This window comes from Oncorhynchus keta, chromosome 29 (genome assembly GCF_023373465.1).
Source record: "Oncorhynchus keta strain PuntledgeMale-10-30-2019 chromosome 29, Oket_V2, whole genome shotgun sequence".
Lineage (NCBI taxonomy): Eukaryota > Metazoa > Chordata > Actinopteri > Salmoniformes > Salmonidae > Oncorhynchus > Oncorhynchus keta.
Window position 1 is genome coordinate 14,619,256 of NC_068449.1, and position 137,209 is coordinate 14,756,464.

The following is a 137,209-nucleotide window of genomic DNA, read 5'->3' on the forward strand; positions in this document are numbered from 1 at the left end:
CCATAACTATTCTCTCTCGGCATAACATGTAGGTCACTACACAACACCAGCAGTAATTCCCTTAACATAGAGATCAATAGTAATAGCGTATTTTTGTAGGCACTGTCTTTCGCAAACGCAGGAACGCCCACATGCAGGAACGCCCCGAATTACGTGCTGCAGTTGCACACTGTTGAAAACCACAAATGAAGAAGAACAAAAATGAACGCCCAACTTAAAAAAAATATATATATTTTTAATTTTAATTTTTATTAACAACAAATCAATACATAAAGCACATGAGGGAACACAAAAGCATACATAGATTACAAACAATGGACAATCGAGCTAGGGGGTACAATATCACATTACAATTACACAAGGACCTTAAGGGACATGCATATACTTACAATTCTAACAGTTTTTTTGTTAGTAGAGCATTTAACCGTCTTAAAATACAGTTCAATTTCTTTTTGTAGAATACGAAAATGTGGTTTTCTGTTTGTAAATTTACATTTGTGTATATGAAATTTGGCCAAAAGAATAATGAAATTAATTACATAAAAATGATTCCGCTTATTTCTATTGTATGTAAAGAATCCAAACAGTACATCTCTCCACAATAGTGTAAAATCTTCATAAATGTGTTCAATTATAAACCTACAAATGAACGCCCAACTTCCGCTCGACAGGTGAAGCCCGTGACGTCACCGACTCGGAAAGTGCGAGGAACTGCTTCATGAAAACAAAAAATAATTCGCCGTTTTGTTTAACTCTTAGAAACAATCTTGCGTAATATACGGCAACGATATGTGTGGTTTCGGTAAGTTAACTTTAAGTAGCGTATATTTTAGTGGTGGAAGCAACTTATTGTGTTAACTTTAGCGAGGCAACCATTATGTCTAGGTTGCACAGGTGTTCGTTTGCGTATTTCGAAAGTAAACCAATGATCCACCAATGATGCTTTTAACAGTAAATTAGCTAAACATTTGGTGAGGACTGGGAGTCCAATAAGGGACACTGTTGATTCAGTGTTTCAGATGCTTATATGGGGTTTGCCTGTACACTCGACTTTGAGTTGCATTGAATTTAATTCTACGTCAGGCAGAAATTAGCGTTTGAATCGGGAAAGTTTCCTCTCACCACCGCTACAAACAATAATTTTGAATAAAAGTACATTTTAACGTACTTTACCGGTTGGTCCTGTTGGCGGTAGGAATGTGAGACGATATCTCCACACGAGTGTAATTACATAAACTTTTCAAAGCGCCGGTAGTGAGTTCAGGTTTCACAACATAAAAATACACGCATGAAATAGCCGATTTACCGAGCTTGTGCACGTTTACATGGTTCTGCACATGCTTCATCTGAACGGCTCTACCATAGCTTTTAAAAGTTATAGAATTATACTTTCCTGTGGATATATTCTCAATTTCCTACCACCAAAATTACCAACCGCACGGTCCGGTAAAGTATGTTAAAATATACTTTTATTCAAAATTCTGGCTTGAAGAGGTCGTGAGAGTTAACTTCCCTGATTCATGCTAATTTCTGCCTGACTCGAATTCAATGCAATTCAATATTGGGTTTCCAGGTAAATCTGGGGTGTATTCATTAAGTCTTGCAACGGAAACAAGTGACAGTTTAAGAACCAAACGGAAGCAAACATGGCCATCAGAACGAAACAGGGAGACTACCTGAATTTGTGCAATAGAAACCAAAACCTTTTCAATTTGGAGTAGACAGTTGCAAAACGTTTACCAACGAAATCCGACTAATGACTAGTACCATCTTGTTTGATCATGTAGAGCCTATTAGAACCATCAGTCTATTGTTTGTATAAGTCAACATTCCACACCTTTAGTGTTATAAATGTTTCTACCAACTAATAGGCCAAAGTTGAGGCTTACTTACTTTTATATAGGTAAACAGAACTAGAATGAGATTAAACTGCCATTCTCTATGGTGATTCCTGTGCACTCGACTGTAATCTTATTTCCATTCAAGTAGTACACTGAAAAACAATTATCTTCAGTGCTTTTCAATGAGGACAATGTGGAATTGGAATTAGTTTAACTTTCTGAATCAATGGTATTGACCCCAACCCTGGTAGCCTACTTTACAACAATGACCACACAATGATGACCGTGTGCTGATCTGTCAGATAAGGAGAAGGGCCCGGGGCGTCTGATGAAGAAGGGGTTTACTCTGATCCTGGTGGGTCACATTAACTTCATTCTGGGAGCCATCATCCACGGCAGCATCCTGCGCCACATCTCTAAACCCAACGACCAGATCACCACCGAGTTCACCGCCGCCAACATCATCTCCGTCACCTCCGGACTGCTGGTCAGTCAGAGAATTATAGATAACGATAGTAACAATTAGTAATAACGTGATGTTATAGACAGAAACTGAAATGTTCTGTTTCCATTTTCAGAGCATTGCAACAGGAATCATTGCCATATTGGTGTCAAGAAATCTGTCAGTTTGGAAGCTGGTAAGACCATCAATAACAAGAAAATATAATTTGTAAGATATAATGAACACCATTAAGTCTGCAACTGTCACCTCTTCACCTCCTCTCATCAAAATGTTCCCCACCTCCTTGACTCCTCTTTCTCCATCGCTTTCTCTTTCTCCCTGTCCTTCTGTTCCCCAACTCCAGCACATAGGTCTTCTGATTAGTTCCTTCCTGAATGCCCTACTCTCTGCAGCCTGTGGCATTAGCCTCACCATTGCCAACGAGGGGAGGGGCCTCATGTTGGGCTGCAACTTCACTGACTTGCCAATCAACGCCCGCTCGCCAGTCAAAGCAGACTGCCCCTTTGACACCACACGGATTTATGTAAGTCTATCTCTCTCTCGCTCTGTCTCTATGCTCCTTTGACACCACAAAAAATATACATATGTATAAAGTCTCTCTCTCTCAATCTATATGGCTATTAGCCTCACTATTGTAAGTCGCTCTGGATAAGAGCGTCTGCTAAATGACTTAAATGTAATGTAAATGTATTGCCACACACACACACACACAGTGCCTTCGGAAAGTATTCAGACCCCTAGACCTTTTCCACATTTTGGTAGGTTACAGCCTTATTCTAAAATTAAGTAGTTTTTTTCCTCATCAATCTACACACAATACCCCATGACAGGGTTTTAGAAATTTGTGCTAATTAATAAAAAACTGAAATATCACATTTGCATAAGTATTCAGACCCTTCACTCAGTACTTTGTTGAAGAATCATTGGCAGTGATTACAGCCTTGAGTCTTCTTGGGTATGATGCTACAAGCTTGGCACACCTGTATTTGGGAAGTGTCTCCCATTCTTCTCTGCATATGCTCTCAAGCTCTGTCCGGTTGGATGTGTAGCTATTTTCAATTCTCTCCAGAGATGTTCGATAGGGTTCAAGTTCAGGCTCTGGCTGGGCCACTCAAGCACGTTCAGAGACTTGTCCCGAAGCCACTCCCGCGTTGTCTTGGCTGTGTGCTTAGGGGTCGTTGTTCTGTTGGGAGGTAAAACCTTCAACCCAGTGAGGTCCTGAGTGCTCTGGAGCAGGTTTTCATCAAGGATCTCTCTGTACTTTGTTCCGTTCACCTTTCCCTCGATCCTGACTAATCTCCCAGTACTTGCCGTTGAAAAACATATCCGCTGCATGATGCTGCCACCACCATGCTTCACCGTAGGGATGGTGACAGGTTTCCTCCAGACGTGACACTTTGCGTTCAGGCCAAAGAATTCAATCTTGGATTTGTCAGATCAGAGGATCTTGTTTCTCATAGTCTGAGAGTCTTCAGGTGCCTTTTGGTGAGCTCCAGTTAGGCTATCATGTGCCTTTTACTGAGGAGTGGCTTCTGTCTGGCCACTCTACCATAAAGGCCTGATTGGTGGAGTGCTGCAGAGTTTGTTGTCCTTCTGGAAGGTTCTCCCATCTCCACAGAGGAACTCTAGACCTCTGTCAGAGGGACCAATGCCCTTCACCCCTGATTGCTCAGTTTGGCCGGGCGTCCAGCTCTAGGAAGAGTCTTGGTGGTTCAAAACTTCTTCCAATTAAGAATGATGGAGGGCACTGTGTTCTTGGGGACCTTCAATGCTGAAAACATTTTTTGGTACCCTTCCCCAGATCTGTGCCTCGACACAATCCTGTCTGACCTCTATGGACAATTCCTTCAACCTTTTTGCTCTGACATGCACTGTCAACTGTGGGACCTTTTATATAGACACATTTGTGCCTTTCCAAATCATGTCCATCAATTGAATTTACCACAGATGGACTCCAATCAAGTTGTAGAAACATCTCAAGGATGATTGATGGAAACAGGATGCACCTAAGCTCAATTTCGAGTCTCATAGCAAAGGGTCTCAAATACTTATGTAAATAAGGTATTTTTGTAATTAATACATTTGCAAACATTTCTAAACCTGTTTTTGCTTTGTCATTATGGGGTAGTGTGTGTAGATTGATGAGGGGGGACAATTTAATCAATTTAAGAATAAGGCTGTCATGTAACAATGTGGAAAAAGTCAAGGGGTCTGAATACTTTCCAATGGCTGTGCGTGTATGTATATATCTCTTTCATTCTCTCCAGGACACTGCCCTGTCTCTGTGGTTCCCATGTGTACTTCTGGCTGGACTGGAAACAGGACTTTCTATCTGGTGCTTCGTAGTGGGACTGGTACTGAGGGGTCTAGGACCCTGCTCTCACACATACCTCAAAGAACAGGTAACACTCACTCACTCACTCACTCACTCACTCACTCACTCACTCACTCACTTACTTCTTTCTCCATCTCTCCTGTTTCTGTTCTCTGTGCCAGCTGGAGGAGGAGGCTCTAACTAATAGGGCAGATCCAGAGTACTCACTCCAGGTCCGGAGCCTGATTGGTCAACACTACGCATAGAGGACTGCCACAGACCGGGAGGTGAGGGTTCAGTCCACTGGAGCTTGATCCTTCCAACAGATTATAGCCCCTTCTCCTTTCCCATTGCTCTAGGCCAGGGATGTGCAACGACGGCAACTATTTGTAGGCCTGTGGATTAAATTAAATGTATTTATAAAGCCCTTCTTACATCAGCTGATATCTCAAAGTGCTGTACATAAACCCAGACTAAAACCCCAAACAGCAAGCAATGCAGGTGTAGAAGCACGGTGGCTAGGAAAAACTCCCTAATAAGGCCAGAACCTAGGAAGAAACCTAGAGAGGAACCAGGCTATGAGGGGTGGCCAGTCCTCTTCTGGCCATGCTGGGTGGAGATTATAACAGAACATGGCCAAGATGTTCAAAAGTTCATAGATGACCAGCACGGTCTAATAATAATCACAGTGGTTGTCGAGGTTGCAACTCAGGAGTAAATGTCAGTTGGCTTTTCATAGCCGATCTTTCAGAGAATCTATACCACTCCTGCTGTCTCTAGAGAGTTGAAAACAGCAGTCTGGGACAGGTAACATGTCCGGTGAACAGGTCAGGGTTCCATAGCTGCAGGCAGAACAGTTAAAACTGGAGCAGCAGCACGGCCAGGTGGACTGGGGACAGCAAGGAGTCATCATGCCAGGTAGTCCTGAGGCATGGTCCTATGGCTCGGGTCCTCCGAGAGAGAGTAAGAATTAGATGTCACACAGGACACCGGACAAAACAGGAGAAATACTCCAGATATAACAGACTGATCCTAGCCCCCCGAAAACATAAACTACTGCAGCATAAATACTGGAGGCTGAGACCGAATTGATCGGGAGACACTGTGGCCCCGTCCGACGATACCCCCAGACAGGGCCAACCAGGCAGGATATAACCCCACCCACTTTGCCAAAGCACAGCCCCCACACCACTAGAGGGATAGCTTCAACCACCAACTTACCATCCTGAGACAAGGCCGAGTATAGCCCACAAAGATCTCCGCCACGGCACAACCCAAGGGGGGGCACCAACCCAGACCGGAAGATCTTGTCAGTGACTCAGCCCCGATAATAGGGTTAGAGGCAGAGAATCCCAGTGGAGAGAGGGGAACCGGCCAGGCAGAGACAGCAAGGGTGGTTCGTTGCTCCAGTGCCTTTCCGTTCACCTTCACACTCCAGGGCCAGACTACACAATCATATGACCCACTGAAGAGATGAGTCTTCGGTAAATACTTAAAAGTTGAGACCGAGTCTGCGACTCTCACATGGGTCGGCAGACCATTCCATAAAAATTGAGCTCTATAGGAGAAAGCCCTGCCTCCAGCTGTTTGCTTAGAAATTCTAGGGACAGTTAAGAGGCAGGATTTGGCAGGACCAAATCGGAAAGATAGATAGGAGCAAGCTTTGTAGGTTAGCAGTCAAACCTTGAAATCAGCCTTTGCCTTAACAGGAAGCCAGTGTAGAGAGGCTAGCACTGGAGTAATATGATCCATTTTTTTGTTCTAGTCAAGATTCTAGCAGCAGTGTTTAGCACTAACTGAAGTTTTCGGTGCTTTATCCGGGTAGGCAGAAAGTAGAGCATTGCAGTAGACTAACCCAGAAGTGACGAAAGCATGGATTCACTTTTCTGCATTATTTTTGGACAGAAAGTTTCTGATTTTTGCAATGTTGCGAAGATGGAAAAAAGCTGTCCTTGAAACAGTCTTGATATGTTCGTCAAAAGAGAGATCAGGGTCCAGAGTAACGGCGAGGTCCTTCACCATTTAATTTGCGACGACTGTACAACCATCAAGATTAATTGTCAGATTCAACAGAAGATCTCTTTGTTTCTTGGGACCAAGAACAAGCATATCTGTTTTGTCCGAGTTTAAAAGTAGATCATTTTCAGCCTTCCTTATGTCTGAAACACAGGCTTCCAGCGAGGGCAATTTTGGGGCTTCACCATGTTTCATCGAAATGTACAGCTGTGTGTCATCCTCATAGCAATGAAAGTTAACATTATGTTTCCGAATGACATCACCAAGAGGTAAAAATATATAGTGAAAACAATCGTGGTCCTAAAACGGAACTTTGAGGAACACCGAAATTTACAGTTGATTTGTCAGAGGACAAACCATTCACAGAGACAAACGGATATCTTTCCGACAGATAAGATCTAAACCAGGCCAGAACTTGTCCGTGGAGACCAATTTGGGTTTCCAATCTCTCCAAAATAATGTGGTGATCGATAGTATCAAAAGCAGCACTAAGGTCTAGGAGCACAAGGACAGATGCAGAGCCTTGGTCTGACGCCATTAAAAGGTAATTTACCACCTTCACAAGTGCAGTCTCAGTGCTATGATGGGGTCTAAAACCAGATGGAAGCGGTTCGTATACATATTTTGTCTTCAGGAAGGCAGTGAGTTGCTGCGCAACCGCTTTTTCCCAAAAATTTGAGAGGAATGGGAGATTCAATACAGGCCGATAGTTTAAAAAAATATTTTCTGGGTCAAGGTTTGGCTTTTTCAAGAGAAAAAACTGCCACTTTTTTAGTGAGTTTGGTACACATCCGATAGATAGATAGAGACATGTATTATGTTCAACATAGGAGGGCCAAGCACAGGAAGCAGCTCTTTCAGTAGTTTAGTTGGAATAGGGTCCAGTATGCAGCTTGAAGTTTTAGAGGCCATGATTATTTTCATAATTGTGTCAAGAGATATAGTACTAAAACACTTGAGTGTCTCCCTTGATCCTAGGTCCTGGCAGAGTTGTGCAGACTCAGGACAACTGAGCTTTGAAGGAATACACAGATTTAAAGAGGAGTCCGTAATTTGCTTTCTAATGATCATGATCTGTTCCTCAAAGAAGTTAATGAATTTATCACAGCTGAAGTGAAAGCCATGCTCTCTTGGGGAATGCTGCTTTTTAGTTAGCTTTGCGACAGTATCAAAAACATTTAGGATTGTTCTTAATTGAGGAAAATAAGTTGGAAAATAAGGATGATCGAGCAGCAGTGAGGGCTCTTCGATAATGCACGGTACTGTCTTTCCAAGCTCGTCGGAAGACTTCCAGTTTGGTGTGGCGCCATTTCTGTTCCAATTTTCTGGAAGCTTTAGAGCTCTGGTATTTTCTGTATACCAGGGAGCTAGTTTCTTAGGACAAATGTTTTTGTTTTTAGGGGTGCGAATGCATCTAGGGTATGCGCAAGGTTAAATTGAGTTCCTCAGTTATGTGGTTTACTGATTTTTGTACTCTGACGTCCTTGGGTAGGTGGAGGGAGTCTGGAAGGACATCTAGCAATCTTTGGGTTGTCTGAGAATTGGATCAATCCCCCCAGGATAAAAATAATAGTATTATATACTAGGTGCAATTTAAAAATGTGGTTCTGCATCAGCAGTTATGTCAGTCACTGACAGTCACTCATTTAGCCCATGTCAGCTACAAAAATGTAATCTCGCCAGCTATCTAAACTTGTACTAATTGTGGTCAAATTAACGACCGGGGGGCCCTCATTGATTTTGTTTGTTACTCTCACTCAGATATCATATTTAAAACTGCAATAATTTCTGTATATCCAAAGGCCAAACGTGTACAATTTCAGGAAATTAGCTTCAAAACTTGTCAAGAGGGGGGTCGCTAAAATGTTTTGTTTGCAAGGTGGGGTGGCCCCTCAGTGAAATGTTGACTGCATGTGTGGGTATGGATGTGGGTACGCAGACTCACAAGCCACTGTGGCCCCTAATGATGAGTTCAGATTGTTGTGGCCCCCACACCCCATCAGTTACTCATCACTGCTCTAGGGGGCACCACGGTGCCTAATGGTGCTTGTTTTAGTGAACCTGCAAAACACAAGTACTTCATAGGTCTGTGTAATTACCATTTAATTTGAGGTTATTTCTGCATGGTAAACGGAAGTGCTACCGTTTTACATGTAATCTGCTTCCTTCAGATCTGCCACAACTAAAGATATGTTTCAACTGAGCTGAAGTAATATCTCTCCTCATGCTTTCTTGTCAACAGTGTTTGATGACGAAGGTGTGACTGAGCCTCTTCGTCTTCAGAGAACCTCCCTGGTGCCTTTACCTCCATTCATACCAAAGACTCTCCTCTCCCTCAACGTGATAGGCTAGCTAGACTGCTGGATGACATTGTCTCCGTGTCTGCCTCAGAATGTCTGTCCTCCCCTCGATCCGCCAACATTTCACAAATGCAAAATTACAAACGCCTGTAGTGTAGAGATTATTTATGGATCAATATCTTCGTTATAGTATTTTAAATAATTGCATTTAATCACATTTTGCATTTATCATGCTTCATGCTTTTTTCATTTTCTGCACATGTTATTTCCTCCTTTTAACAGCAACACACTGTTATATACCTCGTTAAATTTAACGACTAACTCTCAGCTAAGCCAAAGATGTTGTTTTATGACTACTCTTGTATTTAACTACCAATCTCAGCCAAAGATGTTTTATTGTCATGTGTGTTTTTGTAACCTGATTATGTCTACCTGCCTGATCTACCAGGCCTCGATGCACTCCATAGTGTTTACTACTCTGTTATTTCCTGGCTTGAATGTATACTGTGGGGATATGGGAATATAATGCCTGAGAGGGGCTCTGAGGGTTCATCTCAAATTCCTAGAAACAAATCTCCCACATTGCAGTTTTCTCCCAATTTTATTTCTCCTGCAGGTGCATATAGAAGAAGGGGAACAGGGAGAGCTGAACCACTTTAGTGTACTGAGACGCACACTGAAATTTTGACTGAAACCCAATGCAGCAGAGCAGCCCCTGGGGGCCGGGGTGCATGAGTGGTCAGGTAGACACCAGTATGTAGGTCATACAGGTGTAGCTGGGATGGGCTCACATTCCCCGACACCAGGCAGAAGTGATCAGTTTAGTGCTGAAACTGTTAATCTGGTGCTGGGTTAAATCAAGCGGGTCGTAATCTTTGCACACAACGCTAATCCCCCGATCTGAGGGGTGAATCAATATTGATATAAGGAGGTGACTGACCCTGTCCCAACCAAGGTTGTTTTTTATGCGTGGCCAGCTGAATGTTGTTCCTCCAGGGCTGCCATATGTTGTACTGTGGTACTACTACTTTAGTGGGTGTCCACTAGCTTCCATAGCCACAAAGTCATATTCCACAGTCACAAAGTTGTAATTTGCTACAAAAACAAGCTTTTTGGTTTTAATTTAAGGTTAGCAGTGTGGTTAAGTTCAGGGCTAAGGTTAGGTTTAAAATGGCATTTTAAGACTTTAATTGTAGAAATGGGTGGGGTGTATGCCTTTGTGGTAACTAGTGTCGACCACTTTGGAGGGATAAACTAGTGTAGGCTACTCATTAGAATGAGCTGGATTTCACTGAGTTTAAACCCTGGTGGTCACTGGAATGTGGTCCAATAACATTTTATGTGTAAATTTTTTATTCAGGAAGTCAGTTGAACTTCCTGAATTGATCCTGACCATGATCTCAATCTACATTTCATGCATGGTGTGTTTTGGTTGCCTGCAGTATGTTTTTTTACATGAAGTTGCATGTGTTTAGTTGATTTTATATTTAAGGACTGCACCGATCAATGTGTTCAACGTTTTTATATGGAATAATTTTCTTCAAATAAATGTTAACTCTTTGATTTATCATTACTATCCTCTGTGTTCTCATCACGTGACTGTTTACATCAGTGTTAAAGTGGGATGGGGACTTTCAAGTTTACTCAGTCGGCAACCATGAAGGAATGCACAGTGTGTATATATATAACTGGACACGGTGTGAATTATATTGGGATTTATCTGATATATCACACAAATCAATTGAATTGGTCGATGATAATGTTGCATACACTGGTGGTCTAGCTCAAAGCGCGCGTCCGGGGAACAGATTATTTCATGGATTTGCGTGTAGCAGCGAGAGAGAAGACCGAGAGAGCTAACGACGTGCTTGTGTATTGTCACTGGAAGAAACAGCGGCAAAGAGCAATGCAGATCGACGATTATTCCAATTGAAGGTGAAGATTTGCTTTGGTTTTTTTTGGAGGGCGGGGGGGCTTTGTTTTTTTGGTATTATGCACAAGACGTTCATTCGTAGACTTTGTTCTTGTTATAGCTTGCATATTTAGTCACTTTATCAGTTTGAGGTTGCGACACAAATTGCAATGTAACCATGTCACGTTTACGAGTTAGCTATCGTATACATTTGTACAATTACTAAAACAAGCCAATACATTATTTGTTTTCTTTGCTTCCTATAAAAAATGCAACGCGAATGGTAGCGTTAGAACAGAGACAAGTTCCTTCGCGAGCTGTAGTTCAGAGATTTCAGACATTCTAAAATGACATGAGGCTAGATAGAAAAACAATGTTACACTATTATTGCGTTGCATTTAGTTACTATTAACCGGCATAGCTACATTACTACACACTTACAGAGGTTGCTGTATCTCCTATACACCGTTTAAATGGCATTTCTTTCAGATACCGGCAGTGGCAGGGTAATCAACTCATGCGAAACATTGGGAGAATACGTTAGTTGGTCGGATTGCATGGGTGTACATTTAAATGAAAAGAGTGGAAATGCAAGACGATGCTGCATGATTTTCTCGGCATAATATATTGAATTGACTGGAAGGGCGTGTGCGCAGCTGTGTAGTAACAACGCCCAATAAGGTTGTCCTGCAAAAATGACTATAAATTGCTCTGCGTAGTAACCACTACATAGATACATACTGTATTGGACGACACACAACTATAGGCCTGTATACCTATAGGTCTATGACACCTATAGGACAGTATCATGTTGACAGTAGCCAATCCTGATAGAAATGCATTTTATAATATATCTGCTTGTATGTAAGTTTATGTTTACCAGTGAAGTTGAACTGACACCCAATTGTTTTCACCTTCATCAATTATCTGTCTGTTTGAGCATCAATACATAAAACAATAACAGTGACTGTAATAATAATGTAATAAAGACAATCTATGGGGCCTTGTGTAAATGAGGGGTGGGGTTGCTGTTTTTCAACTCCCAGTCTCTTGTCACTTATTTACAATTGTATAGGACTGTCTTGTCACTTGTCTAAACATTCTTTTGTATTTTAACTTGTAGGTCTTGCTTGACTTGTGCTACTGGGCCATTGGACGTTCTTTGTGATAAAACACTGAATGCTTTCAATAGGCAGTCTCTTCTTTCATTGGAGAGAGAAGACCATAGCTGTGCTGGGGGAAACGGTGGGAAATCTAGGCTGATGATCACAGCACTCCAGCGGGTACAGACCTAGACAGAGGAGGCTGACTGGGTGGATCCCGTAGCCAGACAGGGTGCACTCCTCTGGGGGATGGAAGCAGCAGGATTCCCCTGTGAGTGCCACAGATCTCCATGGTGTGATTGTGTAGAAGAAGAAGAATAGCCCTGCTGTTATCTCATCCCTCCTTTCCTCTCTTCATCCCTCTCTCCCCCTCCCCTGCTCATTGAGGATGAGAGTGAGGTGGGACTACACGTCACCTGCAATAGCAGACTCGCACAGAGAGAGGGTCATGCCTAGGTCACTCTTCCTCTTGCTTCTCTTCCTCTCATCCCTCTGCTCCACCTGTCTGTCTATCCATGCGGAGACAGCAGAGAGCCACAGTACGTTTACATGTGAGCCAGTAGGACTGCGGATGTGCCAGGACCTGCCTTACAACGCCACCTTCATGCCCAACCTCCTCAACCACTACGACCAGCAGACGGCCGCACTCGCCATGGAGGTACGGACTATAGCTGTGTCTGTATATATGGGCATTGCTGTTGCTCCAAAGGGATAATGGTTTATGAATAGAGACTGATATGAGGTTGTAATTGGAGCGTTTGGGCTGACATAGAATCCAACCGACTCAGGTTACTGGCTGTTCTGTCCTTCAGAATGAATGGGCAAGGATAGGTTTTTACAGTCAGTAGGCTTTAGCCTACTAGTAATTATTTCTCAGCAGATTTCAAGGCTGACATATTTTTCTGTAGTAGAGTTTTGGGTAAAACCTTGTAAAGGGGTAGAGTTAGGGGTAAAACCTTGTAAAGGGGTAGAGTTGGGGGTAAAACCTTGTAAAGGGGTAGAGTTAGGGGTAAAACCTTGTAAAGGGGTAGAGTTAGGGGTAAAACCTTGTAAAGGGGTAGAGTTAGGGGTAAAACCTTGTAAAGGGGTAGAGTTAGGGGTTAAACCTTGTAAAGGGGTAGAGTTAGGGGTAAAACCTTGTAAAGGGGTAGAGTTAGGGGTAAAACCTTGTAAACGGGTAGAGTTAGGGGTAAAACCTTGTAAACGGGTAGAGTTGGGGGTAAAACCTTGTAAAGGGGTAGAGTTGGGGGTAAAACCTTGTAAAAGGGTAGAGTTGGGGGTAAAACCTTGTAAAGGGGTAGAGTTAGGAGTAAAACCTTCTAAACGGGTAGAGTTAGGGGTAAAACCTTGTAAAGGGGTAGAGTTAGGGGTAAAACCTTGTAAAGGGGTAGAGTTAGAGGTAAAACCTTGTAAATACATGTCTTTCTCTGTCCGTATGCCTGTGGCTTGGAGGTGACGTGTCAGACAGTATTTTCTGATTGGATGATGAAAGGTCTGACTTGTGTGTGTCATCTGCATCTCCAGTTAAAGGCATTAATGACTATGATGGCATAATGTTATCTCCAACCTTTAAAAATGCCCTCATCTGTTTTGTTACCCATCACCTTACTACACATGTACACTCAGTGTATATAGCTTCCAAAAACCATGTAGCTGTACTTTCATCTTTTACCTCGCTTTCTCTCCTCTGTCTAAATCTAGTTGTAGCATGATGATGATGACATAACTTATGTTTTGCTGCAGTGGACCAGTTATGTAAATATATTATGAATGAAGTGTAAAAATCCAATCTGGCCCAGAAATTCCCAGCACAGCTGTTCCTCATTTTCAGATGATCTTGACCCCGTCTGAATCACCCGAAAACATCACATGGGGAAAACCAACCAGGTGGTGATTTATTTTCTGTGTTTTCAATCATTGAGCATTTTTTGTTGTTGTTGAATTGTATCAACATATATTAATGTTAAGATTTTAAACTAACGTCTGTTGTTGAACTTGATTTAATCCAGTAGAGAAGTTGCCTAACCTAAACCCTACCCTGCAGCCCCAGAAGGCAGCTTTACAAAATTGTTGCAACAAGAGGAGTTGCAATGTGCGAGTGTTCTAGTTGTCTCTCCCAGTCTCCCTGGCAGCATCAGTGGAGGGCTCTGGATGTGGGAACCCGCAGAGGAAATGTAATAATATCCCTCACGGGACACTGGCTATACCCGCTCTGATTCATAGTGTCTTTGTGTGTGCACGCGAACGCGGCTTACATCTGTCTCACCAGAACGCTGTGTAAACTCTGCCTTTAGTGAACCACATCCAATTACAGCAACAGAAAACATGTATCGAGTAGAGTTGTAGCCCTGACTGTTGAGCTGGAGCTGGGCCCTGGGTTTAATGCTGTATATTTGTCTGAGGCCTGTAGCCCTGATTGGTGGTGTAGCTGGGCCCTGGGTTTAATGCTGTATGTTTGTCTGAGGCCTGTAGCCCTGACTGTTGAGCTGTAGCTGGGCCCTGGGTTTAATGCTGTATGTTTGTCTGAGGCCTGTAGCCCTGACTGTTGAGCTGTAGCTGGGCCCTGGGTTTAATGCTGTACGTTTGTCTGAGGCCTGTAGCCCTGGTTGGTGGTGTAGCTGGGCCCTGGGTTTAATGCTGTATGTTTGTCTGAGGCCTGTAGCCCTGACTGTTGAGCTGTAGCTGGGCCCTGGGTTTAATGCTGTACGTTTGTCTGAGGCCTGTAGCCCTGACTGTTGAGCTGTAGCTGGGCCCTGGGTTTAATGCTGTACTTTGTCAGAGGCCTGTAGCCCTGGTTGGTGGTGTAGCTGGGCCCTGGGTTTAATGCTGAATGTTTGTCTGAGGCCTGTAGCCCTGGTTGGTGGTGTAGCTGGGCCCTGGGTTTAATGCTGTACGTTTGTTTGAGGCCTGTAGCCCTGACTGTTGAGCTGTAGCTGGGCCCTGGGTTTAATGCTGTACTTTGTCAGAGGCCTGTAGCCCTGGTTGGTGGTGTAGCTGGGCCCTGGGTTTAATGCTGTATGTTTGTCTGAGGCCTGTAGCCCTGGTTGGTGGTGTAGCTGGGCCCTGGGTTTAATGCTGTATGTTTGTCTGAGGCCTGTAGCCCTGGTTGGTGGTGTAGCTGGGCCCTGGGTTTAATGCTGTACGTTTGTTTGAGGCCTGTAGCCCTGACTGTTGAGCTGTAGCTGGGCCCTGGGTTTAATGCTGTACTTTGTCAGAGGCCTGTAGCCCTGGTTGGTGGTGTAGCTGGGCCCTGGGTTTAATGCTGTATGTTTGTCAGAGGCCTGTAGCCCTGACTGTTGAGCTGTAGTTGGGCCCTGGGTTTAATGCTGTATGTTTGTCTGAGGCCTGTAGCCCTGGTTGGTGGTGTAGCTGGGCCCTGGGTTTAATGCTGTATGTTTGTCTGAGGCCTGTAGCCCAGTTTGGTACTGTGCTGTGTATCCTGAGTGATTGACAGCAGGTCTATTGGTGCCAGATTACATTATTCACCATTGCTAACAAGCCACTAATCTGCCCCAACGCTCCACAATCGAGGGTTTGATTCTCAGCGTGGAACGATTCTCTCTCACCCGACACTGCAGTCAATTAAGCCTTCGAGGGAGAGAGAGGGGGAGAAAGGGATGTGGCGAGAGGGTTGAGATTAAAAGAGAGAGAAAGAGTGTGTGAACGGCCAAATGAGCTCTTGAGTCACAACAGAGCACCCAATGTTGCACCCACTAAGCAACCCCCCCAACACATACACCTGTATATAGCCTCGTTGTTGTTATTTTATTGTTATTCTTGCGCTAAGGGACAACTACATGAGAGAGAGAGAGAGAGAAAGTAAAGGAGGTTGGATAGAAGAGGGAGAGAGTATGTGGTGTGTCAATTTGATACTGGGAGGGTGAGGGAAAGTGGGTGAGTGGGAAAGAAAGAGAAAGTGTCTCAGACTGGAAGAGAGGGATAGTCAGGGTGTGTGGGAGGTCTGTCTCCGCCATGGTGGTTCTCTTCTCTGTCTGTCTCTCTCCCAGCATGGGTTCCTGGCAGCCCACATACTCTACTGCTCTAATCAATTACACTAAACCCTGGGAACACCACTTGACCACCGTGTCCTTAAAAAAACACACACACACACACACACTGCTACCCTGAATTGGGTGATTACTCCATTCAAAGTCTGTCAGAGAAATGAAGGGAAGTCTTTAGTAGTTAGTCTTAAAAGCCTTAATTATCTTGCCATTTCTATAGAGCTTAGTTAAAATACAGAGAAACGATCAGAACGTCAATGCATTTCCACACATAGCCTTCACCAGAGACATACAGTTGGCTGGGATAACACCAGTTACCCTACACCTCGGTGAGACAAATCAAACCCATTCATCAATCTATACTGTGTAGGCTAGTAGTTGCTATATCCTATATGGTGATGACATATCCTCAGTGGGATAGAGAGCCAAGTTCTGCTTGGTGCAGTAGAGAAGAGCAGAACAGTCCCGTGATGAAAAGCATACCTACAGTGCCTTCAGAAAGTATTCACACCCCTTGACCTTTTTCCACATTTTGTTAAATTGAGATTTTTTCTACATACAGTAGTAGCCCATAATGTGAAAGTGGAATTATGTTTTTCGACAGAAGCACAAACAGATATAATATTTGATTAAAACATAATCATTTCAAACCTTGCTTACATTTGGTATTCAAGCACATATACAGTGAATTTGAAAAGTATTCAGACCCCTTTACTTATATCACATTTTGGAACGTTACAGCCTTATTCTAAAATGGATTAAATATTTTAAAATGTCCTGAGCAATATATACAGAATACCCCATAGTGACAAAGCAAAAATAGTTAAAAAAAAAAATGTTTGCTAATGTATTACAAATAATGAACATTATTTTTGATGGTAGTCTACTTGTGGTAAATTAAATTGATTGGACATGATTGGATATATAAGGACCCACAGTTGACGGTGCACGTCAGAGCAAAGACCAAGCCACGAGGTCAAAGGAATTGTCCATAGAATTCCAAGATAGGATTGTGTTGAGGCACACATCTGGGGAAGGGTACTAAAAAAAATCTGCAACTAACTTTGAAGGTCCCCAAGAACACAGTGGCCCCATAATTCTTAAATGGAAGAAGTTTGGAACCACCAAGACTCTTCCGAGACCTGGCCGCCCGGCCAAACTGAGCAATCGGAGGAGAAGGGCCTTGATCTGGGAGGTGACCAAGAACCGAATAGTCACTCTGACAGAGCTCCAGAGTTCCTCTGTGGAGATGGGAGAACCTTCCAGAAGGACAACCGTCTTTGCAGTACTCCACCAATCAGGCCTTTATGGTAGAGTGGCCAGACAGAAGCCACTCCTCGGTAAAATGCACATGACAGTCCACTTGGAGTTTGCCTAAAGGCACCTAAAGGACTCTCAGACAATGAGATACAAGATTCTCTGGTATGATGAAACCAAGATTTAACTCTGGCCTGAATGCCAAGAGTCACATCTGTAGGAAACCTGGCACCATCCCTATGGTGAAGCATGGTGGTTGGAGTCTAGTAAGGATGGAGGGAAAGGTGAACGGAGCAAAGTACACAGAGATCCTTGATGAAAACCTGCTCCAGAGCGCTCAGGACATCAGACTGGGTCCGAAGGTTCACCTTCCAACAGGACAACGACCCTAAGCACACAGCCAAGACTAAACAGGAGTGGCTTTGGGACAAATCTCTCAATGTCCTTGAGTGGCCCAGCCAGACCCCGGACTTGAATCCAATCAAACATCTCTCAGGAGAAACCTGAAAATAGCTGTACAGCGACGCTCCCCATCCAACTTGACAGAGCTTGAGAAGATCTGCAGAGAAGAATGGGAGAAATTACCCAAATACAGGTGTGCCAAGCTTGTAGCTTCATACCCAAGAAGACTCGAGGCTGTAATCGCTGTCAAAGGTGCTTCAACAAAGTACTGAGTAATGGGTCTGAATACTTATGTAAATGCAGTGCGATTTTAGCATTGGGGCAAAACAATATAATGTGGGATGCATGCCAGCAAAGCCACTACACAACACCACACTAAACAATACATAAATTGCACTATACTGGTGACAAACGGTTCCCACACACTGTTAGGGCCTACATAGGGCTGTCCCAACAGCAGCAACACCTTACCACCGCTACACCTTGTCTGGCAGTGAAACAGTTCATTCAGCCTCATTTACTGCCTTTAAAAACAACATAGCTAATAAAAATAAAAACATAGGTGATACTGACACATTAGATATATATTTTTTTACATTGTTTGCAAACTGATATGTAACATGTATTAATGCCAAAATAACATGCAAAACAGCCGAGTCCCCCCAAAATATTTGTTATATACACACTACCTTTCAAAAGTTTGGGGTCACTTAGAAATGTCCTTGTTTTTGAAAGAAAAGCACGTTTTTTGTCCATTAAAATAACATTGATCAGAAGTACAGTGTAGACATTGTTAATGTTGTAAATAACTATTGTAGCTGATTTTTTTATGGAATATCTACAAAGGTGTACAGAGGCCCATTATCAGCAATCATCACTCCTGTGTTCCAATGGCATGTTGTGTTAGCGAAGTTTATAATTTTAAAAGGCTAATTAATCATTAGAAAACCCTTTTGCAATATGTTAGCACAGCTTAAAACTGTGGTGCTGATTAAAGAAGCAATAAAAGTGGCCTTCTTTAGACTAGTTGAGTATCTGGAGCATCAGAATTTGTGTATTTGTATTTGTTGCTACCAAAGCAAATTACTGTGCTGTTTGTAACTACCCTGGTAGGTTGATTGTCAACTTGATCCAGATTACAGGCACTGGTTACAGGACATAACAAGGATGCTTCGTACTGTTCGACACAGGAGCATGAGTACAGGACATAACAGGGCTGTACGGGACATAACAAGGCTGCTTCAGACTGTTCTACACAGGAGCACGAGTACAGGACATAACAAGGCTGCTTCAGACTGTTCTACACAAGAGCACGAGTACAGGACATAACAAGGCTCTACAGCACATAACAAGGCTGCTTCTGACTGTTCTACCACAGGAGCACGAGTACGGGACATAACAAGGATGCTTCGGACTATTCTAACACATGAGCACGAGAACAGGACATAACAAGGCTGCTTCAGACTGTTCTACCACAGGAGCACGAGTACAGGACATAACAAGGCTGTACGGGACATAACAAGGCTGCTTCTGACTGTTCTACCACAGGAGCACGAGTACAGGACATACAGGACATAACAAGGCTGCTTCAGACTGTTCTACCACAGGAGCACGAGTACTTGTTATGTGTAGAACAGTACGAAGCATCCTTGTTATGTCCTGTACTCGTGCTCCTGTGTAGAACAGTCAGAAGCAGCCTTGTTATGTCCTGTACTCGTGCTCCTGTGGTCGAACAGTACGAAGCATCCTTGTTATGTCCTGTACTCGTGCTCCTGTGGCAGAACAGTACGAAGCATCCTTGTTATGTCCTGTACTCGTGCTCCTGTGTAGAACAGTCTGAAGCAGCCTTGTTATGTCCTGTACTCGTGCTCCTGTGTAGAACAGTACGAAGCATCCTTGTTATGTCCTGTACTCGTGCTCCTGTGTAGAACAGTACGAAGCATCCTTGTTATGTCCTGTACTCGTGCTCCTGTGTAGAACAGTCAGAAGCAGCCTTGTTATGTCCTGTACTCGTGCTCCTGTGTAGAACAGTACGAAGCATCCTTGTTATGTCCTGTACTCGTGCTCCTGTGTAGAACAGTACGAAGCATCCTTGTTATGTCCTGTACTCGTGCTCCTGTGTAGAACAGTACGAAGCAGCCTTGTTATGTCCTGTACTCGTGCTCCTGTGTAGAACAGTTATGAATGACAGAGAGTGACACAGCTTTATGGGTGATGAAGAGAAATACAAGGATGTGGCTAATAGAGGAAGGATATTATGAATGACAGAGTGATATAGCTTTATGGGTGATGAAGAGAAATACAAGGATGTGGCTAATAGAGGAAGGATATTATGAATGACAGAGTGATACAGCTTTATGGGTGATGAAGAGAAATACAAGGATGTGGCTAATAGAGGAAGGATATTATGAATGACAGAGTGATACAGTTATTATGGGTGATGGAGAGAAATACAAGGATGTTATGCGATAAAGAGAGACAGAAGGGCGGTAAAGAATGGGGATGAAGAGGAATACAAGGATGTTATGCGATAAAGAGAGACAGAAGGGTGGTAATGAATGGGGGATGGAGAGAAATACAAGGATGTTATGCGATAAAAGAGAGACAGAAGGGCGGTAATGAATGGGGGATGGAGAGAAATGCGATAAAGAGAGACAGAAAGGATGTTATGCGATAAAGAGAGACAGAAGGGCGGTAATGAATGGGGGATGCGATAAAGAGAGACAGAAGGGCGGTAAGAATGGGGGATATACAAGGATGTTATGCGATAAAGAGAGACAGAAGGGCGGTAATGAATGGGGGATGGAGAGAAATACAAGGATGTTATGCGATAAAGAGAGACAGAAGGGCGGTAATGAATGGGGGATGGAGAGAAATACAAGGATGTTATGCGATAAAGAGAGACAGAAGGGCGGTAAAGAATGGGGGATGGAGAGAAATACAAGGATGTTATGCGATAAAGAGAGACAGAAGGGCGGTAAAGAATGGGGATGGAGAGAAATACAAGGATGTTATGCGATAAAGAGAGACAGAAGGGCGGTAAAGAATGGGGGATGGAGAGAAATATAAGGATGTTATGCGATAAATAGAGACAGAAGGGCGGTAAAGAATGGGGATGGAGAGAAATACAAGAATGTTATGCGATAAAGAGAGACAGAAGGGCGGTAAAGAATGGGGATGGAGAGAAATACAAGGATGTTTTGACAGAAGGGCGGTAATGAAAAGAGAGACAGAAGGGCGGTAATGAATGGGGGATGGAGAGAAATACAAGGATGTTATGCGATAAAGAGAGACAGAAGGGCGGTAATGAATGGGGGATGGAGAGAAATAAAAGGATGTTATGCGATAAAGAGAGACAGAAGGGCGGTAAAGAATGGGGATGGAGAGAAATACAAGAATGTTATGCGATAAAGAGAGACAGAAGGGCGGTAAAGAATGGGGGATGGAGAGAAATACAAGGATGTTTTGCGATAAAGAGAGACAGAAGGGCGGTAATGAATGGGGATGGAGAGAAATACAAGGATGTTATGCGATAAAGAGAGATAATGAAAGAGAGACAGAAGGGCGGTAATGAATGGGGATGGAGAGAAATAAAAGGATGTTATGCGATAAAGAGAGACAGAAGGGCGGTAATGAATGAGGGATGGAGAGAAATACAAGGATGTTATGCGATAAAGAGAGACAGAAGGGCGGTAATGAATGGGGGATGGAGAGAAATACAAGGATGTTATGACAGATAAAGAGAGACAGAAGGGCGGTAATGAATGGGGGATGGAGAGAAATACAAGGATGTTATGCGATAAAGAGAGACAGAAGGGCGGTAAAGAATGGGGGATGGAGAGAAATACAAGGATGTTATGCGATAAAGAGAGACAGAAGGGCGGTAATGAATGGGGATGGAGAGAAATATAAGGATGTTATGCGATAAAGAGAGACAGAAGGGCGGTAATGAATGGGGGATGGAGAGAAATACAAGGATGTTATGCGATAAAGAGAGACAGAAGGGCGGTGCGATAAAAGAGAGACAAAGAATGGGGGATGGAGAGAAATACAAGGATGTTATGCGATAAAGAGAGACAGAAGGGCGGTAAAGAATGGGGGATGGAGAGAAATACAAGGATGTTATGTGATAAAGAGAGACAGAAGGGCGGTAAAGAATGGGGGATGGAGAGAAATATAAGGATGTTATGCGATAAAGAGAGACAGAAGGGCGGTAAAGAATGGGGATGGAGAGAAATACAAGGATGTTATGCGATAAAGAGAGACAGAAGGGCGGTAAAGAATGGGGGATGGAGAGAAATACAAGGATGTTATGCGATAAAGAGAGACAGAAGGGCGGTAAAGAATGGGGGATGGAGAGAAATATAAGGATGTTATGCGATAAATAGAGACAGAAGGGCGGTAAAGAATGGGGGATGGAGAGAAATACAAGAATGTTATGCGATAAAGAGAGACAGAAGGGCGGTAATGAATGGGGGATGGAGAGAAATACAAGGATGTTATGCGATAAAGAGAGACAGAAGGGCGGTAATGAATGGGGATGGAGAGAAATACAAGGATGTTATGCGATAAAGAGAGACAGAAGGGCGGTAATGAATGGGGGATGGAGAGAAATACAAGGATGTTATGCGATAAAGAGAGACAGAAGGGCGGTAATGAATGGGGGATGGAGAGAAATACAAGGATGTTATGCGATAAAGAGAGACAGAAGGGCGGTAATGAATGGGGGATGGAGAGAAATACAAGGATGTTATGCGAAAAGAGAGACAGAAGGGCGGTAATGAATGGGGGATGGAGAGAAATACAAGGATGTTATGCGATAAAGAGAGACAGAAGGGCGGTAAAGAATGGGGATGGAGAGAAATACAAGGATGTTATGCGATAAAGAGAGACAGAAGGGCGGTAATGAATGGGGGATGAAGAGAAATACAAGGATGTTATGCGATAAAGAGAGACAGAAGGGCGGTAATGAATGGGGGATGGAGAGAAATACAAGGATGTTATGTGATAAAGAGAGACAGAAGGGCGGTAAAGAATGGGGGATGGAGAGAAATATAAGGATGTTATGCGATAAAGAGAGACAGAAGGGCGGTAATGAATGGGGGATGGAGAGAAATACAAGGATGTTATGCGATAAAGAGAGACAGAAGGGCGGTAAAGAATGGGGGATGGAGAGAAATACAAGGATGTTATGCGATAAAGAGAGACAGAAGGGCGGTAATGAATGGGGGATGGAGAGAAATACAAGGATGTTATGCGATAAAGAGAGACAGAAGGGCGGTAAAGAATGGGGGATGGAGAGAAATACAAGGATGTTATGCGATAAAGAGAGACAGAAGGGCGGTAATGAATGGGGGATGGAGAGAAATACAAGGATGTTATGCGATAAAGAGAGACAGAAGGGCGGTAAAGAATGGGGGATGGAGAGAAATACAAGGATGTTATGCGATAAAGAGAGACAGAAGGGATGTACAAATGAATGGGGGATGGAGAGAAATACAAGGATGTTATGCGATAAAGAGAGACAGAAGGGCGGTAATGAATGGGGGATGGAGAGAAATACAAGGATGTTATGCGATAAAGAGAGACAGAAGGGCGGTAATGAATGGGGGATGGAGAGAGGGCTGACGGTGTTGAATAGAGTAAGAGAAGAGATGAGTCAGCATTACTTTTAAAAGATGAACTGGTCTTAAGATGCTGTCCCTAAGTGCTCTGACCCCGGTGGCAACAAGAATAGACTACAAACACAGTTGAGCCAAAAGCAACACACTACAAAAACAAGGTGGTTTCTAATTATGCCAATGATTTTCTCCTTCCCTGATTGGCTTCACCTCTTCTTTGGTTTTACGGGCGTGTGTCAAATAAAATAAAATGGTATTTGTCAAATGTGCTGAATACAACAGGTTTAAACTTGAATGTGAAATGCTTACTTACGAGCCCTTTCCCAACAAAGCAGAGATAAAAAGTAATACAAAATGAGCCAATTCTAAAAAAGGAAATAGTAAGACAATAAAATAACAATATACAAGGAGTACTACCGGTACCAAGTCAATGTGCAGGGGTACGAGGTAGTTGAGCTTGTTGAGGCATGTACATGTAGGGAGGGATAAAAGTGACTCGGCAATCAGGAGAGATAATAAATAGAGTAGCAGCATCGGATGTGGAGAGTGTGAGTGTGTGGCGCCAATTTGCATGTGTGTGTGTAAGCATATTTACATTTATGTAGTGTGTGTGTGTAAGCCCCAGCACCAAATGATGGCAGTCTGCATGTTAGTGCTCAGCTAGTTTAGTAGTATGTGAGGTGTCAAGTGTCACCATCACCAGCATTGGCACATTCACCTGACCTGACCACTGGGCCATATTAAGACCAGTCACCTGACCTGACCACTGGGCCATATTACAGAGACCAGTCACCTGACCTGACCACTGGGCCATATTACAGAGACCAGTCACCTGACCTGACCACTGGGCCATATTATAGAGACCAGTCAGCTGACTTGACAACTGGGCCATAGTAATCTCCACTACTAATGACAGCTTTAGGAAGTGAGCTTGTGTGTGTGTGTGTGTGTGTGTGTGTGTGTGTGTGTGTGTGTGTGTGTGTGTGTGTGTGTGTGTGTGTGTGTGTGTGTGTGTGTGTGTGTGTGTGTGTGTACTTGTTTTGCTACCTTATTAGGACCCCAACAATTCACTGACTGTCCTGACAAGTAAGGAAAACGAGACATTTTTGGAAAAGTCAGGAATCTTTTCATGTCCTGAATTTGTTAGAATTCTATTTTAGGGTTTTTGGGTTAGGGTTTTTGGGTTAGGGTTAAGGTTAGGTTAAGGAGTAGTGTCAAAATGGTCAAAACATTTGACTCCCCCAAAAGTCCTGAAATTTCACGAAAATAAAGCTGTGTGTGTGTGTGTTTGGTAACCACAGGGCTGAGATTTATTTCCCTGTCTGGAACTATCCTCCAGACCCATCCATCACTGTCCCCCTCAAACTCCCAGTTGACAGCCCAGGACATGCAGAGTCTGCTAGGTATCTGCGCCAGACAACTACCCCTCTCCGGTGCCTGCCTCTCTCTCTCTTTCAATTCAATTAAATGTACTTCTCTCTCTCGTGGGGCTCACTAAGGTAACTTCCATTCAGTCTTTCTTTATACAAACCGTGGCTTCTACCGGAGAGAGAGAGGAAAGGAGGGAAACTTAATCCGGCTATAGAAGTAGAGGAGGAACAGACGGGGTCTACCAAAATACCCTCCCTGTTTCTCCTACACACACAACCCACACAGCCTTCTGCTCAGCACCCCATAAACACCCCCAACGCTGCTGCCAGCACACACTCCTCTCCTATGGAGAATCTAACATGAACTTGTGTCTTCTGGAAACATCATGTCTATGTAGCACACAGTATGATACAAAACTCTTCCATTAATTAAAGGTGTTCAGAATACTCAACTCACCATAATCCTCCATTTAGAGCTGGGCTGGAACTAAAGCATGCACATCGTATCGCTATTCTCCTGAGACCTGTTTTTCAAAAGTTATCTATCTGGATTTTGCCTATCGGATAGGATTAAATACATAGAACTAAAATGCATAGATTGGGAGTCCCCAATTCCATTCAATGATTTGTCTGTTCTATTCATTCTATTTTTATGCATGAAATCCTATCCGATAGGTGAAATCCAGATAAATAACTTTTGAAAAACTGAGCCATGGGGATGACCACCCCTGCCCTCCTCCCCATCCTTAAGCCAAAGGGTTGTGCAATCACCCCAAGGCTTGTTTTATGGGCGAAGGCTTTTGTCCTGTTTTTGACCAGCGACAGCAGAACAAAACATTTGCTCCCAAATAAAACCAGGTCGTCATGAATACAGATTTGATCACCATTCCCACCCCTTCCTTTGACACCACAATCAAACCACTTAATGTCGATATTCTCAGTACACACACACAGTGGTAGAGAGACCAGCGCAGTACACACACACAGTGGTAGAGAGAGACCAGCACAGTACACACACACAGTGGTAGAGAGACCAGCACAGTACACACACAGTGGTAGAGAGACCAGCACAGTACCCACACACAGTGGTAGAGAGACCAGCGCAGTACACACACACAGTGGTAGAGAGAGAGACCAGCACAGTACACACACACAGTGGTAGAGAGAGAGACCAGCACAGTACACACACACAGTGGTAGAGAGAGAGACCAGCACAGTACACACACACAGTGGTAGAGAGATAGACCAGCATTCTACACACACACAGTGGTAGAGAGACCAGCACAGTACACACACACAGTGGTAGAGAGAGAGACCAGCACAGTACACACACACAGTGGTAGAGAGACCAGCACAGTACACACACACAGTGGTAGAGAGACCAGCACAGTACACACACACAGTGGTAGAGAGAGAGACCAGCACAGTACACACACATAGTGGTAGAGAGAGAGACCAGCACAGTACACACACACAGTGGTAGAGAGACCAGCACAGTACACACACACAGTGGTAGAGAGAGAGACCAGCACAGTACACACACACAGTGGTAGAGAGAGAGACCAGCACAGTACACACACACAGTGGTAGAGAGAGAGACCAGCACAGTACACGCACACAGTGGTAGAGAGACCAGCACAGTACACACACACAGTGGTAGAGAGAGAGACCAGCACAGTACACACACACAGTGGTAGAGAGAGAGACCAGCACAGTACACACACACAGTGGTAGAGAGAGAGACCAGCACAGTACACACACACAGTGGTGGAGAGAGTCACACAGCAGGAAATGGTATGAAAGAACACTCCATTCGGCTGGCCTGTAACAGTCATGCAGAAACGAGCTGTGTTAAGGGTTTCCCCATGTTTCTGTAAGGACATGGCACTCAATAGGAATGTAGAGGGAGTGTGCGTGCATTGTGGGGGATATCAAAAGAAGGCCTCTGATTGGTAGTTTTAAAGTGAGGTGTTCCCATTCAGCCATTCTGATAGGTAAGAGCAGGACAGGACCAGATGAACACTGAGACAGAAATTGTCATACACACACTCATGCTCTTGCTACTCACACACACACATACACGCACTATCTAGAGGTGTCCATTTGTGGTGCCAACATGTTCACCTGTGAGCTTTGGCCCGTAAACCCAAGCTGACAGCTGGTGGTTAAAGCTAGTGATGGAGATAGGTGTTTCCAGTTTCAGAGATTTTTTGTAGTTCATTCCAGTCATTGGCAGCAGAGAACTGGAAGGAGAGGCGGCCAAAGAAAGAATTGGTTTTGGGGGTGACCAGAGAGATATAACTGCTGGAGCACGTGCTACAGGTGGGTGATGCTATGGTGACCAGTGAGCTGAAATAAGGGGGACTTTACCTAGAAGGGTCTTGTAGATGACATGGAGCCAGTGGGTTTGGCGACGAGTATGAAGCGAGGGCCAGCCAACGAGAGCGTACAGGTTGCAATGGTGGGTAGAGGTTTAACGTCCCAAAACACTGACCTGGAGAATTTTTTTAGACCATAGCAAAGAATACCGCCCACTTGCCCTCCAACACACTTCCAGCAGCATCTGGTCTCCCATCCAGGACAAACCCTGCTTAGCTTCAGAAGCAAGCCAGCAGTGGGATGCAGGGTGGTATGCTGTTGGCCTAATATTGACTGTGTGTGTGTGCTCAGTCATTTGAGGGTGTTGTGATGGTGTGTGGGGGTGTGCTGTTACTGTCTTAAAAAACATGAGATCTTATGCGTTGCTGCACCCATTTGCGGGTAGAACTTATTTTCTTGTGCACAGATCTGGAAAGCATCAATCGAGAATGATCAAAACAGATTCCTAACAAGGCAGGTAGGCCAACACACACACACACACACACACACACACACACACACACACACACACACACACACACACACACACACACACACACACACACACACACACACACACACACACACACACACACACAGAGTGGGTTGGCCGTGCTCTAAGTGCAGCTTTTTATTCCTCTGCATTTGTCTTGATTCATTACCGTCAAATAATGTCTGAGCGCTGCTCATCGCTCACTCGCCTGAATAACCGTCTTCCTTTAGGCAACAATAAAAGGACACTCTAAAATGTGCAGTTTTGCACAAAACACAATGCCACAGATGTCTCAAGTTTTGAAGGAGCATGTAATTGACATGCTGACTGCAGGAATGTCCACCGGAGCTGTGTCCAGAGTATTGAATGTTCATTTCTCTACCATAAGCCTCTTCCAACGTCGTTTTAGAAACTTTGGCAGTTCGTCCAACCGACCTCACAACTATAGACCACATGTAACCACGCCAGGCCAGGGCTTCCACATCCATTTTCTTTACCTGCGGGATCGTTTGTCGGGGGGGGCCTATGCCCTCCCAGGTCCACCCATGGCTGCACCCCTACCCAGTCGTGAAATCCATAGATTAGGGCCTAAATCATTTATTTCAATTGACTGATTTCCTTATATGAACTGTAACTCAGTATAATCTTAGAAATTGTTGCATGTTGCGGTTATATTTGTGTTCAGTATATTTGGATAACTATTTACAGGTCTTATGGCTTGGGGGTAGAAGGTGTTCAGGGTGCTGTTGGTTCCAGACTCTGCGCTCCGGTACCGCTTGCCATGCGGTTGCAGAGAGAACAGTCTATGACTAGGGTGGCTGGAGTCTTTGACAATATTTAGGGCCTTCCTCTGATACCGCCTGGTATAGAGGTCCTGGATGGCAGGGAGATCAGCCCCAGTGATGGACTGGGCCGTACACACTACCCTCTGTAGCGCCTTACAGTTGGATGCCAAGCAGTTGCCCTACCAAGCGGTGATGTGGCCAGTCCAGATGCTCTCTATGGTGCAGCTGTAAAACTTTTTGAGGATCTGAGGGTCATGATAGGTCCTTAGTGATAGGCTTGGTTGGTATTCAGATTGTCAGATCTTCATACCGACCATGTGCCATACCGGGATATTCGGTAATACCGGCACTGAACACAAGGGGTGCTGTATTCAAACTTCACTGATACTCTGTAATCCAAAGGTTAGCAATGCTAACAAGTACATGTAAAATCCTATAGAGAATGCTAATTAAATGCTAACAAGCACATTGCAAAGATTTTGTATAGTTTCTGACCTAAAGTATTCAAGTATTTTATACAGTTAACTTAACAGTTATAAGATATCTAGCTGGCAAACATTTAGTTGTAAATTGCATACTGTAATTAAATCACCTGGCCCATGCTGCACAACAGTGAGTGCCTCTCATTGTTCATAATAATGTGACAGGTGAAATGAAGAACGCAATGTTCTTTATATCCTGACGTTTTGCACAAGTTGACTGCAGATATTTACTTAAAAAGTAGCTACGAATATTCAAATGTATTTAAAAACTTCAAAGAAATGGTTCAGTTTTCCAAATCCCTAGGTATACGGTCTATACCCTCGCCACTATAGTCCCGTTGATGTGAATAGGGGTGTGCACAAATGGGGGTGTGCTCGGCCCTCCTTTTCCTGTAGTCTACGATCAGCTACTTTATCTTGCTAACGTTGAGGGACTGGTTGTTGTCCTGGAACGACACTTCCAGGTCTCTGACCTCCTCCCTATAGGCTGTCTCATCGTTGTCGGTGATCAGGCCTACCACTGTTGTGTTGTCAGCAAACTTAATGATGGTGTTGGAGTTGTGCTCAGTCGTGGGTGAACAGGGAGTACAGGAGGGGACTAAGCACGCACCACTGAGGGGTCCCCGTGTTCAGGACCAGTATGGCGGATGTGTTGTTACCTACCCTTACCACCTGGGGGCAACCCGTCAGGGAGTCCAGGATCCATTTGCAGAGGGAGTCTGAGGTCTTTATGAGACATAAATGCTTCAAAATTGACAAAAAATGACATTGGCTGATTAAGATTATCTCATAGAACAAAACATTTGAGATCTTCTAAGCCTGTGTTTACCACAAACCTTATTTTCTGCGTTAATCCGAAAACCCAACAAAAACGCCATTCATTTCCCCATAGACTTTGTCCAACGAGCCATGGAGGGGTTTGTGCCTACAAAAAGACACCATAACTATTCTCTCTCGGCATAACATGTAGGTCACTACACAACACCAGCAGTAATTCCCTTAACATAGAGATCAATAGTAATAGCGTATTTTTGTAGGCACTGTCTTTCGCAAACGCAGGAACGCCCACATGCAGGAACGCCCCGAATTACGTGCTGCAGTTGCACACTGTTGAAAACCACAAATGAAGAAGAACAAAAATGAACGCCCAACTTAAAAAAAATATATATATTTTTAATTTTAATTTTTATTAACAACAAATCAATACATAAAGCACACGAGGGAACACAAAAGCATACATAGATTACAAACAATGGACAATCGAGCTAGGGGGTACAATATCACATTACAATTACACAAGGACCTTAAGGGACATGCATATACTTACAATTCTAACAGTTTTTTTGTTAGTAGAGCATTTAACCGTCTTAAAATACAGTTCAATTTCTTTTTGTAGAATACGAAAATGTGGTTTTCTGTTTGTAAATTTACATTTGTGTATATGAAATTTGGCCAAAAGAATAATGAAATTAATTACATAAAAATGATTCCGCTTATTTCTATTGTATGTAAAGAATCCAAACAGTACATCTCTCCACAATAGTGTAAAATCTTCATAAATGTGTTCAATTATAAACCTACAAATGAACGCCCAACTTCCGCTCGACAGGTGAAGCCCGTGACGTCACCGACTCGGAAAGTGCGAGGAACTGCTTCATGAAAACAAAAAATAATTCGCCGTTTTGTTTAACTCTTAGAAACAATCTTGCGTAATATACGGCAACGATATGTGTGGTTTCGGTAAGTTAACTTTAAGTAGCGTATATTTTAGTGGTGGAAGCAACTTATTGTGTTAACTTTAGCGAGGCAACCATTATGTCTAGGTTGCACAGGTGTTCGTTTGCGTATTTCGAAAGTAAACCAATGATCCACCAATGATGCTTTTAACAGTAAATTAGCTAAACATTTGGTGAGGACTGGGGAGTCCAATAAGGGACACTGTTGATTCAGTGTTTCAGATGCTTATATGGGGTTTGCCTGTACACTCGACTTTGAGTTGCATTGAATTTAATTCTACGTCAGGCAGAAATTAGCGTTTGAATCGGGAAAGTTTCCTCTCACCACCGCTACAAACAATAATTTTGAATAAAAGTACATTTTAACGTACTTTACCGGTTGGTCCTGTTGGCGGTAGGAATGTGAGACGATATCTCCACACGAGTGTAATTACATAAACTTTTCAAAGCGCCGGTAGTGAGTTCAGGTTTCACAACATAAAAATACACGCATGAAATAGCCGATTTACCGAGCTTGTGCACGTTTACATGGTTCTGCACATGCTTCATCTGAACGGCTCTACCATAGCTTTTAAAAGTTATAGAATTATACTTTCCTGTGGATATATTCTCAATTTCCTACCACCAAAATTACCAACCGCACGGTCCGGTAAAGTATGTTAAAATATACTTTTATTCAAAATTCTGGCTTGAAGAGGTCGTGAGAGTTAACTTCCCTGATTCATGCTAATTTCTGCCTGACTCGAATTCAATGCAATTCAATATTGGGTTTCCAGGTAAATCTGGGGTGTATTCATTAAGTCTTGCAACGGAAACAAGTGACAGTTTAAGAACCAAACGGAAGCAAACATGGCCATCAGAACGAAACAGGAGACTACCTGAATTTGTGCAATAGAAACCAAAACCTTTTCAATTTGGAGTAGACAGTTGCAAAACGTTTACCAACGAAATCCGACTAATGACTAGTACCATCTTGTTTGATCATGTAGAGCCTATTAGAACCATCAGTCTATTGTTTGTATAAGTCAACATTCCACACCTTTAGTGTTATAAATGTTTCTACCAACTAATAGGCCAAAGTTGAGGCTTACTTACTTTTATATAGGTAAACAGAACTAGAATGAGATTAAACTGCCATTCTCTATGGTGATTCCTGTGCACTCGACTGTAATCTTATTTCCATTCAAGTAGTACACTGAAAAAACAATTATCTTCAGTGCTTTTCAATGAGGACAATGTGGAATTGGAATTAGTTTAACTTTCTGAATCAATGGTATTGACCCCAACCCTGGTAGCCTACTTTACAACAATGACCACACAATGATGACCGTGTGCTGATCTGTCAGATAAGGAGAAGGGCCCGGGGCGTCTGATGAAGAAGGGGTTTACTCTGATCCTGGTGGGTCACATTAACTTCATTCTGGGAGCCATCATCCACGGCAGCATCCTGCGCCACATCTCTAAACCCAACGACCAGATCACCACCGAGTTCACCGCCGCCAACATCATCTCCGTCACCTCCGGACTGCTGGTCAGTCAGAGAATTATAGATAACGATAGTAACAATTAGTAATAACGTGATGTTATAGACAGAAACTGAAATGTTCTGTTTCCATTTTCAGAGCATTGCAACAGGAATCATTGCCATATTGGTGTCAAGAAATCTGTCAGTTTGGAAGCTGGTAAGACCATCAATAACAAGAAAATATAATTTGTAAGATATAATGAACACCATTAAGTCTGCAACTGTCACCTCTTCACCTCCTCTCATCAAAATGTTCCCCACCTCCTTGACTCCTCTTTCTCCATCGCTTTCTCTTTCTCCCTGTCCTTCTGTTCCCCAACTCCAGCACATAGGTCTTCTGATTAGTTCCTTCCTGAATGCCCTACTCTCTGCAGCCTGTGGCATTAGCCTCACCATTGCCAACGAGGGAGGGGCCTCATGTTGGGCTGCAACTTCACTGACTTGCCAATCAACGCCCGCTCGCCAGTCAAAGCAGACTGCCCCTTTGACACCACACGGATTTATGTAAGTCTATCTCTCTCTCGCTCTGTCTCTATGCTCCTTTGACACCACAAAAATATACATATGTATAAAGTCTCTCTCTCTCAATCTATATGGCTATTAGCCTCACTATTGTAAGTCGCTCTGGATAAGAGCGTCTGCTAAATGACTTAAATGTAATGTAAATGTATTGCCACACACACACACACACAGTGCCTTCGGAAAGTATTCAGACCCCTAGACCTTTTCCACATTTTGGTAGGTTACAGCCTTATTCTAAAATTAAGTAGTTTTTTTCCTCATCAATCTACACACAATACCCCATGACAGGGTTTTAGAAATTTGTGCTAATTAATAAAAAACTGAAATATCACATTTGCATAAGTATTCAGACCCTTCACTCAGTACTTTGTTGAAGAATCATTGGCAGTGATTACAGCCTTGAGTCTTCTTGGGTATGATGCTACAAGCTTGGCACACCTGTATTTGGGAAGTGTCTCCCATTCTTCTCTGCATATGCTCTCAAGCTCTGTCCGGTTGGATGTGTAGCTATTTTCAATTCTCTCCAGAGATGTTCGATAGGGTTCAAGTTCAGGCTCTGGCTGGGCCACTCAAGCACGTTCAGAGACTTGTCCCGAAGCCACTCCCGCGTTGTCTTGGCTGTGTGCTTAGGGGTCGTTGTTCTGTTGGGAGGTAAAACCTTCAACCCAGTGAGGTCCTGAGTGCTCTGGAGCAGGTTTTCATCAAGGATCTCTCTGTACTTTGTTCCGTTCACCTTTCCCTCGATCCTGACTAATCTCCCAGTACTTGCCGTTGAAAAACATATCCGCTGCATGATGCTGCCACCACCATGCTTCACCGTAGGGATGGTGACAGGTTTCCTCCAGACGTGACACTTTGCGTTCAGGCCAAAGAATTCAATCTTGGATTTGTCAGATCAGAGGATCTTGTTTCTCATAGTCTGAGAGTCTTCAGGTGCCTTTGGTGAGCTCCAGTTAGGCTATCATGTGCCTTTTACTGAGGAGTGGCTTCTGTCTGGCCACTCTACCATAAAGGCCTGATTGGTGGAGTGCTGCAGAGTTTGTTGTCCTTCTGGAAGGTTCTCCCATCTCCACAGAGGAACTCTAGACCTCTGTCAGAGGGACCAATGCCCTTCACCCCTGATTGCTCAGTTTGGCCGGGCGTCCAGCTCTAGGAAGAGTCTTGGTGGTTCAAAACTTCTTCCAATTAAGAATGATGGAGGGCACTGTGTTCTTGGGGACCTTCAATGCTGAAAACATTTTTTGGTACCCTTCCCCAGATCTGTGCCTCGACACAATCCTGTCTGACCTCTATGGACAATTCCTTCAACCTTTTTGCTCTGACATGCACTGTCAACTGTGGGACCTTTTATATAGACACATTTGTGCCTTTCCAAATCATGTCCATCAATTGAATTTACCACAGATGGACTCCAATCAAGTTGTAGAAACATCTCAAGGATGATTGATGGAAACAGGATGCACCTAAGCTCAATTTCGAGTCTCATAGCAAAGGGTCTCAAATACTTATGTAAATAAGGTATTTTTGTAATTAATACATTTGCAAACATTTCTAAACCTGTTTTTGCTTTGTCATTATGGGGTAGTGTGTGTAGATTGATGAGGGGGGACAATTTAATCAATTTAAGAATAAGGCTGTCATGTAACAATGTGGAAAAAGTCAAGGGGTCTGAATACTTTCCAATGGCTGTGCGTGTATGTATATATCTCTTTCATTCTCTCCAGGACACTGCCCTGTCTCTGTGGTTCCCATGTGTACTTCTGGCTGGACTGGAAACAGGACTTTCTATCTGGTGCTTCGTAGTGGGACTGGTACTGAGGGGTCTAGGACCCTGCTCTCACACATACCTCAAAGAACAGGTAACACTCACTCACTCACTCACTCACTCACTCACTCACTCACTCACTCACTTACTTCTTTCTCCATCTCTCCTGTTTCTGTTCTCTGTGCCAGCTGGAGGAGGAGGCTCTAACTAATAGGGCAGATCCAGAGTACTCACTCCAGGTCCGGAGCCTGATTGGTCAACACTACGCATAGAGGACTGCCACAGACCGGGAGGTGAGGGTTCAGTCCACTGGAGCTTGATCCTTCCAACAGATTATAGCCCCTTCTCCTTTCCCATTGCTCTAGGCCAGGGATGTGCAACGACGGCAACTATTTGTAGGCCTGTGGATTAAATTAAATGTATTTATAAAGCCCTTCTTACATCAGCTGATATCTCAAAGTGCTGTACATAAACCCAGACTAAAACCCCAAACAGCAAGCAATGCAGGTGTAGAAGCACGGTGGCTAGGAAAAACTCCCTAATAAGGCCAGAACCTAGGAAGAAACCTAGAGAGGAACCAGGCTATGAGGGGTGGCCAGTCCTCTTCTGGCCATGCTGGGTGGAGATTATAACAGAACATGGCCAAGATGTTCAAAAGTTCATAGATGACCAGCACGGTCTAATAATAATCACAGTGGTTGTCGAGGTTGCAACTCAGGAGTAAATGTCAGTTGGCTTTTCATAGCCGATCTTTCAGAGAATCTATACCACTCCTGCTGTCTCTAGAGAGTTGAAAACAGCAGTCTGGGACAGGTAACATGTCCGGTGAACAGGTCAGGGTTCCATAGCTGCAGGCAGAACAGTTAAAACTGGAGCAGCAGCACGGCCAGGTGGACTGGGGACAGCAAGGAGTCATCATGCCAGGTAGTCCTGAGGCATGGTCCTATGGCTCGGGTCCTCCGAGAGAGAGTAAGAATTAGATGTCACACAGGACACCGGACAAAACAGGAGAAATACTCCAGATATAACAGACTGATCCTAGCCCCCCGAAAACATAAACTACTGCAGCATAAATACTGGAGGCTGAGACCGAATTGATCGGGAGACACTGTGGCCCCGTCCGACGATACCCCCAGACAGGGCCAACCAGGCAGGATATAACCCCACCCACTTTGCCAAAGCACAGCCCCCACACCACTAGAGGGATAGCTTCAACCACCAACTTACCATCCTGAGACAAGGCCGAGTATAGCCCACAAAGATCTCCGCCACGGCACAACCCAAGGGGGGGCACCAACCCAGACCGGAAGATCTTGTCAGTGACTCAGCCCCGATAATAGGGTTAGAGGCAGAGAATCCCAGTGGAGAGAGGGGAACCGGCCAGGCAGAGACAGCAAGGGTGGTTCGTTGCTCCAGTGCCTTTCCGTTCACCTTCACACTCCAGGGCCAGACTACACAATCATATGACCCACTGAAGAGATGAGTCTTCGGTAAATACTTAAAAGTTGAGACCGAGTCTGCGACTCTCACATGGGTCGGCAGACCATTCCATAAAAATTGAGCTCTATAGGAGAAAGCCCTGCCTCCAGCTGTTTGCTTAGAAATTCTAGGGACAGTTAAGAGGCAGGATTTGGCAGGACCAAATCGGAAAGATAGATAGGAGCAAGCTTTGTAGGTTAGCAGTCAAACCTTGAAATCAGCCTTTGCCTTAACAGGAAGCCAGTGTAGAGAGGCTAGCACTGGAGTAATATGATCCATTTTTTGTTCTAGTCAAGATTCTAGCAGCAGTGTTTAGCACTAACTGAAGTTTTCGGTGCTTTATCCGGGTAGGCAGAAAGTAGAGCATTGCAGTAGACTAACCCAGAAGTGACGAAAGCATGGATTCACTTTTCTGCATTATTTTTGGACAGAAAGTTTCTGATTTTTGCAATGTTGCGAAGATGGAAAAAAGCTGTCCTTGAAACAGTCTTGATATGTTCGTCAAAAGAGAGATCAGGGTCCAGAGTAACGGCGAGGTCCTTCACCATTTAATTTGCGACGACTGTACAACCATCAAGATTAATTGTCAGATTCAACAGAAGATCTCTTTGTTTCTTGGGACCAAGAACAAGCATATCTGTTTTGTCCGAGTTTAAAAGTAGATCATTTTCAGCCTTCCTTATGTCTGAAACACAGGCTTCCAGCGAGGGCAATTTTGGGGCTTCACCATGTTTCATCGAAATGTACAGCTGTGTGTCATCCTCATAGCAATGAAAGTTAACATTATGTTTCCGAATGACATCACCAAGAGGTAAAAATATATAGTGAAAACAATCGTGGTCCTAAAACGGAACTTTGAGGAACACCGAAATTTACAGTTGATTTGTCAGAGGACAAACCATTCACAGAGACAAACGGATATCTTTCCGACAGATAAGATCTAAACCAGGCCAGAACTTGTCCGTGGAGACCAATTTGGGTTTCCAATCTCTCCAAAATAATGTGGTGATCGATAGTATCAAAAGCAGCACTAAGGTCTAGGAGCACAAGGACAGATGCAGAGCCTTGGTCTGACGCCATTAAAAGGTAATTTACCACCTTCACAAGTGCAGTCTCAGTGCTATGATGGGGTCTAAAACCAGATGGAAGCGGTTCGTATACATATTTTGTCTTCAGGAAGGCAGTGAGTTGCTGCGCAACCGCTTTTTCCCAAAAATTTGAGAGGAATGGGAGATTCAATACAGGCCGATAGTTTAAAAAAATATTTTCTGGGTCAAGGTTTGGCTTTTTCAAGAGAAAAAACTGCCACTTTTTTAGTGAGTTTGGTACACATCCGATAGATAGATAGAGACATGTATTATGTTCAACATAGGAGGGCCAAGCACAGGAAGCAGCTCTTTCAGTAGTTTAGTTGGAATAGGGTCCAGTATGCAGCTTGAAGTTTTAGAGGCCATGATTATTTTCATAATTGTGTCAAGAGATATAGTACTAAAACACTTGAGTGTCTCCCTTGATCCTAGGTCCTGGCAGAGTTGTGCAGACTCAGGACAACTGAGCTTTGAAGGAATACACAGATTTAAAGAGGAGTCCGTAATTTGCTTTCTAATGATCATGATCTGTTCCTCAAAGAAGTTAATGAATTTATCACAGCTGAAGTGAAAGCCATGCTCTCTTGGGGAATGCTGCTTTTTAGTTAGCTTTGCGACAGTATCAAAAACATTTAGGATTGTTCTTAATTGAGGAAAATAAGTTGGAAAATAAGGATGATCGAGCAGCAGTGAGGGCTCTTCGATAATGCACGGTACTGTCTTTCCAAGCTCGTCGGAAGACTTCCAGTTTGGTGTGGCGCCATTTCTGTTCCAATTTTCTGGAAGCTTTAGAGCTCTGGTATTTTCTGTATACCAGGGAGCTAGTTTCTTAGGACAAATGTTTTTGTTTTTAGGGGTGCGAATGCATCTAGGGTATGCGCAAGGTTAAATTGAGTTCCTCAGTTATGTGGTTTACTGATTTTTGTACTCTGACGTCCTTGGGTAGGTGGAGGGAGTCTGGAAGGACATCTAGCAATCTTTGGGTTGTCTGAGAATTGGATCAATCCCCCCAGGATAAAAATAATAGTATTATATACTAGGTGCAATTTAAAAATGTGGTTCTGCATCAGCAGTTATGTCAGTCACTGACAGTCACTCATTTAGCCCATGTCAGCTACAAAAATGTAATCTCGCCAGCTATCTAAACTTGTACTAATTGTGGTCAAATTAACGACCGGGGGGCCCTCATTGATTTTGTTTGTTACTCTCACTCAGATATCATATTTAAAACTGCAATAATTTCTGTATATCCAAAGGCCAAACGTGTACAATTTCAGGAAATTAGCTTCAAAACTTGTCAAGAGGGGGGTCGCTAAAATGTTTTGTTTGCAAGGTGGGGTGGCCCCTCAGTGAAATGTTGACTGCATGTGTGGGTATGGATGTGGGTACGCAGACTCACAAGCCACTGTGGCCCCTAATGATGAGTTCAGATTGTTGTGGCCCCCACACCCCATCAGTTACTCATCACTGCTCTAGGGGGCACCACGGTGCCTAATGGTGCTTGTTTTAGTGAACCTGCAAAACACAAGTACTTCATAGGTCTGTGTAATTACCATTTAATTTGAGGTTATTTCTGCATGGTAAACGGAAGTGCTACCGTTTTACATGTAATCTGCTTCCTTCAGATCTGCCACAACTAAAGATATGTTTCAACTGAGCTGAAGTAATATCTCTCCTCATGCTTTCTTGTCAACAGTGTTTGATGACGAAGGTGTGACTGAGCCTCTTCGTCTTCAGAGAACCTCCCTGGTGCCTTTACCTCCATTCATACCAAAGACTCTCCTCTCCCTCAACGTGATAGGCTAGCTAGACTGCTGGATGACATTGTCTCCGTGTCTGCCTCAGAATGTCTGTCCTCCCCTCGATCCGCCAACATTTCACAAATGCAAAATTACAAACGCCTGTAGTGTAGAGATTATTTATGGATCAATATCTTCGTTATAGTATTTTAAATAATTGCATTTAATCACATTTTGCATTTATCATGCTTCATGCTTTTTCATTTTCTGCACATGTTATTTCCTCCTTTTAACAGCAACACACTGTTATATACCTCGTTAAATTTAACGACTAACTCTCAGCTAAGCCAAAGATGTTGTTTTATGACTACTCTTGTATTTAACTACCAATCTCAGCCAAAGATGTTTTATTGTCATGTGTGTTTTTGTAACCTGATTATGTCTACCTGCCTGATCTACCAGGCCTCGATGCACTCCATAGTGTTTACTACTCTGTTATTTCCTGGCTTGAATGTATACTGTGGGGATATGGGAATATAATGCCTGAGAGGGGCTCTGAGGGTTCATCTCAAATTCCTAGAAACAAATCTCCCACATTGCAGTTTTCTCCCAATTTTATTTCTCCTGCAGGTGCATATAGAAGAAGGGGAACAGGGAGAGCTGAACCACTTTAGTGTACTGAGACGCACACTGAAATTTTGACTGAAACCCAATGCAGCAGAGCAGCCCCTGGGGGCCGGGGTGCATGAGTGGTCAGGTAGACACCAGTATGTAGGTCATACAGGTGTAGCTGGGATGGGCTCACATTCCCCGACACCAGGCAGAAGTGATCAGTTTAGTGCTGAAACTGTTAATCTGGTGCTGGGTTAAATCAAGCGGGTCGTAATCTTTGCACACAACGCTAATCCCCCGATCTGAGGGGTGAATCAATATTGATATAAGGAGGTGACTGACCCTGTCCCAACCAAGGTTGTTTTTTATGCGTGGCCAGCTGAATGTTGTTCCTCCAGGGCTGCCATATGTTGTACTGTGGTACTACTACTTTAGTGGGTGTCCACTAGCTTCCATAGCCACAAAGTCATATTCCACAGTCACAAAGTTGTAATTTGCTACAAAAACAAGCTTTTTGGTTTTAATTTAAGGTTAGCAGTGTGGTTAAGTTCAGGGCTAAGGTTAGGTTTAAAATGGCATTTTAAGACTTTAATTGTAGAAATGGGTGGGGTGTATGCCTTTGTGGTAACTAGTGTCGACCACTTTGGAGGGATAAACTAGTGTAGGCTACTCATTAGAATGAGCTGGATTTCACTGAGTTTAAACCCTGGTGGTCACTGGAATGTGGTCCAATAACATTTTATGTGTAAATTTTTTATTCAGGAAGTCAGTTGAACTTCCTGAATTGATCCTGACCATGATCTCAATCTACATTTCATGCATGGTGTGTTTTGGTTGCCTGCAGTATGTTTTTTTACATGAAGTTGCATGTGTTTAGTTGATTTTATATTTAAGGACTGCACCGATCAATGTGTTCAACGTTTTTATATGGAATAATTTTCTTCAAATAAATGTTAACTCTTTGATTTATCATTACTATCCTCTGTGTTCTCATCACGTGACTGTTTACATCAGTGTTAAAGTGGGATGGGGACTTTCAAGTTTACTCAGTCGGCAACCATGAAGGAATGCACAGTGTGTATATATATAACTGGACACGGTGTGAATTATATTGTGATTTATCTGATATATCACACAAATCAATTGAATTGGTCGATGATAATGTTGCATACACTGGTGGTCTAGCTCAAAGCGCGCGTCCGGGGAACAGATTATTTCATGGATTTGCGTGTAGCAGCGAGAGAGAAGACCGAGAGAGCTAACGACGTGCTTGTGTATTGTCACTGGAAGAAACAGCGGCAAAGAGCAATGCAGATCGACGATTATTCCAATTGAAGGTGAAGATTTGCTTTGGTTTTTTTTGGAGGGCGGGGGGAGCTTTGTTTCTTTTGGTATTATGCACAAGACGTTCATTCGTAGACTTTGTTCTTGTTATAGCTTGCATATTTAGTCACTTTATCAGTTTGAGGTTGCGACACAAATTGCAATGTAACCATGTCACGTTTACGAGTTAGCTATCGTATACATTTGTACAATTACTAAAACAAGCCAATACATTATTTGTTTTCTTTGCTTCCTATAAAAAATGCAACGCGAATGGTAGCGTTAGAACAGAGACAAGTTCCTTCGCGAGCTGTAGTTCAGAGATTTCAGACATTCTAAAATGACATGAGGCTAGATAGAAAAACAATGTTACACTATTATTGCGTTGCATTTAGTTACTATTAACCGGCATAGCTACATTACTACACACTTACAGAGGTTGCTGTATCTCCTATACACCGTTTAAATGGCATTTCTTTCAGATACCGGCAGTGGCAGGGTAATCAACTCATGCGAAACATTGGGAGAATACGTTAGTTGGTCGGATTGCATGGGTGTACATTTAAATGAAAAGAGTGGAAATGCAAGACGATGCTGCATGATTTTCTCGGCATAATATATTGAATTGACTGGAAGGGCGTGTGCGCAGCTGTGTAGTAACAACGCCCAATAAGGTTGTCCTGCAAAAATGACTATAAATTGCTCTGCGTAGTAACCACTACATAGATACATACTGTATTGGACGACACACAACTATAGGCCTGTATACCTATAGGTCTATGACACCTATAGGACAGTATCATGTTGACAGTAGCCAATCCTGATAGAAATGCATTTTATAATATATCTGCTTGTATGTAAGTTTATGTTTACCAGTGAAGTTGAACTGACACCCAATTGTTTTCACCTTCATCAATTATCTGTCTGTTTGAGCATCAATACATAAAACAATAACAGTGACTGTAATAATAATGTAATAAAGACAATCTATGGGGCCTTGTGTAAATGAGGGGTGGGGTTGCTGTTTTTCAACTCCCAGTCTCTTGTCACTTATTTACAATTGTATAGGACTGTCTTGTCACTTGTCTAAACATTCTTTTGTATTTTAACTTGTAGGTCTTGCTTGACTTGTGCTACTGGGCCATTGGACGTTCTTTGTGATAAAACACTGAATGCTTTCAATAGGCAGTCTCTTCTTTCATTGGAGAGAGAAGACCATAGCTGTGCTGGGGGAAACGGTGGGAAATCTAGGCTGATGATCACAGCACTCCAGCGGGTACAGACCTAGACAGAGGAGGCTGACTGGGTGGATCCCGTAGCCAGACAGGGTGCACTCCTCTGGGGGATGGAAGCAGCAGGATTCCCCTGTGAGTGCCACAGATCTCCATGGTGTGATTGTGTAGAAGAAGAAGAATAGCCCTGCTGTTATCTCATCCCTCCTTTCCTCTCTTCATCCCTCTCTCCCCCTCCCCTGCTCATTGAGGATGAGAGTGAGGTGGGACTACACGTCACCTGCAATAGCAGACTCGCACAGAGAGAGGGTCATGCCTAGGTCACTCTTCCTCTTGCTTCTCTTCCTCTCATCCCTCTGCTCCACCTGTCTGTCTATCCATGCGGAGACAGCAGAGAGCCACAGTACGTTTACATGTGAGCCAGTAGGACTGCGGATGTGCCAGGACCTGCCTTACAACGCCACCTTCATGCCCAACCTCCTCAACCACTACGACCAGCAGACGGCCGCACTCGCCATGGAGGTACGGACTATAGCTGTGTCTGTATATATGGGCATTGCTGTTGCTCCAAAGGGATAATGGTTTATGAATAGAGACTGATATGAGGTTGTAATTGGAGCGTTTGGGCTGACATAGAATCCAACCGACTCAGGTTACTGGCTGTTCTGTCCTTCAGAATGAATGGGCAAGGATAGGTTTTTACAGTCAGTAGGCTTTAGCCTACTAGTAATTATTTCTCAGCAGATTTCAAGGCTGACATATTTTTCTGTAGTAGAGTTTTGGGTAAAACCTTGTAAAGGGGTAGAGTTAGGGGTAAAACCTTGTAAAGGGGTAGAGTTGGGGGTAAAACCTTGTAAAGGGGTAGAGTTAGGGGTAAAACCTTGTAAAGGGGTAGAGTTAGGGGTAAAACCTTGTAAAGGGGTAGAGTTAGGGGTAAAACCTTGTAAAGGGGTAGAGTTAGGGGTTAAACCTTGTAAAGGGGTAGAGTTAGGGGTAAAACCTTGTAAAGGGGTAGAGTTAGGGGTAAAACCTTGTAAACGGGTAGAGTTAGGGGTAAAACCTTGTAAACGGGTAGAGTTGGGGGTAAAACCTTGTAAAGGGGTAGAGTTGGGGGTAAAACCTTGTAAAAGGGTAGAGTTGGGGGTAAAACCTTGTAAAGGGGTAGAGTTAGGAGTAAAACCTTCTAAACGGGTAGAGTTAGGGGTAAAACCTTGTAAAGGGGTAGAGTTAGGGGTAAAACCTTGTAAAGGGGTAGAGTTAGAGGTAAAACCTTGTAAATACATGTCTTTCTCTGTCCGTATGCCTGTGGCTTGGAGGTGACGTGTCAGACAGTATTTTCTGATTGGATGATGAAAGGTCTGACTTGTGTGTGTCATCTGCATCTCCAGTTAAAGGCATTAATGACTATGATGGCATAATGTTATCTCCAACCTTTAAAAATGCCCTCATCTGTTTTGTTACCCATCACCTTACTACACATGTACACTCAGTGTATATAGCTTCCAAAAACCATGTAGCTGTACTTTCATCTTTTACCTCGCTTTCTCTCCTCTGTCTAAATCTAGTTGTAGCATGATGATGATGACATAACTTATGTTTTGCTGCAGTGGACCAGTTATGTAAATATATTATGAATGAAGTGTAAAAATCCAATCTGGCCCAGAAATTCCCAGCACAGCTGTTCCTCATTTTCAGATGATCTTGACCCCGTCTGAATCACCCGAAAACATCACATGGGGAAAACCAACCAGGTGGTGATTTATTTTCTGTGTTTTCAATCATTGAGCATTTTTTGTTGTTGTTGAATTGTATCAACATATATTAATGTTAAGATTTTAAACTAACGTCTGTTGTTGAACTTGATTTAATCCAGTAGAGAAGTTGCCTAACCTAAACCCTACCCTGCAGCCCCAGAAGGCAGCTTTACAAAATTGTTGCAACAAGAGGAGTTGCAATGTGCGAGTGTTCTAGTTGTCTCTCCCAGTCTCCCTGGCAGCATCAGTGGAGGGCTCTGGATGTGGGAACCCGCAGAGGAAATGTAATAATATCCCTCACGGGACACTGGCTATACCCGCTCTGATTCATAGTGTCTTTGTGTGTGCACGCGAACGCGGCTTACATCTGTCTCACCAGAACGCTGTGTAAACTCTGCCTTTAGTGAACCACATCCAATTACAGCAACAGAAAACATGTATCGAGTAGAGTTGTAGCCCTGACTGTTGAGCTGGAGCTGGGCCCTGGGTTTAATGCTGTATATTTGTCTGAGGCCTGTAGCCCTGATTGGTGGTGTAGCTGGGCCCTGGGTTTAATGCTGTATGTTTGTCTGAGGCCTGTAGCCCTGACTGTTGAGCTGTAGCTGGGCCCTGGGTTTAATGCTGTATGTTTGTCTGAGGCCTGTAGCCCTGACTGTTGAGCTGTAGCTGGGCCCTGGGTTTAATGCTGTACGTTTGTCTGAGGCCTGTAGCCCTGGTTGGTGGTGTAGCTGGGCCCTGGGTTTAATGCTGTATGTTTGTCTGAGGCCTGTAGCCCTGACTGTTGAGCTGTAGCTGGGCCCTGGGTTTAATGCTGTACGTTTGTCTGAGGCCTGTAGCCCTGACTGTTGAGCTGTAGCTGGGCCCTGGGTTTAATGCTGTACTTTGTCAGAGGCCTGTAGCCCTGGTTGGTGGTGTAGCTGGGCCCTGGGTTTAATGCTGAATGTTTGTCTGAGGCCTGTAGCCCTGGTTGGTGGTGTAGCTGGGCCCTGGGTTTAATGCTGTACGTTTGTTTGAGGCCTGTAGCCCTGACTGTTGAGCTGTAGCTGGGCCCTGGGTTTAATGCTGTACTTTGTCAGAGGCCTGTAGCCCTGGTTGGTGGTGTAGCTGGGCCCTGGGTTTAATGCTGTATGTTTGTCTGAGGCCTGTAGCCCTGGTTGGTGGTGTAGCTGGGCCCTGGGTTTAATGCTGTATGTTTGTCTGAGGCCTGTAGCCCTGGTTGGTGGTGTAGCTGGGCCCTGGGTTTAATGCTGTACGTTTGTTTGAGGCCTGTAGCCCTGACTGTTGAGCTGTAGCTGGGCCCTGGGTTTAATGCTGTACTTTGTCAGAGGCCTGTAGCCCTGGTTGGTGGTGTAGCTGGGCCCTGGGTTTAATGCTGTATGTTTGTCAGAGGCCTGTAGCCCTGACTGTTGAGCTGTAGTTGGGCCCTGGGTTTAATGCTGTATGTTTGTCTGAGGCCTGTAGCCCTGGTTGGTGGTGTAGCTGGGCCCTGGGTTTAATGCTGTATGTTTGTCTGAGGCCTGTAGCCCAGTTTGGTACTGTGCTGTGTATCCTGAGTGATTGACAGCAGGTCTATTGGTGCCAGATTACATTATTCACCATTGCTAACAAGCCACTAATCTGCCCCAACGCTCCACAATCGAGGGTTTGATTCTCAGCGTGGAACGATTCTCTCTCACCCGACACTGCAGTCAATTAAGCCTTCGAGGGAGGAGAGGGGGGAGAAAGGGATGTGGCGAGAGGGTTGAGATTAAAAGAGAGAGAAAGAGTGTGTGAACGGCCAAATGAGCTCTTGAGTCACAACAGAGCACCCAATGTTGCACCCACTAAGCAACCCCCCCAACACATACACCTGTATATAGCCTCGTTGTTGTTATTTTATTGTTATTCTTGCGCTAAGGGACAACTACATGAGAGAGAGAGAGAGAGAAAGTAAAGGAGGTTGGATAGAAGAGGGAGAGAGTATGTGGTGTGTCAATTTGATACTGGGAGGGTGAGGGAAAGTGGGTGAGTGGGAAAGAAAGAGAAAGTGTCTCAGACTGGAAGAGAGGGATAGTCAGGGTGTGTGGGAGGTCTGTCTCCGCCATGGTGGTTCTCTTCTCTGTCTGTCTCTCTCCCAGCATGGGTTCCTGGCAGCCCACATACTCTACTGCTCTAATCAATTACACTAAACCCTGGGAACACCACTTGACCACCGTGTCCTTAAAAAAACACACACACACACACACACTGCTACCCTGAATTGGGTGATTACTCCATTCAAAGTCTGTCAGAGAAATGAAGGGAAGTCTTTAGTAGTTAGTCTTAAAAGCCTTAATTATCTTGCCATTTCTATAGAGCTTAGTTAAAATACAGAGAAACGATCAGAACGTCAATGCATTTCCACACATAGCCTTCACCAGAGACATACAGTTGGCTGGGATAACACCAGTTACCCTACACCTCGGTGAGACAAATCAAACCCATTCATCAATCTATACTGTGTAGGCTAGTAGTTGCTATATCCTATATGGTGATGACATATCCTCAGTGGGATAGAGAGCCAAGTTCTGCTTGGTGCAGTAGAGAAGAGCAGAACAGTCCCGTGATGAAAAGCATACCTACAGTGCCTTCAGAAAGTATTCACACCCCTTGACCTTTTTCCACATTTTGTTAAATTGAGATTTTTTTCTACATACAGTAGTAGCCCATAATGTGAAAGTGGAATTATGTTTTTCGACAGAAGCACAAACAGATATAATATTTGATTAAAACATAATCATTTCAAACCTTGCTTACATTTGGTATTCAAGCACATATACAGTGAATTTGAAAAGTATTCAGACCCCTTTACTTATATCACATTTTGGAACGTTACAGCCTTATTCTAAAATGGATTAAATATTTTAAAATGTCCTGAGCAATATATACAGAATACCCCATAGTGACAAAGCAAAAATAGTTAAAAAAAAAATGTTTGCTAATGTATTACAAATAATGAACATTATTTTTGATGGTAGTCTACTTGTGGTAAATTAAATTGATTAGACATGATTGGATATATAAGGACCCACAGTTGACGGTGCACGTCAGAGCAAAGACCAAGCCACGAGGTCAAAGGAATTGTCCATAGAATTCCAAGATAGGATTGTGTTGAGGCACACATCTGGGGAAGGGTACTAAAAAAAATCTGCAACTAACTTTGAAGGTCCCCAAGAACACAGTGGCCCCATAATTCTTAAATGGAAGAAGTTTGGAACCACCAAGACTCTTCCGAGACCTGGCCGCCCGGCCAAACTGAGCAATCGGAGGAGAAGGGCCTTGATCTGGGAGGTGACCAAGAACCGAATAGTCACTCTGACAGAGCTCCAGAGTTCCTCTGTGGAGATGGGAGAACCTTCCAGAAGGACAACCGTCTTTGCAGTACTCCACCAATCAGGCCTTTATGGTAGAGTGGCCAGACAGAAGCCACTCCTCGGTAAAATGCACATGACAGTCCACTTGGAGTTTGCCTAAAGGCACCTAAAGGACTCTCAGACAATGAGATACAAGATTCTCTGGTATGATGAAACCAAGATTTAACTCTGGCCTGAATGCCAAGAGTCACATCTGTAGGAAACCTGGCACCATCCCTATGGTGAAGCATGGTGGTTGGAGTCTAGTAAGGATGGAGGGAAAGGTGAACGGAGCAAAGTACACAGAGATCCTTGATGAAAACCTGCTCCAGAGCGCTCAGGACATCAGACTGGGTCCGAAGGTTCACCTTCCAACAGGACAACGACCCTAAGCACACAGCCAAGACTAAACAGGAGTGGCTTTGGGACAAATCTCTCAATGTCCTTGAGTGGCCCAGCCAGACCCCGGACTTGAATCCAATCAAACATCTCTCAGGAGAAACCTGAAAATAGCTGTACAGCGACGCTCCCCATCCAACTTGACAGAGCTTGAGAAGATCTGCAGAGAAGAATGGGAGAAATTACCCAAATACAGGTGTGCCAAGCTTGTAGCTTCATACCCAAGAAGACTCGAGGCTGTAATCGCTGTCAAAGGTGCTTCAACAAAGTACTGAGTAATGGGTCTGAATACTTATGTAAATGCAGTGCGATTTTAGCATTGGGGCAAAACAATATAATGTGGGATGCATGCCAGCAAAGCCACTACACAACACCACACTAAACAATACATAAATTGCACTATACTGGTGACAAACGGTTCCCACACACTGTTAGGGCCTACATAGGGCTGTCCCAACAGCAGCAACACCTTACCACCGCTACACCTTGTCTGGCAGTGAAACAGTTCATTCAGCCTCATTTACTGCCTTTAAAAACAACATAGCTAATAAAAATAAAAACATAGGTGATACTGACACATTAGATATATATATTTTTTTACATTGTTTGCAAACTGATATGTAACATGTATTAATGCCAAAATAACATGCAAAACAGCCGAGTCCCCCCAAAATATTTGTTATATACACACTACCTTTCAAAAGTTTGGGGTCACTTAGAAATGTCCTTGTTTTTGAAAGAAAAGCACGTTTTTTGTCCATTAAAATAACATTGATCAGAAGTACAGTGTAGACATTGTTAATGTTGTAAATAACTATTGTAGCTGATTTTTTTATGGAATATCTACAAAGGTGTACAGAGGCCCATTATCAGCAATCATCACTCCTGTGTTCCAATGGCATGTTGTGTTAGCGAAGTTTATAATTTTAAAAGGCTAATTAATCATTAGAAAACCCTTTTGCAATATGTTAGCACAGCTTAAAACTGTGGTGCTGATTAAAGAAGCAATAAAAGTGGCCTTCTTTAGACTAGTTGAGTATCTGGAGCATCAGAATTTGTGTATTTGTATTTGTTGCTACCAAAGCAAATTACTGTGCTGTTTGTAACTACCCTGGTAGGTTGATTGTCAACTTGATCCAGATTACAGGCACTGGTTACAGGACATAACAAGGATGCTTCGTACTGTTCGACACAGGAGCATGAGTACAGGACATAACAGGGCTGTACGGGACATAACAAGGCTGCTTCAGACTGTTCTACACAGGAGCACGAGTACAGGACATAACAAGGCTGCTTCAGACTGTTCTACACAAGAGCACGAGTACAGGACATAACAAGGCTCTACAGCACATAACAAGGCTGCTTCTGACTGTTCTACCACAGGAGCACGAGTACGGGACATAACAAGGATGCTTCGGACTATTCTAACACATGAGCACGAGAACAGGACATAACAAGGCTGCTTCAGACTGTTCTACCACAGGAGCACGAGTACAGGACATAACAAGGCTGTACGGGACATAACAAGGCTGCTTCTGACTGTTCTACCACAGGAGCACGAGTACAGGACATACAGGACATAACAAGGCTGCTTCAGACTGTTCTACCACAGGAGCACGAGTACTTGTTATGTGTAGAACAGTACGAAGCATCCTTGTTATGTCCTGTACTCGTGCTCCTGTGGCAGAACAGTACGAAGCATCCTTGTTATGTCCTGTACTCGTGCTCCTGTGTAGAACAGTCTGAAGCAGCCTTGTTATGTCCTGTACTCGTGCTCCTGTGTAGAACAGTACGAAGCATCCTTGTTATGTCCTGTACTCGTGCTCCTGTGTAGAACAGTACGAAGCATCCTTGTTATGTCCTGTACTCGTGCTCCTGTGTAGAACAGTCAGAAGCAGCCTTGTTATGTCCTGTACTCGTGCTCCTGTGTAGAACAGTACGAAGCATCCTTGTTATGTCCTGTACTCGTGCTCCTGTGTAGAACAGTACGAAGCATCCTTGTTATGTCCTGTACTCGTGCTCCTGTGTAGAACAGTACGAAGCAGCCTTGTTATGTCCTGTACTCGTGCTCCTGTGTAGAACAGTTATGAATGACAGAGTGACACAGCTTTATGGGTGATGAAGAGAAATACAAGGATGTGGCTAATAGAGGAAGGATATTATGAATGACAGAGTGATATAGCTTTATGGGTGATGAAGAGAAATACAAGGATGTGGCTAATAGAGGAAGGATATTATGAATGACAGAGTGATACAGCTTTATGGGTGATGAAGAGAAATACAAGGATGTGGCTAATAGAGGAAGGATATTATGAATGACAGAGTGATACAGCTTTATGGGTGATGGAGAGAAATACAAGGATGTTATGCGATAAAGAGAGACAGAAGGGCGGTAAAGAATGGGGGATGAAGAGGAATACAAGGATGTTATGCGATAAAGAGAGACAGAAGGGTGGTAATGAATGGGGGATGGAGAGAAATACAAGGATGTTATGCGATAAAGAGAGACAGAAGGGCGGTAATGAATGGGGATGGAGAGAAATACAAGGATGTTATGCGATAAAGAGAGACAGAAGGGCGGTAATGAATGGGGGATGGAGAGAAATATAAGGATGTTATGCGATAAAGAGAGACAGAAGGGCGGTAATGAATGGGGGATGGAGAGAAATATAAGGATGTTATGATAAAGAGAGACAGAAGGGCGGTAATGAATGGGGATGGAGAGAAATACAAGGATGTTATGCGATAAAGAGAGACAGAAGGGCGGTAAAGAATGGGGGAAGAAATACAAGGATGTTAGCAGAGACCTTGTTATGTAAAGAATGGGGGATGGAGAGAAATATAAGGATGTTATGCGATAAATAGAGACAGAAGGGCGGTAAAGAATGGGGGATGGAGAGAAATACAAGAATGTTATCGATAAAGAGAGACAGAAGGGCGGTAAAGAATGGGGATGAGAAATACAAGGATGTTTTAGAGACAGAAGTAATGAATGGGGGATGGAGAGAAATACAAGGATGTTATGCGATAAAGAGAGACAGAAGCGGTAATGAATGGGGGATGGAGAGAAATAAAAGGATGTTATGCGATAAAGAGAGACAGAAGGGCGGTAAAGAATGGGGATGAGAGAAATACAAGAATGTTAGATAAAGAGAGACAGAAGGGCGGTAAAGAATGGGGGATGGAGAGAAATACAAGGATGTTTTGCGAAAAGAGAGACAGAAGGGCCTTAATTGGGGGATGAAATACAAGGATGTTATGCGATAAAGAGAGACAGAAGGGCGGTAATGAATGGGGGATGAAATAAAAGGATGTGCGATAAAGAGAGACTGTAATGGATGGAGAGAAATACAAGGATGTTATGCGATAAAGAGAGACAGAAGGGCGGTAATGAATGGGGGATGGAGAGAAATACAAGGATGTTATGCGATAAAGAGAGACAGAAGGGTGGTAATGAATGGGGGATGGAGAGAAATACAAGGATGTTTTGCGATAAAGAGAGACAGATAATGAATGGGGGATGGAGAGAAATACAAGGATGTTATGCGATAAAGAGAGACAGAAGGGCGGTAATGAATGGGGGATGGAGAGAAATACAAGGATGTTATGTCCGGTGAATGGGGGATGGAGAGAAATACAAGGATGTTATGTAAAGAGAGACAGAAGGGCGGTAAAGAATGGGCAGAGAAATACAAGGATGTTATGCGATATGTAATGAATGGGGGATGGAGAGAAATATAAGGATGTTATGCGATAAAGAGAGACAGAAGGGCGGTAATGAATGGGGGATGGAGAGAAATACAAGGATGTTATGCGATAAAGAGAGACAGAAGGGCGGTAAAGAATGGGGGATGGAGAGAAATACAAGGATGTTATGCGATAAAGAGAGACAGAAGGGCGGTAAAGAATGGGGGATGGAGAGAAATACAAGGATGTTATGTGATAAAGAGAGACAGAAGGGCGGTAAAGAATGGGGGATGGAGAGAAATATAAGGATGTTATGCGATAAAGAGAGACAGAAGGGCGGTAAAGAATGGGGGATGGAGAGAAATACAAGGATGTTATGCGATAAAGAGAGACAGAAGGGCGGTAAAGAATGGGGGATGGAGAGAAATACAAGGATGTTATGCGATAAAGAGAGACAGAAGGGCGGTAAAGAATGGGGGATGGAGAGAAATATAAGGATGTTATGCGATAAATAGAGACAGAAGGGCGGTAAAGAATGGGGGATGAAATACAAGAATGTTATGCGATAAAGAGAGACAGAAGGGCGGTAATGAATGGGGGATGGAGAGAAATACAAGGATGTTATGCGATAAAGAGAGACAGAAGGGCGGTAATGAATGGGGGATGGAGAGAAATACAAGGATGTTATGCGATAAAGAGAGACAGAAGGGCGGTAATGAATGGGGGATGGAGAGAAATACAAGGATGTTATGCGATAAAGAGAGACAGAAGGGCGGTAATGAATGGGGGATGGAGAGAAATACAAGGATGTTATGCGAAAAGAGAGACAGAAGGGCGGTAATGAATGGGGGATGGAGAGAAATACAAGGATGTTATGCGATAAAGAGAGACAGAAGGGCGGTAAAGAATGGGGGATGGAGAGAAATACAAGGATGTTATGCGATAAAGAGAGACAGAAGGGCGGTAATGAATGGGGATGAAGAGAAATACAAGGATGTTATGCGATAAAGAGAGACAGAAGGGCGGTAATGAATGGGGATGGAGAGAAATACAAGGATGTTATGTGATAAAGAAGACAGAAGGGCGGTAAAGAATGGGGGATGGAGAGAAATATAAGGATGTTATGCGATAAAGAGAGACAGAAGGGCGGTAATGAATGGGGGATGGAGAGAAATACAAGGATGTTATGCGATAAAGAGAGACAGAAGGGCGGTAAAGAATGGGGGATGGAGAGAAATACAAGGATGTTATGCGATAAAGAGACAGAAGGGCGGTAATGAATGGGGGATGGAGAGAAATACAAGGATGTTATGCGATAAAGAGAGACAGAAGGGCGGTAAAGAATGGGGGATGGAGAGAAATACAAGGATGTTATGCGATAAAGAGAGACAGAAGGGCGGTAATGAATGGGGGATGGAGAGAAATACAAGGATGTTATGCGATAAAGAGAGACAGAAGGGCGGTAATGAATGGGGATGAAGAGAAATACAAGGGTTATGCGATGTAATGAATGGGGGATGGAGAGAAATACAAGGATGTTATGCGATAAAGAGAGACAGAAGGGCGGTAAAGAATGGGGGATGGAGAGAAATACAAGGATGTTATGCGATAAAGAGAGACAGAAGGGCGGTAATGAATGGGGGATGGAGAGAAATACAAGGATGTTATGCGATAAAGAGAGACAGAAGGGCGGTAATGAATGGGGGATGGAGAGAAATACAAGGATGTTATGCGATAAAGAGAGACAGAAGGGCGGTAATGAATGGGGGATGGAGAGAAATACAAGGATGTTATGCGATAAAGAGAGACAGAAGGGCGGTAATGAATGGGGGATGGAGAGAAATACAAGGATGGGATAAAGAGAGACAGAAGGGCGGTAATGAATGGGGGATGGAGAGAAATACAAGGATGTTATGCGATAAAGAGAGACAGAAGGGCGGTAATGAATGGGGGATGGAGGGTTATGCGATAAAGAGAGACAGAAGGGCGGTAAAGAATGGGGGATGGAGAGAAATACAAGGATGTTATGCGATAAAGAGAGACAGAGGGCGGTAATGAATGGGGGATGAAGAGAAATACAAGGATGTTATGCGATAAAAGAGACAGAAGGGCGGTAATGAATGGGGATGGAGAGAAATACAAGGATGTTATGCGATAAAGAGAGACAGAAGGGCGGTAAAGAATGGGGGATGGAGAGAAATACAAGGATGTTTTGCGATAAAGAGAGACAGAAGGGCGGTAATGAATGGGGGATGGAGAGAAATACAAGGATGTTATGCGATAAAGAGAGACAGAAGGGCGGTAATGAATGGGGGATGGAGAGAAATACAAGGATGTTATGCGATAAAGAGAGACAGAAGGGCGGTAATGAATGGGGGATGGAGAGAAATACAAGGATGTTATGCGATAAAGAGAGACAGAAGGGTGGTAATGAATGGGGGATGGAGAGAAATACAAGGATGTTTTGCGATAAAGAGAGACAGAAGGGCGGTAATGAATGGGGGATGGAGAGAAATACAAGGATGTTATGCGATAAAGAGAGACAGAAGGGCGGTAATGAATGGGGGATGGAGAGAAATACAAGGATGTTATGCGATAAAGAGAGACAGAAGGGCGGTAATGAATGGGGGATGGAGAGAAATACAAGGATGTTATGCGATAAAGAGAGACAGAAGGGCGGTAAAGAATGGGGGATGGAGAGAAATACAAGGATGTTATGCGATAAAGAGAGACAGAAGGGCGGTAATGAATGGGGGATGGAGAGAAATATAAGGATGTTATGCGATAAAGAGAGACAGAAGGGCGGTAATGAATGGGGGATGGAGAGAAATACAAGGATGTTATGCGATAAAGAGAGACAGAAGGGCGGTAAAGAATGGGGGATGGAGAGAAATACAAGGATGTTATGCGATAAAGAGAGACAGAAGGGCGGTAAAGAATGGGGGATGGAGAGAAATACAAGGATGTTATGTGATAAAGAGAGACAGAAGGGCGGTAAAGAATGGGGGATGGAGAGAAATATAAGGATGTTATGCGATAAAGAGAGACAGAAGGGCGGTAAAGAATGGGGGATGGAGAGAAATACAAGGATGTTATGCGATAAAGAGAGACAGAAGGGCGGTAAAGAATGGGGGATGGAGAGAAATACAAGGATGTTATGCGATAAAGAGAGACAGAAGGGCGGTAAAGAATGGGGGATGGAGAGAAATATAAGGATGTTATGCGATAAATAGAGACAGAAGGGCGGTAAAGAATGGGGGATGGAGAGAAATACAAGAATGTTATGCGATAAAGAGAGACAGAAGGGCGGTAATGAATGGGGATGGAGAGAAATACAAGGATGTTATGCGATAAAGAGAGACAGAAGGGCGGTAATGAATGGGGGATGGAGAGAAATACAAGGATGTTATGCGATAAAGAGAGACAGAAGGGCGGTAATGAATGGGGGATGGAGAGAAATACAAGGATGTTATGCGATAAAGAGAGACAGAAGGGCGGTAATGAATGGGGGATGGAGAGAAATACAAGGATGTTATGCGATAAAGAGAGACAGAAGGGCGGTAATGAATGGGGGATGGAGAGAAATACAAGGATGTTATGCGAAAAAGAGAGACAGAAGGGCGGTAATGAATGGGGGATGGAGAGAAATACAAGGATGTTATGCGATAAAGAGAGACAGAAGGGCGGTAAAGAATGGGGGATGGAGAGAAATACAAGGATGTTATGCGATAAAGAGAGACAGAAGGGCGGTAATGAATGGGGGATGAAGAGAAATACAAGGATGTTATGCGATAAAGAGAGACAGAAGGGCGGTAATGAATGGGGGATGGAGAGAAATACAAGGATGTTATGTGATAAAGAGAGACAGAAGGGCGGTAAAGAATGGGGGATGGAGAGAAATATAAGGATGTTATGCGATAAAGAGAGACAGAAGGGCGGTAATGAATGGGGGATGGAGAGAAATACAAGGATGTTATGCGATAAAGAGAGACAGAAGGGCGGTAAAGAATGGGGGATGGAGAGAAATACAAGGATGTTATGCGATAAAGAGAGACAGAAGGGCGGTAATGAATGGGGGATGGAGAGAAATACAAGGATGTTATGCGATAAAGAGAGACAGAAGGGCGGTAAAGAATGGGGGATGGAGAGAAATACAAGGATGTTATGCGATAAAGAGAGACAGAAGGGCGGTAATGAATGGGGGATGGAGAGAAATACAAGGATGTTATGCGATAAAGAGAGACAGAAGGGCGGTAATGAATGGGGGATGAAGAGAAATACAAGGATGTTATGCGATAAAGAGAGACAGAAGGGCGGTAATGAATGGGGGATGGAGAGAAATACAAGGATGTTATGCGATAAAGAGAGACAGAAGGGCGGTAAAGAATGGGGGATGGAGAGAAATACAAGGATGTTATGCGATAAAGAGAGACAGAAGGGCGGTAATGAATGGGGGATGGAGAGAAATACAAGGATGTTATGCGATAAAGAGAGACAGAAGGGCGGTAATGAATGGGGGATGGAGAGAAATACAAGGATGGCGATAAAGAGAGACAGAAGGGCGGTAATGAATGGGGGATGGAGAGAAATACAAGGATGTTATGCGATAAAGAGAGACAGAAGGGCGGTAATGAATGGGGATGGAGAGAAATACAAGGATGTTATGCGATAAAGAGAGACAGAAGGGCGGTAATGAATGGGGGATGGAGAGAAATACAAGGATGTTATGCGATAAAGAGAGACAGAAGGGCGGTAATGAATGGGGGATGGAGAGAAATACAAGGATGTTATGCGATAAAAGAGACAGACGGTAAAGAATGGGGGATGGAGAGAAATACAAGGATGTTATGCGATAAAGAGAGACAGAAGGGGGGAATGGGGGATGAGAGAAATACAAGGATGTTATGCGATAAAGAGAGACAGAAGGGCGGTAATGAATGGGGGATGGAGAGAAATACAAGGATGTTATGCGATAAAGAGAGACAGAAGGGCGGTAAAGAATGGGGGATGGAGAGAAATACAAGGATGTTATGCGATAAAGAGAGACAGAAGGGCGGTAATGAATGGGGGATGGAGAGAAATACAAGGATGTTATGCGATAAAGAGAGACAGAAGGGCGGTAAAGAATGGGGGATGGAGAGAAATACAAGGATGTTATGCGATAAAGAGAGACAGAAGGGCGGTAAAGAATGGGGGATGGAGAGAAATACAAGGATGTTATGCGATAAAGAGAGACAGAAGGGCGGTAAAGAATGGGGGATGGAGAGAAATACAAGGATGTTATGCGATAAAGAGAGACAGAAGGGCGGTAATGAATGGGGGATGGAGAGAAATACAAGGATGTTATGCGATAAAGAGAGACAGAAGGGCGGTAATGAATGGGGGATGGAGAGAAATACAAGGATGTTATGCGATAAAGAGAGACAGAAGGGCGGTAAAGAATGGGGGATGGAGAGAAATACAAGGATGTTATGCGATAAAGAGAGACAGAAGGGCGGTAATGAATGGGGGATGGAGAGAAATACAAGGATGTTATGCGATAAAGAGAGACAGAAGGGCGGTAATGAATGGGGGATGGAGAGAAATACAAGGATGTTATGCGATAAAGAGAGACAGAAGGGCGGTAAAGAATGGGGGATGGAGAGAAATACAAGGATGTTATGCGATAAAGAGAGACAGAAGGGCGGTAATGAATGGGGGAGAGAGAAATACAAGGATGTTATGCGATAAAGAGAGACAGAAGGGCGGTAAAGAATGGGGGATGGAGAGAAATACAAGGATGTTATGCGATAAAGAGAGACAGAAGGGCGGTAATGAATGGGGGATGGAGAGAAATACAAGGATGTTATGCGATAAAGAGAGACAGAAGGGCGGTAAAGAATGGGGGATGGAGAGAAATACAAGGATGTTATGCGATAAAGAGAGACAGAAGGGCGGTAATGAATGGGGGATGGAGAGAAATACAAGGATGTTATGCGATAAAGAGAGACAGAAGGGCGGTAAAGAATGGGGGATGGAGAGAAATACAAGGATGTTATGCGATAAAGAGAGACAGAAGGGCGGTAATGAATGGGGGATGGAGAGAAATACAAGGATGTTATGCGATAAAGAGAGACAGAAGGGCGGTAAAGAATGGGGGATGGAGAGAAATACAAGGATGTTATGCGATAAAGAGAGACAGAAGGGCGGTAATGAATGGGGATGGAGAGAAATACAAGGATGTTATGCGATAAAGAGAGACAGAAGGGCGGTAAAGAATGGGGGATGGAGAGAAATACAAGGATGTTATGCGATAAAGAGAGACAGAAGGGCGGTAATGAATGGGGGATGGAGAGAAATACAAGGATGTTATGCGATAAAGAGAGACAGAAGGGCGGTAAAGAATGGGGGATGGAGAGAAATACAAGGATGTTATGCGATAAAGAGAGACAGAAGGGCGGTAATGAATGGGGGATGGAGAGAAATACAAGGATGTTATGCGATAAAGAGAGACAGAAGGGCGGTAATGAATGGGGGATGGAGAGAAATACAAGGATGTTATGCGATAAAGAGAGACAGAAGGGCGGTAATGAATGGGGGATGGAGAGAAATACAAGGATGTTATGCGATAAAGAGAGACAGAAGGGCGGTAATGAATGGGGGATGGAGAGAGGGCTGACGGTGTTGAATAGAGTAAGAGAAGAGATGAGTCAGCATTACTTTTAAAAGATGAACTGGTCTTAAGATGCTGTCCCTAAGTGCTCTGACCCCGGTGGCAACAAGAATAGACTACAAACACAGTTGAGCCAAAAGCAACACACTACAAAAACAAGGTGGTTTCTAATTATGCCAATGATTTTCTCCTTCCCTGATTGGCTTCACCTCTTCTTTGGTTTTACGGGCGTGTGTCAAATAAAATAAAATGGTATTTGTCAAATGTGCTGAATACAACAGGTTTAAACTTGAATGTGAAATGCTTACTTACGAGCCCTTTCCCAACAAAGCAGAGATAAAAAGTAATACAAAATGAGCCAATTCTAAAAAAGGAAATAGTAAGACAATAAAATAACAATATACAAGGAGTACTACCGGTACCAAGTCAATGTGCAGGGGTACGAGGTAGTTGAGCTTGTTGAGGCATGTACATGTAGGGAGGGATAAAAGTGACTCGGCAATCAGGAGAGATAATAAATAGAGTAGCAGCATCGGATGTGGAGAGTGTGAGTGTGTGGCGCCAATTTGCATGTGTGTGTGTAAGCATATTTACATTTATGTAGTGTGTGTGTGTAAGCCCCAGCACCAAATGATGGCAGTCTGCATGTTAGTGCTCAGCTAGTTTAGTAGTATGTGAGGTGTCAAGTGTCACCATCACCAGAGTGGCATTAGGGCACAGTAAGACCAGTCACCTGACCTGACCACTGGGCCATATTACAGAGACCAGTCACCTGACCTGACCACTGGGCCATATTACAGAGACCAGTCACCTGACCTGACCACTGGGCCATATTATAGAGACCAGTCAGCTGACTTGACAACTGGGCCATAGTAATCTCCACTACTAATGACAGCTTTAGGAAGTGAGCTTGTGTGTGTGTGTGTGTGTGTGTGTGTGTGTGTGTGTGTGTGTGTGTGTGTGTGTGTGTGTGTGTGTGTGTGTGTGTGTGTGTGTGTGTGTGTGTGTGTGTGTGTGTGTTTTTGCTACCTTATTAGGACCCCAACAATTCACTGACTGTCCTGACAAGTAAGGAAAACGAGACATTTTTGGAAAAGTCAGGAATCTTTTCATGTCCTGAATTTGTTAGAATTCTATTTTAGGGTTTTTGGGTTAGGGTTTTGGGTTAGGGTTAAGGTTAGGTTAAGGAGTAGTGTCAAAATGGTCAAAACATTTGACTCCCCCAAAAGTCCTGAAATTTCACGAAAATAAAGCTGTGTGTGTGTGTGTTTGGTAACCACAGGGCTGAGATTTATTTCCCTGTCTGGAACTATCCTCCAGACCCATCCATCACTGTCCCCCTCAAACTCCCAGTTGACAGCCCAGGACATGCAGAGTCTGCTAGGTATCTGCGCCAGACAACTACCCCTCTCCGGTGCCTGCCTCTCTCTCTCTTTCAATTCAATTAAATGTACTTCTCTCTCTCGTGGGGCTCACTAAGGTAACTTCCATTCAGTCTTTCTTTATACAAACCGTGGCTTCTACCGGAGAGAGAGAGGAAAGGAGGGAAACTTAATCCGGCTATAGAAGTAGAGGAGGAACAGACGGGGTCTACCAAAATACCCTCCCTGTTTCTCCTACACACACAACCCACACAGCCTTCTGCTCAGCACCCCATAAACACCCCCAACGCTGCTGCCAGCACACACTCCTCTCCTATGGAGAATCTAACATGAACTTGTGTCTTCTGGAAACATCATGTCTATGTAGCACACAGTATGATACAAAACTCTTCCATTAATTAAAGGTGTTCAGAATACTCAACTCACCATAATCCTCCATTTAGAGCTGGGCTGGAACTAAAGCATGCACATCGTATCGCTATTCTCCTGAGACCTGTTTTTCAAAAGTTATCTATCTGGATTTTGCCTATCGGATAGGATTAAATACATAGAACTAAAATGCATAGATTGGGAGTCCCCAATTCCATTCAATGATTTGTCTGTTCTATTCATTCTATTTTTATGCATGAAATCCTATCCGATAGGTGAAATCCAGATAAATAACTTTTGAAAAACTGAGCCATGGGGATGACCACCCCTGCCCTCCTCCCCATCCTTAAGCCAAAGGGTTGTGCAATCACCCCAAGGCTTGTTTTATGGGCGAAGGCTTTTGTCCTGTTTTTGACCAGCGACAGCAGAACAAAACATTTGCTCCCAAATAAAACCAGGTCGTCATGAATACAGATTTGATCACCATTCCCACCCCTTCCTTTGACACCACAATCAAACCACTTAATGTCGATATTCTCAGTACACACACACAGTGGTAGAGAGACCAGCGCAGTACACACACACAGTGGTAGAGAGAGACCAGCACAGTACACACACACAGTGGTAGAGAGACCAGCACAGTACACACACAGTGGTAGAGAGACCAGCACAGTACCCACACACAGTGGTAGAGAGACCAGCGCAGTACACACACACAGTGGTAGAGAGAGAGACCAGCACAGTACACACACACAGTGGTAGAGAGAGAGACCAGCACAGTACACACACACAGTGGTAGAGAGAGAGACCAGCACAGTACACACACACAGTGGTAGAGAGATAGACCAGCATTCTACACACACACAGTGGTAGAGAGACCAGCACAGTACACACACACAGTGGTAGAGAGAGAGACCAGCACAGTACACACACACAGTGGTAGAGAGACCAGCACAGTACACACACACAGTGGTAGAGAGACCAGCACAGTACACACACACAGTGGTAGAGAGAGAGACCAGCACAGTACACACACATAGTGGTAGAGAGAGAGACCAGCACAGTACACACACACAGTGGTAGAGAGACCAGCACAGTACACACACACAGTGGTAGAGAGAGAGACCAGCACAGTACACACACACAGTGGTAGAGAGAGAGACCAGCACAGTACACACACACAGTGGTAGAGAGAGAGACCAGCACAGTACACGCACACAGTGGTAGAGAGACCAGCACAGTACACACACAGTGGTAGAGAGAGAGACCAGCACAGTACACACACACAGTGGTAGAGAGAGAGACCAGCACAGTACACACACACAGTGGTAGAGAGAGAGACCAGCACAGTACACACACACAGTGGTGGAGAGAGTCACACAGCAGGAAATGGTATGAAAGAACACTCCATTCGGCTGGCCTGTAACAGTCATGCAGAAACGAGCTGTGTTAAGGGTTTCCCCATGTTTCTGTAAGGACATGGCACTCAATAGGAATGTAGAGGGAGTGTGCGTGCATTGTGGGGGATATCAAAAGAAGGCCTCTGATTGGTAGTTTTAAAGTGAGGTGTTCCCATTCAGCCATTCTGATAGGTAAGAGCAGGACAGGACCAGATGAACACTGAGACAGAAATTGTCATACACACACTCATGCTCTTGCTACTCACACACACACATACACGCACTATCTAGAGGTGTCCATTTGTGGTGCCAACATGTTCACCTGTGAGCTTTGGCCCGTAAACCCAAGCTGACAGCTGGTGGTTAAAGCTAGTGATGGAGATAGGTGTTTCCAGTTTCAGAGATTTTTTGTAGTTCATTCCAGTCATTGGCAGCAGAGAACTGGAAGGAGAGGCGGCCAAAGAAAGAATTGGTTTTGGGGGTGACCAGAGAGATATAACTGCTGGAGCACGTGCTACAGGTGGGTGATGCTATGGTGACCAGTGAGCTGAAATAAGGGGGGACTTTACCTAGAAGGGTCTTGTAGATGACATGGAGCCAGTGGGTTTGGCGACGAGTATGAAGCGAGGGCCAGCCAACGAGAGCGTACAGGTTGCAATGGTGGGTAGAGGTTTAACGTCCCAAAACACTGACCTGGAGAATTTTTTTAGACCATAGCAAAGAATACCGCCCACTTGCCCTCCAACACACTTCCAGCAGCATCTGGTCTCCCATCCAGGACAAACCCTGCTTAGCTTCAGAAGCAAGCCAGCAGTGGGATGCAGGGTGGTATGCTGTTGGCCTAATATTGACTGTGTGTGTGTGCTCAGTCATTTGAGGGTGTTGTGATGGTGTGTGGGGGTGTGCTGTTACTGTCTTAAAAAACATGAGATCTTATGCGTTGCTGCACCCATTTGCGGGTAGAACTTATTTTCTTGTGCACAGATCTGGAAAGCATCAATCGAGAATGATCAAAACAGATTCCTAACAAGGCAGGCCACACACACACACACACACACACACACACACACACACACACACACACACACACACACACACACACACACACACACACACACACACACACACACACACACACACACACACACACACACACAGAGTGGGTTGGCCGTGCTCTAAGTGCAGCTTTTTATTCCTCTGCATTTGTCTTGATTCATTACCGTCAAATAATGTCTGAGCGCTGCTCATCGCTCACTCGCCTGAATAACCGTCTTCCTTTAGGCAACAATAAAAGGACACTCTAAAATGTGCAGTTTTGCACAAAACACAATGCCACAGATGTCTCAAGTTTTGAAGGAGCATGTAATTGACATGCTGACTGCAGGAATGTCCACCGGAGCTGTGTCCAGAGTATTGAATGTTCATTTCTCTACCATAAGCCTCTTCCAACGTCGTTTTAGAAACTTTGGCAGTTCGTCCAACCGACCTCACAACTATAGACCACATGTAACCACGCCAGGCCAGGGCTTCCACATCCATTTTCTTTACCTGCGGGATCGTTTGTCGGGGGGCCTATGCCCTCCCAGGTCCACCCATGGCTGCACCCCTACCCAGTCGTGAAATCCATAGATTAGGGCCTAAATCATTTATTTCAATTGACTGATTTCCTTATATGAACTGTAACTCAGTATAATCTTAGAAATTGTTGCATGTTGCGGTTATATTTGTGTTCAGTATATTTGGATAACTATTTACAGGTCTTATGGCTTGGGGGTAGAAGGTGTTCAGGGTGCTGTTGGTTCCAGACTCTGCGCTCCGGTACCGCTTGCCATGCGGTTGCAGAGAGAACAGTCTATGACTAGGGTGGCTGGAGTCTTTGACAATATTTAGGGCCTTCCTCTGATACCGCCTGGTATAGAGGTCCTGGATGGCAGGGAGATCAGCCCCAGTGATGGACTGGGCCGTACACACTACCCTCTGTAGCGCCTTACAGTTGGATGCCAAGCAGTTGCCCTACCAAGCGGTGATGTGGCCAGTCCAGATGCTCTCTATGGTGCAGCTGTAAAACTTTTTGAGGATCTGAGGGTCATGATAGGTCCTTAGTGATAGGCTTGGTTGGTATTCAGATTGTCAGATCTTCATACCGACCATGTGCCATACCGGGATATTCGGTAATACCGGCACTGAACACAAGGGGTGCTGTATTCAAACTTCACTGATACTCTGTAATCCAAAGGTTAGCAATGCTAACAAGTACATGTAAAATCCTATAGAGAATGCTAATTAAATGCTAACAAGCACATTGCAAAGATTTTGTATAGTTTCTGACCTAAAGTATTCAAGTATTTTATACAGTTAACTTAACAGTTATAAGATATCTAGCTGGCAAACATTTAGTTGTAAATTGCATACTGTAATTAAATCACCTGGCCCATGCTGCACAACAGTGAGTGCCTCTCATTGTTCATAATAATGTGACAGGTGAAATGAAGAACGCAATGTTCTTTATATCCTGACGTTTTGCACAAGTTGACTGCAGATATTTACTTAAAAAGTAGCTACGAATATTCAAATGTATTTAAAAACTTCAAAGAAATGGTTCAGTTTTCCAAATCCCTAGGTATACGGTCTATACCCTCGCCACTATAGTCCCGTTGATGTGAATAGGGGTGTGCACAAATGGGGGTGTGCTCGGCCCTCCTTTTCCTGTAGTCTACGATCAGCTACTTTATCTTGCTAACGTTGAGGGACTGGTTGTTGTCCTGGAACGACACTTCCAGGTCTCTGACCTCCTCCCTATAGGCTGTCTCATCGTTGTCGGTGATCAGGCCTACCACTGTTGTGTTGTCAGCAAACTTAATGATGGTGTTGGAGTTGTGCTCAGTCGTGGGTGAACAGGGAGTACAGGAGGGGACTAAGCACGCACCACTGAGGGGTCCCCGTGTTCAGGACCAGTATGGCGGATGTGTTGTTACCTACCCTTACCACCTGGGGGCAACCCGTCAGGGAGTCCAGGATCCATTTGCAGAGGGAGTCTGAGGTCTTTATGAGACATAAATGCTTCAAAATTGACAAAAAATGACATTGGCTGATTAAGATTATCTCATAGAACAAAACATTTGAGATCTTCTAAGCCTGTGTTTACCACAAACCTTATTTTCTGCGTTAATCCGAAAACCCAACAAAAACGCCATTCATTTCCCCATAGACTTTGTCCAACGAGCCATGGAGGGGTTTGTGCCTACAAAAAGACACCATAACTATTCTCTCTCGGCATAACATGTAGGTCACTACACAACACCAGCAGTAATTCCCTTAACATAGAGATCAATAGTAATAGCGTATTTTTGTAGGCACTGTCTTTCGCAAACGCAGGAACGCCCACATGCAGGAACGCCCCGAATTACGTGCTGCAGTTGCACACTGTTGAAAACCACAAATGAAGAAGAACAAAAATGAACGCCCAACTTAAAAAAAAAAAATATATATATTTTTAATTTTAATTTTTATTAACAACAAATCAATACATAAAGCACACGAGGGAACACAAAAGCATACATAGATTACAAACAATGGACAATCGAGCTAGGGGGTACAATATCACATTACAATTACACAAGGACCTTAAGGGACATGCATATACTTACAATTCTAACAGTTTTTTTGTTAGTAGAGCATTTAACCGTCTTAAAATACAGTTCAATTTCTTTTTGTAGAATACGAAAATGTGGTTTTCTGTTTGTAAATTTACATTTGTGTATATGAAATTTGGCCAAAAGAATAATGAAATTAATTACATAAAAATGATTCCGCTTATTTCTATTGTATGTAAAGAATCCAAACAGTACATCTCTCCACAATAGTGTAAAATCTTCATAAATGTGTTCAATTATAAACCTACAAATGAACGCCCAACTTCCGCTCGACAGGTGAAGCCCGTGACGTCACCGACTCGGAAAGTGCGAGGAACTGCTTCATGAAAACAAAAAATAATTCGCCGTTTTGTTTAACTCTTAGAAACAATCTTGCGTAATATACGGCAACGATATGTGTGGTTTCGGTAAGTTAACTTTAAGTAGCGTATATTTTAGTGGTGGAAGCAACTTATTGTGTTAACTTTAGCGAGGCAACCATTATGTCTAGGTTGCACAGGTGTTCGTTTGCGTATTTCGAAAGTAAACCAATGATCCACCAATGATGCTTTTAACAGTAAATTAGCTAAACATTTGGTGAGGACTGGGGAGTCCAATAAGGGACACTGTTGATTCAGTGTTTCAGATGCTTATATGGGGTTTGCCTGTACACTCGACTTTGAGTTGCATTGAATTTAATTCTACGTCAGGCAGAAATTAGCGTTTGAATCGGGAAAGTTTCCTCTCACCACCGCTACAAACAATAATTTTGAATAAAAGTACATTTTAACGTACTTTACCGGTTGGTCCTGTTGGCGGTAGGAATGTGAGACGATATCTCCACACGAGTGTAATTACATAAACTTTTCAAAGCGCCGGTAGTGAGTTCAGGTTTCACAACATAAAAAATACACGCATGAAATAGCCGATTTACCGAGCTTGTGCACGTTTACATGGTTCTGCACATGCTTCATCTGAACGGCTCTACCATAGCTTTTAAAAGTTATAGAATTATACTTTCCTGTGGATATATTCTCAATTTCCTACCACCAAAATTACCAACCGCACGGTCCGGTAAAGTATGTTAAAATATACTTTTATTCAAAATTCTGGCTTGAAGAGGTCGTGAGAGTTAACTTCCCTGATTCATGCTAATTTCTGCCTGACTCGAATTCAATGCAATTCAATATTGGGTTTCCAGGTAAATCTGGGGTGTATTCATTAAGTCTTGCAACGGAAACAAGTGACAGTTTAAGAACCAAACGGAAGCAAACATGGCCATCAGAACGAAACAGGGAGACTACCTGAATTTGTGCAATAGAAACCAAAACCTTTTCAATTTGGAGTAGACAGTTGCAAAACGTTTACCAACGAAATCCGACTAATGACTAGTACCATCTTGTTTGATCATGTAGAGCCTATTAGAACCATCAGTCTATTGTTTGTATAAGTCAACATTCCACACCTTTAGTGTTATAAATGTTTCTACCAACTAATAGGCCAAAGTTGAGGCTTACTTACTTTTATATAGGTAAACAGAACTAGAATGAGATTAAACTGCCATTCTCTATGGTGATTCCTGTGCACTCGACTGTAATCTTATTTCCATTCAAGTAGTACACTGAAAAAACAATTATCTTCAGTGCTTTTCAATGAGGACAATGTGGAATTGGAATTAGTTTAACTTTCTGAATCAATGGTATTGACCCCAACCCTGGTAGCCTACTTTACAACAATGACCACACAATGATGACCGTGTGCTGATCTGTCAGATAAGGAGAAGGGCCCGGGGCGTCTGATGAAGAAGGGGTTTACTCTGATCCTGGTGGGTCACATTAACTTCATTCTGGGAGCCATCATCCACGGCAGCATCCTGCGCCACATCTCTAAACCCAACGACCAGATCACCACCGAGTTCACCGCCGCCAACATCATCTCCGTCACCTCCGGACTGCTGGTCAGTCAGAGAATTATAGATAACGATAGTAACAATTAGTAATAACGTGATGTTATAGACAGAAACTGAAATGTTCTGTTTCCATTTTCAGAGCATTGCAACAGGAATCATTGCCATATTGGTGTCAAGAAATCTGTCAGTTTGGAAGCTGGTAAGACCATCAATAACAAGAAAATATAATTTGTAAGATATAATGAACACCATTAAGTCTGCAACTGTCACCTCTTCACCTCCTCTCATCAAAATGTGTTCCCCACCTCCTTGACTCCTCTTTCTCCATCGCTTTCTCTTTCTCCCTGTCCTTCTGTTCCCCAACTCCAGCACATAGGTCTTCTGATTAGTTCCTTCCTGAATGCCCTACTCTCTGCAGCCTGTGGCATTAGCCTCACCATTGCCAACGAGGGGAGGGGCCTCATGTTGGGCTGCAACTTCACTGACTTGCCAATCAACGCCCGCTCGCCAGTCAAAGCAGACTGCCCCTTTGACACCACACGGATTTATGTAAGTCTATCTCTCTCTCGCTCTGTCTCTATGCTCCTTTGACACCACAAAAAATATACATATGTATAAAGTCTCTCTCTCTCAATCTATATGGCTATTAGCCTCACTATTGTAAGTCGCTCTGGATAAGAGCGTCTGCTAAATGACTTAAATGTAATGTAAATGTATTGCCACACACACACACACACAGTGCCTTCGGAAAGTATTCAGACCCCTAGACCTTTTCCACATTTTGGTAGGTTACAGCCTTATTCTAAAATTAAGTAGTTTTTTTCCTCATCAATCTACACACAATACCCCATGACAGGGTTTTAGAAATTTGTGCTAATTAATAAAAAACTGAAATATCACATTTGCATAAGTATTCAGACCCTTCACTCAGTACTTTGTTGAAGAATCATTGGCAGTGATTACAGCCTTGAGTCTTCTTGGGTATGATGCTACAAGCTTGGCACACCTGTATTTGGGAAGTGTCTCCCATTCTTCTCTGCATATGCTCTCAAGCTCTGTCCGGTTGGATGTGTAGCTATTTTCAATTCTCTCCAGAGATGTTCGATAGGGTTCAAGTTCAGGCTCTGGCTGGGCCACTCAAGCACGTTCAGAGACTTGTCCCGAAGCCACTCCCGCGTTGTCTTGGCTGTGTGCTTAGGGGTCGTTGTTCTGTTGGGAGGTAAAACCTTCAACCCAGTGAGGTCCTGAGTGCTCTGGAGCAGGTTTTCATCAAGGATCTCTCTGTACTTTGTTCCGTTCACCTTTCCCTCGATCCTGACTAATCTCCCAGTACTTGCCGTTGAAAAACATATCCGCTGCATGATGCTGCCACCACCATGCTTCACCGTAGGGATGGTGACAGGTTTCCTCCAGACGTGACACTTTGCGTTCAGGCCAAAGAATTCAATCTTGGATTTGTCAGATCAGAGGATCTTGTTTCTCATAGTCTGAGAGTCTTCAGGTGCCTTTTGGTGAGCTCCAGTTAGGCTATCATGTGCCTTTTACTGAGGAGTGGCTTCTGTCTGGCCACTCTACCATAAAGGCCTGATTGGTGGAGTGCTGCAGAGTTTGTTGTCCTTCTGGAAGGTTCTCCCATCTCCACAGAGGAACTCTAGACCTCTGTCAGAGGGACCAATGCCCTTCACCCCTGATTGCTCAGTTTGGCCGGGCGTCCAGCTCTAGGAAGAGTCTTGGTGGTTCAAAACTTCTTCCAATTAAGAATGATGGAGGGCACTGTGTTCTTGGGGACCTTCAATGCTGAAAACATTTTTTGGTACCCTTCCCCAGATCTGTGCCTCGACACAATCCTGTCTGACCTCTATGGACAATTCCTTCAACCTTTTTGCTCTGACATGCACTGTCAACTGTGGGACCTTTTATATAGACACATTTGTGCCTTTCCAAATCATGTCCATCAATTGAATTTACCACAGATGGACTCCAATCAAGTTGTAGAAACATCTCAAGGATGATTGATGGAAACAGGATGCACCTAAGCTCAATTTCGAGTCTCATAGCAAAGGGTCTCAAATACTTATGTAAATAAGGTATTTTTGTAATTAATACATTTGCAAACATTTCTAAACCTGTTTTTGCTTTGTCATTATGGGGTAGTGTGTGTAGATTGATGAGGGGGGACAATTTAATCAATTTAAGAATAAGGCTGTCATGTAACAATGTGGAAAAAGTCAAGGGGTCTGAATACTTTCCAATGGCTGTGCGTGTATGTATATATCTCTTTCATTCTCTCCAGGACACTGCCCTGTCTCTGTGGTTCCCATGTGTACTTCTGGCTGGACTGGAAACAGGACTTTCTATCTGGTGCTTCGTAGTGGGACTGGTACTGAGGGGTCTAGGACCCTGCTCTCACACATACCTCAAAGAACAGGTAACACTCACTCACTCACTCACTCACTCACTCACTCACTCACTCACTCACTTACTTCTTTCTCCATCTCTCCTGTTTCTGTTCTCTGTGCCAGCTGGAGGAGGAGGCTCTAACTAATAGGGCAGATCCAGAGTACTCACTCCAGGTCCGGAGCCTGATTGGTCAACACTACGCATAGAGGACTGCCACAGACCGGGAGGTGAGGGTTCAGTCCACTGGAGCTTGATCCTTCCAACAGATTATAGCCCCTTCTCCTTTCCCATTGCTCTAGGCCAGGGATGTGCAACGACGGCAACTATTTGTAGGCCTGTGGATTAAATTAAATGTATTTATAAAGCCCTTCTTACATCAGCTGATATCTCAAAGTGCTGTACATAAACCCAGACTAAAACCCCAAACAGCAAGCAATGCAGGTGTAGAAGCACGGTGGCTAGGAAAAACTCCCTAATAAGGCCAGAACCTAGGAAGAAACCTAGAGAGGAACCAGGCTATGAGGGGTGGCCAGTCCTCTTCTGGCCATGCTGGGTGGAGATTATAACAGAACATGGCCAAGATGTTCAAAAGTTCATAGATGACCAGCACGGTCTAATAATAATCACAGTGGTTGTCGAGGTTGCAACTCAGGAGTAAATGTCAGTTGGCTTTTCATAGCCGATCTTTCAGAGAATCTATACCACTCCTGCTGTCTCTAGAGAGTTGAAAACAGCAGTCTGGGACAGGTAACATGTCCGGTGAACAGGTCAGGGTTCCATAGCTGCAGGCAGAACAGTTAAAACTGGAGCAGCAGCACGGCCAGGTGGACTGGGGACAGCAAGGAGTCATCATGCCAGGTAGTCCTGAGGCATGGTCCTATGGCTCGGGTCCTCCGAGAGAGAGTAAGAATTAGATGTCACACAGGACACCGGACAAAACAGGAGAAATACTCCAGATATAACAGACTGATCCTAGCCCCCGAAAACATAAACTACTGCAGCATAAATACTGGAGGCTGAGACCGAATTGATCGGGAGACACTGTGGCCCCGTCCGACGATACCCCCAGACAGGGCCAACCAGGCAGGATATAACCCCACCCACTTTGCCAAAGCACAGCCCCCACACCACTAGAGGGATAGCTTCAACCACCAACTTACCATCCTGAGACAAGGCCGAGTATAGCCCACAAAGATCTCCGCCACGGCACAACCCAAGGGGGGGCACCAACCCAGACCGGAAGATCTTGTCAGTGACTCAGCCCCGATAATAGGGTTAGAGGCAGAGAATCCCAGTGGAGAGAGGGGAACCGGCCAGGCAGAGACAGCAAGGGTGGTTCGTTGCTCCAGTGCCTTTCCGTTCACCTTCACACTCCAGGGCCAGACTACACAATCATATGACCCACTGAAGAGATGAGTCTTCGGTAAATACTTAAAAGTTGAGACCGAGTCTGCGACTCTCACATGGGTCGGCAGACCATTCCATAAAAATTGAGCTCTATAGGAGAAAGCCCTGCCTCCAGCTGTTTGCTTAGAAATTCTAGGGACAGTTAAGAGGCAGGATTTGGCAGGACCAAATCGGAAAGATAGATAGGAGCAAGCTTTGTAGGTTAGCAGTCAAACCTTGAAATCAGCCTTTGCCTTAACAGGAAGCCAGTGTAGAGAGGCTAGCACTGGAGTAATATGATCCATTTTTTTGTTCTAGTCAAGATTCTAGCAGCAGTGTTTAGCACTAACTGAAGTTTTCGGTGCTTTATCCGGGTAGGCAGAAAGTAGAGCATTGCAGTAGACTAACCCAGAAGTGACGAAAGCATGGATTCACTTTTCTGCATTATTTTTGGACAGAAAGTTTCTGATTTTTGCAATGTTGCGAAGATGGAAAAAAGCTGTCCTTGAAACAGTCTTGATATGTTCGTCAAAAGAGAGATCAGGGTCCAGAGTAACGGCGAGGTCCTTCACCATTTAATTTGCGACGACTGTACAACCATCAAGATTAATTGTCAGATTCAACAGAAGATCTCTTTGTTTCTTGGGACCAAGAACAAGCATATCTGTTTTGTCCGAGTTTAAAAGTAGATCATTTTCAGCCTTCCTTATGTCTGAAACACAGGCTTCCAGCGAGGGCAATTTTGGGGCTTCACCATGTTTCATCGAAATGTACAGCTGTGTGTCATCCTCATAGCAATGAAAGTTAACATTATGTTTCCGAATGACATCACCAAGAGGTAAAAATATATAGTGAAAACAATCGTGGTCCTAAAACGGAACTTTGAGGAACACCGAAATTTACAGTTGATTTGTCAGAGGACAAACCATTCACAGAGACAAACGGATATCTTTCCGACAGATAAGATCTAAACCAGGCCAGAACTTGTCCGTGGAGACCAATTTGGGTTTCCAATCTCTCCAAAATAATGTGGTGATCGATAGTATCAAAAGCAGCACTAAGGTCTAGGAGCACAAGGACAGATGCAGAGCCTTGGTCTGACGCCATTAAAAGGTAATTTACCACCTTCACAAGTGCAGTCTCAGTGCTATGATGGGGTCTAAAACCAGATGGAAGCGGTTCGTATACATATTTTGTCTTCAGGAAGGCAGTGAGTTGCTGCGCAACCGCTTTTTCCCAAAAATTTGAGAGGAATGGGAGATTCAATACAGGCCGATAGTTTAAAAAAAATATTTTCTGGGTCAAGGTTTGGCTTTTTCAAGAGAAAAAACTGCCACTTTTTTAGTGAGTTTGGTACACATCCGATAGATAGATAGAGACATGTATTATGTTCAACATAGGAGGGCCAAGCACAGGAAGCAGCTCTTTCAGTAGTTTAGTTGGAATAGGGTCCAGTATGCAGCTTGAAGTTTTAGAGGCCATGATTATTTTCATAATTGTGTCAAGAGATATAGTACTAAAACACTTGAGTGTCTCCCTTGATCCTAGGTCCTGGCAGAGTTGTGCAGACTCAGGACAACTGAGCTTTGAAGGAATACACAGATTTAAAGAGGAGTCCGTAATTTGCTTTCTAATGATCATGATCTGTTCCTCAAAGAAGTTAATGAATTTATCACAGCTGAAGTGAAAGCCATGCTCTCTTGGGGAATGCTGCTTTTTAGTTAGCTTTGCGACAGTATCAAAAACATTTAGGATTGTTCTTAATTGAGGAAAATAAGTTGGAAAATAAGGATGATCGAGCAGCAGTGAGGGCTCTTCGATAATGCACGGTACTGTCTTTCCAAGCTCGTCGGAAGACTTCCAGTTTGGTGTGGCGCCATTTCTGTTCCAATTTTCTGGAAGCTTTAGAGCTCTGGTATTTTCTGTATACCAGGGAGCTAGTTTCTTAGGACAAATGTTTTTGTTTTTAGGGGTGCGAATGCATCTAGGGTATGCGCAAGGTTAAATTGAGTTCCTCAGTTATGTGGTTTACTGATTTTTGTACTCTGACGTCCTTGGGTAGGTGGAGGGAGTCTGGAAGGACATCTAGCAATCTTTGGGTTGTCTGAGAATTGGATCAATCCCCCCAGGATAAAAATAATAGTATTATATACTAGGTGCAATTTAAAAATGTGGTTCTGCATCAGCAGTTATGTCAGTCACTGACAGTCACTCATTTAGCCCATGTCAGCTACAAAAATGTAATCTCGCCAGCTATCTAAACTTGTACTAATTGTGGTCAAATTAACGACCGGGGGGCCCTCATTGATTTTGTTTGTTACTCTCACTCAGATATCATATTTAAAACTGCAATAATTTCTGTATATCCAAAGGCCAAACGTGTACAATTTCAGGAAATTAGCTTCAAAACTTGTCAAGAGGGGGGTCGCTAAAATGTTTTGTTTGCAAGGTGGGGTGGCCCCTCAGTGAAATGTTGACTGCATGTGTGGGTATGGATGTGGGTACGCAGACTCACAAGCCACTGTGGCCCCTAATGATGAGTTCAGATTGTTGTGGCCCCCACACCCCATCAGTTACTCATCACTGCTCTAGGGGGCACCACGGTGCCTAATGGTGCTTGTTTTAGTGAACCTGCAAAACACAAGTACTTCATAGGTCTGTGTAATTACCATTTAATTTGAGGTTATTTCTGCATGGTAAACGGAAGTGCTACCGTTTTACATGTAATCTGCTTCCTTCAGATCTGCCACAACTAAAGATATGTTTCAACTGAGCTGAAGTAATATCTCTCCTCATGCTTTCTTGTCAACAGTGTTTGATGACGAAGGTGTGACTGAGCCTCTTCGTCTTCAGAGAACCTCCCTGGTGCCTTTACCTCCATTCATACCAAAGACTCTCCTCTCCCTCAACGTGATAGGCTAGCTAGACTGCTGGATGACATTGTCTCCGTGTCTGCCTCAGAATGTCTGTCCTCCCCTCGATCCGCCAACATTTCACAAATGCAAAATTACAAACGCCTGTAGTGTAGAGATTATTTATGGATCAATATCTTCGTTATAGTATTTTAAATAATTGCATTTAATCACATTTTGCATTTATCATGCTTCATGCTTTTTCATTTTCTGCACATGTTATTTCCTCCTTTTAACAGCAACACACTGTTATATACCTCGTTAAATTTAACGACTAACTCTCAGCTAAGCCAAAGATGTTGTTTTATGACTACTCTTGTATTTAACTACCAATCTCAGCCAAAGATGTTTTATTGTCATGTGTGTTTTTGTAACCTGATTATGTCTACCTGCCTGATCTACCAGGCCTCGATGCACTCCATAGTGTTTACTACTCTGTTATTTCCTGGCTTGAATGTATACTGTGGGGATATGGGAATATAATGCCTGAGAGGGGCTCTGAGGGTTCATCTCAAATTCCTAGAAACAAATCTCCCACATTGCAGTTTTCTCCCAATTTTATTTCTCCTGCAGGTGCATATAGAAGAAGGGGAACAGGGAGAGCTGAACCACTTTAGTGTACTGAGACGCACACTGAAATTTTGACTGAAACCCAATGCAGCAGAGCAGCCCCTGGGGGCCGGGGTGCATGAGTGGTCAGGTAGACACCAGTATGTAGGTCATACAGGTGTAGCTGGGATGGGCTCACATTCCCCGACACCAGGCAGAAGTGATCAGTTTAGTGCTGAAACTGTTAATCTGGTGCTGGGTTAAATCAAGCGGGTCGTAATCTTTGCACACAACGCTAATCCCCCGATCTGAGGGGTGAATCAATATTGATATAAGGAGGTGACTGACCCTGTCCCAACCAAGGTTGTTTTTTATGCGTGGCCAGCTGAATGTTGTTCCTCCAGGGCTGCCATATGTTGTACTGTGGTACTACTACTTTAGTGGGTGTCCACTAGCTTCCATAGCCACAAAGTCATATTCCACAGTCACAAAGTTGTAATTTGCTACAAAAACAAGCTTTTTGGTTTTAATTTAAGGTTAGCAGTGTGGTTAAGTTCAGGGCTAAGGTTAGGTTTAAAATGGCATTTTAAGACTTTAATTGTAGAAATGGGTGGGGTGTATGCCTTTGTGGTAACTAGTGTCGACCACTTTGGAGGGATAAACTAGTGTAGGCTACTCATTAGAATGAGCTGGATTTCACTGAGTTTAAACCCTGGTGGTCACTGGAATGTGGTCCAATAACATTTTATGTGTAAATTTTTTATTCAGGAAGTCAGTTGAACTTCCTGAATTGATCCTGACCATGATCTCAATCTACATTTCATGCATGGTGTGTTTTGGTTGCCTGCAGTATGTTTTTTTACATGAAGTTGCATGTGTTTAGTTGATTTTATATTTAAGGACTGCACCGATCAATGTGTTCAACGTTTTTATATGGAATAATTTTCTTCAAATAAATGTTAACTCTTTGATTTATCATTACTATCCTCTGTGTTCTCATCACGTGACTGTTTACATCAGTGTTAAAGTGGGATGGGGACTTTCAAGTTTACTCAGTCGGCAACCATGAAGGAATGCACAGTGTGTATATATATAACTGGACACGGTGTGAATTATATTGTGATTTATCTGATATATCACACAAATCAATTGAATTGGTCGATGATAATGTTGCATACACTGGTGGTCTAGCTCAAAGCGCGCGTCCGGGGAACAGATTATTTCATGGATTTGCGTGTAGCAGCGAGAGAGAAGACCGAGAGAGCTAACGACGTGCTTGTGTATTGTCACTGGAAGAAACAGCGGCAAAGAGCAATGCAGATCGACGATTATTCCAATTGAAGGTGAAGATTTGCTTTGGTTTTTTTTGGAGGGCGGGGGAGCTTTGTTTTTTTGGTATTATGCACAAGACGTTCATTCGTAGACTTTGTTCTTGTTATAGCTTGCATATTTAGTCACTTTATCAGTTTGAGGTTGCGACACAAATTGCAATGTAACCATGTCACGTTTACGAGTTAGCTATCGTATACATTTGTACAATTACTAAAACAAGCCAACATTATTATTTGTTTTCTTTGCTTCCTATAAAAAATGCAACGCGAATGGTAGCGTTAGAACAGAGACAAGTTCCTTCGCGAGCTGTAGTTCAGAGATTTCAGACATTCTAAAATGACATGAGGCTAGATAGAAAAACAATGTTACACTATTATTGCGTTGCATTTAGTTACTATTAACCGGCATAGCTACATTACTACACACTTACAGAGGTTGCTGTATCTCCTATACACCGTTTAAATGGCATTTCTTTCAGATACCGGCAGTGGCAGGGTAATCAACTCATGCGAAACATTGGGAGAATACGTTAGTTGGTCGGATTGCATGGGTGTACATTTAAATGAAAAGAGTGGAAATGCAAGACGATGCTGCATGATTTTCTCGGCATAATATATTGAATTGACTGGAAGGGCGTGTGCGCAGCTGTGTAGTAACAACGCCCAATAAGGTTGTCCTGCAAAAATGACTATAAATTGCTCTGCGTAGTAACCACTACATAGATACATACTGTATTGGACGACACACAACTATAGGCCTGTATACCTATAGGTCTATGACACCTATAGGACAGTATCATGTTGACAGTAGCCAATCCTGATAGAAATGCATTTTATAATATATCTGCTTGTATGTAAGTTTATGTTTACCAGTGAAGTTGAACTGACACCCAATTGTTTTCACCTTCATCAATTATCTGTCTGTTTGAGCATCAATACATAAAACAATAACAGTGACTGTAATAATAATGTAATAAAGACAATCTATGGGGCCTTGTGTAAATGAGGGGTGGGGTTGCTGTTTTTCAACTCCCAGTCTCTTGTCACTTATTTACAATTGTATAGGACTGTCTTGTCACTTGTCTAAACATTCTTTTGTATTTTAACTTGTAGGTCTTGCTTGACTTGTGCTACTGGGCCATTGGACGTTCTTTGTGATAAAACACTGAATGCTTTCAATAGGCAGTCTCTTCTTTCATTGGAGAGAGAAGACCATAGCTGTGCTGGGGGAAACGGTGGGAAATCTAGGCTGATGATCACAGCACTCCAGCGGGTACAGACCTAGACAGAGGAGGCTGACTGGGTGGATCCCGTAGCCAGACAGGGTGCACTCCTCTGGGGGATGGAAGCAGCAGGATTCCCCTGTGAGTGCCACAGATCTCCATGGTGTGATTGTGTAGAAGAAGAAGAATAGCCCTGCTGTTATCTCATCCCTCCTTTCCTCTCTTCATCCCTCTCTCCCCCTCCCCTGCTCATTGAGGATGAGAGTGAGGTGGGACTACACGTCACCTGCAATAGCAGACTCGCACAGAGAGAGGGTCATGCCTAGGTCACTCTTCCTCTTGCTTCTCTTCCTCTCATCCCTCTGCTCCACCTGTCTGTCTATCCATGCGGAGACAGCAGAGAGCCACAGTACGTTTACATGTGAGCCAGTAGGACTGCGGATGTGCCAGGACCTGCCTTACAACGCCACCTTCATGCCCAACCTCCTCAACCACTACGACCAGCAGACGGCCGCACTCGCCATGGAGGTACGGACTATAGCTGTGTCTGTATATATGGGCATTGCTGTTGCTCCAAAGGGATAATGGTTTATGAATAGAGACTGATATGAGGTTGTAATTGGAGCGTTTGGGCTGACATAGAATCCAACCGACTCAGGTTACTGGCTGTTCTGTCCTTCAGAATGAATGGGCAAGGATAGGTTTTTACAGTCAGTAGGCTTTAGCCTACTAGTAATTATTTCTCAGCAGATTTCAAGGCTGACATATTTTTCTGTAGTAGAGTTTTGGGTAAAACCTTGTAAAGGGGTAGAGTTAGGGGTAAAACCTTGTAAAGGGGTAGAGTTGGGGGTAAAACCTTGTAAAGGGGTAGAGTTAGGGGTAAAACCTTGTAAAGGGGTAGAGTTAGGGGTAAAACCTTGTAAAGGGGTAGAGTTAGGGGTAAAACCTTGTAAAGGGGTAGAGTTAGGGGTTAAACCTTGTAAAGGGGTAGAGTTAGGGGTAAAACCTTGTAAAGGGGTAGAGTTAGGGGTAAAACCTTGTAAACGGGTAGAGTTAGGGGTAAAACCTTGTAAACGGGTAGAGTTGGGGGTAAAACCTTGTAAAGGGGTAGAGTTGGGGGTAAAACCTTGTAAAAGGGTAGAGTTGGGGGTAAAACCTTGTAAAGGGGTAGAGTTAGGAGTAAAACCTTCTAAACGGGTAGAGTTAGGGGTAAAACCTTGTAAAGGGGTAGAGTTAGGGGTAAAACCTTGTAAAGGGGTAGAGTTAGAGGTAAAACCTTGTAAATACATGTCTTTCTCTGTCCGTATGCCTGTGGCTTGGAGGTGACGTGTCAGACAGTATTTTCTGATTGGATGATGAAAGGTCTGACTTGTGTGTGTCATCTGCATCTCCAGTTAAAGGCATTAATGACTATGATGGCATAATGTTATCTCCAACCTTTAAAAATGCCCTCATCTGTTTTGTTACCCATCACCTTACTACACATGTACACTCAGTGTATATAGCTTCCAAAAACCATGTAGCTGTACTTTCATCTTTTACCTCGCTTTCTCTCCTCTGTCTAAATCTAGTTGTAGCATGATGATGATGACATAACTTATGTTTTGCTGCAGTGGACCAGTTATGTAAATATATTATGAATGAAGTGTAAAAATCCAATCTGGCCCAGAAATTCCCAGCACAGCTGTTCCTCATTTTCAGATGATCTTGACCCCGTCTGAATCACCCGAAAACATCACATGGGGAAAACCAACCAGGTGGTGATTTATTTTCTGTGTTTTCAATCATTGAGCATTTTTTGTTGTTGTTGAATTGTATCAACATATATTAATGTTAAGATTTTAAACTAACGTCTGTTGTTGAACTTGATTTAATCCAGTAGAGAAGTTGCCTAACCTAAACCCTACCCTGCAGCCCCAGAAGGCAGCTTTACAAAATTGTTGCAACAAGAGGAGTTGCAATGTGCGAGTGTTCTAGTTGTCTCTCCCAGTCTCCCTGGCAGCATCAGTGGAGGGCTCTGGATGTGGGAACCCGCAGAGGAAATGTAATAATATCCCTCACGGGACACTGGCTATACCCGCTCTGATTCATAGTGTCTTTGTGTGTGCACGCGAACGCGGCTTACATCTGTCTCACCAGAACGCTGTGTAAACTCTGCCTTTAGTGAACCACATCCAATTACAGCAACAGAAAACATGTATCGAGTAGAGTTGTAGCCCTGACTGTTGAGCTGGAGCTGGGCCCTGGGTTTAATGCTGTATATTTGTCTGAGGCCTGTAGCCCTGATTGGTGGTGTAGCTGGGCCCTGGGTTTAATGCTGTATGTTTGTCTGAGGCCTGTAGCCCTGACTGTTGAGCTGTAGCTGGGCCCTGGGTTTAATGCTGTATGTTTGTCTGAGGCCTGTAGCCCTGACTGTTGAGCTGTAGCTGGGCCCTGGGTTTAATGCTGTACGTTTGTCTGAGGCCTGTAGCCCTGGTTGGTGGTGTAGCTGGGCCCTGGGTTTAATGCTGTATGTTTGTCTGAGGCCTGTAGCCCTGACTGTTGAGCTGTAGCTGGGCCCTGGGTTTAATGCTGTACGTTTGTCTGAGGCCTGTAGCCCTGACTGTTGAGCTGTAGCTGGGCCCTGGGTTTAATGCTGTACTTTGTCAGAGGCCTGTAGCCCTGGTTGGTGGTGTAGCTGGGCCCTGGGTTTAATGCTGAATGTTTGTCTGAGGCCTGTAGCCCTGGTTGGTGGTGTAGCTGGGCCCTGGGTTTAATGCTGTACGTTTGTTTGAGGCCTGTAGCCCTGACTGTTGAGCTGTAGCTGGGCCCTGGGTTTAATGCTGTACTTTGTCAGAGGCCTGTAGCCCTGGTTGGTGGTGTAGCTGGGCCCTGGGTTTAATGCTGTATGTTTGTCTGAGGCCTGTAGCCCTGGTTGGTGGTGTAGCTGGGCCCTGGGTTTAATGCTGTATGTTTGTCTGAGGCCTGTAGCCCTGGTTGGTGGTGTAGCTGGGCCCTGGGTTTAATGCTGTACGTTTGTTTGAGGCCTGTAGCCCTGACTGTTGAGCTGTAGCTGGGCCCTGGGTTTAATGCTGTACTTTGTCAGAGGCCTGTAGCCCTGGTTGGTGGTGTAGCTGGGCCCTGGGTTTAATGCTGTATGTTTGTCAGAGGCCTGTAGCCCTGACTGTTGAGCTGTAGTTGGGCCCTGGGTTTAATGCTGTATGTTTGTCTGAGGCCTGTAGCCCTGGTTGGTGGTGTAGCTGGGCCCTGGGTTTAATGCTGTATGTTTGTCTGAGGCCTGTAGCCCAGTTTGGTACTGTGCTGTGTATCCTGAGTGATTGACAGCAGGTCTATTGGTGCCAGATTACATTATTCACCATTGCTAACAAGCCACTAATCTGCCCCAACGCTCCACAATCGAGGGTTTGATTCTCAGCGTGGAACGATTCTCTCTCACCCGACACTGCAGTCAATTAAGCCTTCGAGGGAGGAGAGGGGGGAGAAAGGGATGTGGCGAGAGGGTTGAGATTAAAAGAGAGAGAAAGAGTGTGTGAACGGCCAAATGAGCTCTTGAGTCACAACAGAGCACCCAATGTTGCACCCACTAAGCAACCCCCCCAACACATACACCTGTATATAGCCTCGTTGTTGTTATTTTATTGTTATTCTTGCGCTAAGGGACAACTACATGAGAGAGAGAGAGAGAAAGTAAAGGAGGTTGGATAGAAGAGGGAGAGAGTATGTGGTGTGTCAATTTGATACTGGGAGGGTGAGGGAAAGTGGGTGAGTGGGAAAGAAAGAGAAAGTGTCTCAGACTGGAAGAGAGGGATAGTCAGGGTGTGTGGGAGGTCTGTCTCCGCCATGGTGGTTCTCTTCTCTGTCTGTCTCTCTCCCAGCATGGGTTCCTGGCAGCCCACATACTCTACTGCTCTAATCAATTACACTAAACCCTGGGAACACCACTTGACCACCGTGTCCTTAAAAAAACACACACACACACACACACTGCTACCCTGAATTGGGTGATTACTCCATTCAAAGTCTGTCAGAGAAATGAAGGGAAGTCTTTAGTAGTTAGTCTTAAAAGCCTTAATTATCTTGCCATTTCTATAGAGCTTAGTTAAAATACAGAGAAACGATCAGAACGTCAATGCATTTCCACACATAGCCTTCACCAGAGACATACAGTTGGCTGGGATAACACCAGTTACCCTACACCTCGGTGAGACAAATCAAACCCATTCATCAATCTATACTGTGTAGGCTAGTAGTTGCTATATCCTATATGGTGATGACATATCCTCAGTGGGATAGAGAGCCAAGTTCTGCTTGGTGCAGTAGAGAAGAGCAGAACAGTCCCGTGATGAAAAGCATACCTACAGTGCCTTCAGAAAGTATTCACACCCCTTGACCTTTTTCCACATTTTGTTAAATTGAGATTTTTTTCTACATACAGTAGTAGCCCATAATGTGAAAGTGGAATTATGTTTTTCGACAGAAGCACAAACAGATATAATATTTGATTAAAACATAATCATTTCAAACCTTGCTTACATTTGGTATTCAAGCACATATACAGTGAATTTGAAAAGTATTCAGACCCCTTTACTTATATCACATTTTGGAACGTTACAGCCTTATTCTAAAATGGATTAAATATTTTAAAATGTCCTGAGCAATATATACAGAATACCCCATAGTGACAAAGCAAAAATAGTTTAAAAAAAAATGTTTGCTAATGTATTACAAATAATGAACATTATTTTTGATGGTAGTCTACTTGTGGTAAATTAAATTGATTGGACATGATTGGATATATAAGGACCCACAGTTGACGGTGCACGTCAGAGCAAAGACCAAGCCACGAGGTCAAAGGAATTGTCCATAGAATTCCAAGATAGGATTGTGTTGAGGCACACATCTGGGGAAGGGTACTAAAAAAAAATCTGCAACTAACTTTGAAGGTCCCCAAGAACACAGTGGCCCCATAATTCTTAAATGGAAGAAGTTTGGAACCACCAAGACTCTTCCGAGACCTGGCCGCCCGGCCAAACTGAGCAATCGGAGGAGAAGGGCCTTGATCTGGGAGGTGACCAAGAACCGAATAGTCACTCTGACAGAGCTCCAGAGTTCCTCTGTGGAGATGGGAGAACCTTCCAGAAGGACAACCGTCTTTGCAGTACTCCACCAATCAGGCCTTTATGGTAGAGTGGCCAGACAGAAGCCACTCCTCGGTAAAATGCACATGACAGTCCACTTGGAGTTTGCCTAAAGGCACCTAAAGGACTCTCAGACAATGAGATACAAGATTCTCTGGTATGATGAAACCAAGATTTAACTCTGGCCTGAATGCCAAGAGTCACATCTGTAGGAAACCTGGCACCATCCCTATGGTGAAGCATGGTGGTTGGAGTCTAGTAAGGAAGGATGGAGGGAAAGGTGAACGGAGCAAAGTACACAGAGATCCTTGATGAAAACCTGCTCCAGAGCGCTCAGGACATCAGACTGGGTCCGAAGGTTCACCTTCCAACAGGACAACGACCCTAAGCACACAGCCAAGACTAAACAGGAGTGGCTTTGGGACAAATCTCTCAATGTCCTTGAGTGGCCCAGCCAGACCCCGGACTTGAATCCAATCAAACATCTCTCAGGAGAAACCTGAAAATAGCTGTACAGCGACGCTCCCCATCCAACTTGACAGAGCTTGAGAAGATCTGCAGAGAAGAATGGGAGAAATTACCCAAATACAGGTGTGCCAAGCTTGTAGCTTCATACCCAAGAAGACTCGAGGCTGTAATCGCTGTCAAAGGTGCTTCAACAAAGTACTGAGTAATGGGTCTGAATACTTATGTAAATGCAGTGCGATTTTAGCATTGGGGCAAAACAATATAATGTGGGATGCATGCCAGCAAAGCCACTACACAACACCACACTAAACAATACATAAATTGCACTATACTGGTGACAAACGGTTCCCACACACTGTTAGGGCCTACATAGGGCTGTCCCAACAGCAGCAACACCTTACCACCGCTACACCTTGTCTGGCAGTGAAACAGTTCATTCAGCCTCATTTACTGCCTTTAAAAACAACATAGCTAATAAAAATAAAAACATAGGTGATACTGACACATTAGATATATATATTTTTTTACATTGTTTGCAAACTGATATGTAACATGTATTAATGCCAAAATAACATGCAAAACAGCCGAGTCCCCCCAAAATATTTGTTATATACACACTACCTTTCAAAAGTTTGGGGTCACTTAGAAATGTCCTTGTTTTTGAAAGAAAAGCACGTTTTTTGTCCATTAAAATAACATTGATCAGAAGTACAGTGTAGACATTGTTAATGTTGTAAATAACTATTGTAGCTGATTTTTTTATGGAATATCTACAAAGGTGTACAGAGGCCCATTATCAGCAATCATCACTCCTGTGTTCCAATGGCATGTTGTGTTAGCGAAGTTTATAATTTTAAAAGGCTAATTAATCATTAGAAAACCCTTTTGCAATATGTTAGCACAGCTTAAAACTGTGGTGCTGATTAAAGAAGCAATAAAAGTGGCCTTCTTTAGACTAGTTGAGTATCTGGAGCATCAGAATTTGTGTATTTGTATTTGTTGCTACCAAAGCAAATTACTGTGCTGTTTGTAACTACCCTGGTAGGTTGATTGTCAACTTGATCCAGATTACAGGCACTGGTTACAGGACATAACAAGGATGCTTCGTACTGTTCGACACAGGAGCATGAGTACAGGACATAACAGGGCTGTACGGGACATAACAAGGCTGCTTCAGACTGTTCTACACAGGAGCACGAGTACAGGACATAACAAGGCTGCTTCAGACTGTTCTACACAAGAGCACGAGTACAGGACATAACAAGGCTCTACAGCACATAACAAGGCTGCTTCTGACTGTTCTACCACAGGAGCACGAGTACGGGACATAACAAGGATGCTTCGGACTGTTCTACCACAGGAGCACGAGTACAGGACATAACAAGGCTGTACGGGACATAACAAGGCTGCTTCAGACTGTTCTACCACAGGAGCACGAGTACAGGACATAACAAGGCATACAGGACATAACAAGGCTGCTTCTGACTGTTCTACCACAGGAGCACGAGTACAGGACATACAGGACATAACAAGGCTGCTTCAGACTGTTCTACCACAGGAGCACGAGTACTTGTTATGTGTAGAACAGTACGAAGCATCCTTGTTATGTCCTGTACTCGTGCTCCTGTGGCAGAACAGTACGAAGCATCCTTGTTATGTCCTGTACTCGTGCTCCTGTGTAGAACAGTCTGAAGCAGCCTTGTTATGTCCTGTACTCGTGCTCCTGTGTAGAACAGTACGAAGCATCCTTGTTATGTCCTGTACTCGTGCTCCTGTGTAGAACAGTACGAAGCATCCTTGTTATGTCCTGTACTCGTGCTCCTGTGTAGAACAGTCAGAAGCAGCCTTGTTATGTCCTGTACTCGTGCTCCTGTGTAGAACAGTACGAAGCATCCTTGTTATGTCCTGTACTCGTGCTCCTGTGTAGAACAGTACGAAGCATCCTTGTTATGTCCTGTACTCGTGCTCCTGTGTAGAACAGTCAGAAGCAGCCTTGTTATGTCCTGTACTCGTGCTCCTGTGTAGAACAGTTATGAATGACAGAGTGACACAGCTTTTATGGGTGATGAAGAGAAATACAAGGATGTGGCTAATAGAGGAAGGATATTATGAATGACAGAGTGATATAGCTTTATGGGTGATGAAGAGAAATACAAGGATGTGGCTAATAGAGGAAGGATATTATGAATGACAGAGTGATACAGCTTTATGGGTGATGAAGAGAAATACAAGGATGTGGCTAATAGAGGAAGGATATTATGAATGACAGAGTGATATAGCTTTATGGGTGATGAAGAGAAATACAAGGATGTGGCTAATAGAGGAAGGATATTATGGAAGGATATTATGAATGACAGAGTGATACAGCTTTATGGGTGATGAAGAGGAATACAAGGATGTGGCTAATAGAGGAAGGATATTATGAATGACAGAGTGATACAGCTTTATGGGTGATGAAGAGGAATACAAGGATGTGGCTAATAGAGGAAGGGGTCCTTCTGATATAGCTTTATGGGTGATGAAGAGAAATACAAGGATGTGGCTAATAGAGGAAGGATATTATGAATGACAGAGTGATACAGCTTTATGGGTGATGAAGAGAAATACAAGGATGTGGCTAATAGAGGAAGGATATTATGAATGACAGAGTGATACAGCTTTATGGGTGATGGAGAGAAATACAAGGATGTTATGCGATAAAGAGAGACAGAAGGGCGGTAAAGAATGGGGGATGAAGAGGAATACAAGGATGTTATGCGATAAAGAGAGACAGAAGGGTGGTAATGAATGGGGGATGGAGAGAAATACAAGGATGTTATGCGATAAAGAGAGACAGAAGGGCGGTAATGAATGGGGGATGGAGAGAAATACAAGGATGTTATGCGATAAAGAGAGACAGAAGGGCGGTAATGAATGGGGGATGGAGAGAAATATAAGGATGTTATGCGATAAAGAGAGACAGAAGGGCGGTAATGAATGGGGGATGGAGAGAAATATAAGGATGTTATGCGATAAAGAGAGACAGAAGGGCGGTAATGAATGGGGGATGGAGAGAAATACAAGGATGTTATGCGATAAAGAGAGACAGAAGGGCGGTAAAGAATGGGGGATGGAGAGAAATACAAGGATGTTATGCGATAAAGAGAGACAGAAGGGCGGTAAAGAATGGGGGATGGAGAGAAATACAAGGATGTTATGCGATAAAGAGAGACAGAAGGGCGGTAAAGAATGGGGGATGGAGAGAAATATAAGGATGTTATGCGATAAATAGAGACAGAAGGGCGGTAAAGGAAAATACAAGAATGTTATGCGATAAAGAGAGACAGAAGGGCGGTAAAGAATGGGGGATGGAGAGAAATACAAGGATGTTTTGCGATAAAGAGAGACAGAAGGGCGGTAATGAATGGGGGATGGAGAGAAATACAAGGATGTTATGCGATAAAGAGAGACAGAAGGGCGGTAATGAATGGGGGATGGAGAGAAATAAAAGGATGTTATGCGATAAAGAGAGACAGAAGGGCGGTAAAGAATGGGGGATGGAGAGAAATACAAGAATGTTATGCGATAAAGAGAGACAGAAGGGCGGTAAAGAATGGGGGATGGAGAGAAATACAAGGATGTTTTGCGATAAAGAGAGACAGAAGGGCGGTAATGAATGGGGGATGGAGAGAAATACAAGGATGTTATGCGATAAAGAGAGACAGAAGGGCGGTAATGAATGGGGGATGGAGAGAAATAAAAGGATGTTATGCGATAAAGAGAGACAGAAGGGCGGTAATGAATGGGGGATGGAGAGAAATACAAGGATGTTATGCGATAAAGAGAGACAGAAGGGCGGTAATGAATGGGGGATGGAGAGAAATACAAGGATGTTATGCGATAAAGAGAGACAGAAGGGCGGTAATGAATGGGGGATGGAGAGAAATACAAGGATGTTATGCGATAAAGAGAGACAGAAGGGCGGTAAAGAATGGGGGATGGAGAGAAATACAAGGATGTTATGCGATAAAGAGAGACAGAAGGGCGGTAATGAATGGGGGATGGAGAGAAATATAAGGATGTTATGCGATAAAGAGAGACAGAAGGGCGGTAATGAATGGGGATGGAGAGAAATACAAGGATGTTATGCGATAAAGAGAGACAGAAGGGCGGTAAAGAATGGGGGATGGAGAGAAATACAAGGATGTTATGCGATAAAGAGAGACAGAAGGGCGGTAAAGAATGGGGGATGGAGAGAAATACAAGGATGTTATGTGATAAAGAGAGACAGAAGGGCGGTAAAGAATGGGGGATGGAGAGAAATATAAGGATGTTATGCGATAAAGAGAGACAGAAGGGCGGTAAAGAATGGGGGATGGAGAGAAATACAAGGATGTTATGCGATAAAGAGAGACAGAAGGGCGGTAAAGAATGGGGGATGGAGAGAAATACAAGGATGTTATGCGATAAAGAGAGACAGAAGGGCGGTAAAGAATGGGGGATGGAGAGAAATATAAGGATGTTATGCGATAAATAGAGACAGAAGGGCGGTAAAGAATGGGGGATGGAGAGAAATACAAGAATGTTATGCGATAAAGAGAGACAGAAGGGCGGTAATGAATGGGGGATGGAGAGAAATACAAGGATGTTATGCGATAAAGAGAGACAGAAGGGCGGTAATGAATGGGGGATGGAGAGAAATACAAGGATGTTATGCGATAAAGAGAGACAGAAGGGCGGTAATGAATGGGGGATGGAGAGAAATACAAGGATGTTATGCGATAAAGAGAGACAGAAGGGCGGTAATGAATGGGGGATGGAGAGAAATACAAGGATGTTATGCGATAAAAGAGAGACAGAAGGGCGGTAATGAATGGGGGATGGAGAGAAATACAAGGATGTTATGCGATAAAGAGAGACAGAAGGGCGGTAATGAATGGGGGATGGAGAGAAATACAAGGATGTTATGCGATAAAGAGAGACAGAAGGGCGGTAAAGAATGGGGGATGGAGAGAAATACAAGGATGTTATGCGATAAAGAGAGACAGAAGGGCGGTAATGAATGGGGGATGAAGAGAAATACAAGGATGTTATGCGATAAAGAGAGACAGAAGGGCGGTAATGAATGGGGGATGGAGAGAAATACAAGGATGTTATGCGATAAAGAGAGACAGAAGGGCGGTAAAGAATGGGGGATGGAGAGAAATACAAGGATGTTATGCGATAAAGAGAGACAGAAGGGCGGTAATGAATGGGGGATGGAGAGAAATACAAGGATGTTATGCGATAAAGAGAGACAGAAGAAGGGCGGTAAAGAATGGGGGATGGAGAGAAATACAAGGATGTTATGCGATAAAGAGAGACAGAAGGGCGGTAATGAATGGGGGATGGAGAGAAATACAAGGATGTTATGCGATAAAGAGAGACAGAAGGGCGGTAAAGAATGGGGGATGGAGAGAAATACAAGGATGTTATGCGATAAAGAGAGACAGAAGGGCGGTAATGAATGGGGGATGGAGAGAAATACAAGGATGTTATGCGATAAAGAGAGACAGAAGGGCGGTAATGAATGGGGGATGGAGAGAAATACAAGGATGTTATGCGATAAAGAGAGACAGAAGGGCGGTAATGAATGGGGGATGGAGAGAAATATAAGGATGTTATGCGATAAATAGAGACAGAAGGGCGGTAATGAATGGGGGATGGAGAGAAATACAAGGATGTTATGCGATAAAGAGAGACAGAAGGGCGGTAATGAATGGGGGATGGAGAGAAATACAAGGATGTTATGCGATAAAGAGAGACAGAATGGGGGGGCGATGTAATGAATGGGGGATGGAGAGAAATACAAGGATGTTATGCGATAAAGAGAGACAGAAGGGCGGTAATGAATGGGGGATGGAGAGAAATACAAGGATGTTATGCGATAAAGAGAGACAGAAGGGCGGTAATGAATGGGGGATGGAGAGAAATACAAGGATGTTATGCGATAAAGAGAGACAGAAGGGCGGTAATGAATGGGGGATGGAGAGAAATACAAGGATGTTATGCGATAAAGAGAGACAGAAGGGCGGTAATGAATGGGGGATGGAGAGAAATACAAGGATGTTATGCGATAAAGAGAGACAGAAGGGCGGTAATGAATGGGGGATGGAGAGAAATACAAGGATGTTATGCGATAAAGAGAGACAGAAGGGCGGTAATGAATGGGGGATGGAGAGAAATACAAGGATGTTATGCGATAAAGAGAGACAGAAGGGCGGTAATGAATGGGGGATGAAGAGAAATACAAGGATGTTATGCGATAAAGAGAGACAGAAGGGCGGTAATGAATGGGGGATGGAGAGAAATACAAGGATGTTATGTGATAAAGAGAGACAGAATGGGGGCGGTAAAGAATGGGGGATGGAGAGAAATATAAGGATGTTATGCGATAAAGAGAGACAGAAGGGCGGTAATGAATGGGGGATGGAGAAAGAAATACAAGGATGTTATGCGATAAAGAGAGACAGAAGGGCGGTAAAGAATGGGGGATGGAGAGAAATACAAGGATGTTATGCGATAAAGAGAGACAGAAGGGCGGTAATGAATGGGGGATGGAGAGAAATACAAGGATGTTATGCGATAAAGAGAGACAGAAGGGCGGTAAAGAATGGGGGATGGAGAGAAATACAAGGATGTTATGCGATAAAGAGAGACAGAAGGGCGGTAATGAATGGGGGATGGAGAGAAATACAAGGATGTTATGCGATAAAGAGAGACAGAAGGGCGGTAAAGAATGGGGGATGGAGAGAAATACAAGGATGTTATGCGATAAAGAGAGACAGAAGGGCGGTAATGAATGGGGGATGGAGAGAAATACAAGGATGTTATGCGATAAAGAGAGACAGAAGGGCGGTAATGAATGGGGGATGGAGAGAAATACAAGGATGTTATGCGATAAAGAGAGACAGAAGGGCGGTAATGAATGGGGGATGGAGAGAGGGCTGACGGTGTTGAATAGAGTAAGAGAAGAGATGAGTCAGCATTACTTTTAAAAGATGAACTGGTCTTAAGATGCTGTCCCTAAGTGCTCTGACCCCGGTGGCAACAAGAATAGACTACAAACACAGTTGAGCCAAAAGCAACACACTACAAAAACAAGGTGGTTTCTAATTATGCCAATGATTTTCTCCTTCCCTGATTGGCTTCACCTCTTCTTTGGTTTTACGGGCGTGTGTCAAATAAAATAAAATGGTATTTGTCAAATGTGCTGAATACAACAGGTTTAAACTTGAATGTGAAATGCTTACTTACGAGCCCTTTCCCAACAAAGCAGAGATAAAAAGTAATACAAAATGAGCCAATTCTAAAAAAAGGAAATAGTAAGACAATAAAATAACAATATACAAGGAGTACTACCGGTACCAAGTCAATGTGCAGGGGTACGAGGTAGTTGAGCTTGTTGAGGCATGTACATGTAGGGAGGGATAAAAGTGACTCGGCAATCAGGAGAGATAATAAATAGAGTAGCAGCATCGGATGTGGAGAGTGTGAGTGTGTGGCGCCAATTTGCATGTGTGTGTGTAAGCATATTTACATTTATGTAGTGTGTGTGTGTAAGCCCCAGCACCAAATGATGGCAGTCTGCATGTTAGTGCTCAGCTAGTTTAGTAGTATGTGAGGTGTCAAGTGTCACCATCACCAGAGTGGCATTAGGGCACAGTAAGACCAGTCACCTGACCTGACCACTGGGCCATATTACAGAGACCAGTCACCTGACCTGACCACTGGGCCATATTACAGAGACCAGTCACCTGACCTGACCACTGGGCCATATTATAGAGACCAGTCAGCTGACTTGACAACTGGGCCATAGTAATCTCCACTACTAATGACAGCTTTAGGAAGTGAGCTTGTGTGTGTGTGTGTGTGTGTGTGTGTGTGTGTGTGTGTGTGTGTGTGTGTGTGTGTGTGTGTGTGTGTGTGTGTGTGTGTGTGTGTGTGTGTGTGTGTGTGTGTGTACTTGTTTTGCTACCTTATTAGGACCCCAACAATTCACTGACTGTCCTGACAAGTAAGGAAAACGAGACATTTTTGGAAAAGTCAGGAATCTTTTCATGTCCTGAATTTGTTAGAATTCTATTTTAGGGTTTTTGGGTTAGGGTTTTTGGGTTAGGGTTAAGGTTAGGTTAAGGAGTAGTGTCAAAATGGTCAAAACATTTGACTCCCCCAAAAGTCCTGAAATTTCACGAAAATAAAGCTGTGTGTGTGTGTGTTTGGTAACCACAGGGCTGAGATTTATTTCCCTGTCTGGAACTATCCTCCAGACCCATCCATCACTGTCCCCCTCAAACTCCCAGTTGACAGCCCAGGACATGCAGAGTCTGCTAGGTATCTGCGCCAGACAACTACCCCTCTCCGGTGCCTGCCTCTCTCTCTCTTTCAATTCAATTAAATGTACTTCTCTCTCTCGTGGGGCTCACTAAGGTAACTTCCATTCAGTCTTTCTTTATACAAACCGTGGCTTCTACCGGAGAGAGAGAGGAAAGGAGGGAAACTTAATCCGGCTATAGAAGTAGAGGAGGAACAGACGGGGTCTACCAAAATACCCTCCCTGTTTCTCCTACACACACAACCCACACAGCCTTCTGCTCAGCACCCCATAAACACCCCCAACGCTGCTGCCAGCACACACTCCTCTCCTATGGAGAATCTAACATGAACTTGTGTCTTCTGGAAACATCATGTCTATGTAGCACACAGTATGATACAAAACTCTTCCATTAATTAAAGGTGTTCAGAATACTCAACTCACCATAATCCTCCATTTAGAGCTGGGCTGGAACTAAAGCATGCACATCGTATCGCTATTCTCCTGAGACCTGTTTTTCAAAAGTTATCTATCTGGATTTTGCCTATCGGATAGGATTAAATACATAGAACTAAAATGCATAGATTGGGAGTCCCCAATTCCATTCAATGATTTGTCTGTTCTATTCATTCTATTTTTATGCATGAAATCCTATCCGATAGGTGAAATCCAGATAAATAACTTTTGAAAAACTGAGCCATGGGGATGACCACCCCTGCCCTCCTCCCCATCCTTAAGCCAAAGGGTTGTGCAATCACCCCAAGGCTTGTTTTATGGGCGAAGGCTTTTGTCCTGTTTTTGACCAGCGACAGCAGAACAAAACATTTGCTCCCAAATAAAACCAGGTCGTCATGAATACAGATTTGATCACCATTCCCACCCCTTCCTTTGACACCACAATCAAACCACTTAATGTCGATATTCTCAGTACACACACACAGTGGTAGAGAGACCAGCGCAGTACACACACACAGTGGTAGAGAGAGACCAGCACAGTACACACACACAGTGGTAGAGAGACCAGCACAGTACACACACAGTGGTAGAGAGACCAGCACAGTACCCACACACAGTGGTAGAGAGACCAGCGCAGTACACACACACAGTGGTAGAGAGAGAGACCAGCACAGTACACACACACAGTGGTAGAGAGAGAGACCAGCACAGTACACACACACAGTGGTAGAGAGAGAGACCAGCACAGTACACACACACAGTGGTAGAGAGATAGACCAGCATTCTACACACACACAGTGGTAGAGAGACCAGCACAGTACACACACACAGTGGTAGAGAGAGAGACCAGCACAGTACACACACACAGTGGTAGAGAGACCAGCACAGTACACACACACAGTGGTAGAGAGACCAGCACAGTACACACACACAGTGGTAGAGAGAGAGACCAGCACAGTACACACACACAGTGGTAGAGAGAGAGACCAGCACAGTACACACACACAGTGGTAGAGAGAGAGACCAGCACAGTACACACACACAGTGGTAGAGAGAGAGACCAGCACAGTACACACACACAGTGGTAGAGAGAGAGACCAGCACAGTACACGCACACAGTGGTAGAGAGACCAGCACAGTACACACACACAGTGGTAGAGAGAGAGACCAGCACAGTACACACACACAGTGGTAGAGAGAGAGACCAGCACAGTACACACACACAGTGGTAGAGAGAGAGACCAGCACAGTACACACACACAGTGGTGGAGAGAGTCACACAGCAGGAAATGGTATGAAAGAACACTCCATTCGGCTGGCCTGTAACAGTCATGCAGAAACGAGCTGTGTTAAGGGTTTCCCCATGTTTCTGTAAGGACATGGCACTCAATAGGAATGTAGAGGGAGTGTGCGTGCATTGTGGGGGATATCAAAAGAAGGCCTCTGATTGGTAGTTTTAAAGTGAGGTGTTCCCATTCAGCCATTCTGATAGGTAAGAGCAGGACAGGACCAGATGAACACTGAGACAGAAATTGTCATACACACACTCATGCTCTTGCTACTCACACACACACATACACGCACTATCTAGAGGTGTCCATTTGTGGTGCCAACATGTTCACCTGTGAGCTTTGGCCCGTAAACCCAAGCTGACAGCTGGTGGTTAAAGCTAGTGATGGAGATAGGTGTTTCCAGTTTCAGAGATTTTTGTAGTTCATTCCAGTCATTGGCAGCAGAGAACTGGAAGGAGAGGCGGCCAAAGAAAGAATTGGTTTTGGGGGTGACCAGAGAGATATAACTGCTGGAGCACGTGCTACAGGTGGGTGATGCTATGGTGACCAGTGAGCTGAAATAAGGGGGACTTTACCTAGAAGGGTCTTGTAGATGACATGGAGCCAGTGGGTTTGGCGACGAGTATGAAGCGAGGGCCAGCCAACGAGAGCGTACAGGTTGCAATGGTGGGTAGAGGTTTAACGTCCCAAAACACTGACCTGGAGAATTTTTTTAGACCATAGCAAAGAATACCGCCCACTTGCCCTCCAACACACTTCCAGCAGCATCTGGTCTCCCATCCAGGACAAACCCTGCTTAGCTTCAGAAGCAAGCCAGCAGTGGGATGCAGGGTGGTATGCTGTTGGCCTAATATTGACTGTGTGTGTGTGCTCAGTCATTTGAGGGTGTTGTGATGGTGTGTGGGGGTGTGCTGTTACTGTCTTAAAAAACATGAGATCTTATGCGTTGCTGCACCCATTTGCGGGTAGAACTTATTTTCTTGTGCACAGATCTGGAAAGCATCAATCGAGAATGATCAAAACAGATTCCTAACAAGGCAGGTAGGCCAACACACACACACACACACACACACACACACACACACACACACACACACACACACACACACACACACACACACACACACACACACACACACACACACACACACACACACACACACACACACACACACACACACACACACACACACACACACACACACACACACACACACACACACACACACACACACACACACACACACACACACACACACACACACACACACACACACACACACACACACACACACACACACACACACACACACACACACACACACACACACACACACACACACACACACACACACACACACACACACACACACACACACACACACACACACACACACACACACACACACACACACACACACACACACAGAGTGGGTTGGCCGTGCTCTAAGTGCAGCTTTTTATTCCTCTGCATTTGTCTTGATTCATTACCGTCAAATAATGTCTGAGCGCTGCTCATCGCTCACTCGCCTGAATAACCGTCTTCCTTTAGGCAACAATAAAAGGACACTCTAAAATGTGCAGTTTTGCACAAAACACAATGCCACAGATGTCTCAAGTTTTGAAGGAGCATGTAATTGACATGCTGACTGCAGGAATGTCCACCGGAGCTGTGTCCAGAGTATTGAATGTTCATTTCTCTACCATAAGCCTCTTCCAACGTCGTTTTAGAAACTTTGGCAGTTCGTCCAACCGACCTCACAACTATAGACCACATGTAACCACGCCAGGCCAGGGCTTCCACATCCATTTTCTTTACCTGCGGGATCGTTTGTCGGGGGGCCTATGCCCTCCCAGGTCCACCCATGGCTGCACCCCTACCCAGTCGTGAAATCCATAGATTAGGGCCTAAATCATTTATTTCAATTGACTGATTTCCTTATATGAACTGTAACTCAGTATAATCTTAGAAATTGTTGCATGTTGCGGTTATATTTGTGTTCAGTATATTTGGATAACTATTTACAGGTCTTATGGCTTGGGGGTAGAAGGTGTTCAGGGTGCTGTTGGTTCCAGACTCTGCGCTCCGGTACCGCTTGCCATGCGGTTGCAGAGAGAACAGTCTATGACTAGGGTGGCTGGAGTCTTTGACAATATTTAGGGCCTTCCTCTGATACCGCCTGGTATAGAGGTCCTGGATGGCAGGGAGATCAGCCCCAGTGATGGACTGGGCCGTACACACTACCCTCTGTAGCGCCTTACAGTTGGATGCCAAGCAGTTGCCCTACCAAGCGGTGATGTGGCCAGTCCAGATGCTCTCTATGGTGCAGCTGTAAAACTTTTTGAGGATCTGAGGGTCATGATAGGTCCTTAGTGATAGGCTTGGTTGGTATTCAGATTGTCAGATCTTCATACCGACCATGTGCCATACCGGGATATTCGGTAATACCGGCACTGAACACAAGGGGTGCTGTATTCAAACTTCACTGATACTCTGTAATCCAAAGGTTAGCAATGCTAACAAGTACATGTAAAATCCTATAGAGAATGCTAATTAAATGCTAACAAGCACATTGCAAAGATTTTGTATAGTTTCTGACCTAAAGTATTCAAGTATTTTATACAGTTAACTTAACAGTTATAAGATATCTAGCTGGCAAACATTTAGTTGTAAATTGCATACTGTAATTAAATCACCTGGCCCATGCTGCACAACAGTGAGTGCCTCTCATTGTTCATAATAATGTGACAGGTGAAATGAAGAACGCAATGTTCTTTATATCCTGACGTTTTGCACAAGTTGACTGCAGATATTTACTTAAAAAGTAGCTACGAATATTCAAATGTATTTAAAAACTTCAAAGAAATGGTTCAGTTTTCCAAATCCCTAGGTATACGGTCTATACCCTCGCCACTATAGTCCCGTTGATGTGAATAGGGGTGTGCACAAATGGGGGTGTGCTCGGCCCTCCTTTTCCTGTAGTCTACGATCAGCTACTTTATCTTGCTAACGTTGAGGGACTGGTTGTTGTCCTGGAACGACACTTCCAGGTCTCTGACCTCCTCCCTATAGGCTGTCTCATCGTTGTCGGTGATCAGGCCTACCACTGTTGTGTTGTCAGCAAACTTAATGATGGTGTTGGAGTTGTGCTCAGTCGTGGGTGAACAGGGAGTACAGGAGGGGACTAAGCACGCACCACTGAGGGGTCCCCGTGTTCAGGACCAGTATGGCGGATGTGTTGTTACCTACCCTTACCACCTGGGGGCAACCCGTCAGGGAGTCCAGGATCCATTTGCAGAGGGAGGTGTTCAGTCCCAGTGTCCTTAGCTTATTGATGAGCTCCGTGGGCACTATGATGTTGAACGCTGAGCTGTAGTCAATGAATAGTCCTTCTGTAGCTCAGTTGGTAGAGCATGGCGCTTGTAACGCCAGGGTAGTGGGTTCGATTCCCGGGACCACCCATACGTAGAATGTATGCACACATGACTGTAAGTCGCTTTGGATAAAAGCGTCTGCTAAATGGCATATATTATTATTATTATTATTATAATAGCATTCTCACATGGGTGTTCCTTTTTGTTCAAGTGGAAAAGGGCAGTGTGAAGTGCAATAGAGATTGCGTGGATCTGTTGGGGTAGTTGGAGTGTGTCCAGGGTGTCTGGGATGATGGTGTTGATGTGAGCCATGACCAGCCTTTCAAAGCATTTCATGGCTACAGATGTGAGTGCTACGGAGCGAAAGTCATTTAGACAGGTTACCTTGGCGTTCTTAGGCACAGAGACAATGGGGGTCTGTTTGAATCATGTAGGTATTATAGACTGGGTTGGGGAGAGGTTTAAAATGTCAGTGAAGACACTTGCCAGCTGGAGACACACACTCACAGTATACACACGCCTGCTACTATTGTACAAATTACACATGGACGTACACACAGGTTGATTTGACTGGCCCTCTGTGTATCTATGTTGGTGTTAGGTGTATGAGCTGTTCATATGAGGTGACATTTAGACAGTGTAAAGCCCTTACACTGGTTGCCTGTCTGCTAGTCAAACACAGGGAAATCCCATCTCTGTCTGCCTCTGTCTCTCACGATTCTATTTCTCTGCTGGGGATTATATCGTGTGTGTGTGTGTATGTGTGTGTGTGTGTGAGAGAGATTTCTGTTTTCTGTGAGCCCTTACATGCCTAAGAAAGAGCACTAATCATTTTTCACAGCATTAAAGTGATACACAGGGCAAATTAGTGGGATTGTGTGTGTGTGCATACAGTGTGTGTGTGTTTTGACACAAGGGCTCAGTACACAGATTGCTAGGGCTTGTAGAGAAAATGCATTCAGACAAAAGCACTGATGTAGCCAGCAGCTAGCTACCCAGCTGCTAGAGCAGGGATGGGTTCTCTCCATCTTTCTAACCCTGAAGAATCTGCTGTTTCTTCTTCTTCAAACCAGCATCTGATTTAGATCTGGGAAACCAGGTGTGTTTACCAGTAGAGCAGACACTCGGGTCCCAAAGGACCAGAGTTTCCATCCCTGCTCAATAGCATAACTGTTTATCTTGTTGCTCTCTGTGTGTGGGTGATGTGATGCTGTGGCTGGTTGTGGCTGACCAAAGGCGTGATATTCACTGTGTGTGTCCTGCCTGTTCTCTGATGTGAGGGCTGCCTGTGAATATTTCATAGCCTGGAGTAAATATTTATGGTGCTTCTGACGACAACTATATCCCCCTCTCTCTATCCTCCTCCCACCTCTCTATATCCCACCTCTCTCTATCCCCTCTCTCCCTCTCTATATCCCCCTCTCTCCCTCTCTATAACCCACCTCTCTCTATCACTCTCTTCCTCCCCCTCTCTCTATCCCCCTCTCTTCCTCCCTCTATCCCCCTCTCTCTATCCCCTTCTCTCCCTCTCTATATCCCCCTCTCTCTATCCCTCCCCTCTCTCTATCCCCCTCTCTCCTCTCTATCCTCCTCCCACCTCTCTATATCCCACCTCTATCTCCCTCTCTATATCCCCCTCTCTCGATCCCCTCTCCCTCTCTCTCTCCCTCTCTCTCCCTCTCTATATCCCACCTCTCTCTATCACTCTCCTCCTCCCACCTCTCTATATCCCACCTCTATCTCCCTCTCTCTATCCTCTTCTCTCTATCGCTCTCTCTCCCTCTCTATACCCCCCTCTCTTCCTCTCTATATCCCCCTCTCTCTATCGCCCTCTCTCCCTCTCTATCATTCTCTCACCCTCTCTCTATCTCCTTCTCTCTATCCCCCCTCCCCCTCTCTCTATCCCCCTCCCTATCCCCTTCTCTCTATCGTCCTCTCCCTATCTCCCTCTCGGTCTCTCTATCCCCCTCTCTCTATCCCCCTCCATATCCCCATCCCTATCCCCCCTCTCCCCTCTCTATCCCCCTCTCTATATCCCCCTTGCTATCCCCTTCTCTCTATCCCCCCTCTCTCTATCCCCCTCTCTATATCCCCCTCCCTCTATTCCCCCTCTCCCTCTCTCTATCCCCCTCTCTATATCCCCCTCCCTATCCCCCTCTCCCCTCCCTATCCCCATCTCTCTATCGCCCTCTCTCTATCCCTCTCTCTATCCTCCTCTCTACCTCTCTCTATCCCCCCACTCTCTATCTCTCCCTCTCTTTATCCCCCTCTATTTCCCTCTCTCTCTATCTCCCGCTATCTCTATCCCCCTCTATATCTCCTTCTCTTTCTCTGTCCCTCCCACCTCTCCCACGTTGTTTCCCTCCCTCTCTCCTTTCCTCCTTCAGCCCTTCCACCCCATGGTGAACCTGCAGTGTTCGGAGGACCTGAGGATGTTTCTGTGTGCCCTCTACGCTCCAGTCTGTATGGAGTATGGCCGCGTGTCCATGCCCTGCCGAGCCCTGTGCCACCGCGCTAAGAGAGACTGCCACAAACTCATGGAGATGTTTGGGGTGGCCTGGCCAGACGAAACAGAGTGTAGCAGGTATGTATGGGACTGTTTCTGTGTTGGCTTTACACAACACTGTGTCCTGAACTTACCCTGAGCCTACTTTAACCTGAACTTACCCTGAGCCTACTTTAACCTGAACTTACGCCTGAGCCTACTTTAACCTGAATTTACCCTGAGCCTACGTTAACCTGAACTTACCATGAGCCTACTTTAACCTGAACTTACCCTGAGCCTACTTTAACCTGAACTTACCCTGAGCCTACTTTACCTGAACTTAGCCTAAGCTTACTTTAACCTGAATTTAGCCTGAGATTACTTTAACCTGAATTTAGCCTGAGATTACTTTAACCTGAACTTACTCTTAATATGTTGGAGAAATCTTAAACTGTCCATAGCCCAGTATCACCATCATCACAACCCTAATCTGATTTCCATGTAGAGCCTGAACCTTGAACTGGTTCTCAACTCAAACATCACAATCCCTCTTTCAACCTAAACTCAACCTTAACTATTTTTATAATCTCTCTCTCTCCCGCTCCCGCTCCTGCCCCCAGGTTCCCAGACTGTGACGAGCCCTACCCCCGTGCGGTGGACCTCCAGACCAGTGCAAATCCCACCGATATCTCTCCCATGTCTGTCCAGAGGGATTTCGGCTTCTGGTGCCCCCGCAAGCTCAAAATGGAACCCGACCTGGGCTACTCATTCCTGGGCGTGAGGGAGTGCTCGCCCCCCTGCACCAACATGTACTTCCAGCGCCCGGAACTCACCTTTGCCCGCTACTTCATCGGCGTGGTTTCCATCGTCTGTCTCTCGGCAACACTCTTCAGCTTCCTCACCTTCCTCATCGACGTCACGAGGTTCCGCTACCCGGAGCGGCCAATCATCTTCTACGCCGCTTGCTACATGATGGTGTCGCTTGTGTTCTTCCTGGGCTTCCTATTGGAGGACAGGGTGGCTTGCAACGCAGCGAGCCCCACCCAGTACCGGGCGGCCACCATCACACAGGGCTCCCACAACAAGGTGAGCCATCCCAGTCTGTTGTCTTAGTGATTTATTGATTAGCTGCTTTACTCTATGACATTCAGGGCCACTACTGTATATTAAAGAAGGTAGCAATGATAGGATGTAAGTGTGAGATATTTTCAATCTCCCCTCCCAGGCATGCACGCTGCTGTTCATGGTGCTCTACTTCTTCACAATGGCGGGAAGCGTGTGGTGGGTCATCCTCACCATTACCTGGTTCCTGGCGGCCGTGCCCAAGTGGGGCAGCGAGGCCATCGAGAAGAAGGCCCTTCTCTTTCACACCTGTGCCTGGGGCCTGCCCGGCTGCCTCACCGTGGCCCTGCTGGCCCTCAACAAGATCGAGGGCGATGGCGTGAGTGGCGTGTGCTTCGTGGGCCTCTACGACGTCACGGCGCTGCGCTGGTTCCTGCTGGCGCCGCTCTGCCTCAACGTGGCGGTGGGTGTTTTATGCTCTAGAAAGGAGAGTTGTTCGAAAGGCTTTTACACCTCTGTCTAACTACAGCAAATTAATTATCCATCTTGCATTGGGTAGTTTTTCCCCAACTCAGAACAACTGTCTGTGGCTGATTCTACGTGTTAAATCTGGACCAACTACGATGGAGAATGTCTTGCGGCGAACAACAGATTCTTTCAACAACCGTCCATAGACGGTTGGGTTGGCTGTTGGATAGATGTGTAGAAGCCTTTAGAGTCTGACCTATGCATCCCTAACATGCATGTGATGGCCCCTTGAATCAATACATTATCAATATTTGAAGATGGCCACTTGAATCAATACATTATCAATATCTGAAGATGGTCCTCTTGAATCAATACATAATCAATATCTGAATATGTTTCCCTTGAATCAATACATAATCGATATCTGAAGATTGTTCTCTAACCTAGTCTCATACCTATATATCTGCCTCTAGGTGGGTGTGGCTCTGCTTCTGACGGGGATCGTGGCGCTTAACCGTGTGCGTATGGAGATCCCTCTGGAGAAGGAGAACCAGGACAAGCTGGTGAAGTTTATGATCCGTATCGGGGTGTTCTCTGTGCTTTACCTGGTGCCCCTGCTTACGGTCATCTCCTGCTACCTGTATGAACACAGCTACAGGTCTGTCTGGGAGACCACCTGGGTCCAGGAGCGCTGCAGAGACTACCACATACCCTGTCCCTTCCAGGTAGGTGTACAGTTCCTTCAGAAAGTATTCATACCCCTGGATGTATTCCACATTTTGTTGTGTTACAGCTTAAATTCAAAATGGATTAAATATATATTTTTTTGCCATCTATACGCAATACCCCACAATGACAAAGTGAAAACATGTTTTTAGAAATGTTTGCAAATGTATTGAAAATGAAATACAGAAATATCTAATTTACTAATTAGATTCCTGAGTCAATTTACAGATCCTTGAGTCAATACTTTGCACCTTTGGCAGCGATTATTATATATTTTTTATTTACCTTTAGTGTGTTAAATCGGAGGGCCTGTTGTCCGGACCTCTGGCAGGCTCTATGGGGGTACCACAGGGTTCATTTCTCGGGCCGACTCTTTTCTCTGTATATATCAATGATGTCGCTTTTGCTGCGGGTGATTCCTTGATCCACCTCTACTCAGACGACACCATTCTGTAAACTTCTGGGCCTTCTTTGGACACTGTGTTAACAAACCTCCAAATGAGCTTCAATGCCATACAACACTCCTTCCGTGGCCTCCAACTGCTCTTAAACGCTAGAAAAACTAAATGCATGCTCTTCAACCGATCGCTGCCCGCACCTGCCCTGCTGACTAGCATCACCACCCTGGATGGTTCTGACTGTGGACAACTACAAATACCTAGGTGTCTGGCTAGACTGTAACTCTCCTTCCAGACTCATATTAAGCATCTCCAATCCAAAATTAAATCTAGAATCGGCTTCCTATTTTTCAACAAAGCCTCCTTCACTCACGCTGCCAAACATACCCTCGTAAAACTGACCATCCTACCGATCCTTGACTTCGGAGATGTCATTTAAAAATAGCCTCCAACACTCTACTCAGCAAACTGGATGCAGTCTATCATAGTGCCATCCATTTTGTCACCAAAGCCCCATATATTACCCACCACTGTGACCTGTATGCTCTCGTTGGTTGGCCCTCGCAACATATTTGTCTCCAGATCCACTGGCTCCAGGTCATCTATAAGTCTTTGCTCGGTAAAACTCAGCCTTATTTCAGCTCACTGGTCACCATAACAACACCCACCCCTAGCTCGCGCAGGTATATCTCACTGGTCATCCCCAAAGCCAACACCTAATTTGGCCGCCTTTCCTTCCAGTTCTCTGCTGCCAATGATTGGAACGAATTGCAAAAATCGCTAAAGTTGGAGACTTATATCTCCCTCACTAACTTTAAGCATCAGCTATCTGAGCAGCTAACCGATCGCTGCAGCTGTACACAGCCCATCTGTAAATAGCCCATCCAACTACCTACCTCATCCCCATAATGTTTTTATTTACTGTTTTATGTTGCTATTTTGCACACCAGTATTTCTACTTGCACATCATCATCTGCTCATTTATCACTCCAGTGTTAATTTGCTGAATTGTAATTACTTCGCTACTATGGCCTATTTATTGCCTACCTCCTCACTCAATTTGCACACATTGTATATAGATTTTTCTATTGTTTTATTGATTGTACTTTTGTTTATCCCACATGTAACTGTGTGTTGTTGTTGTTTTTGTCGCACTGCTTTGCTTTATCTTGGCCAGGTCGCAGTTGTAAATGAGAACTTGTTCTCAACTGGCCTACCTGGTTAAATAAAAATAAACTAGGCAAGTTAGTTAAGAACACATTCTTATTTACATTAACGGTCTACCCAAGGAACGGTGGGTTAACTGCCTTGTTCAGGGGCAGACAGCCCTTTTCAGGTCTTGCCATATATTTTCAAGTAGATTTAAGTTAAAACTGTAACTCGGACACTCAGGAACATTCATTGTCTTCTTGGTAAGCAAATCCAGTGTAGATTTGGCCTTGTGAAAAGTGAATTAATCTTTCAGCGTCAGGTGTTCCATTCGCTTTCTTTTTTATCCTGAAAAACTCCCCAGTACTTAATGATTACAAGCATACCCATAACACTATGGAGAGTGGTCTTCCATAACGTGTTGTATTGGATTTGCCCCAAACATAACACTTTGTATTCAGGACAAAAAGTGAATTGCCTTGCCACATTTTACATAGGTGCCCTTCTTTGCCCTTCTTTGCGAGACACTGGAAACCTCCCTGGTCTTTGTAGTTGAGTCTGTGTTTGAAATTCACTGCTTGACTGAGGAACCTTACAGATAATTATTGTATGCTTGGGGTACAGTGATGAGGTAGTCATCAAAAATCATGTTAAACACTATTATTGCTCACAGAGTGAGTCCATACAATTTATTATGTGCCTTTTTACTCCTTAAGTTATTTAGGCTTGTCATAACAAAGGAGCTCAGAAAGTATTCAGACCCATTCTCCTTTTCCACATTTTTTTACGTTACAGCCTTATTCTAAAATGGATTAAATAGTTTTTTCCACTCATCAATCTACACACAATATCTCATAACGACCAAGCAACAAAAAATATACATAACTTAATTAACAAATTTACATAAGTATTCAGACCCTTAACTCAGTACTTTGTTGAAGCACCTTTGGCAGCGATTACAACCTCAAATCTTCTTGGGTATGACACTATAAGCTTGGCACACCTGTATTTCGGGAGTTTCTCCCATTCTTCTCTGCAGATTCTCTCAAGATCTGTCAGGTTGGATGGGGAGCGTCGCTGCGCAGCTATTTTCAGTTCTCTCCAGAGATGTCCGATCGGGTTCAAGTCCGGGCTCTGAATGGGCCACTCAAGAATATTCAGAGACTTGTCCCAAAACCACTGGCTGTGTGCTTAGGGTCGTTGTCCTGTTGGAAGGGGAACCTTCGCCCCCAGGCTGATGTCCTGAGCGCTCTGGAGCAGTTTTCATCAAGGGTCTCTCTGTACTTTGATCCATTCATCTTTCCCTCAATCCTGACTAGTCTCCCAGTCCCTGCTGCTGAAAAACATCCTCACAGCATGATGCTGCCATCACCATGCTTCACCGTAGGGATGGTGACAGGTGATGAGCGGTGCCTGGTTTCCTCCAGATGTGACGCTTAGCATTCAGGCCAAAAAGTGAATCAGACCAGATAATTTTGTTTCTCATGGTCTGAGAGTCCTTTAGGTACCTTTTGGCAAACTCCAAGCGGGCTGTCATGTGCCTTTTACTGAGGAGTGGCTTCTGTCTGGTCACTCAACCATAAAGGCCTGATTGGTAGAGTGCTGCAGAGATGGTTGTCCTTCTGTAAGCTTCTCCCATCTCCACAGAGGAACTCTGGAGCTCTGTCAGAGTGACCATCGGGTTGTTGGTCACCTCCCTGACCAAGGCCCTTCTCCCACGATTGCTCAGTTTGGCCGGGTAGCCAGGTCTCGGAAGAGTCTTGGTGGTTCCAAAATTCTTCCATTTAACAATGAAGGAGGCCACTGTGTTCTTGTGGACCTTCATTGCTGCATAGATGTTTTGGTACCCTTCCCCAGATCTGTGCCTCGACACAATCCCGTCTCCGGGCTCTACGGACAGTTCCATCACCTCATGGCTTGGTTTTTGCTCTAACTGTGGGACGTTATAAAGACAGGTGTGTGCCTTTCCAACCATATCCAATCAATTGAATTTACGACATGTGGACTCCAATCAAGTTGTAAAAATATCTCAAGGATGATCAACGGAAACAGGATGCACCTGAGCTCAATTTCGAGTCTCATAGAAAAGGGTCTGAATACTTGCAGTTGAAGTCGGAAGTTTACATCTACCTTAGCCAAATACATTTAAACTCAGTTTTTCACAATTCCTGACATTTAATCCTAGTACAAAATCCCTGTTTTAGGTCCGTTAGGATCATCACTTTATTTTAAGAATGTGAAATGTTAGAATAATAGTAGAGAGAATGATTTATTTAAGCTTTTATTACTTTCATCACATTCCCAGTGGGTCAGAAGTTTACATACACTCAATTAGTATTTGGTTGCATTGCCTTTAAATTGTTTAACTTGGGTCAAACGTTTCAGGTAGCCTTCCACAAGCTTCCCACAATAAGTTTGGTGAATTTTGGCTCATTCTTCCTGACAGAGCTGGAGTAACTGAGTCAGGTTTGTAGGCCTCCTTGCTCACAAACACTTTTTCAGTTCTGCCCACACATTTTCTATGGGATTGAGATCAGGGCTTTGTGATGGCCACTCCAATACCTTGACTTTGTTGTCCTTAAGCCATTTTGCCACAACTGTGAAAGTATGCTTGGGGTCACTGTCCATTTGGAAGACCCATTTGCGAACAAGCTTTAACTTCCTGACTGATGTCTTGGAGATGTTGCTTCAATATATCCACATAATTTTCCCACCTCATGAAGCCATCTATTTTGTTAAGTGCACCAGTCCCTCCTGCAGCAAAGCACCCCCACAACATGCTGCTGCCACCCCTGTGCTTCATTGTTGGGTTGGTGTTCTTCGGCTTGCAAGCCTCCCCCTTTTTCCTCCCCCTTTTTCCAAACACAACGATGGTCATTATGACCAAACAGTTATATTTTGGTTTCATCAGACCAGAGGACATTTTTCCAAAAAGTACAATCTTTGTCCCCATGTGCAGTTGCAAACCGTAGTCTGGCTTTTTTATGGTGGTTCTGGAGCAGTGGCTTCTTCCTTGCTGAGCGGCCTTTCAGGTTATGTCGAGATAGGACTGTGGATATAGATAATTTGTACCTGTTTCATCCAGCATCTTCACAAGGTCCTTTGCTGTTGTACTGGGATTGATTTGCACTTTTCGCACCAAAGTACTTTTATCTCCAGGAGACAGAACGTGTCTCCTTCCTGAGCGGTATGACGGCTGCGTGGTCCCATGGTGTTTATACTTGCATACTATTGTTTGTACAGATGAACGTGGTACCTTCAGGCGTTTGGGAATTTCTCCCAAGGATGAACCAGACTTGTGGAGGTATACAATATTTTTCTGAGGTTTTGGCTGATTTCTTTTGATTTTCCAATGATGTCAAGCAAAGAGGCCCTAAATTTGAAGGTAGGCCTTGAAATACATCCACAGGTACACCTCCAAATGACTCAAATTATGTCAATTAGCCTATCAGAAGCTTCTAAAGTGATGACATCAACTTAGTGTATGTAAACTTCTGACCCACTGGAATTGTAATACAGTGAATTATAAGTGAAATAATCTGTCTGTAAACAATTGTTGGAAAGTAGATGTCCTAACTGACTTGCCAAAACTATCGTTTGTTAACAAGACATTTGTGGAGTGGTTGAAAAACGAGTTTTAATGACTCCATCCTAAGTGTATGCAAACCTCCGACTTCAACTGTATGTAAATATTTCTAACATTTCTAAAAATCTGTTTTCGCTTTGTCATTATGGGGTATTGTGTGTCGATTGATGATGATTTTTATTTATTTAATCCATTTTAGAATACAATTTAACAAAATGTGGAAAAAGTCAAGGGGTCTGAATTCTTTCCCGAATGCATTGTATTGACTCAAGACATTTGACATTTTCATTTATATTTAACAATTTCTAAAAGCATAATTCTACTTTGACATGATGGGGTATTGTGCATAGGCCAGTGATGAAAAAATCTCAATTTAATACATTTTAAAATAAGGCAGTAAAACAACAAAATGTGGAAAAAGGAAATGGGTGTGAATTCATACTGAAGTCAATGTAAGTTTAGAGGTATTTTTCTCTGTCTCTCTCTGTTTCTCTATCTGTCTCTGTCTCTCTCTGTCTCTCTCTTTCTCTTTCTCTCTCTCTGTCTGCTAGTTTACTGCTCCTATTACCAGTCCCTCTAGTTAGTTTTCTGTAACCCACACATTGTAACGTTACTCTGCCCAACCCAACTCCACGGCATCAAGTTTCCTCCACTCTGTGGAGGCTTTGTAGTGCTCCCTCTTAATTATTAAACACCTGGTGCGTGTGTGTGTGTGTGTGTGTGTGTGTGTGTGTGTGTGTGTGTGTGTGTGTGTGTGTGTGTGTGTGTGTGTGTGTGTGTGTGTGTGTGTGTGTGTGTGTGTGTGTGTGTGTGTGTGTGTGTGTGTGTGTGTGTGTGTGTGTGTGTGTGTGTGTGTGTGTGTTAGAGCTGGCACAATTACCGTGTAACCGTAAAACTTTTTTTTGGTAACGAACTGCTGACTGAAGACAGGACGGCCGGGCATTCAACGTGACAAAACTTTGTTGCTCCTTGCTGAAACAACTCACTGGGCACAGATGTCAGTTCAATATCTAGTTTTGATTTACATTTGGTAGATTTTTCAACTAACATGAATTGAATGTAAAATCAACAAAAAATGTTACCATCTCGTTTGATCCAACCAATCAGTTTTTCACGCCGATTCAACGTCATCACCTCCATTTTTTTGGTGGTTGAAATGAGGTGGAAACAACGTTGATTCCACCAGTTTTGCCAAGTGGGAAGCAAGGTGTTGTAGCAAACGAGCACACATAAAATGCTGAAAGCAAGGTGCAGCACTAGCACACATTGAACAGGTTTGGAACCTCTAACCCTGGCAATTTGGCTGGTAAACTCATGGATACACTCGCAATGGCTGCCTGGTATTGTGATGCAATAATTTCCATGGTAATGTAGAATGTTCATTCAAATGATTGGAATCAACAAACCACAGCATATACTTCCTGATTTGACTCCTGCTTTGCTCATAGGTTGAAAATGGGAAGGTAAAGACAACGTAATAATTCCATGCTGAAGCATTAGAAAATAAAAACATTAATGGGACCAGCGCTGTTGCTGGATTCTACAGGATTAGCCTTGAAAACGTGACCAGCGGTCAGAAAATCCAGTAATAACGTGGCTGTAGATTCTTCTATTTTTTATGAACAGAATGCCAGTTATAATATGTGTTCGTTGAGTAGTTAGCTGAAATTCAATACGATTGTGTTTACTTTTCACTTTGATGCCAAACTTTCTGTACTGCTACCATTCACTCCCAGTCATTCTGAATGCAGAAGCTGGTCCCTTGTTAAATAGTGGCACAAAGAGTTCTGGCAGGGTTCCCCAACTGGCGGCCCAACTGGCGGCCCAACTGGCGGCCCAACTGGCGGCCCAACTGGCTGTCCAACTGGCTGCCCAACTAGCGGCCCAACCAGCTGCCCAACTGGCTGCTCAACTGGCGGCCCAACTGGCTTCCCAACTGGCTGCCCAACTGGCTGCCCAACTGGCGGCCCAACTGGCTGCCCAACTGGCGGCCCAACTGGCTGCCCAACTAGTGGCCCAACTGGCTGCCCAACTAGTGGCCCAACTGGCGGCCCAACTGGCTGCCCAACTGGCTGCCCAACTGGCTTCCCAACTGGCGGCCCAACTGGCGGCCCAACTGGCTGCCCAACTGGCGGCCCAACTGGCTGCCCAACTAGTGGCCCAACTGGCTGCCCAACTAGTGGCCCAACGGGTTGCCCAACTGGCGGCCCAACTGGCTGCCCAACTGGCTGCCCAACTGGCGGCCCAACTGGCGGCCCAACTGGCCGCCCAACTGGCTGCCCAACTAGTGGCCCAACTAGCTGCCCAACTAGTGGCCCAACTGGCTGCCCAACTAGTGGCCCGACTGGCTGCCCAACTGGCGGCCCAACTGGCTGCCCAACTAGTGGCCCAACTGGCTGCCCAACTAGCGGCCCAACCGGCGGCCCAACTAGCGGCCCAACCGGCGGCCCAACTGGCTGCCCAAATGGCGGCCCAACTGGCTGCCCAACTGGCGGCCCAACTGGCTGCCCAACTGGCTGCCCAACTGGCTGCCCAACTGGCGGCCCAACTGGCTGCCCAACTGGCTGCCCAACTGGTGGTTTTATTTGGCCCCTCGAGTTTTCTGATGGAAAACAATGATATACAGTACCAGACAAAAGTTTGCACACACCTGCTCATTCAAGGGTTTTTCCCTCAGGCCTTATTGCTTAATTATAACAGCTGTGCTTACACAGTCTCTGTTATACACACACCAACCACACACCGCACACAGATTACCAGGTGGCGGGAGCCTTTCATCTTCCCGGCCATGTATCAGTTAAAAGTGGATGTGTGTCTGCCACTGCAATAGAGAGAATGTACGTTAGTAGAACAGTTGAGAAGGATGGACATCACAGGAGGTTGGTGGCACCTTCATTTGGGAGGATGGGCTCATGGTAATGGCTGGAGCGGAATATTTGGAATGGTATCAAATATTTCAAACACTTGGTTTCCATATGTCCGATGCCATTCCATTCACTCTGTTCCAGCCATTATTATGAACATCTTCAGCTGCCTCCACTGGTAGACATTACAGCTGCAATAGTACACACATGTCTATCTCTCTCTCTGTCTCTCTCTACATCTCTCTCTCTCTCTCTCTCTCTCTCTCTTTCTCTCTCTCATAGTATAAAGTTGAATGAATGAAAGTAATATGAGCAGTGATGAGTGTGTGAATGTGGAATATGTGGTACGAGCAGGTGCTCTGACTTGTGTGTCCTCCCTGTGCAGTGACCCTCTCTGCATCCCGTAGTCACACTGGAATTCACATTTTACTCCATGTTATCTGATCGCTCTCCCGGAGGTCGATATGTGTGTGTTTGTTGTTTGTGTGTGTGTGTGAGTGATGTTATTTGTGGCCACAAGAGAAAGTTGTGGTTTTAGACCAGGGGTCTCCAACCCTGTTCCTGGAGAGTTACCCTCGTGTAGGTTTTGTCTCCAACCCCAGTTGTAACTAACCTGGTTGAGCTTATCAACCAGCTAATTATTACAAGGTGTGCTACATTAGGGTTGGACTGGAAACGTACAGGACAGTAGTCTCCAGGAACAGGGTTGGAGAGCCCTGTTTTAGACTACAGGTAGCTAGCCTTTCTCGCTGTCTCTGTGTGCACACATACACACAGACACACACACACACAGTCACTGCGCTGGCATGTGGAGTAGAGCAGAAGGGAGGACTGTTTGTGGGCAGTGAGCTGTGCAGTATGAGGAAGAGGAAACACCATCTCACTCTCCTCTCTGTCCTGCCTCTTTCGCTGTGTGTTAGGTTGAATAGTTGTTTTGATGAAATAGCAGATGTTTCTGATGAAATAGCAGATGATTCTGGACTCAATCCCTCAACCCCCTCTTTCTCTGTGTAGGTTGAGCAGACCAGTCGTCCAGACCTGGCCCTGTTCCTCATTAAGTACCTGATGATGCTGGTGGTGGGGATTCCCTCAGTTTTCTGGGTGGGCAGCAAGAAGACCTGCTTCGAATGGGCCAGCTTCCTACACAGACGCAGAAACAAAGAGTAAGCCGGGAGAGAGAAAGCGAGAGAGTGTGTGCTCATGTCTGCGCGTGTATTTTAATTTTTGTGTATTTCTCATTTCAAGCCGGTAATTTCAATACGTAGTAATGTAGAACCACTCGCGAGCTTGATAAATTGCAGAAAATATTCAAATGAGCAATTTGACCAACATTTTAATGTGGAATGTCATTAAAAGCCTTGTCATTCCCTCCCTCCTGACACACACACTTCCCATAACCCGGTCTCCATGGTGATTAGGCTATTTTCTGTGCCTGTTCTCCCACCCTCAACAACACCCTCCTCCTCCACTCACCCCATCAATCTCTCCTCCCTCCCACTCCTCCATATCTCCATCTCCTCTCTGCAATTCTCTCACCCTTCTACCTTCCCTCTCTCCCTGCCCTCTTCTGTGTATCACTCCCTTTCTTCCCTTCTCTCCACCATCCCTTTTCTTTCGGCTTGCCCTTCTCCCTCCCTCTCTCCTCCTCCTCTCCCCTTCCTCCCTCCCTTCTCCTCTCCCCTCCCCTCCCTCCCTCCCTCCCACCTTCCCCCTCTCACTTCATCCTCCCCTCCCTCCCCCCCTTCCACTCATTTTCTGCCATCCCATGCCCCTCCCCTCTCCTCCTTTCCCTCCCCTTCCACTCATTTCCTACCCTCCCATGCCTCTTTCTTCCCCTCCCTCCCCCTCTCCATCCCTCCCCCTCTCTCTCCCTCCCTCCCCCTCTCACTCCCTCCCCCTACACCACTTTACCCCTCTCACCCACTTCCTCCTCTCTCCCTGCACTCCTCCCTCCACAGTAGTGGGGTGAATGAGAGCAGACAGGTGCTCCAGGAGCCAGACTTTTCCCAGTCTCTACTGAGGGACCCCCACACCCCCATCATCAGGAAATCACGGGGAACCTCCACCCAGGTATGACTGGCACCATGACCTTGTCATAAAACATGGCCCTAACCATAATTCATAATGTAATATAATATGATATCATTAATTGTTTTTCATTCCTAATCCTCCTCCCCCAGGGCACCTCCACCCATGCCTCCTCCACTCACCTGGCCATCCTGGACGAGCCTGACGACCCTAGACATGCCCCTGATGACCGCAGACCAATCCACTCGCTGGGCCACACTTCCTCCAACCTCAGCAAGGCTGGCAGCGTGCACAGCAAGACCAGTTACCATGGCAGTCTACATCGCTCCCGAGACGGACGGTAGGAGAGTGAGAGAGAAGGTGGAAAGGAGGGAGAGAGGGTTGGCTACGGATGCCACTATATATGAGCCGTTTTTATAATCAAAGATGAATACACGATGAAACTGGATTCAGGCTTTCCAAAGCCTATTGTAGTTATGGCACTTCAAGAGATCCTTTTCTGTAGACAGCTGCTAATCTATCTGTTATTAACAGTTCTATACCTGAGATAAAATCACCTGGCTGTAGATTAGAGAGCACAGCTGGCATACAGGTTGGTGTGGATGTGTGTGTTGTACATAAAGTTGTGAACTACTGAACTAACGTCTCCTCCCCTTCTCTTTCCCCTACGCCCAGCTACACCCCCTGTAGTTACCGAGGCGGCGAGGAGCGCACTCTACCCCCCCACGGCAGCACGCCCCGCCACGACCACAGCCTCCACGGTCTGGATGCCCAGTCACAACACAGCAGCCAGTGTGATCTCTCCGTGGCCACACCCACCCTTATCACCCACGGGACGAGCTTCGGCCGTGTCACTAATAATGGTGACAATGGAGCCAGCGCCTAACCGGAAACAGGAAATTATGTCATCACTGCTGAACAGGAAGTTGTCAGTTGTCCCGCTCCCCACCTTCGACATACACACAGGTCCATCCCATTCAGGAGGAATGTGTGAGAGAGGAAGTGGGGCCTTCAGTTTGACTGACAGATGGATCACTCCTGGACAGCTTTTCACAGATGTTGCTAAGTAGCGAGATGCTAACCCTCAATCAGTCAGTTGGACTTGGATTGGACTCTCTATAGAGGGAATGGCTTCATGGCCAGAAAGCCAGCCCACTATGAATGAGGGGGATTGTGTGTGTACTCTGATACACACCAAGAGACCCAGAGATGAGCTGATAAGGTCTACTCTGTGTGTGTGTTACAGTGCTCTTTTGCTGTGGTTGTGAAACAAGACTATTATATTTTTTTATACTGTGAAGATTGGCCGTGAGTACTGCTGAAAATATGAGCGTGAGTGTACTTGTAGTGCAGTACTATACTCCCACCTGGTGGAGAGAAACTATAGAAGCTAGGAGAGATCAATGCCTAGGCCCTACTTCCTAGGCACTCCTGTAGGTCAGTAAGGATGAATAGGGTTCAATAATAAGGTCATTTCTTCAACTTGTCTTATGATATGATAGGTGAAAAACATTTGGGGCCGATTGCTTCAGAAGTGCGTAGGGAATAGTTGCTAGGGATCGATTTGGGATTCTGAAAGTTAGGGAAAAATAGGGAAGGACAGATGGAGGTTGGAGTAGTGCTTATTATGCTGCTGCTTCAGAGCTAAGCAGAGAGGGATGTGGGGGATGGGAGGGGGGGGTGTATCCGAAGTCTTTGCTATTGACAAGCGCTGTGTGAAACAACAGAGGATCTGTACCCCTAACACTGGAAGAAAGGACTACTGGAAGAATACACTGGGGAGGAGGAGGAATGCACTGGGGAGGAGGAATACACTGGGGAGGAGGAGGAATACACTGGGGAGGAAGAGGAATGCACTGGGGAGGAGGAGGAATACACTGGGGAGGAGGAGGAATGCACTGGGGAGGAGGAATACACTGGGGAGGAGGAGGAATACACTGGGGAGGAAGAGGAATGCACTGGGGAGGAGGAGGAATACACTGGGGAGGAGGAGGAATGCACTGGGGAGGAGGAGGAATACACTGGGGAGGAGGAGGAATACACTGGGGAGGAGGAGGAATACACTGGGGAGGAGGGGGAATGCACTGGGGAGGAGGAGGAATACACTGGGGAGGAAGAGGAATACACTGGGGAGGAGGAGGAATACACTGGGGAGGAGGAGGAATGCACTGGGGAGGAGGAATACACTGGGGAGGAGGAGGAATACACTGGGGAGGAAGAGGAATGCACTGGGGAGGAGGAGGAATACACTGGGGAGGAGGAGGAATACACTGGGGAGGAGGAGGAATACACTGGGGAGGAGGAGGAATACACTGGGGAGGAGGAGGAATACACTGGGGAGGAGGAGGAATACACTGGGGAGGAGGAGGAATACACTGGGGAGGAGGAGGAATACACTGGGGAGGAGGAGGAATGCACTGGGGAGGAGGAGGAATACACTGGGGAGGAAGAGGAATGCACTGGGGAGGAGGAGGAATACACTGGGGAGGAGGAGGAATTCACTGGGGAGGAGGAGGAATACACTGGGGAGGAGGAGGAATACACTGGGGAGGAGGAGGAATACACTGGGGAGGAGGAGGAATACACTGGGGAGAAGGAATGCACTGGAGAGGAGGAGGAATGCACTGGGGAGGAGGAGGAATACACTGGGGGGAGGAGGAATACACTGGGGGGGATACACTGGGGAGGAGGAGGAATACACTGGGGAGGAGGAGGAATACATTGGGGAGGAGGAGGAATACACTGGGGAGGAGGAATACATTGGGGAGGAGGAGGAATACACTGGGGAGGAGGAATACATTGGGGAGGAGGAGGAATACACTGGGGAGGAGGAGGAATACACTGGGGAGGAGGAATACACTGGGGAGGAGGAGGAATACATTGGGGAGGAGGAGGAATGCACTGGGGAGGAGGAGGAATACACTGGGGAGGAGGAGGAATACACTGGGGGAGGAGGAATACACTGGGGAGGAGGAGGAATACACTGGGGAGGAGGAGGAATACACTGGGGAGGAGGAAAACGGAAAATTGATAATATGGGAAAGATTGTGCTTGTGTTTACTGGTGTTTCTCCTGTCTTTCTGTATCCGTCTCTCACTCACACACATAAAACTGCAGTAGTCTTCTCCATTATGGTCATCAGGTGATTTTCTCACAACCCCTCAAAATCTCTCAGCCTAGCTCACCTCTACCCTCAGCCTTACCTGTGAACAAACACACACGCAAACCTACATACACACACACACACTCCAATGTACACTAAACCCTCCCTTGCCTCTAACCCAGCCTACCTCATCAGTCCAGAGGTACCTTAAACCACACCTGCCACTCCTCGGTCACCTCAGACTGCTGCTATTGTGTGTCTTTGTAATACACTGCTGCTCGTGTGTGTGTGTGTGTGTGTGTGTGTGTGTGTGTGTGTGTGTGTGTGTGTGTGTGTGTGTGTGTGTGTGTGTGTGTGTGTGTGTGTGTGTGTGTGTGTGTGTGTGTGTGTGTGTGTGTGTGTGTGTCAGGACACTGTCAATCTCCGGAGTTCTTCTTTGGTGTTTTTCCACCTGATGCCTAATACTTTACCCATGATGCTTCACCACACGTCAAAGACGTGTCCACTGGGCACTTCTAGATGCAACACGTTCCTCTCTGTGTCTGTCTGTAGTGTGTTCCTGAGCAAAGTAGCATATTTTTGCATGTCAAACACCCAAATATCCTTGTGATTGACTGTGCTTCTCCCAGTTGCCTCCTCACTCTCACTCATTCAATTTCAGTCTCTAAAGCTCTCCTGCCTACTGTCATGGTAGAAGTTGCCCTTACCCACAATCATAACCTGAACCCTGGTCCTAGAGTGTCCAGATATTGCATGATTTAATTCCAACTAAGCACCTCAATTATCTGACTACTGGTCTGGTCACCTCATGGAATGTTGAGGGATTAATTGATCAATATCAATGATTGGCTACATGTAACCTACATGTCCAAAGCAAATAATCAATTCCTTTTCAATTCCAGTAAATTCAGAAGGTAAACAAAATTCCAATTCCAAATTCTCCTAATTGAAAATCATGACAGAGAATTGGAATTTCCGTGTTCTTCCTGATTTGACAGGAATTGACCCCAACCCTGATTCCAAGACCAGGATTTGCTACCCGGGATGAGGGATAATTTGTTCTACCTACTCCTCTTGCTGTAAGTCTATCTCTGTTCTCTCTGTTCACATCACAGCTTTCCTAAAAAATAAAATAAAAGTTTGAGCACTTTAACTCTATGGCTAGCTCTGTCTGAATGTCAAGTTGAGTTGTAGAGTTATGCAAGAATTCCAATAAAGTTTTGTTGGGGTGTGTTTTGGTTAATCTTTGTGTGGTTATGTATACAACACTGCTGGGCCATCTCTCTCTCTTGTAAATATTGGACCGTGAAGTCAAGATATTTTGGGCTCTATACCTAAGCACCTTTTGATTTAATATGTCAACAAGAAACAAATGAAGCCGACAGGATGTCAGTTAGTCAAAACAAAAGAAACTCCAGTCCTGGTGGTGGCGGTAATGTATCACAAGCCATGCCAACCGACATGATTATCCACAAAGAAACATCGTTTCGGAGCATGCGGAGAATGCTATTAATTTCGTGGCCTAGTCAAAAAGGTTCCAAACTTTAATTTGCCTAGCATTTCGCACCTAATAATAGCATAACTACTGTAGCTGCAAACGTGAAACGACCCTACAAAAAAAGGACACAGCTAATTCAATATCATGGTAAGCAAACAGCATATTTGCACATGGACGCTCTAGTCTAGAGCGCCTGGTTAAATTGTGTTTACGAGCATTTTGTCCAAATGGGCAAACTAGTGAGATGTGTGATACTTGAAAAAATAAAGAAGTTTGCTTCTTTTACCATCATCCTAAATTGAGATATTTAATTGTTTTGCCGTCTAATGCATATTACGCTACTTTCCATGATGTGGACACTGTTACATTACACATGGATGTTTCGACCACATCGAATTGGGGGGTATTAACCGAATTACACCCGTTTTACCTCAGATTGGTGATGTTACTATTCAAGTTTATTTAATACGATGCCAAAATATCAATTGCCTAAAAACAATATATTTGTTTTTGTACTGTCTACTTTGTCATAAGCACTGGGGGGGTCACAGCTCTCAAACCCACATTTTTCATACATAGGGTTTTCTGTGGTTACATTCGCCCATGGTTGGCTCCATGAGAACTACAATTCCGAAACTGTGTTTATAAAGTTTAGAAACGTCAATTATTGCTTTCAAACCGATTTCCTAAACATATGCTGATTTCCACCTTATCTTTCATATCAGTGAGGTAAGGTGGCAATTAACACAGGTGGCCACCTAGGTCTTCCCTAAACAAGCGATGTAACATGGCCGTGTGGAACAACTAACCCTGTAAAGGTGTGTAGTAATTTAACATGTTTATTGTTATTATTTCTCGCTGAATGAAATAGTATTTATGTTTCTAAAACCGTAAGGCAAGCGATGTGTTAACGTTGACGAGCGTCAAAAAAAAAGTCACTGTCACTGGCCATACATCAATAGACTGAATTTTAAAGTCAAACTATCACTTAAAAGCAACCAGCCGTTGTCATTGTTGATTGGCAGGTCGTTGTGTGTTCCATTTTCCTTGATTGCAGCCTCCCGAAATCAACATCTGCCATTCCAAAATATTGATAGAAGCCTTGTACAAATGCTCATCTAACCAACCATGTAGAGGCTATTGCAAGTTTCCATGTGGCCTTTGAATAATGTTGAAACGGTGCTACACCCCTGTTTTGTCATTTGTTACAAAAATACATTTACACATGCATGTTATTCAATCATTGCACCCACACTACTCTTATGCATTGCCAGGCGCTAAAATAGAAGTTGCTTCTATTTGAACGCAATGCAAGACCTACCTCTCCTCATTGGCTTATACCCACGTGGGTGTTTGAAAGATGAACTGAGGACCTTATTATGAAAGTGTGTTGCTAATCATCATATAAAGTCCAAAGAAGAAAAAGCCTGGAAGGAGGAGAGATGACTATATAAACGTTTCGGTTGATTGTTTTATGTGTGGATTAATTGTCGGAGTAGAGGACTTTGTGCATTTCAGGTACAATAACTCTGTCTATATTCCTGGCAAATTAGCTAGCAACAGCACGCTAGCTAGCTAAATTGCCATACATGTTTAATGCTTTTCGACCTGTCCCCAAATTAATATAATTGGTTTTGATATTTCAACCGGTGTGTTGTGGGGAGACAAATCAATTTGCGCGGGATGGGCATGGTGTTACATTTACGGTGTTGGCGACCCACTTGAATCAAAATGCAGCACTTCAAATGTCTTCTACAAGTTGTCCTCTAACCAGTGACGTATACATTATTCCCAGATTCCGTGTGGTTTTTGAGCTGTGTTAACAGGATGTGCAATCCCACTCGTGCAATTCTATTTCAAAGTGATAATTGATAGGAGTGATTGACAAAGCAGTGTTTCTTTCTGTTTTGGTGTGTGTGCAGTTTAATTAAAAGCGTCTCGTAAAAAAAAAAATACAAGTAATATGATTAGTTGCACATGTACATTACCAGTCAAGCTTGGACACACACATGATTATTTATTGTTTTCTACATTGTAGAATGATAGTGAAAACATCAAAACTATGAAATAACATATGGAATCATGTAGTAATGTCAACTGGTAGCAGCATCCTTTTCAAGTAAGACCCAGAGTTATCCCCCCCATTTTTACGCTGCTGCTACTGTTTATCTATGCATCATCACTTCACCTCTACCTACATGTACATCTTACCTCAACTAACCTTATTTGTTGTTTTTCTATTATTTTTAGAAATGTTTTTTTATTTATTGAGTAAATACTTTCTTAACACTTATTTTTGTCTTAACTGCATTGTTGGTTAAGGGCTTGTAAGTAAGCATTTCACTGTAAGGTGAAATTTACATTTTTGATTTGATATACCAGAAGTCAACAAAACGGGTTTGCCCTGCCTTAAAATAGGCCGAATTGTAGCTTGCTGGTTGATTTTACAGGAATGTTACCAAGCGAAGCTTGTCCTGGGAGGCTTCCTCCAACAGCCCATAAAGAAAAGATAGCTAGCTAGTGCACTCTTTTGCAGGAATATGATGGCTACTTTTCACCAATGCAAAGACCTTGTTGGGTTTGCTAGCTTATCCTCTTCATGTGTGTGTCATTTCCCAAAGATAAGACTTGGGTTGTTCTTGAATTGTGGTGGAATTTGCACCCCTCACCCTTGCAACCATGTAAAACACTTTAAAATTACTAACTGTTACAGAACATAAATGTTTTTGTTGATAATGAACTTTTCATCAATGATGTTCAGGCATTTTACTAAGGGTACAGTTGGCTTGTCCCAGTAGTTGTAGTGACATGATTTAGGGATATATCTATTATTTTGAATGCTAGAATGTAAACCAGTATTTAAATAAATGAAAACAAAGTCTATTCCAAATACCTAATTTTAATTTATTACAAAATATAATATGTCCCTTAGTTTGTCACTGGTGTTTCTGCCTTAAATTGCTCTTTACAAAGAAGGATCCTGAGTATTAACTCCATCGGGAGAGGGGTCTAGAAAAAAATAAGATAATCACATCCTTTTATATCATAGATTTGATAATTCCATTGACAATTTGGTGTCTAACCAAGGTGTCAATTGGTGTTACTCAATTTAAATGAAATGACATTGTGATAAAAGTTACTAATCATATTACTTTAGTTATTGTTCTTTAAAGGTGTAATGACCTTCGATTTGAGGATCTCTGGTCCCCATAAAATGTGTTTTTTTAATTTACCTAAAATGTATTACTACCTTGCTGGTGGCACAATGTTGTCATAAAGGTAAAATATTTGGTCATTAAGCTGCCATATTAGTTTATGTACATTTTTCCAAAATGCCATGCCCAAATGCCACCGCAATTCAATAACGTCCCTCTTGCTACAACTTTTCAGAAATCTAGTGTTTGTTCTATACAGATATAGCCTACATAATATCTGTTGTTATTATTCTAGGATTGTGAGGACAGTGCCAGCCTGTCTCTTCCCTACCAACCTGATCCTGAACCTACGGTCACACTGGGTCCTGACTGTAACAGTGGCGCTCAGTGCACGTTGCCGCCTCTTGCACTGCTGCTGGAAGACTGCATTAACCTGCTGGGGCCAAATGCAGAGTCTATGAAACTCGAGGAGGTAGTGTAGTAAGCATACATTACAAAATTATGTAGTTCATCAATGTATATTGTTCCATTTGACACCACCTACAGTGTCTGTTTATGTTGTCTTTTATTTTAGGATTGTGAGGACAGTCCCGGCCTGTCTCTTCCCCACCAACCTGATCCCAATTCGCCCCTCAAGAGGGTGACCGTACTGCTGAAGGACTGCAGGAAATTACTGAGTCCTGGCTGTAACAGTGGAGCTCGGAGGATACTGCTGCCTCTCAAGAGAGTTCGAGTACAGCTGGAGGACTGCAGGAAGAAGCTGGGGCCAAATGCACAATCTATACAAGTTGAGGTTGTTGATAGCAGAGGTTCAACTCATCCAGGTAATTGATCAAATTTAGTAAACCTATAAGCATTTATTAATATTACTTTCCTCTAATCGGCACATAAGACGTGTCTTCCTGTGTTTCTAGACTGACTTGTTGACACTTATGTTGGTTTGTTTGGTTGGAAAGTCAATGACTTCGACTTCCCCATGATCTTTGATCTCAGATTTTATGTGGCCCAGAGGGTGACATTTTCCTCACAAAACAGCACTGAACTGTGGAAGACCACATCACAATACTCTGCAGTGTGGTAAAGTTAGTAATACATTTTTTTTAAAATTCAAGCTCTAGTTGCAGTATTAAATTACTGCCTTATGTACTGTCTTGACTTGTGTCAAAATGCTTTTTATGCATGGGACAAATGTCACCATGGTCTTTCTAATTATTTTAAATGTTGTTCAATGCTTATCTTGTCTGGCTTGTTATTACTGTGATCTTGTTGAAATGATTTAAGTGATTTAGTTGAATCTGATTTAGTTTAGTTAATCATAGTGAATGTGTTTTTGGATAAACCGACAGACCTATGTGTTTAATTTAGATGTAAAATAAAAGTTTAACACGAAAGTGTAAAACTCTTTTCCTCATCCCTGATTTTCAGTTTGATTTGTTTTATTAGATAGTGAAACAGTGATATACATCTGCCTTACATACAGAGAGGCTAGGCTACACCATCAAAGCCATTACTTCAAAGACTTCCATGAATACATCCATCAATATATTCAGTCACAACCTCCTGAAGCAAAGGCTCCTAGATCTATCATATTCAAATTCCACATGAACATAATTGAATTTAAGTGATTCTTGTGGAAAAAATAAGCAACAAAGTTAAACTAATTTGATTTAAGAGTAATTGTCAGACTGAGTAAATGTAATCCCCCTTATTATTCAAAGGTCAACATTTAAACTATTTTGAGAATTGGCTAAGATCTGACTGAGCCTCAAAGCTCAATGGAATCAGTATTTGTGTTCTGTCCTGGCCACAGAAAAGAATGTCAGGAGGTACACTAGGAGGAGTTTCCTGTTGAAAGTGTGAGATGTAGATGGAGCACTTCTCATGTCTCAGGGTCTGGTCAAGACTACAGCACCCTGTGTCTCTCCAGGGCTTCTCCTGGATCTTCTTTGGTCTCTGAACTTCTCCCAGCCTCAGCTATAGAACTCAGAGAGAGAGTTCTAGACCTTGGATGGGGTTCTATAACTGACCCAAACGCAGAGCGGTGTTTACATTTACATTTACATTTAAGTCATTTAGCAGACGCTCTTATCCAGAGCGACTTACAAATTGGTGCATTCACCTTATGACATCCAGTAGAATAGTCACTTTACAATAGTGCATCTAAATCTTAAAGGGGGGTGAGAAGGATTACTTATCCTATCCTAGGTATTCCTTAAAGAGGTGGGGTTTCAGGTGTCTCCGGAAGGTGGTGATTGACTCCGCTGTCCTGGCGTCGTGAGGGAGTTTGTTCCACCATTGGACATTGAGACAACTTCAGCAGAGAACCGTTCAGATGCTGTGGGTGATGTCAGGGAGCCGTATGCAGAGCTTCTCCGAGACTGCTCAGAAATGTCATCTCCACTCACAGTGGAACAAAACAATGTGGCGGTTTACATGTTTCTCAACGAATGGGAGCTGGGCAATTGACAATACTAAGAATATAGATTCTGCTCCAGGGTTAGTCAGAACTGTAACGCTCACTGTTTGGATCAAATATATCTTTGCTCTTTGCTCTCAACTTCTTTAGACCCTAGTCTCTGCTTCCTGTGGGTCCTGAGCTGGTCTGACTGGTGGATCTATAGGAAAATACTGGTCTGATTCTTAAATACGTTTTCAGAATGTCTGATCATTTTCTTGCCTTTGTATCTGGATTTCATATCTTAGACCCACTTTTGCAAAACTTGAAATACAATAAAGTATTTAGACATCTTACCTTTTTCCACATTTGGTTACATTACAGCCTTATACTAAAATGTATTAAATAGATTTTTTTCCCTTGGTCAATATACGCACAATACCTGATAATGACAAAACAAAACGTTTAATTAAAACATTTTAAAAAACTAACAAACATTTACATAAGTATTCAGACCCTTTACTCAGTACTTTGTTGACGCACCTTTGGCAACTATTACCACATCGAGTCTTCTTGTGTATGGCGCTACAAGTTTGGCACACCTGTGTTTGGGGAGTTTCTCCCATTATTCTCTGCAGATCCTCTCAAGCTCTGTCGGATGGATGGGGAGCGTTGCTGCACAGATATTTTCAGGTCTCTGAAGAGATGTTCGATCGGGTTCAAGTCCGGGCTCTGGCTGGGCCACTCAAGGACATTCAGACACTTATCCGAAGCCACTTCTGCGTTGTCTTGGCTGTGTGCCACCTCCCCCCGTCAAGAATGTCTCTGTACTTTGCTACATTCATCTTTCCGTCGATCCTGACTAGTCTCCCAGTCCCTGCCGCTGAAAAACATCCCCACAGCATGATTCTGCCACCACCATGCTTCACCTTAGGGATGGTACCAGGTTTCCTCCAGATGTGATGCTTGGCATTCAGGCCAAAGAGTTCAATCTTGGTTTCATCAGACCAGAGAATCTTGTTTCTCATGGTCAAAGAGTCCTTTAGGTGCCTTTTGGCAAACTCCAAGTGGATGGACTCTTAACAAGTTGAAGAAACATCTCAAGGATGATCTGTGTAAACTGGATGCACCTGTGGTAAATTCAATTGATTGGACATGATTTGGAAAGGCACAGCTGCCTATATAAGGTCATACAGATTGTATTTATTATGGATCCAAGGCGGCAGCTACTCTTCCTGGGGTCCAGCAACATTAAGGCAATTTAAAAACATTACAAAACATTTTCACAACACAGTGTTCTCTCAGGCACCTACTTCAACCACTACCCCATATCTACAGTAAAAAATACATGTGTATGGTGCTTATGTTATCGTGTGTGTGTGTGTATGCATGTCTGTGCCTATGTTTGTGCTGCTTCACGGTCCCTGCTGTTCCATAAGGTGTATTTTTTTTTTTTTTTTAAATAACATTTGACTGCTTTCATCCGTTACTTGATGTGGAATTGAGGTCCATGGAGTCATGGCTCTATGTAGTACTGTGTGCCTCCCATAATCTCTTCTGGACTTGGGGACTGTGAAGAGACTTCTTACGGCATGTCTTGTGGGGTATGCATGGGTGTCAGAGCTGTAGTTCAAACAGACAGCTCGGTGCATTCAATATGTTTAATTCAACATTGCATTCAACCTCTCATAAATACAAGTAGTGATGAAGTCAATCTCTCCTCTACTTTGAGCAAGGAGAGATTAAAATGCATATTATTAATATTAGTTATCTGTGTACAACCAAGGGCCAGCTGTGCTGCCCTGTTCTGAGCCAATTGCAATTTTCCCCAGTCCCTTTATGTGGCACCTGACCACACGACTAAACAGTAGTCGAGGTGCGACAAAACTAGGTCCTGTAGGACCTGCCTTGTTGATAGTGCTGTCAAGAAGGTAGAGCAGTGCTTTATCATGGACATACTTCTCCCCATCTTAGCTACTGTTGTATCAATATGTTTTGACCATGACCGTTTACAATCCAGGGTTACTCCAAGCAGTTAAGTCACCTCAACTTGCTCAATTTCCACATGATTTATTACAGGACTTAGTTGGGGTTTAGTGAATGATTTGTCCCAGATACAATGCTTTTAGTTTTAGTCCTAAATATTTCTAACTTATTCCTTGCCAACCACTCTAAAACTAACTGCAACTATATAAAGGTTGCAGTCATTTCAGGCGCTGTAGTAGCTGACATGTATAGTGTTGAGTCATACGCATGCATAGACATACTGGCTTTACTCAAAGTCAGTGGCATTTCATTAGTAAAGATTGAAAAACTTAAGGGGCCTAGACAGCTTACCTGGGGAATTCCTGATTATGTTGGAGAGGCTTTCATTAAAGAACACTGTGTTCTGTTAGACAGGTAGCTCTTTATCCACAATATAGCAGGGGGTGTAAAGCCATAACACACATGTTGTTCCAGCAGCAGACTATGATTGATAATGGCAAAGCCGCACTGAAGTCTAACAAAACAGCCCCCCCTCCCCCAATATTTTTATTGTCAATTTCTTTCAACCAATCAGTCAGTTGTGTAAGTGCTGTGCTTGTTGAATGTCCTTCCCTATAAGCATGCTGAAAGTTTATCAATTTGTTTACTGTAAAATAGCATTGTATCTGGTCAAACAATTTAAAAAACTTTTTCTTTCCTCCAAGTCTGGGGGCACACACTTTCTAGTAGGCTTAAATTGAAAATAGTGCAACTCCTATTTGCCATATTATCCTCAGTAATTTTCCCTCCAAGTTGTCAGACTCCAGTGGCTTGTCATTGTTTATAGACAACAATAATTGTTTCACCTCTTCCACACTCACTTTACGGAATTCAAAATTACAATGTTTGTCTTTAATTCATTTGGTCAGATATACTTGGATGTGTAGTGTCAGCGTTTGTTGCTGGCATGTCATGCCTAAGTTTGCTTATCTTGCCAATGAAATAATAATTAAAGTAGTTTGCAATATCAGTTGGTTTTGTGATGAATGATCCATTTGATTCAATTAATGATGTAGTTGAGTTAGTTGCTCTTTCCCCCAAAAATGTCATTTAAGGTCCTCCAAAGCTTTTTACTATCATTCTTCATGTCATTTATCTTTGTTTCATAGTGTAGTTTATTCTTCTTTTTATTCACATGATTTGTCAATTTGCCATACATTTGCCAATTGGCTGTGCTCCCAGACTTATTTGCCATTCCTTGTGCCTCATCCCTCACAACCATAACATTGTTAAATTCCTCATCAATCCACTGGGATTTTACAGTTTTTAGAGTAATTTTCTTAATGGGTGTGTGCTTATTAGTAACTGGAATAAGTCATTTAAATGTGCCAAGTGCAACATCTGTTTTCTCATTACACACCATGGACCAACAAATATTCTTTACATTAACAAAATAGGAATCAAAACATAATACACAATATTAGGCCTAGACTTTGGAACTTTGGTTTTCCTAGGTATAGCTCCTATATTGTGATCAATACATCCGATGGATCTGGATACTGCTTTCAAGCTAATTTCTGTAGCATTAGTAAAGATGTGATCAATACATGTTGATTTCATTCCTGTGCTGTTTGTAACTACCCTGGTGGGTTGATTGATAACCTGAACCATGTTGCAGGCACTGGTTAGTTTGAAGTTTTTTCTTGAGTGGGCAGCTTGATGAAAGCCAGTCTATTTAAATCACCCAGAAAATCTACCTCTGTTAATATTGCATACATTATCAAGCATTTCCCACATTATCCAGATACTGACTGTTAGCAGTTGGTCTCTTGCTGCTTCCCACAAGAATGGGCTTTAGATGAGGCAGATGAACCTGTAGCCATATTACTTCAACAGCATTTAACATGAGGTCATCTCAAATCTTTGTATTTTAAATTTATTTAACCTTTATTTAACTAGGCAAGTCAGTTAAGAACATGACAGCCTATCCCTGGCCAAACCCGGACGACGCTGGGTAAATTGTGCGCCACCCTATGGGACTCCCAATCACGGCTGGTTGTGATACAGCCTGGAATTGAACCAGGGTGTCTGTAGTGACGCCTCAAGCACTGAGATGCAGTGCCTTAGACCGCTGCACCACTCGGGAGCCCCTTCACAGGAATGTGGTTCTGATTATGAACAGCAACACCTCCACCATTGGTATTTCATGTAAATGTTATAACCTTGTATTGCTACAACTCTATCATCGAAGGTATTATCTAAGCGAGTTTCAGATATAGTCAGATTATGAATGTCACCTGTAACTAGCAAATTATTGATTTCATGAACCTTGTTTCTTAAGCTATATATGTTAACGTGGGCTGTTTTGAGCACTTTTCTTCTGGGATGCTTGTTTTCATTGCTTTACTGGGAAGCTTAGCAGAAGTAGATATGTCCATGTTATTTATGTTAGTGCAGGGTGAGCTGCAGACAGTGGACTTCCTTCAAGGGCACACCGCCTCAGTGCTAACTGTATAAATCTGGTTCATAGGCACATGATTACTGCATACAATAGCTGTAGGATCAGCAGAGGCATTCAGGACAGTTAGAGAGACATCAATTAGGTTACCTTTATTGTGTCTACCAACAATCCTGGTGTAATGTATATTTGCCACTATGGTAGGGATTAGCTGATCTGGGCTTGGGTCATTGTTTGAATGTGGCAGGGTAGAGTGCTGGACTAGTACCCGGAAGGTTGCAAGTTCAAACCCCCGAGCTGGCAAGGTACAAATCTGTCGTTCTGCCCCTGAACAGGCAGTTAACCCACTGTTCCTAGGCCGTCATTGAAAATAAGAATTTGTTCTTAACTGACTTGCCTAGTTAAATAAAGGTAAAATAAACATTTTACATTTTTGAACGCAGCCTAATACTGCTGTGAAAGGATCCAGGAACTCAAATGATTTGGTTGGATCCCATCCTTATATAACGTGTATTGTTTCTAAAAAGTATCAATTGTCAACAGAAGTTATACTCATTGAGCTGCAAGAATCACGTAGCCAATTGTGAAGAGTTTAAATCCTGCTAAAATGTTAAATGCCATGATTCAGAGAGTGCACAGGGGCCAGATATGATGGGTATCTGGAAGAGTCAATCAGCTCTTTAAAATCCAGTTTCAACTGTTCAGTGCTGCCCTTCATAACATCATTAAAACCCACATGGACCACAATATAATATATTTCCATGTTCGGATATATTACATTCGGGAGCAGCTTCGTAATGTAATTTACTCAAGCTCGGGGATAGGACGTTTCTGCAACAGGAAGGTCACATTTTTTTACCATGGAGCTGGCCAAAATCACGGCTGGTGAGAAGGACGAGGAAATCCGTCCACTTACACACTTCCCAAAATTCAGAAAATCCTTTACGGATGGGCTAGAGGCAGGATGCTTTGAGCCCGTTGCGCCTGGTGCAAAGTTGACAGTGCAGGTCAGAGCAAAAGCCAAGAAGGAATTGTCCATAGAGGTCAGAGACGGGATTGTGTCGAGGCACAGATCTGGGGAAGGGTACCAAAACATTTCTGCAGCATTGAAGGTCCCCAAGAACACAGTGGCCTCCATCATTCTTAAATGTAAGAAGTTTGGAACCACCAAGACTCTTCCTAAAGCTGGCCGCCCAGCCAAACTGAGCAATCGGGGGAGAAGGGTCTTGATCAGGGAGGTAACCAGAGTTCCTCTGTGGAGATGGGAGAAACTTCCAGAAGGACAACCAACTCTGCAGCACTCCACCAATCAGGCCTTTATGGTAGAGTGGCCAGACGGAAGCCACTCCTCACTGAAAGGCACATGACAGCCCACTTGGAGTTTTCCAAAAGGCACCTGAAGGACTCTCAGACCATGAGAAACAAAATTCTCTGGTCTGATGAAACCAAGATTGAAAACTTTGGCCTGAATGCCAAGCATCACGTTTGGAGGAAACCTGGCACCATCCCTATGGTGAAGCATGGTGGTGGCAGCATCATGCTGTGGGGATGTTTTTCAGTGGCAGGGACGGGGAGACTAGTCAGGATCGAGAGAAAGATGAACGGAGCAAAGTATAGAGAGCTCCTTGATGAACATCTGCTTCAGAGCGCTCAGGACCTCAGACTGGGGTGAATGTTCACCTTCCAACAGGACAATGATCCTAAGCACACAGCCAAGACAACCCAGGAGTGGCTTTGGGATAAGTCTCTGAATGTCCTTGAGTGGCCCAGCCAGAGGCTGGACTTGAACCCGATCGATCGAACATCTCTGGAGAAACATGAAAATAGCTGTAGAGCGACGCACCCCATCCAACCTGATAAAGCTTGAGAGGATCTGCAGAGAAGAATGGGAGAAACTCCTCAAATACAGGTGTGCCAAGCTTGTAGCATCATACCCAAGAAGACTCGAGGCTGTAATCGCTGCCATACAGTCCCATGATTAGGCTAGATTAATAGGACTATTGTTCAACCCATATTGTACACTTTTTTCCACCTTCCAATATTTAATGCATTGAAATTGAATATTACAACTTTCAGGATGAATCAAACCACTTTTTTTTATTCATCAATATATTTTGTGGGTGAAGGGTCTCCAAACCTGTACATACATACTTTCCTAACCTTAAAATTTGTCCAAAGACTACAAAATCAAGAGTATTTTTTTATCTGCCAGTTGGTGCAGAAATGGAGCTGAATATTGTTATATTTAGATTGCTTTCTTTCACTGATCCCTATATACTGAACTCTGTTCCCCAGGCGCCCATGACGTGTGTCTATTAAGGCAGCCCACTGCACCGCTCTGATTCAGAGGGGTTGGGTTAAATGCGGAAGACACATTTCAGTTGAATGCATTCAGATGTACAACTGACTAGGTATCCCCTTTCCCTTTTTCTGGTGTCGACAAAAGTCTAATTAAGAGGTACACCGTATTTAAAGGGATGTACTGAAAACCATATTAAATGAAAATTCCATGAGAAAATCTGTTGGCCAGCAAGTGGGTGGGTTTTCAGTGGTTTAATTAAATTTATTCAGCGCACACAAGGGAACCAGGCCTGCAAAGCACATTACGCACCTGCATAAGGTAAGTCTGAATACCAACTACTGAGAAGTGCGTAGGAAATGTGTGCATGGGAAAGAGTACCTTTCCTAAATCTGAATCAGGCCCGTATTGTTTTCAAAATGCCAAATAGTTCAGTGTCTTGTGAACACAGTTTTGAAAACCGACAACATTGTTCCAAACTATGCTTGAATGTGATTGAGAAAAACAACATAAGGTCAATGGTAGTTCAAACCTAGTTAAATGCTGAATTAATTACATAAAATGTATGTGTACTTAAAGCTACAGTATGTATCCTTTTTGAGCGACCCGACCAAGTAAAAATAATATGGACATAAAGCAGTTGAAGTAAAGACTATATACAATCAATTAAAGTGATACAGTTTAGTATATCAATACAGGTTCGTTAGAATGTTTCTTACTGACTGGAGGAAGCCCCTTCATGCTGTCTGTCTTCCTGATTATAGCAGATTGTTCCTGCTCCTCTTCATTAGACTGAAACACACCACCTCTCTTTCCTGCCACCATGTCCTCCATCTTTTCCAGCAGCTCTGTGACGTGAGTGACATCACCCCTGTTCTTATTATTCAGGACATGATACCTGTTTCCACATTTCTCAACAAGCCACTGGAGGGCCTCCCCTTCTCTCAATGTGCTGCTCAATGGTTGTGTCCCCCAGACAGTCCCCATAGGTGAACAGCACTATAGTGTGACTCCAGACTTTCTCACTGAGAAGATCCAGGTGTTCCTCTACTACTCTGTTTCTCAGTGAATGAATCATTGACTTGATTTATTTTCTATTTCACCTTTATTTAACCAGGTAGGCTAGTTGAGAAGTTGTCATTTACAACTGGGACCTGGCCAAGATAAAGCAAAGCCGTGTGACACAGACAACAACACAGAGTCTGCTAAATGGCATATATATATATATATTTATATTAGTTACACATGGAATTACATGGAATAAACAATAAACAAGCCAATAACACAATAAACAAGTCACTGACACAGTAAAAAAAAATTAAGTCTATATACAGTGTGTGCAAAAGGCATGAGGAGGTAGGCAATAAATAGGCCATAGTAGCGAAGAATTACAATTTAGCAGATTAACACTGGAGTGATAAATGAGCAGATGATTACATTTACATTTAAGTCATTTATCAGACGCTCTTATCCAGAGCGACTTACAAATTGGTGCATGATGTGTAAGTAGTGATACTGGTGTGCTAAAGAGCAGAAAAGTAAATGAAAACAATATGGGGATGAGGTAGGTAGATTGGGTGGGCTATTGACAGATGGACTATGTACAGCTGCAGTGATCAGTTAGCTGCTCAGATAGCTGATGTTTAAAGTTGGTGAGGGAAATATAAGTCTCCAGCTTCAGCCATTTTTGCAATTCGTTCCAGTTACTGGCAGCAGAGAACTGGAAGGAAAGGCGGCCAATTAAGGTATTGGCTTTGGGGATGATCAGTGAGATATGCCTGCTGGAACGTGTGCTACCGGTGGGTGTTGCTATCGTGACCAGTGAGCTGAGATAAGGCGGAGCTTTACCTAGCATAGACTTATAGATGACCTGGAGCCAGTAGGTCTGGCGACGAATATGTAGCGGGGGCCAGCCGACTAGAGCATACAGGTCGCAGTGGTGGGTGGTATAAGATGATTTGGTAACAAAACGGATGGCACTGTGATTGACTGCATCCAGTTGCTGAGTAGAGTATTGGAAGCTATTTTGTAGAAGTCGAGGATCGGTAGGATAGTCAGTTTTACTAGGGTAAGTTTGGCGGTGTCAGTGATGGAGGCTTTGTTGCGGAATAGAAAGACGATTCTAGATTTGATTTTGGATTGGAGATGTTTAATATGAATCTGGAAGGAGAATTAACAGTCTAGCCAGACACCTAGGTATTTAGAGTTGTCCACATATTCTAGGTCAGAACCGTCCAGGGTGGTGATGCTAGTTGGGCGGGCAGGTGCGGGCAGCGAACGGTTGAAAAGCATGCATTTGGTTTTACTAGAGTTTAAGAGAAGTTGGAGGCCACGGAAGGAGTGTTGTATGGCATTGAAGCTTGTTTGGAGGTTTGTTAGCACAGTGTCCAAGGAAGGGCCAGAAGTATACAGACTGCTATGACCAGAAGGAGAGTGTAAGATCCTGGAGGACACAGAGACACACTGAGCACAATCTCCTGTTTAACCAGTTCAGGAGTCCACACTACAGTGGCAATAACCCACCAGCCTGGAGTGTCAAGCACAGTGACTTGCTTCTGTGCTACTTCTCCCTGTCTCTTCAAACACTGAGCAGCTGTCCTCAGGTCAAACTCCTCTCTGCCCAAGATGGTGTTTCCTGCTGAACTCTTTCCAGCTCTTCTGTATCTCAGCAGGACCATCTTCAGCTCAATGCAGTTGGATATTGCAGTGAATTAAATCGCAAATGCAATGGCCTCCCTCATTACATACCGGGAAACTGGATTCTCTGAAGTCCAGACAACAGCCAAAGCATTTGTGAAGAAATTAATGTGGAGGCTGTTCTGAAAGAGAAGAGACTGAGAAACAGCAAGAGGCATTTCAGCTATGAGGCTCCTAATGAACCAGTGACTGACGCACTGAAAAACCTTGAAGTCAACTACTTCAACATTGTGGTCGACTCCTGTGAAATCCGTGGATGAGAGATTTGAAACACTCAACCAGGTGAAAACCAAATATGGAGTGCTGCTGAACTTGTGTGTCCCGGTCGGTCGTAGAATTCTACATTGTTGAATAATAGTGAAGGCATCAAAATCATGGAATAACACATATGAGATCATGTAGTAACCAAAAAAGTGTTAAACTAACCAAAAAATATTTTAGATTACTCAAAGTAGCCACCCTTTGCCTTCATGACAGCTTTGCATACTCTTGTCATTCTCTCAGCCAGCTTCATGACGAATGCATTTCCAACAGTCTTGAAAGAGTTCCCACATATGCTGATCACTTGTTGGCTGCTTTTCCTTCACTATGTTGTCCAACTCATCCCAAACCATCTCAATTGGGTTGAGGTTGGGTGATTGCGGAGGCCAGGTAATCTGATGCAGAACTCAATCAATCTCCTTCTTGGTCAAATAGCCATTACACAGCTTGAAGGTGTGTTGGGTCATTGTCCTGTTGAAAAACAATGATAGTCCCACTAAGCGCAAACCAGATGTGATGGCGTATCGCTTCAGAATGCTGTGGTAGCCATGCTGCTTAAGTGTGCCTTGAATTCTAAATAAATCACAGACAGTGACACCAGCAAAGCACCCTCACACCATCACACTTCCTCCTCCATGCTTCACGGTGGGAACTACACATGCGGAGATCATCCGTTCACCTACTCTGCGTCTCACAAAGATATGGTGGTTGGGTCCAAAATCTATATTTTGGACTCATCAGAAAAAAGTCCATTGCTCGTGTTTCTTAGCCCAAGCAAGTCCCTTCTTCTTATAGGTCCTTTAGTAGAGTTTTTTTCCCCCAGCAATTTGACCATAAAAGCCTGATTGACACAGTCTCCACTGAACAGTTGATATTGAGATGCGTCTGTTACTTGAACTCTGTGAAGCATTTATTTGGACTGCAATCTGAAGTTCAGTTGCCTCTAAAGAACTTATCCTCTGCAGCAGAAGTAAATCTGGGTCTTAAAGTAATGATGGACTGTCATTTGTCTTTGCATATTTGAGCTGTTCTTGACATAATATTGACTTGGTCTTTTACCAAATAGGGCTATCTTCTATAGACCACCTCTACCTTGTCACAAAACAACTGATTGGCTCAAACACATTAAGGAAAGAAATTCAACAAATTAACTTTAACAATGCACACCTGTTAATTGAAATGCATTTCAGGTGACTACCTCATGAAGCTGGTTGAGAGAATTCCAAGAGTGTGCAAAGCTGTCATGAAGGCAAAGGGTGGCTACTTTGAAGAATCTCAAATGTAAAATATATTTTGATTTGTTTAACACCTCTTTGGTGTTAAAAGAAAAAGTTGCAAAGAAAAGGACATATCTCAGACTGGCCAATAACAATATAAGATTAAGATGGACAAAAGAACAGACACTGGACAGAGGAACTCTGCCTAGAAGGCCAGCATCCCTGAGTCGCCTCTTCACTGTTGAAGTTGAGACTAGTGCTTTTGATGAGCATTAATTTTGAAAAGCTCCTCTCTGCCGATGCTACTGCAATTCTTAGGGCTATCCAACGTTTCGGATAGAGTTCCTCCAGGTTTGTCTCACAGAGAAAGGAAAGCAGCTCAAAGGCAGTCATCGTATCTGATGGCAGATCAGGTCATTTCTGAATCTCGTGTGCCAACTGCATTGAGGCGGATTTGAGGAGCTTGTTCACCTTGTTGGTCATTGTCAGTATCTCACACCATACGACACAGCAAATCAAGAAGCGGTAGGACACAACTTCCTCTGCAAGTGCTTGTTTCTCCACTTTGGCCACATGATCGTTGATCGTCTGTCTGGCTTCTAGTAATGCCTCCCGAACCTCAGAAGTCTGATACCTGATTGCAAGAACACTTTGGAGCCGACTCTCTCGTCTTGTGTCACTCAATGACTTCACAGTTATGTTCACATGTTTTTTCAAAACACTCCATCTTTGTGTGCCAGCTGAAAAGAAGGTGAAGAGCTTTTGCACATGCCCAAAAAACCCAACTGCATCTTTTGAAGATTTGGCAGCATCTGCAATGACAAGGTTTAGAGAATGTGCTCCACATGGGATGAACGCTACTCTGGGATTTTTTTTGAGCAGTCTGGCTTGTACTCAATGGTGCTTGCCCTTCATGTTGTTCTCATTATCATAAGCTTGCCCACTGCAATCTTCAAATGGAATCTTCAGCTTGTTCAGCTTATCTTAGATGACAGTGGACAGATTCAAGCCTGTTGTAACCCCAATGTTCACAAAGCCGAGGTAGTGCCCCTTGATCTCTAGCTTTCCCTTTAAAGCCACGCTTCTCAGCTCAGAATAATGGACATTTGCTCTTGGTGACTAATGTCAGGTGTACAGTCCAAGATAATGGAGAAGTACTTTGAGAATCTTACTTGAGTCACTATTGCTTCCAGAATCTTGACACTCACAATCTGTATCAGATCATTCTGTGTGCGCTTCCCAAGGTAATGAGCATGTGTCTCTCCATCTTTAATTTTGCTGAGATGATTTTCCAAAACATGGTCAAATTTTGCCAGTAATTCAAACTCTTTTAGGAAGTTTCCATTATCTGGTTAGAAGAGGTTGAACCCCTGAATGCTAGGTTTCTTTCAGCCAGAGACTGGGTGATATTTAAATGTGTATGGACATCCTGCCATCTGTTTCTTTCAGTCTCCAAAATTATAATTTGTATCTGGTCAAGAGTCTGTACCTGGGGCCTCCGGGTGGCGCAGTGGTCTAAGGCACTGCATCGCAGTGCTAGCTGTGCCACCAGAAATTCTGGGTTCGAGCCCAGGCTCTGTTGCAGCCGGCCAGGACCGGGAAGTCCATGCGGCGACGCACAATTCGCCTAGCGTCGTCCGGGATAGGGCGGGTTTGGCCGGCAGGGATATCATTGCGCACTAGCGACTCCTGTGGCGGGCCGGGCATAGTGCACACTGACCAGGTTGCCAGGGGTACGGTGTTTCCTCCGACACATTGGTGCGGCTGGCTTCCGGGCTGGGTGTGCGTTGTGTCAAGAAGCAGTGCGGCTAGGTTGGGTTGAGTTTTGAAGGACGTATGGCTCTCAACCTTCGCCTCTCTCTCTCGAGTCCGTTAGGTGCGGATCAAGTTCTCTCCACTTAATCACATTGTCTGTGTGTTCAGGACTACCCTCATGGTGTTTCAGAATGGTGTTGATATTTGACCAGTCATTCACGCCTTCCTTTATTATTTTGTAATATTTTGTAGAAAAGAGCATACAGTAAAACAATTACACAGCATTGTTTTGAGTGAGTATGAAATCCAGCTCCTGGTAATCTTTTCCCCATTTGACAGCTGTCTCTGTAATAAACCTGAACTAACACAGATCAAGTACAGCTGGCCTCAGCAAATACTAACATAGACCAAATACACCCATCTTGAGCAAGTACTAACACAGACCCAGGTGAAGTACAGGCAGCCTCGGCCAACTGAATCTTTGCTAGACTTGTCTTTAGGGTAAGAAAAATCCAGTCCTGGTTGAATGGACTTCTGAGCACTAACTCAGTCCTTATAAAGTATGTTAAGACTGGGGGCCAATCTGCTGGGTCATTTGGTGGAGCAGCAACTGCTCTATTAGGGTCTGAGCTGCTTGTATCTGATGCTGGCTGAACACCTCTAGTTGTGCTAGTACTGGCTGAGGCTGCCTGTACTTCACCTGGGTCTGTGTTAGTACTTGCTGAAGATGGGTGTATTGGGTCTATGTTAGTATTTGCTGAAGCCAGCTGTACTTGGTCTGTGTTAGTACTTGCTGAAGCTGCCAGTACTGGGTCTGTGTTCGTACTGGCTGAGGCTGGATGTAGATCAACTGAGTCTTTGCTTGTACTGGCTGATGATGCAGCATCCTTTCTACTGACAAACGTAAGCATAGCACCTGTAAATTATAGATAACAATACTATTATTAATTTTATCAGCTGCATCAGGCCCATTCAAACTGGCTCCCCCAGATTTCCTTTTATACATTTTCAAATATAAAATATTATTTATGCTATGGCTTGGCTGAATACTTGATGGTTATTATGTACGGAGAGATGTGCATCCACATTGCCCAGTGCGCCCAGCTAATCAACATTTTAAATGCAATATATACATCACTAGTCAATGTCAATCCATTGCTTTCCATCTTGCATTAGTCCAGAGTTGTAACTAAACCTTTACTGAGAGACTAGATAATTAATTGTCTTGTTTTAAAATGACGTGCGCCTATGAAGAGTGCCATCACACCCATATATTGTCTGGACTGGTCCCCACAGAGGAGGCTGCTGGAAAGCGCGAGTTTCATTACGTGCACGGGCATATGAGTGCATGTTCACGCGCGACGCGATTATCTTTTCTGAGCTGCAGTTTATAAACACCGGATATGGAGATGAGTAGAACCAGGAGTGGCTTAGACCTGGCAGACTGCCCAAATACCATACTCTCTTAACCAGTGGCGACCGGTCATTCAGGACCTGTTTTGAGCACCATCTGTTTAGCTAAAACATAATTGATTTATATCTATAGTTGAGTAAAATAAGTAATATTGTTCTGGTCAGAAGGTAATCCAGAAAATTGCGGTAAACAGCACCACTCTCAGGCAGAAAATGGAATGTTCTAATCTATAGTTAAAGGTTAAATAAAAAATAAATACAATTCTCAGCCAGGCCCATCTTTTCAAAGAAAACACCATCTCAAATCAAATAGATTTTTATTTGTCACATGCGCCGAATACAACAGGTGTAGTAGACCTTACCGTGAAATGCTTACTTACAAAACCTTAGTCAACAATGCAGTTTTAAAAAATAGAGTTAATAAAGTATTTACAAAATAAACTAAAGTAAAACATAAAATAAAAAATAAGACATTAAAATACAGAGTCAATGTGCAGGGGTACAGGTTAGTCGAGGTAATTTGTACATGTAGGTAGGGGTAAAGTGACTATGTTTAGGTAATAAACAGTGAGTAGCCGCAGTGTAACATCATGGGGGTGTGGGGGTGTCAATGCAATCAGTCCGGGTGGCCAGTTGATTAATTGTTCAGCAGTCTTTTGGATTGGGGGCAGAAGCTGTTAAGGACCTAGACTTGGCGCTCTGGTGCCGCTTGCTGTGCGGTAGCAGAGACAACAGTCTATGACTTGGGTGACTGGAGTCTGACAATGTTTTGGCCCTTCCTCTGACAGCGCCGAGTATATACTGTAGGTCCTGGATGGCGAATGCTTGGCCCCAGTCATGTACAGGGCCATACGCACTACCCTCTGTAGCGCCTTAACCAGTGGCGACCGGTCATTCAAGACCTGTTTTGAGCACCAGGTGGTGATGTAACATTGCGCTCGATAGTGCAGCTGTTACACTTTTTGAGGATCTGGGGATCTAATTATATCTCTATTTGAGCTAAATATGTAGTCGTGTTGCGATCACAAGAAAATTCTAGTCATTCAGGTAAAGAACCTCAGTCAGGCAGACAAATCTGTTCAATCATAAAGTGAGAACAATTAGTTTCCCTGGCTGATAAGGCTAGGTCTACCTGGATGTGAGCTGATAACTTAATGTTCTCCAACAAACCATGTGATGAGTGATTATCACCTCTGAAGAAAAATAGATGTTCACACTTACATTGTCACATCCTTATTTGATAAATTAACAAAACAATTAACAACAGACATGTATCTTCTGTGGGCTCTTTATGCTCTTCATGTCCCGGCAGCAGTTGAAGAAATGACAGCAGCAAGGACTTCAGCACTGTTTACATCTCTGAACCTCTTCCTGACTGTCATGAAGATCTTCTTTAAGGTTTTATGGCAGCCTATAAGTGTATTTCCACCACCTACTGTATGGGGTAGTGAAATTAAATCATACAAAATAAATTAAAAACAATCCCACTCCTTCAGTCACAGTTCAAATCACATCCCTACAACAGTGGCGATTTTGGTATGTAAAAAAAAAATGGGATGAATGCCAGCAAAGCCACAACACTAAACAATACATTAATTGCACAATAACGGTGACAAAACTGTTCGAGCCTACATAAAGCTGTCCCAATGGCAGTCACAACATCTTACCACTGCTACACAGCGGAGCCTTGTCTGGCAGGGTTTATTCTGCCTCATTTACTGCCTTTTAAAAAAACATAGCTGATATGGCTGACTTGCTTAAACAAGCAGATGAGAGACAATCCATAATTTTGATTAAGACATTAACAAGCGAGTTATGACAGACGTAGTCAATATAACTATTCGTTTAGCACTTTTGAAATGTACAGCGACAGAATTCAGAATATGGGCTGTACTTACAGTGTTCTCCCTGTAGAACCGTAGGATAATTAAAGGTGGCATATAAGCAGACAACGAAAGCTCTTACAGTATTCAATGATTATATTTCTCTAAAACAGGTTATAGGCTACATGGGCACCACCAAGTCAGAACAGTAGGTGAAATTAAGAGGGATTAATATACCAAAGTATTAGGGTGAGGCACATGGGCTACTAACATCTTACTACACAACATACACTTAGTATTACTTTCTTAGCTACAGTATACATATCTCCCTGGCATATTACATCATTTATGCAGCAGCATACAATACATTTTTGGACCTTGTTGTGCTGCGCTCACTTGAACAGGAAGGTAGCGGTCCTTTGTGGGCACATTTTGTCATCAAAGTCTGGCACTCTAGATTTATGGTGTTTACAATTCCGAGTTGGATGACCGTTCAAAACATATTTTCCCAGTCGGAGCTTGTTTACTCCCGACTTCCCAGTTGTCTTGAACTCACAGAAGTCAAGTTTCCGCAGTTAACAGTTGTTGTTGAGCGCGGCACAAATCATGCTTCATTCACAGCATGGCCAATGTTGAATGTTTATCATTTTAAACTTGGAAAAGAGACCCCTAATCCTAGATTTGGGATCACACAGCCACTCCACTGAATAGCAGGCTAGTGATTGGTGTGCGATGCTTGCAGTTAGCCACTGTCACTGATTCCTTCCAAAACACTCATTGTTGAATTTGCGATTTCCAACTTGTTGTGTAATGTTTATATCCAATGGTCGATGAGAACCGATACGTTTTATCTATACCTTCTCTTCAGTATATTGCTCTTCATATGACAAGGATTAAAAAGGATTTTCCAGTAGACTGTTGACTTAATTCATGATGATGACTGCTAGCTAAGATTTTGAAAGTATGATGTTGACATGATCAGTCCAATCAAAGCTACTGTACATATAACGTGATTTGACGTCACTTTATCTGGGGCCAATGACCTTGAGCCTTCTTGGATGGGCACTTCTAATGTAACTATGACAGCACCCAAGGGGCTAGAATTTTCTAGCTCTACTCTTAGAGTTGGCGTTGACATAGTGTCCCATGAGTGACAGAACACTGAGCCAATCACGGCGCAACGCTCCTTATTTTCTGCTGGCTTGCCGCACCACCACAGAAAGCACTGAGCTAGGCTGAAACACC

General features: G+C 43.9%; 3 protein-coding genes and 1 pseudogene across 25 annotated transcripts; all 4 read left to right on the forward strand.

The window, feature by feature from the left end:
- Nucleotides 1-633: 633 nt before the first annotated feature.
- On the forward strand, nucleotides 634-10,504 carry LOC127906028 (keratinocyte-associated protein 3-like). Its single transcript, XM_052486078.1, has 7 exons — nucleotides 634-802; nucleotides 2,144-2,328; nucleotides 2,420-2,479; nucleotides 2,648-2,827; nucleotides 4,572-4,706; nucleotides 4,801-4,905; nucleotides 8,877-10,504. Exons 1-6 carry the CDS (start codon nucleotides 790-792, stop codon nucleotides 4,882-4,884), a joined length of 657 nt encoding a protein of 218 aa, XP_052342038.1. The 5' UTR covers nucleotides 634-789; the 3' UTR covers nucleotides 4,885-4,905; nucleotides 8,877-10,504.
- A 1,697-nt stretch (nucleotides 10,505-12,201) lies between these two features.
- Nucleotides 12,202-111,868, forward strand: LOC118372819 (frizzled-3-like). Of its 22 annotated transcripts, none has more exons than XM_052486074.1 (11): nucleotides 12,202-12,220; nucleotides 12,477-12,607; nucleotides 43,438-43,493; nucleotides 97,547-97,743; nucleotides 98,265-98,730; nucleotides 98,870-99,169; nucleotides 99,648-99,899; nucleotides 108,912-109,060; nucleotides 109,856-109,967; nucleotides 110,078-110,265; nucleotides 110,601-111,868. In XM_052486074.1, the coding sequence occupies exons 3-11, from the start codon at nucleotides 43,476-43,478 to the stop codon at nucleotides 110,809-110,811; spliced, it is 1,893 nt and encodes a 630-aa protein (XP_052342034.1). In that variant the 5' UTR covers nucleotides 12,202-12,220; nucleotides 12,477-12,607; nucleotides 43,438-43,475; the 3' UTR covers nucleotides 110,812-111,868. The 22 variants fall into 22 exon arrangements, with proteins under 22 accessions (XP_052342034.1, XP_052342037.1, XP_052342030.1 ...); XM_052486077.1 differs by lacking the exon at nucleotides 43,438-43,493 and adding an exon at nucleotides 77,800-77,855; XM_052486070.1 differs by lacking the exon at nucleotides 12,477-12,607 and adding an exon at nucleotides 42,134-42,264.
- On the forward strand, nucleotides 30,269-40,159 carry LOC127913605 (keratinocyte-associated protein 3-like; annotated as a pseudogene). The gene is made up of 7 exons (XR_008086155.1): nucleotides 30,269-30,461; nucleotides 31,804-31,988; nucleotides 32,080-32,139; nucleotides 32,308-32,486; nucleotides 34,229-34,363; nucleotides 34,458-34,562; nucleotides 38,533-40,159. The product of XR_008086155.1 is annotated as a keratinocyte-associated protein 3-like (transcript).
- Nucleotides 64,648-74,522, forward strand: LOC118372820 (keratinocyte-associated protein 3-like). Its single transcript, XM_052486079.1, has 7 exons — nucleotides 64,648-64,816; nucleotides 66,161-66,345; nucleotides 66,437-66,496; nucleotides 66,667-66,846; nucleotides 68,591-68,725; nucleotides 68,820-68,924; nucleotides 72,896-74,522. Exons 1-6 carry the CDS (start codon nucleotides 64,804-64,806, stop codon nucleotides 68,901-68,903), a joined length of 657 nt encoding a protein of 218 aa, XP_052342039.1. The 5' UTR covers nucleotides 64,648-64,803; the 3' UTR covers nucleotides 68,904-68,924; nucleotides 72,896-74,522.
- Nucleotides 111,869-137,209: the final 25,341 nt, after the last annotated feature.

Coding starts and splice junctions, on each gene's coding strand:
- LOC127906028 (XM_052486078.1), top strand. Junction 2,480..2,647: donor ATCTGTCAGTTTGGAAGCTG/GTAAGACCATCA, acceptor CCCCAACTCCAG/CACATAGGTCTTCTGATTAG. Junction 2,828..4,571: donor TTGACACCACACGGATTTAT/GTAAGTCTATCT, acceptor CATTCTCTCCAG/GACACTGCCCTGTCTCTGTG.
- LOC118372819 (XM_052486054.1), top strand. CDS start 41,995: ATGAGAGTGAGGTGGGACTACACGTCACCTGCAATAGCAGACTCGCAC. Junction 99,170..99,647: donor CGCTCTGCCTCAACGTGGCG/GTGGGTGTTTTA, acceptor ATCTGCCTCTAG/GTGGGTGTGGCTCTGCTTCT. Junction 109,968..110,077: donor CACGGGGAACCTCCACCCAG/GTATGACTGGCA, acceptor CTCCTCCCCCAG/GGCACCTCCACCCATGCCTC.
- LOC118372820 (XM_052486079.1), top strand. Junction 66,497..66,666: donor ATCTGTCAGTTTGGAAGCTG/GTAAGACCATCA, acceptor CCCCAACTCCAG/CACATAGGTCTTCTGATTAG. Junction 68,726..68,819: donor ACACATACCTCAAAGAACAG/GTAACACTCACT, acceptor TCTCTGTGCCAG/CTGGAGGAGGAGGCTCTAAC.